Here is a 144,179-nt window from a genome sequence, read left to right as displayed (position 1 = left end):
CCAGGACACCCTCTCAGACCTGTTCAGTCTTCCGTCCACCATATTGGTTAGTGCTGCTACTCGAATGGCCTATCAATCACTTCTAGTCCATCCTTCATTTGCAAAACTCTTGGGGCAGTGCAAAACATGTAAGATACCATAATATTAATAAATATTGACAACTAAAAAAAACGTTTCAGTGAAATTTCTTTTTCCTATAATAGATAGATATATAGATACTTTATTAATCCCAAGGGGAAATTCACATAAATTCATAATTTAATTTAAAATTCATAAATTAAATCAATTAAATCTGTCAAAGCATTTTTGAGATTTTGGGTATTTTGTTATGTGGGGTTTACTGATGACTGAGTGAATGAATCGGTCAACTTCACATTTAATAGATAGTTGTTGGCTGTATGGAGATTGCATGTTCTCTCTGAGTGAGTGTTCTCCAAATACTTTTTTCTGCTAAATCCAAAACATGTTCAGATTAAGTTAATTAGTAAGTCTGAATTCGCCAATTGTGGGTCTGTACATCACAATGTACATTCGAGTGTCTGGGCTTGTGAGTGTCCTGGATAAAAACTAAGATCCAGGCCTTTAATGACCTCTTAGGCACAGCCATCAGCAGTGTGTCTGTTTGCGGAGAGTGTGTTGACCTTGTTGAGAGGTTTACTTACCTTGGCAGTGACATTCATGTCTCTGGTGACTCTTGCTATGAATCAATCAATCAATCAACATTTATTTATATAGCACATATTCATACAAAAAATGTAGCTCAAAGTGCTGTACAAAATGAATAGAAAAATAGAAGACAATAAAAAATAAACATAAGTCAACATTAATTAACATAGAATAAGTAAGGTCCGATGGCCAGGGTGGACAGAAAAAACAAAAAAAACCTCCAAAGGCTGGAGAAAAAAATAAAATCTGTAGGGGTTCCAGACCACAAGACCGCCCAGTCCCCTCTGGGCAATCTACCTAACATAAGTCAAACAGTCCTCTTTGTGTTTATGACTTTGTATGAAGTCAGTAGGTGGATTGGGAGAGCACTGGGGTTCATGAGATCGCTGGAAAGGGGTGTGTGGCGCTCCCAATATCTATGCAAAAGGACAAAGGTCCAAGTCTTTAGAGTCCTGGTGCTTCCTGTCTTGCTATATGGTTGCGAGACATTGATGCTATCCAGTGACCTGAGACGAAGACTAGACTTCTTTGGTACTGTGTCTCTCCGGAAAATCCTTGGGTACCATTGGTTTGACTTTGTGTCGACTGAATGGTTGCTCATGGAGTCCCGAATGAGGCACATTGCCTGCATTGTGAGGGAGTGTCAGTTACGGCACTACGGCCATGTGGCACATTTCCCTGAGGGTGATCCGGCTCATAAGATCCTCATTATTGAGGACCCAAGTGGCTGGACCAGGCCAGGGGGTTGCCCATGTAACACCTGGCTGCGGCCAATAGAGGGTCATTTCCAGAGGGTGGGACTAGACCGCGTGTCTGCCTGGGGGGTTGCAAACCAGGATCCCAAGTTGTTTCGTCATATAGTGGGTGCGGCAGCGCACTGTACCAGTGCATGCTCCCCAACTTGACTTGACATCACAATGCCCTAAGATGGATTGGAAATCCACCCCTACCTTCAGCCAGCTGGCACTAGAATAAACTTGCAGGATTAGAAAAGAGTAAAAGTAAGGAGAAGAATTAATCCAGTTTTCCTGTTTTCTTGTTGTACATAACAAATTTTTTAGTTTTTATCAAGCAAAAATGTATATATGCTCTAATACAGCAGGGTTTTGCCATGTTAGGCTCCTAGGGTGACTCTGTTCTCCCCTTTATACTCTTTATTCTGTAGAATTTAATAAAATGTCCCAAATTCCTTGTTATAGCCCTTATATGTTATATTAACTTTTATATCTATGACCCCAGGCAACAAGGCAGAGTAACAGAACAGTCAGGAGATGAAAGGTTACACATTTATTAATGTTATTATATTATAGAGAATATGACCAAAATAATAAGCAAAGTTCAAATAAGTGTTTGCAAGTGCATTGAATAGAGTGAGTGATGACTTGGCTTTGTCCATGGATAAGAAATGGCAGAAAGCTAGACAGTTGCTGTACAGAGTGACCCTCCTGATTTGGTTACCAATCCTAATCAGGTATAACCCCATATAAGTGCCTCCCTAATTCATACCAGTTCTTATTTCAGCACAACTTCGCTCAGGCAGCTTCAGCCACATTGCCCACCTTGCCTAAATCAGTCAAATCCCACTTTGGATTTTCATCTGAGCCTGCATGCAAAGTCTTATCTTGATCTGGTACACTGTAAATGTCCATAATAAAGGACTGGCCCATAAAAATAAGACATTGCTAGTCATCAACCAAAAAAAAAAGAAAAAGAAAACAGCACTATTAACCTATGTATATGCTAGATACTACTCTCCGGAACAGGTAGCCACCTTTACTTTTCTTTCTACTCATTTTTAGCAAACAGACTTAAATGCCATTAAGCATTATATCAGATAGTCATTACACTAAGCCTGCAATGGAAATAAAAAGTCCTTTATGGTTAAGTCACATAGCAGTAAGATGAAATCATCTATGTGAGAATGTTTGAAATGAAATCATAACACACACACACACACGATTTGACAGGAGACACAGTATCTCTCTGTTCAGCCACAATCCATCTCAGACTGCATGCCTATAAGAATGACAATTTTGCTAGATTAAGAGAAAAATGTATTCACGATATTCCACTAGCCACAAAACAATAAAATAATTACAACCTTGAATACCATAGCTAATACAAAATGTCTAAAATTTTGTAGACTTACGCAAATATCAATGTTTCCACAATTCAATGAATGTGCAGTATACTATACTCTCCCAAGCAAACATTTTACATGACATGGAGCAACATGGAGCAAAATGCACAATGCCTAAAGCATTCAATTTTAGCCAATTTGTCTGAACAATCTGTAAGCTCAGTTTGGATTGACATCATCAGGCCTGAAATCATCAAATAGATTGACCAATTATTACATCCATAGTAACTGTAGTACATTGGGTGATGCTAAGAGTAAAGGAAGCATCTGTCTGAGGTTTGTTTCCTGCCTTGCACCCTGTGTTGGCTGGGATTGGCTCCAGCAGACCCCCGTGACCCTGTAGTTAGGATATAGCGGGTTGGATAATGGATGGATGGATGGATGTTAAGAATGCACAACCAAGAACTGCTGCATCTCTGTGACTAAAAGGTTTGTAGTTTAATGGCATTTCTTCTCTCATCTTCCATTTGCTTTGTTGAATCAAGATATGATTAGTTACTTTGTTTCAAGCTCCAGTTAGTTTGGTGGTGTTCAAGCAGCAACCTTTCAAGGGAACAACAAAGTAACAAAAAACACCCCATGGGGGTGTTGTGGACTTCTTTAATTGGGTAGAAGCATTTTTTTCCCAAACAAATAATCATAGTATGTTGATGACACCACATTTGCAATAATTATCTGTGGTAGTGCAAAGTGTCAGGTATGCTCCCAACCTCTCTCTCCCTCTCTTTGTTTCATGGTACAGAATGACTATTATCTGATAACTAGAATAGTATATGAAAAAAATATGCTGCCTTGTATGCTACATAAATGCTTCAATTTCATTTAGGCAGCAGTCTTATCAGATGAGTTTCATTTCACTGTTGTCACACATACATGTCTCAGGCACATCAGAGCCAAGCACTACCAGTCCAGGACACGAGGTGGTATTGTCTCCGATGGTATCATCTGTGTTTTCTGACACACCCATGAGAAAACACCCACTGAGGGCAACTCACTTCGGTCCTACCAATATGAAGCTGAGACAATCCAGCCATGGGTTGTCTCATTCTGGAGAGAACAGAACACAGCTCCTGGTCAAGTGCAGATTGTGCTACAGAACCTGGAACCTGGCTGATTACTTTATTTTATTATTTTATGCTTTGTTATTATTTTATGTGCTATCAAATGCCTGTTTAAGTTGTTTGAACTAGGCAAAAGATTAAAAGGAGCAACCCAGTTGGTGCCCCAGCATTTCTTCTGTGACCAGTGTGTTCCCTTGGTAGACACTGCATTATGTTACTCTCTAGTAGCCTACTAATATATGAACATAACCTCTATTTAGTTTCTCAAACCCCATGTCTACTGTCTTAAGATATGTAAATATTTGTTAATTGTGTTAAGTTTTGCAGTGTTTCATTAAAATGTACTACATAGTGTCAAAGTTTATGTGCCTCCAGTGTTCACATTGTGCCTGAAGAACTACTGAATTTACTGTAGCAGCCACTCTACCTGTGTGCACAACACTTGCAGTGTAAGATTAGGGGGATTGATTGTCTCTCAGGGCACTGCCATTTGTTTCTCCCCACCTCATGTGGTCAACTGCTGTCCAATCACAAGAGAAAAACAGAGGCTCCCAGCCTGAATCATGTGCTAGGCTTGCTCTGACTGGTTTTATGCTAATTGTGTTACTTTTGTGGTAAATGTGTATTTATTTTTATCTTGAGATAGCCTAACTACCAGGAGCAATGGCACAGCATGACAACCAAAGGATGCATGAATTTTACCCATAATGCAAAGAAATTTCTATCTTTTGATCCATCCAGTGTTGGATCACATTAACCACTTAAGCCACTACTAATATGTAACATCCACCTGGATGATGCAATGGCAGCCATTTTTGCACCAGCACACTCACCACACATGAGCTATTAGGTGGTAAAGTGGTGAGAGATATAGCCAATTAGAGAAGAGGTTAGGGGGCCAGAATGACTAGGTCATGCAAGGCAATTTAGCCTGGATAGACCCTCCTCTGTACAAAGGATGACCGGCAGTGTTTATGAAAAAATGTCGCCTAAGTGTTATTCGCAGAGAATTTGTGGTGTTCGCATTTGTTCTTGTTCTTTAAATTATTTACTGATAATTGGGCTGGTTTAGGAGAACTTTATTTTTCCCAGAGCCCCATAATGCTTTGCAAGGTCAGTACAACATCCCCCAGACCTGTAACAGCCAACATTGGATGGGACCACCCCACAGGTATATATCATGTCATGTCATTTGCATTACAGACTCTGTGAACTTAGTGGTAGAACAGATAAGTAAATAATGCAGGTTCTCAGAAAGTTATTTAATGAAACATATACAGCATAATTAATGAGTTATCTCTTGTTGTCACCAAATGTGCAGGTCGATCTTTGAGTTTCAGTGTAAGAGGCGGAGGCACGTGCCCTATGCATGCATAATGAGTCATGTGAAGATAAAAAAATAAATCCTGAAGAGCATGACACCACACCCCCCAAAACAGAAGAGAGTTTATGAAATAATAATAACGAAAGATTTATTACTATCTACAAGATCTTTTTGATAGAAGGAAAAGTACAAAGCATCAGCACAGACAGCTTGGAGAGCCTTCAGCACAACTTCAAAAAATAGAATGAGCCAGCATGCGGCTTCAAGCATGACATGCCACCTACACCTACACACCTAAAAGACCTACATAGTTTTCAGGCTTTTGACAACAATTTCAGCATTTCCACTTTTGATAAAATATATGATTACACATCTCTGACTGCATTCTTTCTTCTTTGCTCTCATGGAGGCACTGTACTGCACAGCTCATGTTACCTTTTTGGTCACAATAATCGGTCCACAATAGTTGGCCGATGTTTCCCTGACATTCAGGGTCACTTTAAAGATGATTGCATCATTATAATCCATTCAAATATATTTCAGTTAATCCTTCCCGATTGACTTCAATGAATTTTGCCAAGTTCAGCGATATTCGCAAACACTTCCATGATTTTTCTGAACTCGAGCTGAAGCGAACACAGTGAAGTTCGCTCATCACAAATGACCTATAAACCTTTATGGCCACAGTGAGTCAGGACCTCAGTTTTACGTCTCATTCAAAGGACAGCACCATATTTCCAGCTCAGTCTCCACCTCACTACATTGGGACACAGAGATCCACATTCAGACCACAGGTTAATTGCCCCCTGCTGGCCTCACTAACATCTCCTCCAGCAGCAACCAAAGCTTTTCCTAGATGGTCTCCCATCCAAGAACTGGCTGGGCCCAAACATGCTTAGCTTCTGGTGGATGACCTCTTCTCAAGTGCATGTGTTATGGCTGCTAGCATAAAAATATTACTGCTATGACTATTCATATTCTATTACCGTATATTTACAAACATTTCTTCACTTGACAGTTCTGTACTTGAAAAGGTAAAGGCTATCACTTTAAATTCCTGATGAATTTAATGTGTCTCTCTTAGATGTTCATCAAATTCAGGAAAATGTTAGTCAATTATAGAGCAAATAAAGCTGAGGTCTTCAGTCAATGACTCAGCAGCAGATGCTACTGCAATGTGTGTAACAAAATTTGAGGAAATGCTGCACGATCATTCTTTAGATTTAATGATTGTTAGAAGTGCAACTTGAAATATAATAAAAGAGAAAGACCATTTCTGAATCAGAGTGCATGTCGGCTACATATTTCAGCAAATGATTTTGTTTTGCTAACTCTGCTAAAAATACTGCAGTTCATTTCTTTGCTGTGAGAAGAACAATTTTAAAACAGCAGTAAAAAGTAAAAAAAAATGCAGGTTGTAGACAGCTCTACTCACAAAATGAGTTAAAAGCATTCAGATGAAAACAAGATATGTTCGGTAAATGTTAACTATGAATTCCATATTGTAAGTCATAACAGCCGTCAGAAAAATTCTGCCTTTGTGCTGTCAGCTGGCCGCATCGGGCTGCACTCAAGTCATTTCATATTCTGTCCATGTTAAATCAGAATATGAAAGCCATAGAGACAGGTGGAAACGCTAATAAAACTGTACTATATGTCAGCCAATATTCCTTTTAAATTCTTCAGCCTTTTCTCTTCTGCAGAATTGCATTAAGTGTTATCATAATGATGGATTTTGATAGAAGGCTTTTAAAAAATCATCACAGCTCTCAGCTGTTGTCTTTCTGCTTTTCACTAATTATTTCAAAGTGAGGTTTTTTAATGAAGTGTGATGCAATGAACCAAATCCAGCTGCACTCTGCATTTCATATTCATGGCTCTGTTTGAGCAGAAAGTATGGCATCTAATTATTTTTTAAATAAAGATAAAATCCTAATGATTACAGTGAATACTGACAATTTAATCAATTTGCCACAAGAACAGATGACTATCATTAGGAAAATCAAGTAGACTTGGAGCAGCTTTCAAACAGAGGACCTTTTCAGATTTAAATGGTTTTCTTTCCCAGATGTACATTTTGAATAATTAATACCACTACATTTGCAGACCTCAGGCCTGATAATGGAATACTTAATCAATTACATTTACCTTCTTTCAGTGACAGGAAAGGAAAAGTTAAATATTTAACTGTGCTTTGGATATCATTTAAATAAATGAACAAATTAATTGAACAGATTGGTAAAGCCAAATACACTGTCAACCTTTTGACAAATGTTTTAGGTAGTTTGGATTTTTTGTTGCACAAAAGTCAAATATAACATATATGTTCAAACGAGTGATATATCCATCTGTCTTAACTGTACCCATTAACTTTCCAGGCTGGAAAGGACACCGGCATATTACAGGTGTGGAGACCGGCCCGGACACAGACAGGCGGACATCATTGGTTCACCCACAACACGTTTATTATACATTATAATTTAACAATAAGTGCACTCAAAACCCCAAAAGTCCCCAAAGTCCTGGCCAACACAATAATGCCTCACTTTCTCTTCAGGCCACCTCCTTGCCTCCTCCAGAGACCTCATCCTCTTCCGCCTGACTCAAGTCATTGTACGAAGGGAGGCGGCCCCTTTTATACTCCCTCAGATGTGCTCCAGGTGTGTCCCGGCATCTTCCACTGACACGCCCCAGTGGGGCAGAAGTGCCGGCTGCATTCCCGGAAACACTCCGGGTGTCTCTGCTCCTCATCCCCCCAGCACTTCCGGGTGTGTCAGAAGTGCTGAGGTCCAGGGCTCCAAAGGCATAGGGGCGTCCCCTGGCGGTGACCACGAGCCCGTACAGGGTTGAGCTTCAAAGCTCTGCACCCGTGGCCCCCAAAGGTACCAGGGCGGTTGCCAATATGTAGTCTGGGGAAGGTGCAAGCCCTCCTCCGGTCCTCCTGGGCGTCCCGGCTGGGTCACCCCCCCCAGCCATCTCCAACACAGGGTATACTGTATATATTGTTTCTTCTAAGACCAGACAGGGTGTAGGAAGAAAAGGACTGAGGATGACACATCAACCTAACCTTTCTCTACTTCTACCCCAACACTCTTAAAAATAAAGGATCTTTAATGGCACTTTCTGGTTCTTTGCTGGATTGTGTGGTTCCTCATAGAGCCATTACTTTACAATGAACCATTTCATTCTGGGAAGAGTTCTTTGCATAAGAAGTTGGTTCTTTGTGCTTTGAAAAACTTCCCAATATGCAGAAAAAAACATGAAGTTCTTTAATGTATGGTTGGCTATCAAGCAGGACACTGACAGATTAGGAAAACCTGGACTTAGTCTGTGTTATTGCATATGCAGCAAGAGACCTTGCAAAATCAGGATCCATTGGTATTTTACAAATCTGTTACTATCTATTCATGGTTATTTACTGTTTGGAGCCTTTTACAGATATAAATATTGTAAATAAATAATGGTTCTTTCTGGAATCTTCCTGTGGATGGTTCCTCTATAGTATCACATCTTTGGCATCTTTATTTTTATGGCTGTCCCTTCAAAGGAGACCAGCTGAAAGAGCCCTAACCACACTAGACCACCTGATCCAGTCTATCCCAAACATAAGAGCCAGCAGCTTCTTCAACAGATGTCACCTTGAAGACTAGAGAATGAATAAGACATATGTTTTAAAAAAAGGTGCTGTATAAAAGAAAGCAAACCAACTTCATCATTAAATGGGGACATCTGTAGCACCCCAGAACTTTGTGATGTCTCATTTTGTTTATTCCAGGTTGACAATGAACTCCCACACACACACACACAAATGAGAGAGGCCAATACCCTAGAACGCTTATAAACACATGGGTGAGGAGAAAAACATATGTGGCAATCTCAGGAGACAGGCTTCTCCTGAACTGCATTGAGAGTCTCTGAAAAGCTTGTGATGATGTGAAGACAGAGAGAGTACAAGAAGGCAACTAGTAGGTAGGGCGTCATTTTGATAAGCTTTCAGCTTAATAAAGACAATGGATTTAGCAAAGAATAAATAAAAAATCTCTGATACAATGTAAAAGCTCAAAGTCAAGATTATAAATGTTTAAACCAAGGATGATACGAATTTGAGGAATTTCCCTCAATACTCTGACCATGAACATAGAGCCAAACTGACAAATAGAAACAACTCCCTAGATTGTGGAGCTGCCTCAAAATCATTCATCTGTATTTTTAAATACAAATTTTACATGTCAGGATTGATAGTGAGCCAGAACATCTTCCGGCAACCATGAACCTAACTTTTAACTGGATACAACGCCATCATGTGGTACTCTCACTTATGCCTGGCTTACTTAGAACTGCCAGGCTTTAAAATGATCGTGGAAATCAAAACATACACGTGGGGAAAACATAAAAACTCCATACAGACACACAGTGGGCAGGATTCAGACACAGTTTTCTAGAGAAGTGAAAAACAAGCTACCTGACTGTTCATTCCAGTATGTAAATAACCATCCCATGAATGAAACCGACATCTCTGATGCTAAGAGACTGTAGCCACTTTTCTACAATGGCACCAATGCTGTGTACCAGAAATGTACACATAGTTGGAACTATTATTATGAATCTACTCGTATCTCAAGGTACCACTGTAACTTCAGTTTTTTTTTTGTCCACTGTCACTGGTACGAGAAAACCCTCACACGTGATATGCTGTTTGACTAGTCTTGTTGTCCAGCTTTTTGGCGGTTGCTCCTTATTTTTTGGCTCTTTAGACTCAAAAAATGCCACATTTTCAGGACATTTTGGACCATATTTTGTGCAGGAAAATACAACCTTATGATAAAGAGTAAACCAGTTAGTATCTGATCAGAAAGACATGAAGTTGTGCATGCCAAATCAATCGACTCCAAGGGTTCACCCCCTAATAGAGTCAAAGTTACTCCTTTTCACAAAACTTTGAAAAAATGTTGATCGGTAATATAGGCATGTGAAGTGTTTTATCTACTTGCTGATGATTAATGTGATAATATTTTGATATTTGATTTTTTGCCAGTGGTCCTAGCCTTCTAAGAGCCTCTGCCAGTAGGTTAACAATGACAAATTTGAAACACGAGTTTATTTCAAAGTCGGTGATTACCAATATCATGTTATTTTTGATTTTTGATAGTTTACTAGGAATCTTGCCTTCTATGAATCTCGATGAGAGGGAAAAAATGACAAATTTCTTTTATAATCAATAATATTTAAATTTTAAACATTTAAACTGAACACGCATTTTAATATTTCCAATAGTTGTTCCTTATTTATTATTATTTTACAAATTATTACATTTCTTAGGTACACCCCGAATTAGGGCAGCTTACGCTAATTCAGGCTTTTTTTGCCTTTTAACTCTTGAGAGCACTTTAGTTTCCTCATTGTAGTTAATTTTGAGCACTACTTAGATGAAAAGCAGATCAATGGACTGTCAATGTTGGTTCTCAGTGTCATTCTTCAACTGCTTAATTCATATGTGTTGTATTAACCCAAATTATATGTGTGTTTTCATCTGATTTGTAAGAAATCTTTTTATGAAGTGACTTTTACGGTTGAAATTAAACAGGTAACCTACAATTTTGCGTTTCTATGTGTACTCGTAGGTAGTCATGTGATCGCGATTGTCACAGTAATGATGTCACAGGAAGTGACAGTATAAATATGGCAGCAATTACATTCTGCCTTTATCCCTTAGGTGGTTGAAAAGCCTTTGATAATTCTAGAGGTAGTTAGTTTTCAAACACACAGTCCCTAGCAGTAGGATTTGGGTTCTGGTTACAAGCTCTTTCCTGCATTTGACTTTTGGTTTCCGTTTTGCCTTTTCAGCTTCTGGTTACTTGGTTTTGTTGGGGTTTCTCAGTAATCTGACACTAACCTGTCCTGACCAACTCTATTTGCTGCCTAATCATCTCCTGTAGTACTCACAATAATCCACAGGCACTTTTACAAGTCGATAACAATGAATAAACTGATGTGCACTACAGTTAAGCCTAAATAACCTAAATACTTTCTGACTGTTCCAGGAATTCCTGAACTGCGGCAAGGAGTTTGTGACTAAGGTGAAAGGGAGTGAGAGATCCTCTAAAGTCCAGAGAGTTAAAAAAAACTGGGGTAGAAAAGAGGAACTTTATATAAGAAATTGGGACCAAAACTAAATAAAATGTCTGTGTCATGATTTAAGGGCTTTATTCCATTCAGAATTAACTTTTGCAGAAATATGTTTATGTTTCTGTGCAGAAGTTATTATTACGTGACATTTTGTTTATCATTATCTGACATGGCGTGGGGACATGAGAGTTATTTGCTGGTGGTGGCCACACTTTTGTTAGTTATTGCAGTCCATTGTGTGACAATGGGAACTTGCAATTCATGACATCACCATACAGATAGTACTTAAGATGAAGGCACATTCACCTTCATTTTCCCTTTTGTGAATACTGTAAGTGAATTTAAAATTTGTGATGAAAAACAGATGAATCTTTGTATGTTATCTTTGACTATGACTTTTGGTTAGCATTTTGGGTATTGTTTGCAATATTTAAGGATATTCTGGTTTTGACTTCATGTTCATTTAAAAGACTGTCCTTTTGTATTCAATACCATTACACAGCACATGACTTTATTTCCTTGAGCTGAAAGCTCATTACAGTTTGTCAATTCTGCTTTCTAAGCTCTCTGTGTTTTATATACAACAACTTTACCTCTTTGATTCTCTCTCAATGTTGCCTTTTCTTTTAGGTGACTCCATAGACTGGGGGATTACAGACAGGAAAGGCTCAAACAGGGTGTTGCTTGGACCCTCTGGCAGAGACAACAGGGGGACTCCTCACCATTGACACTGTTCAGACTTGAACGGATACTAGTGAAATAACTTCATGTTTATAAATTATTCATGTACCAGATATAATGTTAACTGTGCTACTTGACTGTAGTTAGAATAACATTAATTTAGTTTCATGATGGGCTCATTGGGAACATGAAATTCAGAGGCTGTTTGTAATTACAATGACGTTTATAAGGCATAAACAGTCCGTATACAGAATTTGGATCAGTCTTGTTATCTTTGCAAGCCAGAAGGATACTTGGGATATATCTTGTTGTTTTTACTTTTCATGGTATTCTTGTTGTGCATTTACAAGCAGTCTACATTTTGTCAAATATGTTTTTTCCGTTTTCACAATGCTTAGACTGCACTGAACTGATCATTTCAGTTTGTGTATATTTGTTTGCTTTTCTTTTTCTTTAACATACAGATCTGTGATGAACTGGCATCTCCGTATCCTGCCTTGTGCCTGATATCATGATAGGCTCTATCCCCCAGCGACCTTGAATTGTTCTGTCCTGAGGATGCAAGAACTGTATGTATTGATGTAAACTGTCAAAGAGATTTTCTCTTAATAAATGTGTAATAATTAATACATTTTGAACATATTTCTTCATTTATTTTATAGTTTTTGGACATAAATATTCTGTTTTTGTTGTCTAAGTTTCATTTTGATTAATTTCAGAAAATATAAGGGGGAGTTACCGCCAACTTCATCTTCTCTTTCTTCTTCCCTCACAGTATGCAGAAACTACCCAATGAGGGCACCTAACCCCACTCCTTCAGGTCCAGCCATCATTAAACCCGGGAGTCCCTGGAAGCCACTTCTTACCAGGCCAGAGCAAAGAGCAAGACGGCACTCTGAGAAGTGAATCTTTTGTTTTTGAATTAATGCAAAAAGATAACGATCAAGAAAGAGAGAGAAAAATGGGTGTTTCTGTGTATACACTTTAAGTGTTAATTTGACGTGATGATTTGTTTTATCACAAAACTACAACCAGACAATTTCAATGGTTACTGATGAGACTTCTTCCAGATTTGTTTTAATGCCATAATTTGAGTAGGTTTTCAAGCATGAACTGTTCAATCCAGATGTAGCTACAATATCTTGATGGAGTATAGGTTTGGCCAAATGTCTTTTTGTTACTACTCTGACATAGACCCACTTTTCACTTTTGGGTTGTTCTCTTTCTACACTACACAGTCTTCCTATATTTGAAAGTATGAATGGATGGTCAGTAGAATTCTGATTCAGAATTCAATTCTTTGGCCATTTTAATAATGACAGGTCATTATGTTGTCGAGGCAGCAAATAAATCCCCAATTCCAAACCTGACCTCCATCATGCTTGACTATTAGGATATTTACTATGTATTACAACTCTTAACTTTTATAACGGCATAACAAAGATTATGTCTATCCTCAAATTTCATTTTTGACTCGTCTTTCCATATAACACTGGACATTGTGGTGTATTCCACCAAAGTTTAGTTGAGCACACAAGTTCTCATTGGTGAAGTGTGTTGTCTGCCTTAATATTCTGTTATAGATCCCATTTTTACCTAGAGGCCGTAAAATGGTGGACTAATGGATACTGAACATACTAACATCTAGATCAGGGGTGTCCAACTCCAGTCCTGGTGGGCCACAATAGCTGCAGGTTTTCATTCTAACCCTTGTCTTAATCAGTGACCAGTTTTCACTGCTAATTAACTTATTTTCCCTTCATTTTTATAGCCCTGTTTTTTAAGGATTCAGTCCTCTGAATTGATTTGTTTCTTCATTAAATGACAGCCAAACAGAAATGAGATATGAAACAAGCCAACAGATGACCAGCTAAACTGGAATGTCCAACTCCAGCCAATTTCACTCTAGCCAGTTTCTTAATGAGAAGCCAATTCTTGGGGTTAATTAAAGTTGTTATTGAATATCATGACTTGTTGCTGCTCTCGCTCTGCCACAGCAGATTGTTGATTTTCTGTTTTTTTCTAAGACCACTGGCAAAATGTTTTGATGACCAGAGCAGACAAACATGACCAAGACCTTCACCTTTCTTTATTTTCAGGTTAGCCAGACATGTTTTGTGTCTAATTATTGTTTGGCTGCTAATTAAGGGAAAAGAAACAACTAAGGGATCTGAGTCACGTCAGTTAAAGCTAATCAGCAGCAAAAACAGTTGGCTAATTAAGAAGATGGCTAGAATGAAAACCTGCAGCCACTATGGCCCATCTGCATCGGAGTTGGATAACCATGACCTAGATGTTATTCTAGGATTCATTGTGACCTTACTTAACATTTTAAGACTTTCTTTTAGAAGGATTTTGGCAGAATGGCCACTCTTAGAAAGCCAGGCTTCTGTCACAATTTTTCCCATTCTCTCTTTATATGGCCATGATTATGGTTTAGTGGAATATCAAACCCTTTGGAATAGATTTGTATTTTTGGACTGACAGACATCAAAACTTCTTTTCAAAGGTGGTTTGGAAGGTTTTATTAATCTTGACATTATATATCGTAAAATCTGTGTGCTAAACATTTCACTCTGATGGCAAGCAACAAAAAAATCAAAATAATATTAGGCAGGACTGATCCAAATCAACTTTGATTGTTAACAAAATTATTCAAAGAACTGACCATAATTATTCCTTTATCTGGGTTAAGTCCAATTGGAAAGCAATACAATTTTTATATTTGTAGGCTTCATTACCCTGTTGACTAAATGAATGAAAAAATCAAACAAAGTCTATTATCATTTTTGTAGACTTTCCTGCGCTATAGCTCACAAAATAGTAAGACACAATACCCAAAGAACTATGAACGTTACTGTATGTTTAACCTATACTAATAAACGGCAAAGCCCTCACTGACTCACTGACTGACTGACTGACTGACTCATCACTAATTCTCCAACTTCCCGTGTAGGTAGAAGGCTGAAATTTGGTAGGGTTATTCCTTACAGCTTCCTTACAAAAGTTGGGCAGGTTTCATATCGAAATTCTACGCGTAATGGTCATAACTGGAAGCTGTTTTTCTCCATTTACTGTAATGGAGATGAGCTTGAAACCCGTGGGGGCGGAGTTTCGTGTGACATCATCACGCCTTCCACGTAATCACGCAGTACGTAGAAAACCAGGAAGAGGCCCAAAAGCGCTGAAGAAAACATGCATTATATAATTGAGAAGGCAGCGAAACAATAAGAAGCGAGCGAGTGACATATACAACCATATTCATGAGTTCTGCTACTTCGGAAACAAAGCACGATGTAAACCTACACTTTAAATTAAGTTCATAGACAGGCTGCGCTGGTGTTTGTAGTTTAGTGCCTACCCATATAAGGCCGTCCGTCAGCGGAAATCCAATAGCAAACTGCCACGGGTAAATATTCACGGGTGAAGGACTGTGCTTATGGAGAGGAAGATGAGATGGTCAGGGTGGTGTTTGGCACAAACTCAGCGAAACTGCGAGAGAAAGTTTTAAGTGCCGGGACTTCGGTAACATTAGATACAGCCATGGACATAGCACGAGATGGCACCAGCACAGCTGGGAAACTTCGATGCATGTACACCGAGCGCTCACGTGAACTGGCGCGTGCACAGATAAAAGCAACAGTTCCAAAGAGCGCTGAACAAAAACCGAATTACACAATTGAAAAGGCAGCAAAAAATATGAAGCGTCTGATACATACAAGCATATTCATAAATCCAGCTACTGCGGAAACAAAGCACACGGTGGAAAAAGTCAATGTCCCGCTAAAGGAAGACAGTGTAAAAAAAAAAAACCTGTGCATGCAGTGTGTCGGTCTCAGATAAAGAAGAAGACGAGCTGTTTATTGATGCAGTAAGAAACGAATCGATGAATGAAACCTGTCATCTTTACAGCGATTGACAAACACGGAATGTAACTTGAACACAACACATCCTACAAATACGAACCTGATTGAAAGAAATAATGATAATCAAATCCTTGATGACAGCAACACTCAGTAAAACTCACAAAACAATTACTGTATATTGACAGTCATGTTACGTTATTTTTAAAATGTTCCCTTTTCTTTTTCATAGCTTTTTTAACACACTACTTCTCCGCTGCGATACGCGGGTATATATATATGTCCCGATCTACATACTCGAATAATGGATACTTTATTCGCCATCAATGATTGTTTTGGTAAAGCCATACTCAGTGTATTCATTAGATGAACGGTAAAAAAGTAAGAGCGAGGGAGGATGACTTATTGAGGCATGCAAGCAAAACCACAATAGCACGCGGCTCGATGTACGAAAAAATATATCTTTTCAAGTTCTATTTACTCCATATGTGTCAAACTCAAGGCCGCAGGCAACATCCGCCCGGCGTGTAATTATATCCGCCCGAGATCATTTTATATACTGTATTATTGTTATTAATGGCCGGGATATGAAGCACTGGTAACACAATAAACTACAGATCCCATAATGCAGCGCTTCAGCTGCCTTGCCGAACACTTACCGCGTCCACGCCGTCTCTTCAGTCTTTTCCTTACTTTGCGAAGGAAGCAGCTTTCTCAGAGCTTCTGCACTGTTTTATAAATGAACGATATATAAGAAAGTCCTTTTTCCTTGCTTTGCCAACGAAGCAGCCTTTTATTTAATCCACGGGTTCTCCGCTGTTTCATTGTTCATTTATTACGATTTTTATAGTTATTGTGTAGGTTTTATTTAATCCACGGGTTCTCTTCTGTGTTCACTGCGGTGTCTTCTTTCGTTTACAAGCTTCGCCAAGGAAGCAGCTTTCACACAGCTTCTGCACTGTTTTAAAAACGAACGACATACAAGAAAGTTCTTTTTCCTTGCTTCACCAACGAAGCAACCTTTTTATTTAATTCACGGGTTCTCTTCTATTTTATTGTTCATTTGTTACGATTGTTACAGTTATTGTGTAGGTTTTATTTAATCCACGGGTTCTCTTCTGTGTTCACTGCGGTGTCTTCTTTCGTTTACGACCTTCGCCAAGGAAGCAGAAACTTACAACCACTGAAACTTTGTAACAGCACAAGACTTCAGGTCACATCTCTACAAAACAACCTAATTGAAGCAACTATATTTACTGCCAGTGCCTCAGCTGACACAGTTTTTATTCCTCGCATTCCCGTTATACCATCTAATCTCCCATTTCAATTCAAACGTGTTCAATTTCCAGTAAGGCTCTGCTTCGCAATGACAATTAATAAGTCTCAGGGACAAACACTACAAAAGGTTGGCATTGATTTGAGGCGGGATTGCTTTTCACATGGCCAACTGTATGTTGCATGCTCAAGAGTGAGCTCAGCACACAGCTTAGTCATATTACAACCAGAGGGCCGAACTGACAACGTGGTATACAGAGAGATCCTTAACAATTAATTTTTTACATATTTTCGTTCAGTCTAAAAATGTTTACTTTTTTATTAATAAAAATATTCAGACAGTATTTCACCGCTGCGAAGTGCGGGTATTTTGCTATAATACTATAAAAGAAGTGAACAATGGTTAACTTTCTAATGGCAAAATCTACAAAAACTGCTCCACAGTGAAACTGAAGAGTAATCATTGCCTTTACTGTGCTTACTTAGACATTCTGTACAACTGCACAGTATCTACGTCTGCATTCTTCTGTAGTCAGCTTCTTAATCAGTAGACAGTTCTTGCCTTTTGAACTTACGACTGTGTCACCAGATGACCTGCGTCCACTTTCAGTCAATAAAATTGTTCAGAAGTGCTTGGTGTAGGTGATTAGCAAAGTATAACAAATGTGAGCTTCACCTGGACAAGACAATTGATTACCTTATCTGGTATTCTTCATGGGAGGTGTTGCTTTTTTATTTCTTACACTGTGTTTTATTATTACGAGAAGCGGAAAATCTCATATTCATATTCTCCAAACCATTAGCTAATTAATTTCTATTAACTCCTTTAGTTTTTTTGATAATATCAATTCTATAGTAAATCTCTTTATCAAAACTCAAAAGCATCCTACTTACAAATGCAGTTCGAACAGAAAAAGTGGTTGTTTTTCAGACAGCCTTCTATGGATAGTGCTCATATAACCCTGATAAAGCACTTCACAAAAGTTTAATTTGCTCTTCAGTCACAGTTTAATCATTTTGACAATTTGCTGATGATTTGTTTCTTATTTTGCTTACTACATATACAGTATAAAGTAATTGAAGTGGGCATGTATAATAAATCTCATTTTCCCTGTGTGTGTATTTTTGCAGAAGAAAGCTTGACTGGTTAAACATGTAATACAGAAGCAATGCTCTTGGGTATGGTAGTGGTTCAAATGGCTTGATTCAGTGTTATACTCAGTTGAATTAAATTCTACTAGCCAACCCGCGGCGTAGCATACGCCGCATGATAAGGCCGCTTTTAAATGATTTTTAAGCACAGAGGAAAAAATAAACATTTGAAAACTCCATAATTTAATAAACCACCAAGAAAAGTAACATTGCAACAATGCACGCTACGAACCAATATACAATTGTCCGTGACTGAAAACCGGAGGAGCGCCATCGCACTTGCTCCTTGAAAAGGGAAGGACGGGGTTCAACGGCGCTTGTTCTGTACGCACTGCCCGCTTATGTGCCCGCCCCCAACTCCCTACCTGAGTCGCTTTCGTCTCTGTACAGTCCACACGCACCTGTAGTCACGTTGACTGTTAATTTTCCAAACACCGCCTCAGTCGGTTTCCACGTTGATGTTTCATTGTTTTTTGCGGTTTCGGCTGCTTTTTTTTTATATATAATCCACCAAGTCAACCGACCATGGGGAGCTTTACAAAGGGCAGGAACGTAATCAGTGCGAGCGTATGACCCGCACGTACTGGGAATTTCTCGTTCGTGGGGAACAATTGGAAGCCACGGTCTCCATCACGAATGGGGTTCAACGGTTTACCCACGCTGGGTAGACATACGATGATCCATTCAGTGTAGCGCGCGTGCTGTACCGGACATACAAGTGCATCACAGACCTGTTAATGCTCAATCTCATGTGGCTGAAAGCCACTTGTCCCTCTAAGAATTTGGACTCCGACCGCTGTTGGGTCGTGTAACTATTTAGCAGGCGGGAGTCTCGTTCGTTTTCGGAAATAACCAGGCAAATCGCTCCACCAACTAAGAACTGCCATGCACCACCAAACACAGAATCCAGAAAGAGCTATCAATCTGTCAATCCTGTCCGTGTCCGGGCTGGGTGAGGTTTCCTGTGTTGAGTCAAATGAAGCGAAAGGCTCCACACCTGGTGGTGAACTTCCGTCAATTCCTTTAAGTTTCAGCTTTGTAACCATACTCCCCCCTGAACCCAAAGACTTTGGTTACCCGGTTGGCTGCCCGGGTCATGGGAATGACGCTGCCGGATCGCCTGTTGCTGGGCCTGCATTGGTGAAGCAGGTGAGACGGTAATGAAACAGAGGCACAGGGCTTATTGGTTTTTAAAGACTGCTTCATTCATTGGGTTTTAACCAATGCATGGAACGAACCAACACACAATCGTCCGTGCGCCGCTCATTGTGGAACGGGAGGAGAGGAGAAGGACATCCACTCCGCTCCCTCCGTCATGCTAGTCTGCTGATTTCTCGTTCAGTATACACTGCCTGCTCATGTGTCGTCTTTGTACAGTCCAGATGTACCTGTGACTCACGTAGACTTTTCATTGCTCTGTGCGGTTTTGGCTGCCTTTCTATATATAATCCACCAAGACACCCGACCACGGTGGGAGGGGGGTGTGTACAAAGTGCAGGAGTATCTAAGAAGACGCATGTTTGTCGCGGATGCGAATTGCTGTATGTAGCGTTTAAAACAGTTTGCTATGGTGCACGCGGTCGTGCGTCGTAACCGAAAACTCGTTTTTTAAAGACTGCTCACTTCATTGTGTTTTAACCTCAGTTGTAAAGGAATATTTTAAGGATCCCATGGGATACCCCTCACAAACAGTTTTACACGGCGCATATAGCGATTCACCTCCGCGAGAAACATGCCTCTATTAACAGTCAACGTGGGTCGGAGCTGCATGTGACCTCTGCGACAGACGAATATAAATGACGCCGGCTTTTCTTTGTCGTCGCATCCGAGTTGGTGGGCATGGCTCTGTGAGTTGTCGTCGTATCCAATGGTCTTGGAGTTGGTGGGCGTGGCTCCTTCCTGCGTGCGCCATAGGTGTCTCACTTGTCGGCGGCTTAGTGAATCCACGGCCCTTCCGACGTGCTTTCCATGGTTGTCTTGCCTTAGTGAATTATATATATAGATGTGGCACACTTCCCATTGACAAAGATACATTTGCTAGTAAAATATAGTTAAAATGAAAGTTTAAATAGCAGAACAGTTTACAAAATTATTGATACATACATATGAAGACATATACTAATTATTTAGTATGCTGATGCCCTTACTGGATGGATGGATGTAATAGGAGTCACAGTAATTGTTAAAGTGGAGCTAAACATCAAAAGAATCCCAATTGACTGCCTATTGTCTTTCAAGTGTCTGGCTCTTAAATTAATAGCGAAATCAGGTTCTGTCTTACTCAATGTTCTCTATCGTCCCCCAAAATACAATGCATCTTTTTTATCTTATCTGACTGAATTATTAACCCACTTAAGTTCCCTTTTGCAGAGAGTCATTCTTCTTGGTTATTTCAACACCTATACTGACATTACTACATGTAAGCTGAGAAATGAATTCTTATCTTTACAGGACTGTTTTGACTTGGTGCAACATACCGATTTTCCACTCTGGTGGTCATATATTGGACCTCATCTGTACATATGGCTTATCTGTAACACTTATAGCAGTGATTTGGGATTCTCTGATCATAAAGCAGTACTTTTCACTGTCTCATTACATCTTCCTCCTCTAACCTGTAAACATCAATTTTTTTTCACAAACCTTAAAAATATTTGTCCCTGTCCTTGCTAGTTCTATTTCTGATCTTTTTCTGTCTTCACCTATTCCATCAACCCTAGATAGTCTTGTTGATCACTATAACTCAACCCTTCTTTCAGCTCTAGATAAAACAGCTCCTTTAAAGCATAAGGATGTTTCCTTTAAGCCCTCAGCCAACACCCTGAGCGAATGTCATGTAAAATGGGCCTCATTGTGCACATCTAGACTTTCTCTGACCATCAAAGGGTTAACAGGGATGAACTAACTGCAGCCCAGAACACACATTATGGCAGAATAATAGAAAGTGGGCATGATAACCCAAGGGATTTGTTCTTTGTAGTTAAACTACTTCAACCTGCAGATGGCCCAATTACCTCCTTTACTGAAGTCTGTGAAAAATTTCTCCACTTTTTCTGCCAAAAAATTAAAGATCTAAATAGTTCAACTAACATAATTCCATCATTCATTTATATCTTTCCTTGTCTTCCCACTCTGTCCAGCTCTTTTTCTAAATTTGCAACAGACACATCTGCATTTGTTAATGACCTGCTTTGTAAGATGAGGCCGACTACCTGTGTACTGGACCCCATCCCCTGAACCCCCCAGTTCTTAAATCCTGCCTCCACACCACAATCCCGACTGTTACAACAATAATAAATACATCACTTGACACCAGCTTTGTGCCAGCCACTTTTAAAATTGCTTCTGTAACCCCAATGTTAAAAAAGTCTTAACAATTTTTGGCCTATCTCTCACTTACCTTTTCTGTCAAAAGTTCTTGAACATGTAGCCTCCCAACTCACCAATTACTTAATTTCTAATAATTTGAAAGAACCCTTTCAGTCTGGTTTCAGGGTGAAACTGCTCTGCTTCAAGTACCCAATGATTTGCTTATGGGAGCAGACTCTGGACAAACCAGCATATTAATTCTGTTAGATCTCAGAACAGTATTTGAGACTTTCAGACATGACATTCTATTGTCCAGAATCGAAAACATGCTGGGTATCTCTGGCACTGCCCTCCAGTGGTTCAAGTCTTATCTGACTGATAGGCAAGAGTTTGTTAGTCTTGGCAACAGCACATCCAGCTCAGCACTGGTCACACTAGGGGTTCCTCAGGGCTTTGTCCTCGGCCCTCTGCTCTTCTGTATCTATATACTTCTCCTTTGCCATATCATTTGTAGCTGTGGACTGGGTTATCATATTTATGCAGATGATATTCAACTCTATTTCAGTGTTAAACGTGAAATTTCATCAGAGCTTTCTCGGCTCACAAATTGCCTCAGTGAAATTAAAACCTGGATGGAGCAGAATTCTTTAAAATTAAATTGCAACAAAACTGAACTCCTGCAAATTGGCACTAAGAAAATGAGATCCATCTCCATTACTTTGGACGGTGATCTCATCAGACCTTGTTCTAATGCAAGGAATCTTGGTGTCATTTTTGATTCCTTCCTTTCTTATTCTGGCCACATAAACCACATTAAGAAACTTTCTTACTTTTACCTCGATAACATAACATAACTTTGGCATGACCTGTCTGAGGTTAGCTTTGTTAAAGTTCCCCACCACAAGAAAACACTGCATCCAGGTGCTTTATTAGATATGAACATTGAGGAGTTTAGACAAACCCTTATCTACATTAGCCTGTGGCTTTATATAGACAGAGGTGATGATAATGGCAGAAAACCCCACGGCAATTAATGAGGGTGGCAGAGGAGCGTCATATGTTCCAGATCAGCAAAGCAGGAGTGTGAAAGAGTCGAGATGTTCCTGAGATCACACCATTTACTATTTATCATAAAACAAACACCTCCACCTTTTACTTTACCCTTTATTTAAGCCATTCTGTCCATCTGAAAGATGAAGAAATACTCAGATGGGGTTAATGCTTGGTCCCTTATTGCTGGTGAAAGCCATGTTTCAGTCAAACAAAGAAACATTGCAGTCCCTGAAGTCCCGTTGGAATTTAATTCTGGCTCGGAGATCATTTATCTTGTTTTTGAGTGACTGGATATTTGCTAGAATGATACTGGGCAGAGCAGGATGGTGTGGTTTATTCCTCAGTCTGTTCCACACACTGGCTCTTTTGTCATGGTGTTTCTTTCTCCATCACTATGGAATGGCTCCTGTAGCACCTTTGTTATTGTTCCCCTTATTGTTCCCCTCATCACGTAGGATCTCACGGATAATCTCACTTGGACATGATGGGTCAATAGGTAGATCACCTCAAAATAGGTGAGTAAACTGGCTCCTAATATTCAAAAGTGTTCCCCTGTCATATACATACAAAGCAGTGGTAGTCTGTGCAAGTATTGTGATGAAAAATAACCAGAAAGTTAAGACAATTTAATCTTAATGGAGTGACAAGGGATGTCAGCCAAATTCAGAGGTGCCTGCGTAAAGACCTGCATCTGGCTTCAGTCCTAAATGCACTTCCCCTTAATTTCTACTGATGTCCTTGAATACGTAATTCACCCTTAAGCTGAAAAAATGTTGCTGGATCAATTTTATCAATGAGTACTTTGAAAACCTGGATTCGGTCCCCATGCAGTCTCCTGTGCTCGAGAATAAACAGGTTTAACTTTCTGAGTAGGACATAGTAGGACATGTCCTGGAGTCCTGGGATGCACTTGGTTGCTCTCCTTTACACAACTTCAAGCTGCTACGTCTTTCTTGTAGCATGATGACAATACTCCACATGTGGTCTCATTAGTGAATTATATATTCTGAGCGTTATGTCCCTTATATTCAACAGTTTTTACAATATAACCTATCATTTTATTTGCCTTTATAATAGCTTCTGTGTATTATTTAAATGATAAAAATTAAGATTATGATTGTGTTCAGTTCATTACTTATCAAATCAGATAATAATAATAATAATAATAAAAGAAATAAATGTCCTATATCCACTCATAAGTTAAAGCATTTTTACAAAGAGTTCAGAAGAATAAACAACAATATATTGCAATGGTGATGACATCCACAGCACAACTGACATTTTAACAATGGCAGACATGGCGAAGCAGTGAATGAGACTTTGAACTTTAAACCACTTGGCTACCGGCTCAGTCCCAAGCTCTGAGTACTCTAAGAAACTAAATATCATATGCGCTAACTGGACAGTTCGCCTTAATTTTTTGTAGATTTTTACACTTGAAGGAATGCATAGTGGCTGTTGCGTTAATTATGGAGGGTGATATGCTAGAAAGTGTCTGAACTTACTGCACGAATGACGCATGACATATGACAGAAGCAGCGGATACCAAGCATTGGTAAAATTAAAAAAAAAAACAAAGAGAGTTTCTTTACTAAATGGTTTACACTAGTTGAAAGCATTCAGTTCTTTTTGAACCACCTTGTATTTATAGTAATTTTTTGGAAGTTATATTGTATAATGTCATCTGCTAAATAATAACAATAATTAATCAAAAAAAAAAGGCTAATATTAAACATTTTTCTCATATAAGGCAGCTTCTAATGCCAAGCTAATATATTTTTTGTTTCTTAATTTATTTTATTCACACAATGTCTTTTAAAATTACATGAAAATCCAGTGGCCCTGAGTTTTTTTTCACAAGTGGCTTCGATGTACCACAGCATAATTATGAAAATAGCAGAGGGCAGTGCTGTTCAGCCCAAGCCACTGAGCGCTTTCATTGTTATCAAAGGCTCTTTCAAAGAGCCTGGTCCAGTTTATTATTTTTCTTTTCCCTTTTAAATGTTGGAAAGAACAGACTGACAGAACGATTTGCAGCTGCTAGTGGTTTCCTTTGCTGCCGGCACTGTAATTACAAGTGAATTGACATCCACTGACCTCTAGTCTGGCCTCCAGGATCTGAATTTGCTGTTGATCCTTCATTCTCTCCTGTTCCAGCCTCTCAATGAGACTTCTGTTGTTAGATTCTTCATGGAGCAGCTATTCAACAAAAAATGTATGTATCATTCAAACCCTGCCATTCAAAAAGGAATAAAATTATAGCAAATATAGAACTTGAACTTTACCATTTAACTGAGCTAAGCCATTTGTATGGCACCTCAATGCTGCATTCACTGCTGTTTCCTCGTTAGATAAAGATCTGCCCTTTTAGTGCCTTGTTAGTAAATATAATTAACTTCTTCAGGTGCAACTATAAGAAGACTTCATTTTAAACTGTTTCATCTCTGCTTTTGTAATGCAGGACCATTTGCAGCTCAAAACAAGAAGGCTGTGTTGTTCCTTAGCGCTAAGGCAATGCCTGTTCTAATCCTGTTCTAATCATAGCATTTGAATTTTCAGAATCTCACTTAGCACAAGATAATTTCAAAATGAAGCTATTGTACTTCAGTATATAATGGAAAGGAAACTCCCCATCAGTAAATATGACTCAAATCTACATAATTCAATCCACATACAGATGTCAGCATAATTTACACAGAAGAAAAAGGAAGCTGATCAGTTTGGTCAAGTAAAGCAAGTGGCACATTGCGCGATTTCTAGTTAAACTTGACAACTGCAGTGGCTGATTTTGATGCCTGTGTATGTCAGATTATACAAAAAGAATTTGCAGTGTTTGACAATCTGCATGATTTTCCAGCACAATTTTAAATTTCTGAAGTATTGTGAATTTCCCACTTTTCTGACAGGCTGACAAACCCAGGGAAATACAAATGCTTTCCTGAAATGGCAAATTCAGTCATATTCTCAGCCATTTTTCTTCATTTTGCCATGATACATTACACAAGAGATAATAGACAGACAAGCCTCTCTTCTGTATGTGAGGTCCAAACTACTTGCGTTCTTAATTCCTCGTAATTGCCATATATGCATTGTACTTCCGGGTGAACGTTCATTGATTGTGAACCCTCACACACGCACACACACAAGGCCACCCCTATGACTTAAGACACAATCAGATGTGTTTGACTCCTTGGACTGAGTTGCAAGGCTGTGTAAAACTTACAGAAGTGTGCTGCGTCGGCTTGTGACTCACTAAGATTATGTAAATGAAATCTGCGAGTGGAAGTCCTTGTTGTGTAACGTGGCAGGGCCTTAACTTGTGGGGCACCCCCCACTATTTCTGACTAGGCCTTAGAGCTGAACAGTTTTTTCCAGGGGTCTCTGCTCTCAGCATCCCACCCTTATTTAACACCTTATTGCCTTCCACTGTTGTTAGTGTCTTTGTGTCATTCATAGTTTACTACATTTCATTTAAAAGTAGAGCATGCAGACCTGAAATCCTTAAAAGCTCTTCACTCTCTGGTTGCCTCTAGCATGTTCTAGTTAATTTATTTAAGTTTTCCAGTCCCTTTGCACAAAATGGTGTCTTCTACAAAAAAAAGCATTTATTATCTTAAATGTAAGGACTATCTTTTTTTTAAATGAGTACAATTTAATAGACAAATATAAAAGAAGGAAGCATCCAGAGACATCACTAGCATGGTATTTTGAATGTTTCTGTTGCTTTTGAATTTATGTTGCTTTAGCTCTTCAAGTAATATACTGTATAGCGTTAGAAAAATGTAATTTTGATCATTTTTTCTGATAGAGCAATGGAGGTGTGTAGGTGAGGGCTTTGTGATGGACTTGTGTTCCGTCTGGGATTGGCTCTTACTTTGTGCTCAGTACTCCAGAATTAGGATCTGCTACCATGTAAGCCAATATGGACTAAACTTTATGAAGAAAATTTATATATTACTTATTTGTTTATTATTTGCTAGTTGTGCTACCTGGGGGTAGGGATGGGTTGAAATCTAAGTAATCAACAGATATCAGTGTTAATGTTTGCAGTGCACAATCTATTGGAATGTATTTTGTAATGCATGTAATAATAAAATGCTTTGTCATTCCAAAAGATGGAGCATCACAAACATTTGTAGTAGTAAAATGCCTTACTACAGATGTATGTAAAGCACCATCTGTTGGAATGACAGAGACGGAGCAACAGAACAGTTACACAGATACATAGACACTTATCCATTTATTAAAATGTATTTTCTGAACTTGTTTACTCAAATACAGGGTCATGGTGGGGCAAAGCCTATTTTAAAACTGTGAAACTGAAGGAGTAGTGTTAATTACTAGGCTATCATGTCTTATCACTTTTATCTATCCATTTTCTGACCTTGCCCAATGCAATTTCATGGTTGTTGGGTAGCAAAACTAGTCCAGTAGCATAAGACACAAGGCAGAAACCTCCATCATGGGTATATTTCATAACATAACACAACATTCTTCAACCCAATTAATTCATTTCAGGGACATGGCTTCAGGTAAGTTCAGCTTACCCCAACAGATCAGAAGACAGCTCTAGATTGAAAGTCCTTAGCAGGACCGATTCAAACTTCCACAATACACCAATATGGAATCACAAATTAGCCTGATCTGCATATCAAGTCTTTGCAATGCAGGAGAGGGGGCTGCAAACTCAACATGAACAATGACACAGTGCTGCACCTTTGTGATATCAGCACTAGCCACTACAAAACCATGCTTCTCCCATCATGTATTATATTATAATATTAGCAGAGGTATCGCATGCTGCCCATGGTGCAATATGTGGTCAATAAAGAAATTTTCAGGCGGAAAATTCAGAAGTCAAAAGTTCACTGGCTGATTGAATTGTGATGGGCAACTTTGCATACCTGGGTCAAGTCCCAAAATTGACACTTAGGGGACGCTTCATTAATAAGTGAAGGTGCAGTGAAATTTCACAACGAAACATAGTCTATGGTCTTTCCCTGTACAAACTGGGGATGTGTGCAAAATTTGTCAGAAATAGGTTCAACAGTGTGGATTTGCATACCAGAACACCCAGATACACACATTTAATCTTTATACTGCATAAGATATTATATTATTCACTACTTTACCATGCTGCTTAATTTCTTTTGCAAAGATATCCAAGGTACAAGTCCTAGTGCTTCCTGTCTTGCTATATGGTTGTGAGACATGGATGCTATACAGTAACCTGAGATAAAGACTGGACTCCGTTGGCACTATGTCCCTTCGTTGAATCGTTGGGTATGGCTGGTTTGACTTTGTGTGAAATGAACAGTTGCTCATGGAGTCCAGAATGAGGCACATTACCTGCATTGTAAGGGAGCGTCAGTTATGGCACTCCGGCCATGTGTGCGCGATTCCCCGAGGGTGGTTCTGCTTGCAAGATCCTCACTGTTGGGGACCCGAGTGGCTGGACCAGGTCAAGGGGATGCCCATGTAAGACCTGGTCATGGCAGATAGTCATTTCCAGAGAGTGGGACTGGACCACATGTCTGACTGGGGGGTTGCCAACCAGGATCCCGAGCTGTTTTGTCGTGTGGTTGGTGCGGCAACACCCTGTACCAGTGCATGCTCCCCAACCTGATCTGACCTGATTAATTCATGGTTAAATTTTGAGGGGGCAGGCCAGAACCCTCAGAGAAAGGCAGAGATGCATGAAAAAATGAATGGTACAAAATAAAGGGCGATCAAAATCAATTAGAAGGAATTTATCTGTTGTTCTTATATTTGTATTAATGTTTTACTTGTAATCAGATTACCAGCAACTGATATTGTTATGGCAGTGAATTAAAATATGGGATAGTGTTTTTATTAGATATATAATGGCAAGATTACTATAACTTTACAAGTCAACTATTTTAAGATGGTGGTCACCATGAAAGGTTCACAATAGTCAATTTTTAAGCATCACATAAAACTACTTCTACATCCAAACTTGGTAAATTACATGTTACTGCTAGGTTGTGACAAATGTGTTCTGAGATTTTTCAGGTTAGAAAGACAGAAGTTTCAGAGTTAGGTATTTATAGTCACTAATCATAGTGTCGCAGAGGTGATGTGCGATCTGTTGATTAGCACATACAAGTAAGATATTCACCGTACTCTGTACATGTGACAATAATGAGCCTATAAAGCAGGGGTGAGCAACATCGGTCCTGGAGGGCCGCAGTGGCTGTAGGTTTTTGTTCAAACCCAGTTTCTTAATGACGGCTCAAATATTGCTTATGAAGCACTTATTGCTCAGTCACATTTTGATGCTTCATTTAGTTGTCTTGCTCGTTAAGATTCCCCATTCTTAACTGATTATTTCAGTCTTAAACAGCAGCATTCACTGCTTTTAATCACTCCTTATTAGCAATAAGATGCAAATGACAACAAAGCCAGCAGTTCTCCATGTAGCATATCTCCATTTATACTTGTGTGTATTCATCGAGAACTATCTGGTTTAATAAAATGTTTGGAAGGAAACAAGGGAAAAAAACTAAAGCACTGAGAAATACTCCTCTGTTTTAGACTTCAAAACATTTGGATAATATCCTTGGAAAGGAAAAAAATGAAGAATGACCTGATATTAAAACACTAGGAAGCAATAAAATGAAATAAGGTCTGATATTGGCAAGGACTGGTTTCTAGTTAACCAGCTTTGTTGGAACTGCAACCCTCCAGAACCAACGTTGCTCATCCCTGCTATAAACCTGTTAAAACACTTTGAGGATGTTGTTTGCTTGTTCACTTCACATTATGTCCATTCTTCCAATGCAGGTTTACATGGAGTCAAAACCTATCCTGACTATCATGGGATGACAACACTGCGAGAGGTGGGTAGTAACGAGTTACATTTACTCTGTTACATTTACTTGAGTAACTTTTTAAGAAAATTGAACTTCTAAGAGTAGTTTTACTGCACCATACTTTTTACTTTTACTTGAGTACATTTGCGAAGAAAAAAACGCTACTCTTACTCCGCTACATTGGGCAACACTCGACTCGTTAATTTTTTCCATTTATACATTAAACTATATTTTTGCAAGAGAGAAGTTGCCAGTGGATCAGTGTTTCACCAATCAGACATAGCCATGCAGTCATATGCCCACACACAAACTTCCTGCGTCTTGCAGCCTGCGAGAGACTTTTTAGTCATGTGGGGCTCCTGTTCACTGCTAAACGGTCACAGCTTCACTGCAAGAACCAGACCATCATTCCCAAGCCTGCCTTTCAGGTCTTTTAACCTCATGTCTTTTCTCCTTTTCTTTGATTCGCCCTTCTTTTTTGTGCTGACCTGTATATATACACTCCCGTCTCTGTGGGCCTTAATCACACGCCGCAGGAAGCTAATAAAGCACTTGAGAATGATCGGACCCGCACGTGCAGGTGTCACTCGCTCCAACTACTTCATTAACTCCCCGCAGTCGTGCAATTGCGCCCACGGAGAGTGACATGGCTTTATGGATTTGAAACTGGCCTTTTTAGCTGCGGACCCGCTACACCACAAAGTGCATATGCAATATTATACTGTCAGTGTACAGTATATCTCGTCACTGCAATTAGTTTGCACTGTTCAAACATACATGTTACCTACTGTAGGTATTGGCTTCAAAAGCTTTGTTGTGAAAAACTGAGATTTGGAACTTTGTGTTATTTGTGCATCTTTATTACTTTTTTACTCTTTCTTGAGTAAGTTTTTCGTGGACTACTTTTTACTTCTACTTGAGTAATATCATTTTGAAGTAAAGCTACTCTTACTTGAGTACAGTTTTTGTCTACTTTACCCAACTCTGAACACTGCACACCCCCTTAATGACCTCAATCAGAGTCGCCAATGAGAAAAACACACTTCATAAATATATGGGAGAAAATTAGGGTGCTTGGAGAAGATTCACACAGATGGTGACTCGGATTGGAATCAAGGCCGAGTCCCTGGAGATTTGAGGCAACACTGACCACTTCACCTCTGTGTCCCTTTACCTCAGTTTCACTTCTTCACTTTTTAGTGCAACAAAATATGTCAGCACCATTGAAGAATACTGAAAGACTGGTATCAGAGCTTTTCCTTTCAAAACTAAGTCATTATAAATGTGGCTAACCTGTTTTGCATCAAACTGTGAGTATAGGTGGCCCAGTCATAATGCTTGCTAAGCCGTTTAAGTCAATTAATTCTTGTTAAAATAAACAGTTCAGACATAACAATACACTGGTCCCTTTAATTTGTAATGAACCAGACTGCTTGATGACTAACACTGATCCTAAAATATAAACTCTATCTGTATACCATGAAGTACTCCTCAACATCAAAGCCGGCACAAGGAATTTGCTGACATCTGGGTGTTTGATAAAGGATTTACACACATATTGACTGCACTGGAAGGCTGAGCTGCTGTTTTTTGTCAATGCAATCTGACAAGTGAGATAGAAGACAGCAACTGATAAGACTGCAAGTTAAATTGATTCATTTGCTGAACTTGTTTCTTATGCCATAAGTGTTTAGCTGCTTCATATGATGTGCGGCAACCTGGGATGAATATAATTACCAGCTCCCAAAGACCGCATGAAGGAGAGTATCTTTTGTCAGTTTGCTTTTTCATTACAAGCTTCTATGCACTGAAGAGCAAATAGACATTTATAAAATAATAGGTGAGTGTGCCCAAATTGGATTGATGCTGCCATGATAGGCTGACAGTTTATTGTTCCATGACACTAACTTGGATTAACAGGTCAGAAAATAGAGTAACATACAGTATTTAGTATCAATTACCTTATTCATTTTAACATCACTCTATTACGTGGTGGTTAGCACACCAGTTCTAGGTTCCAATCCCACCCTGGTCACTGAATATAGTGGATCTTGCTCTTTCTTCCCATGCCTATGCAGGGTTTCCTCCTGTTAATACTTGCTGGTTCCCACCTCTCAAGGATGTGCTGCTTAGACTAACTGGTGTGTCTAAATTTTCCAAGTATGAGTGAGTATAGTTGTACCCTGTATCATGGGCTCCCTGTGTAAGACACCCCTTGTTATCTTATCTTTAAGTGTTGCTATCCTTGTAGTCCCTTCATTTACTGTATAATTGTTGCCCTACAGCTTAAGGCAAAGGAGGCCTGCTCAATTGAGAGAAGCCAAGCCATTAGCTGGCAGCAGGGATTCACGGGAGGAACCTAACAGAGCAGGAGTCTCTAGTCTCCAGCCATGAAAGGTTTCAGTGATAGCTGCTTTTTGGTCCATCCAGTTTCTAAATGTGAAGCCTATTCTTGCTGTTAATGAAACATATTATGTTGCTCTGTGACTTATCACACCTTTAACATTTCTAATATTGTCGATTTTCCTTTTCATTATTTATATAGTTTGTGGGGTAAAGCCAATTTCTACTGCCTAGACCTTTATGTTTCTCAATGATTTCTTTATGATGATTTGAATGTAAATTTAGGATCAATATGCACAAGAGCCAATACTTAAATGCTGGTTGGCAAGCTGTCAGCTTCCTTGTTTTAACGGTTTCATTGTTAATTGGCAGCGGGTTAAGAAAAATAAAAAACAAATACTGTAAATCTCAACTAAGTGAACTAAATTTAAACCCCAAAATGTATGTTCTGTTCAGAGCAATAACTGGAATTAAAATCTACCAGCTCCAAGGTTGAGGACCACCTGGGCATTTATCATAGCCCTTTCTTGAGATTTCTCAAAATTGGGAGAGTGGGTACATCAGGGTTACCAGATGATGGTATGAGCTGGTACCCCTTTATTTTCAAAGGCTGAAAAAGCTACCCTGTTAGAACGCAAGATAATGACAGATCTTAATCACAGTAATAATAATAATTCTTTGCATTTATATAGTACTTTTCTCACTACTCAAAGCACTCAGCAATTACAGGTTAGGGGCCTTGCTCAAGGTAAGAATCAGATTGAATAATATTTGGGATTTGAGTGAGAAGGGAATGCTGTTACATGTTATTCAGGCTACCTGTTTTACTGTGTTTGCTTTATGATTACTCCTTTGCCGCTGTTAAAGTCAAAAGAAAAGAGAGTTCCATGTGTCTCAGAGTCACACAATGCTCTTTGATGTATTTGAATTTCAAGACTGTACTTTTTTGTACCCAATGTAACTTTGGATTGGATTAAGCAGGTCTGAGAGTATTGTGCAATTTTATGTAACTTTCGTGTTAACGTTTGTTCCATCGAATAACAAATAACAGTGCCAATGTAGATGGCAGTATCTTCTAAGAGCATCTTAGTAATGCTCCTTCATTCATCCTTCTGTGTTCCAATCTTCAAGCAGTGGATTTAATAATAGGCTGTGTAACAAAGGTGAAATCTGTTTCTCTCACTAAAACACAAATCTGTTAAAGTCCAAGAGATAACTGGATGTATCAGAACTGACTTATAGAAAATAAAAGAAGAAGAAAACAGTCAAAGTGATTCAGTTAGATATTTTGGAAAGCCTGCTGCAATCATTCATTCTGTATTTGCTTATAAAAATGCAGAGCTACGATGGGCGCTAGAGCCCCTCCAGGACAGCAATAAAAAAACACCAGTCCCTCATTGGGCATTCGCATCAACCCATGCTATCTTACTCATTCACTCATACAGGACAAATTCAGTCTCAAAAACCAGCCTAACCAGTAAAATTCTGAGCTGTGGTAGGAAAGTAGAATTCTCAGAGAAACACTTCCACGGGTTACTAACCCATCACATAAGCGAAAACACTCAACTTGCCTTGGTGGGAAAAGTATGGCGAAAGATGTGCCTCCAATGGTTAATATAAGTAATCCTCCTGACAAGGCTATACATAGCTTCAAAAAATAACAAACATAGAAAATGTAGCAATTTCACATGAGAGGCAATTAAATAGTTACATTTATATTAATGTCCTTGATCCAATAATCAGTACAACTAGCAAAGGTTATAATATATAAAACGTAATTATCAACATGTATCCTAATAATAAACAGATAATGTTGACCAGAAGAATCGACAAAGGGACATTGCATTACTTTCAAGAACAAGGAGAAGGGCCTAAATGTATTGTACGTTTCTTTGCTTATCCAGGTGTATCCTTAAACATCCCATGATGTAGAGATTGTACATGACTATGAAAGAAAACTAAATGTGCCATTTAGATTATGGTGTTGTCTATTGGGTGCAGGTGCCACTTCTCTCTACATATTAAGCAATAAACTAGGACAGGATGCTCATGGTAGAAACACTATGTGATTATCTTTCTCTGGATGTTCAGCACTAACCACTGGAAGCTGGTGTATGTCATAGTGAGGTTTCCTCTTTTGGGGAATCTGTCCCTGGTTCAATTATAGTATTGTCAGAGTTTAACCTATTATTCTAGTGTTTTTTTCATTTACGATCGTTTGTGATTCATGTTTCTGGAATATGTCCCTATTTTCTTTTTTATTACATAATTCTTTAATAAATATTGTTATGTATATTTCTTTTTATGTATGAATTATTTCAGCTTAGCCTATGTTCTTTGTCCTTTGTGCATTGAGCGGGGTTAGGAGCTCCTGGTAGTGTGGCTATGGGGACCCCCCTTAGGTCTATACACAGTGCGAGATGCTTCTTTCCTGTGCTGAGACATTAGTTCTACTACCGTTGTTCAGCTCGTTTTGGATACCTTTCAGTTTGTAAATTTATCATTTTTTGATTCTTTGCTTTATGAATTTTGGTCCTGTTTTTTGTTTTTTTGATTTTTGAAAAAATACTTGAATTTTGGTTGCCTTTGTGAGTCTCCCTGCTTTTAAATATTTCCAAGCATTTTTGCTGGCCTTTTTCTACCCTACTTGGAAAAACAATACTGTAATAACAAGAAGATCTGCTTTTGTTTTTTTTTGTTTTTTTGCCAGGGGTTTTCTAGTTTCCTTCTCCCTTTTCACATTTATAGGCTTTGCCAATTAGGCCAAAAACCTGTTCAGAGTTTCAGGACAAAGTTTACCTCATATTGTTCATTTGTATCCTGAGGCCAAGATGAAACCTTTTTTGACTTTTACAAGCCCTGAATCATACCATTAATGTCATTTAGTTTATGCCTAGTTACAAAATCACAATCCAGATCATGGGACAATTATTTTATAATTGTGAGGCAGTTTAGAATTTAGTTTGCATCCAGAAATTGTTATTTAAAAGTTTAACTATTTTACCATCTTTTCCATGATGCAAATTTGTTTTTGTGGGTGCCACCATTTTGTGGAGAGGTCTTTGCTTCAGTGCTAGGGTAACAACCCAGTAGTGAGCGACTGTGACATCATGGGGTGGGTGTATGAAGGTCATGAAAAACATTTCCTATTCATCTGTATTTGCAGATAAATAACAAAAGATTAACATCTGTTAATTTAATTAGTGTTCCCAGTAAATGACTTCTGTGCTATGTATTTTCAACAACAGTTTAGGGTTTTGATTTTTGCTTGAAGACAGTGTTTATTTGACTTCCTGGTAGCAAGTCTTTTGGCTCATGTCTCTTCTTCTGGTCCTTTATTTTAAAAATCATCATTACCTTCTCAGTGTCACACTGTATAACCTTAATATTTTCTAGCGGACATCAGTCCATTGTTCTGTATGCATTTATGAAGAGTAAATATATGTATATCCACACTTTGCTCCATTGTTTCAGGCACAATAAACTGAGAATGGTTTCGGACACCGTCTTCTTCTTCTTCTTATAAAAGACGGGACAGCAGCCATAACCTGAGGGACTGTAACACCACCCAAGGATGATGTGAAAGCAACAAGAGGGGCTGAATCTTTCAGTAATGCAACTTCCAGTGATACCTCTTCCCAGGAATATAAAAGCAAGTGGACAGAGAGGCAAGTTCACAAAATTTCTTCAAAGGTGTCAGAACTATGCAAAAATATAGTCTGTTAACTGAAACTATTAAGAAACATAACCTAAATATTTGGTTTTAAGAATATATACCGGAGTTTTGATACTTGGTTTGATCAGTGTCACCCAATGGCTACAATATACAGTATACTGTATGTATATTCAAAGTAATTAGGCTCAAAGATCAGTCCAAAGACATGCAGGTTAGGTGGATTGGCGATTCTAAATTGGCACTAGTGTGTACTTGGTGTGTGGGTGTATTTGTGAGTGTCCTGCGGTGGGTTGGCACCCTGCCCGGGATTGGTTCCTGCCTTGTGCCCTGTGTTGGCTGGGACTGGCTCCAGCAGACCCTGTGACCCTGTGTTCGGATTCAGCGGGTTAGAAAATGGATGGATGGATCAGAATGACTTATTAATTTTTCTTTAATATGCATCAAATAGACTTTGTCAAAGTTGGTAAGGACAGGTGGATAAATAATTCACTGGAGTGCCAGGTGTCTACCAAACATCCCCCACTACATTCATTAATGCATTCTTTGATTCATTCAGCTAAAGAACAAGATACGGATGAATGTCAATTCATTTCTAGTAGGCTGGCCCCATTTATAAGAAGTAAAAATGCTTACTGTCAGCATTAATGATAAAAATAAAGTCTAAGGGTATTGCTCTTAGTCAGTTACACTTAACCAGCTATTTGTATGTGCCTAAAGACGTGCATGTTAAGATTCTTGACTTCCCCCGTGTCGGAGAGACGCCGTTTTACTGGATGCGGCCGCTGGAAGCGATTTAAAGGCAGGGGTCTCCAACTCCGATCCTGGGGGACCGCAGTGGCTGCAGGTTTTCATTCTAACTCTTTTCGTGATTGTTAAACATTTTTTTTTACTGCTAATTAACATCATTTTAGATTACTTTTTTAAAAAGATTAAGTCCTCTGAATTGCTTCATTCTTTTCCATAAACGGGAAACAAAATTGCTATATGAGGTGAGCCATCAGACCACCAGCTAAGCTGGACCCTTAAACTCCAACCAGTTTCATAATTACAAGCCGATTCTTGTTGTTCATTAAACCAATTGTTAATTCATTCAATGGCTTGTGGCCGCTCTCATTTCGCCTAAGCAGACATTTATTTAAAAAAAATAAAAACACCCAAAATAAGCTTTTTGAACAGTTTTTTTTTTTCAATCTGATTTTCGTCCTAAATACAGCACAGAAACTGACCAGGTCAAAATCACAAATGGTCATCTCCGGGCAGCTGACATGAGACTTTTCCCAATTCTTGTACTTCTTGACCAAATCTCTGTATTTAACACCATATCTCATCAGATACGTTTGAAACGACTGGCTAGTTTTGGAGTCTGTGGCCTTGTCTTCCAATGGTTTTCTTCCTACCTCGCTGATGGGACGCAGTTTATTCAAGTAAAGGGCTTTAAATCCGACAGTGCAGTCGTTACCCGGGGAGTTCTGCGGGATTCTTTTTTGGAGCTGCTTCTTTTTCTCATTTACTTCTTCCCAATAGGTAATATTAAATTTCATCCTTATGCTGATGACACAACTTATCCACTAAATACACTTCTGTTTTCCCTCCAAATACTCGAACGGCATGTCTCCAAGACATAAAGTCATGGATGACTCCCAATTGTTTTTAAATAGCAATAAAACTGGTTCTAAATCTATGTTCGCTAAGGTAAACCATCCTTCTAGTTTAATTAACAACATTAACACAAACATCTCTTCCCAGGTTAAGAGCCTGGATGTCATTCTAGACCAGGGGTCTCCAACACGTCGCTTGCGAGCTACTGGTAGCTTGCAACCCCTTTCCAAGCAGCTCGCCAAAGGGTTAATGAATCCTACATAAATTTGGACACTTGATTAGTCAAATTAGGGGTGGGCGATCTTTCCAAAAAATCATATCACGATCCACAATCTGGATTGCAATCTATCTTTTCTTATCTCTATCTTTCTCTATCTTTACTTTAACATGGCCTTTTTATAACTTCATTTTAATCGTAATTTAACTTAATCCTGATACTCTATATGTTCAATCTCCTCAAAATAACTATTCATGGTGGCTCTAAAATCGGTACTGACCCCTACTCTCTTTTCTGTTTCTTTTTCCGGTTTCTTTGTGGTGGTGGCCTGCGCCACCACCACCTACTCAAAGCTTCATGATGCTCAAACAATGATGGACGGATTAAAAGGCAAAAGTCTACGTGACCATCATCATCATCATCAAGCCCTTCCGTGAGAATCCTAAATCTAAAGAGGACTGTTTCATTTATATTAGGTAGAATGCCCAGAGGGGACTGGGCGGTCTCATGGTCTGGAATCCCTACAGATTTTATATTTTCTCCAGCCGTCTGGAGTTTTTTTGTTTTTTCTGCCCCCCCTGGCCGTTGAACCTTACTCTTATTCGATGTTAATGTCGATTTATTTTGTTTTATAATTGTGTCTTTCATTTTTCTATTCTTTAATATGTAAAGCACTTTGAGCTACTGTTTGTATGAAAATGTGCTATAGAAATAAATGTTGTTGTTGTTGTTGTATTGCTCTCAAAGCTTAATATACAAAAAATATACAAAACAAAAATGTTAAAACAAAATTGCTCTTGATAATTCTAATATTTCATTCCAATTGCATTCATAAAGCTTGAAACCACAGAATTTACACAGGGTGGCAAGACTGAGTTGTACTTAGTGTTACTACCTCACAACACCCGTGTATCAGGCTTAGACCCCAGCTTGGTCACTGGTTGTTTGTTTCATTAATTAGTATTTATGTTATTTTGTGTCGTATTTATTTGTTTTTTTTATTATTATTTTATTATTTTTTATTTGTTATTATGTACCTTCAGATTTGTGGACTAGCTGTAGTGATACTATGTGTTGCTAACCATGTGTGCCATGCAGCATGTGCTGTGTGACATCTTGGCAGCCAGGTGCAACGCGTGTTAAAGGGCATACTAGAGAAGGAAAGACAAAAGAGAGAACTAATACTGTCCAAATAAATATCCTCCCTAAGCTGTTATATCTATTCCAGATCACCCCACTATACATCAACAAATCATTTTTTAACAATTATAGTATCATTCATCTGGAATTTAAAATGCCCACAAATTTAAAAGGCAACTCAACAAAGATCTAAAGCAGAAGGCAGCAAGGACTACCTAACTTTCAGTTTTACTACTAGGCAGCAAATATATAAATAGATGCACCATAAAGTCTTAGAAATTGCCAGAAATTCATACATTTACACCAGCCTGGCATGTATTGTTAAACAAATCCTGTTCTAAATCTTCCTTGCTTTACTCCATGTAAAACTTTGTTAATTTACCAGCAATCCACTCATCCACCAATTGTTTAAAATACAGAAATAATGCAGGACACATCTGGATGCAGAGGAGCTCTTATTGGTTGTTCCTACACACAATAATCACTTTTTTTAACCTTCTCAGACTTATTTAGGTTTCAGCTATGGAAAATACTAGGGATTGAATCACTTGGGGAATTTTATATGCACAACATATCTGCATCTCATGAACAATTACACTCCAATTTTAATTTCTTCTATTTAAAAATGAGAAAATTTCCAGAGCTCCCAGACACTCTACTTGTTAGTCTTAATGATTTCTCAGATAACAATTCAACAATATATAAAAATATTTCAAATAATCGACTCTTTAAAGATCCTAGGGTATGTCGGGTAAGGGACATATAAATTGGCATTTCAGAAAAGAGTGGAACATTTAAAATTGTCTAAAATATGTCTAGGACAAGATCCTGCTTGTGATCGCTGCCATCTATCTCTCATGAGGCCATATGTTTTGGGAAGTTAATTAATTAACCATTTGGGTTGGAACGAAAACCTGTAGCCACTGAGGCCCTCCTGGACTGACACTGCCTTGTTCCTGATGTTGCTCAGGAAAGGCTTTGGTTCCAAGAAAACTGTACTGGAATACAATTTTGTGCAGAAAATGGATAGATGGATGGCTGGCATTCACACTCACAGGCTGTTTGCTTCGGGACATATTTCCGCATTGAGACCATTGTTTCCTAAGGATCTTGGTCTGGATTGTTATGGCGTGCACCAGAATGTAATTGGCATGTTCACAAATTTGAGGGGCAATTGCTCTACGTAGAAACTGTATGCTCCATAAGTGCTAGGTGTGAAAGTGCCATTAGTTACATGGGACCAGTTTATAGTTACCAATTAATTGGACACACATCTTTTTATTAATACACCCTGCATTTTTCCACTATTCCACATTGATAACATTATATGTTTGCATTTCTGGTAAAATCAAAACTATACATAAAGTTTTACGCCTGCACATTAATTAACACATACAGTAAGTGTCCCACAGCTTTGGGTGTTAATAAAAAGAGTAATTAAATATACAATTTGACTTTAAATTGTCCCAGACATTCTACACCTTCCTGTCAAAGAAAGTACAAGATGGCAAAGCAGAGAAACAAAAAATGTCTTCATATAGTTTTATTTTATTCATTATGAGAGGCAAGAATTTATGAATATGATATGAAATAATTATTTATATTGGTTATTGTTTTTATACTGCCATTGCCAACTGTTCATTTTCCATTTTTCGCTTTAGCAATTTGTGTCTGTCATGTACAGCAGTCTCATTGCATGTTTCTTTAATAGTAGAACTAGTACAAGAAGCAAATCTTCTTCTTCTTCTTCTTTTGGCTGCTCCTGTTAGGGGTCACCACAACGGATCATCTTCTTCCATATCTTTCTGTCCTCTGCATCTTTTTCTGTTATAACAATCACCTGCATGTCTTCTCTCACCTCATCCATAAACCTTCACTTAGGCCTTCCTCTTTTCCTCTTCCCTGGCAGCCCTATCCTTAACGTGCTTCTCCCAATATACGCAGCATCTCTCCTCTGCACATGTCCAAACCAAAGCAATCTTACCTCTCTGACTTTGTTTCCCAACCGTCCAACTTGAGCTGACCCTCTAATGTCCTCATTTTTAATCCTATCCATTCTCGTCACACCCAATGCATATCTTAGCATCTTTAACTCTGTTACCTCCAGCACCATTATAATAAAGCTGGTTTTTACTACCGTCCTTCCCTTTCACTTACTTGCTGATACCTGCCTGTCACAAATCACTCCTGACACTCTTCTCCACCCATTCCACCCTGCCTGCACTCTCTTCTTCACCTCTCTTCCACACTCTCCATTACTCTGTACTGTTGATCCCAAGTATTTAAACTCATCCACCTTCGCCAACTCTACTCCCTGCATCCTCCCCATTCCACTGACCTCCCTCTCATTCACACACATGTATTCTGTCTTGTTCCTACTGACCTTACTTCCTCTCCTCTCTAGAGCATATCTCCACCTCTCCAGAGTCTCCTCAACTTGCTCCCTACTATCACTACAGATCAGAATGTCATCAGCAAACATCATAGTCCACAGGGACAACATCGAACCAGGAGGGCCACAGTGGCTGCAGGCTTTTGTTCCATCGCCGTTTCTTAATGAGAAATTAATTATTGCTGATGAAGCACTTATTGCTCAAGTGACATTTTGATGCTTCATTTTAGTGGTCTCGCTTGTTAAGGTTACCCAGCCTTAATTGCTTATTTCAGTCTTAAAGAACTTCATTCACTGTTTTCATTGGCTCCTTATTAGAAGTAAGATGCCAATGACAAAGGAGACAGCAGTTCTTCATCTAACTTGTTTCCATTCAGACATGTGTGGATTCATCATGCACTAATTGATTTAATAAAATACTTAAGAGAAAAATGTGACCGACTGAAAATTACCCAATTTAGGTTTCAAAGCATTTAGATGATATCATTGAAAAGGAAAAAAAAAACTACGATATAAGAACCTAACATTGCAGAGTAACAAGCCATAAAATTAAACAAGGTCTGAGATTGGCAAGGATTGGTTTTCTAATTAAGCAACTGGGTTGGAACAAAACCCTGCAGCCACTGAGGCCTTCAGGACTGACATTGCCTACCCCTGTTCTAAGGTGTAATGGATTAAGGTATTCTACAGAAGGAATGCTTTCCATTTCACGAATCTCCTGAAAAGTATTCCTTATGACCCAGAGAGTATTGTATTGTAATGCAGTGGCTCAGTTGCACTTTGATTAGGGAAATTATTTCTGTAAAAAATGTTCCTATTTGATTTGTGGGTGGTATGGGGTTGGATCACTTTAGGGACTCCCACACTCCAAAGACAAGATATTAGACTGATTGGGCTGAAGACACCAGATTGACTTGCTGTAAATGAGTGTGGGTGTGGGTGTGTGTGTGTGACTGGATGTTATGTGACAGATCTGTTACTTCCAAGATATGCTAGGGCTCTCAATGACCCTGACCAAGGTGGGGTAGAAGATGGACAAAAGCACTTGAAAGGGCACTACGCAAGTACAGGTTGTGCATTCTCAGACTTTGTTAAGCCTATATTTTAAGAACATATTTTATTTCCATATGTATTTCATCAGAGAGGTGGTTTTCTCTTTTAACATTTTAAGATTCCATTCATCCATAGATTTATTACAGCATAGATTTCCTTATATTGAAGAATCACATATTTTAACTACACAAAAATGTTATTTTATTTAATGTTTTAATATTCTGATAGGACTATATAAATTTTGGATGCTCAGCCTTTTTCATTTTCAGGAAGAACTACAAGTCCAATAATAAAATTACCATGAATGAAAAAATAATGACTAGAAAATTAGAAGATTACTGTCACTAGACATCATGGTTAGCAATGTCTCTATAGGAAACATTCTACTACTAATTCATTATAGTATAAACAACCAGTCGAGGCAGATGCTAATAAAGAAATACACATGTTTACTTACTCTATATTTCAGATATGAAACAAATATTATTTTTATGAAGGAACTGACTTCAGGTTTTAACAGAACACACACGTGTTGTGCATTTTTTGTTCCTCTGTCTGTGTATCTGAGGTCAAATATTTTTGGACATATTGTATCAAGAGAAAATATTCCATTTCTTAAGAAACTTCATGGACATCTTTTACCCTTTAGTATTAGAGCTGGTTATGTTTTTGGTGGATTCCAACTATTCAACTTTTAAAGTTTTTAAAACTGACGCCACCCACTGCATAGAAAACCCCAAAATATGTCATGCACAATTAGGATGTGAGCCTTGAGTTTATTCCAGAATTTTTACAGTTCAAAATTTTCAAACACAACATTCAAAATAGCTGAACTGTAATTACAAAGAAACACTGACTAGATGTTATGTCTTTATTGTTTGTGGCAGAAATTTAATTTGCTTAAAAAACATTTTCATACTTTGAGGATAATGCAACAAAGAAGATCAGCCTTTTAATGCCGTGCAGAAAACCACGTTAATGAATGTAGATTTGTGAAATAAATACATACATGGGTACACCTTGACATGGGGGGCTACAAAGAAGAGAATGGCGGGGGGGGTCTGGACAGGGAGATATGCACTATGATTTTATTTTTAACTTTTAACCTTTGGTAAAATCTATCAGCCAGTTATCTCTCTCATATCAGCAGATAGTCCATGTTCCTTGCTAAAGGCTAACTACGATGCCAGACACTAATGGTTTTGAAATATACTGTAAGTTAAGTGCCCCTCGCCCACACTTACTATAACAATAGGAGCTCTGGCAAGGACTGCCCCTCTTCAGTGCATACATTTTACCAGTTGTTGGTGTCTTGTGCTCTCCTCCTGTCTTGAAATAAACAGTTTTTTAATTCACTCTGCCCAGTCTTTGCAGGTTTATTCCATGACACATTCTCTTTGAATGTTTTGCTATCCAGAATATAAAAACCTTTGGCATACAGGAATGAGAAGGCAGGTTGGAGAGAGGAAAATAGGATTCATTTTGTTGCCTACTTCCCTGCAGCATACTGTATGTTTTTATTTTGTTATCTATCTCATTGTACTGTGTGATGTTTCTATTTATTCCTCTTCATTCCAATTTAAATGCATTATTGTTCTACTTGTAAACTTTTTGGTATTTTTCTAAGTTTGTAGAACTGACACAATGGCACACTATACTTTATAATTCCTTCAGTGACTGCAATAAATCTCTATGTATTTTATGCTCTCACATAAAGGGGACATATGACCTTTGCTAACAGTAAAGACTAACATAACTAATTTTATAAACAACCAAATATAATAATCCAATCCAATTTAGGGCCATGAAGGCCAGAAAATAGCCCAGGAGCATTCACTTACACCAAATTCCATTTCCGGTGGGCAGCAGTGGCTACAGGTTTTCATTTTAACCCTTTTCTTAATTAGTGACCTGTTTTTGCTGCTAATTAACTTCTTTTGAAATAATTAATTGACTTGCTCTTGAAGACTCAGACCCAATAATTGTTTCTTTTTCCATAATATTAGCAGAATAATGAGATACAAAATGAGCCAAAACATGACCAGTAAACTGCGTCCATCATACAATATCTGAAAATAATGAAAGATGAAGGTCTCAGGAATGCTGATCTGCTCAGGTCCACAAGACATTTTAACAGTGCTCTTATAAAAGAGAAAATCAACAATTTTGAAAATATATATTATAGCACAATGAGAGCAGCAACAAGCCATGGAATTAAAGAACGGGTCACTCATTGCATGGCTGCCCTCGAGTCCTAATCTGGGATCTTGAGGTGGTTTGTCGTGTGGATGCTGTATCAGTGCAGTGTATGCTCCCAACCACTACAGCACAATAATAAACAATGCTTGTAATCCTTCAGAACATCAACAAATACAACTCAAATCCTTTTCCAAACCTGTGGCATAAAAGTGTTAACAGACTAGATGCACTGTGATTTAATGAAAAAGAAAATGATGAAATGTTTTCATCAAATTGGTGGAAACAGTGGGCACCCCTACATACTGAACTCATTTGTAAGGATTTAAACAGTTATGAAAGTAAAATGAATGAGCTTACAGCACAACAAGAAAAGTGCTGCCTGCCTTTCATTTAGACTTACAGCCACATGCATTACCCTGAAGAGTCATGACTGTACTAGATTTAAAAGCTTTTTTTAATATGATGCCCAAAAAGATATTTCTTGGCAAGTGAATCCAACCTTGGAGGAAATAAATGAAGATTATTGCTAAATGACTTTCTTGGTTCCTGACCAGGTTCACAAATCAGCAGCAATCTTTAAATGTATAAAATGTTCTCTAATAAAACCTGCCCATCATCTTAGAAAAGATATGTTTTTACAGTTTAGTATTGGTGTAGAACATTCAGCTTTTCAGTTTCAGATAGTGATGTAGGAAAGGGCACTTGAAATGGTAGATTTCATGATTCCCTTTATTTTTCAGTTGTGAATATTTCATTTTCCAAGCGCTTATTAATTTTTATCATTATTACAACAACACCATCGTGCTACAATTTTGTACTCTATTTTCATTGCTGCTGCCATATTGTTTATTTGTTGCTATATCCATTGCCTGTCACATGGAGTGTTAGGTCATCTTGCACCACCAATATAAAATGGCTGCACCCTGTCTTTTGGATAAACAAAACTCTTGTGTGCCTTATTTCTCTTTTTTTTGGTTAAGAAAATTATTTTTGTTAGTTTTGGGCTCCTGGGGCCTCATACATAACGGCGTGCATAGAATTCGCACTATAACATGACATAAGCACAAAAGCCGAAATGTGCTTACGCACAGAAACATCCAGATGCAGGAATCTGTGCGTACTCCAACTTCCACGTTCTTCTGCTACATAAATCCCGATCAGCATGCACCTGCTGTCCCACCCCAACTTCTCCCAGAATTACGCCTCTTTGAATATGCAAATCAATATAAATAGACGTTAAGCTCAGCGTTCTGTGAAAAGACAATGGGAAAAGCACAGGGGAAAATATAAGAATTTCAGCGAATACTAGGTGGAGGCAAAGGAAAAACATACTATTTGATGATTTAAACAATGGTATAAAAAACAAAAGGAAGTCGATCGAGTGACATAGCGTGTTGGAGAAACTTGAAAGCTCAAGTTCACAAAGTTGCACAGTGCCCGAAATAAAAAAGAAATCACATATCAAAGTCGCCGTGAAAAGGCGTTGTTGTTGTAGCCCACCGTCTGAGTGTCATATGAAAGCTTATTAGGGTACAGAGAAAAAAAATAGGCATACAGTGAGAAAAAAGCACGAAATGTCAACTTTAATCTTGAAATTTCCACTTTAATCACGTAGTTTATTTTGTCATTAAAGCAGAACATCATAAACTTCATCTTAAAATTGTTTAATTTACTAGTTTCTCAAATCCCATCGCAACTAAAGTAGCATGTTAAATGCTTTGTTTTGTATTTGATCTTCTATGTGCTCTATGTGTGTGAATCACTACGTGCTTCCAGGCTTTCTCTTCCTCCGACAGGACACAGAATCCATTACATTTGTAATATTACAGCTCCTAAATGTATATGTGATATCATTCTCATGATGATAGGAGTTAAAGCATGCTGTTAAACATGGGAACACGGTGGCACAGTGATTGTTCATATCTCACACATGATGCTGCTGCGCCATATGCGACCTTCGATGAAATAATTTATTGTAGCAGTACTGTCTCTTTCAAACATACTAACCTCCAATTCCTGTCCTTACTTTTCTTTCTCCAAATACCCAATCGCCACACAATCAGCTCTGTAATAGACATTAAGCCATCTGTAAGCTTACAACGGCGATTCTTCAAAACTTTTAAGGAACATTGAAATATCTTAGTAGTACGTGTTTAATTATTCTATTCGTCTGTCCTTCCAGTGTTGCACCAGCCTCAGCAAATATACAGCGCAAGGCAGGAACTGTAGTGCAAGTTTATAGTGGGGTAAAAGTACAAACAGTTCTACAAGGAGCACTTGATTGCGTGCGTTTATAGTTCTTGGGATGAAACTGTTTCTGAACCGCGAGGTCCAAACAGGAAAGGCTTTGAAACGTTTTGCCGTGGCTGAGGCAGCATGTGCTTGATGCTGTATATTGATAATTCTCTTTCCGATCAGCTGCTGCTGTAATTCACACTCAGATATAGTGATATAAATACTCCGAGTGGTGCAGTGAGAGTATTATGGAAAAAGATGATCCGCTGTGGCAACCCTTAACAGCAGCAACTGAAAGAAGAAAAGGAGGTGCAGTGACAGTAACAACGCTAAAGCTGCTATGGTATTTGGAATACTATGACTATTCCCTGGACCATTATATTGTTACAGGTTAATTACAATCAGATGCACTACACTAATAAACAATATGCAGTTAGTTTCAGTCTATTTATAAAGGGTAACCACACAGGAACAGTAGCACTGCTTTGATGCTGGGTGCCACCAGTCTGAAAAACCGAGCAGAGAACTTGCACACGACAGAGTATGAGGTACCGTGGAAATGTGCGTGGCCTTACGCCAAGTTTAGGTTTTATACATCGCGATTTGAATGTGGAACGTTCTTACGCAACATTTCTGTGCGTACGCACCGTTTATACATGAGGCCCCTGGTCTTTAGCTAGATTTTTGACCTTAGAACTGTGCTTTGTTTTTGGCATTGGAATTTTGTCTTTCGTGTGTACTGACTCTCTTTTCTCTAAAATTACTTTAGTATGCATTCTGTTTCTCATAGGGTGCTCACAATAATAGATAATTCACAATGAGGTTTGCATTCATCCCCACCTAGAATTTAAAATCATACCTCCTTTAGAAGTTTATAACTTTCTTAAAAACATCCTCCTTTTGTTTTTCCAGTTATTTATTCACTCATCTCTTTTCCAATCCCACTTATTCAAGTATTGAGTTTGGTGGGGGACACCTAGAGTCTAACCAGACTGCACAAGAACCTGGATGGGGCACCAGTCCATCTCTAGTCACATTCATAAGCACACCTTATGCTGGGGCATTTAAAGTCAACAGCAAATCTAAACTTCACATTATTGAGAGGTGAAAAGTAATTGAAGAAACAAAAAAAATTCCATTAATACACAGAGAGAAGGTGCCAACTCCAGACAGAGAGTGATGTGTTAGGATTAGGACCCATGTTTGTAGAGATGTGTGTGGTAGTAGTACTGGTCACTCTACCACTAAGCTACCAGCTCTGAAGATAACATTTGATCATTTTACAACCTCACAGTTTGCTTACCATACTGCCTATCAAGCTGCTTCAATTTTTACTGTTGATTTGGCATCTTACCTACAAAACTCTTAAACAAAACAACTGAAAAATACAATAATTGTGTTAATCAGACTAAACTCAGTTTCTGCTTTCCTGCTCTCATGGAAGGCTCACACAGCTTTGTGGTAAATCCTTAGTTGAAATGTCTGTCTGTGCCAGTTCTGGATGTTCTTTGGGTGCTGCATTCACATCCAGGCTACTTGTACATGTCCATCTTTGGACTATCGAATATGGTGAGATAGTAGGCTTTGTTTAATTCTTACCTTCTTTCATACATAGAAATAATAACAGAAAAGGCTCCCTTTGCATTTCATAACTAGAATGCTGCCAAAAGTATTAAAAAGTGTGTTTATTAACAATACAGTCCAGAAATGAGAGATAAATACAATGGAAATACAAATTACACTTTCATTGATCAAACAAAAACATAATGCCTCCATTTATTCCGGATTTCATTTTGTTTAAGTTTTCAGTAGAATTATTCGTTGTTTTTAAATTTGGTGTATTTTAAAGTAGGTGGCACGGTGGTGCAGTTGTAGCGCTGCTGCCTTGCAGTAAGGAGACCTGGGTTTGCTTCCTGGGTCCTCCCTGCGTGGAGTTTGCATGTTCTCCCCATGTCTGCATTGGTTTCCTCCAGGTGCTCTGGTTTCCTCCCACAGTACAAAGACATGAGGGTTAGGTGCATTGGCAATTCTAAATTGTTTCTACTGTGTGCTTGGTGTGTGTGTGCATGTGTACCCTGCGGTGGGTTGGCGGCCTGCCTGGGGTTTGTTCCTGCCCTGTGCTGGCTGGGATTGGCTCCCGTGACCCTGTGTTAGGATATAGCGGGTTGGAAAATGACTGACTGACAACTGTATTTTAAACTTATATTAGTGACATCACCATTTTATGGCTTCCATATTATTTATGGGCACTGCCATTTTGTGTAGTTGTTTCCTAAGGTGGCACCATTTTGAGTGTCTAGTAGCTATAATGGGGCGGCACGGTGGCGCAATGGGTAGCGCTGCTGCCTCTCAGTTAGGAAACCCGGGTCCTCCCTGTGTGAAGTTTGCATATTCTCCCCGTGTCTGCGTGGGTTTACTTCTATAGTCCAAAGACATGCAGGTTAGGTGCACTGGCGATTCTATAAAGTCCCTCGTGTGTGGTGGGGGTGTGTGTGTGTGTGTGTGTGTGTGTGCGCCCTGCGGTGGGCTGGCACCCTGCCCAGGGTTTGTTTACTGCCTTGCGCCCTGTGTTGGCTGGGATTGGCTCCAGCAGATCACTATGACAGTGTAGTTAGGATATAGCAGGGTTGGATAATGGATGGATAGATAGTTGCTATAATGCTGTGTGGTTACCAGACACGTGATGGGCATGCCATGCGAACCATGGAATCATGGTGGCCTTGATATAAAAGATAGTTTCACACAACAGCATATTAAAGAACTTTGAAATATTAAGGGTGGATTAAACTTGAAAAACAAGCAAATCACTAGAAGAGAACACTCCTTTGGTCTGGTTTGTAGTTAATATTTCAAAACGTACTTTGACTATTCTCCTGTCTCATTATTATACTTGTTTGTATGCCTACTGGCTTACTGATTGGAGGAGGAATTCTGGGGGAGCCTCCTATACACCGTGCAGTTTAGAACAAGCCAGTGATGAGCCACAGGATTCATAAGGAAAGCAGTAAGTGGTGCGGTTCTGTGAGTGACTGCTGTTATGATCAAATTCAAAGCTTGACTGCGGCGGACACAATTATAAAAACAATTTGCCAGGAATTACTGCACAAAGCTGCTGGTTAAATTCAAGAAGCTCTGAGTTCATTATCCTCTCAGAATCTGCATCTGGATTGTGACTGTAAATGTGGTACTTGATGGACAAGCATTTATTTGTATATCGCAGTTTGGCATTATGACAAAAAAAGGCATGAAAATACAGGACATCACTTTATTTAATAAAAAATACAAATCAGCTTATTGACAGTATGGGATAGTGAAAGTGACCACTTATTTAATGGTAATAAATAGCACAGCCTGATCACAACTAGTGTTAGAGATGTTACAGCACTGGTATTCTAAATATTTATATCACTATGTTTGTTAAAGGCTTTTCCAAATCTGCCTAAAACTTGCCTTTCAAAAATTATACTGTATTTTTTCTAATACACACCACCAAAAATGTGCAACTATTGTTCAATAGCCTCTTCATTCTGACTTTGGCAGTGATTAGTACAGAAGATAAACTCAAGATGGATCCTCTCTATTAGTAGCACTTTAATACAGTTAGCAGAAAAAACTGTAAAAAAATAATTCCTCCCATATAAAAATTTCTCCATCTTCATTTCACTATTATTTGGATTTTCAACTATCATATTTAGATGATTTAATGTTGGATCAATTGAACTTCATCGTTTTAACGAGGTTTTTTGACTTTATTGGAACAGGCAGCACACCGGCACAGTAGTAGGTGCCACTCCCTCACAGATCCAGGGTTAGAATCCTGAGCCTGGATATTGTCTGTGTGGAGTTTGCCCTTACTTCTCATACCTGTAATTGTTTTTCTATTAGTACTTGAATTTTTCTTGCTCATCCTTAAAGAGCTGCAGGTTAGGTTAGTTGATAATTCCAAATCAGCCCTCTGATAGACTAAAGCCATGGCCAGGACTGCCAGGTTATGCTCAGGCCACCCAAGTCCTTGAATTGTATTAAGCAGTTTAGAGAATGCTATGTTATGCAAATTTAATGTGTATGTAAAGTAATTAAATGCAATATATTATATTGGTCAATACTACTAAACATTTACTGCATTTATCAGTGCCTGAACTGCAGAGCCTGAAGTCTTTCATTACACACATTATACACATACAGGAATCAAAGGAGTATGCCCTTTATATTTTGTGGTATGATAGGCTCAATTTCTTTTCCACGATACAATGTCAGACGTCAATTCTCTTTCTTCTAGCATGATAACAGCTGCAGCTTTGTGCTTTTTCTAGCTTTATGTCAACCATTCCTGTTTTGCTTGCCATTATAATGACATCTGCTACATCTTTTTGCATACAGCATGAAAGCTTCCGCATCCTTTATCTTTAAAACACAAATGACAATTAAAAATAATAATGAACATATTAATTTGCTTTATGCCATTTATTTTTTACATTTATTTGAATGCACCCTTGAAGCTAATTTTTGGCAAAAAAATAAAGGCAAACTTCTAAACTTATTGGTCTTCATTGTTACTTCTAAAAACTTGAATGCATCTGTCCACAACAGCAAATGGGTAAATCTATCCTGGTTATGATCTAATTAAGAGTAGTACACCTACTTTATATGGATGGGTCTCTTATTCCAAAGATATTCAGCTTTTCATTTTATTCTTTTAGACCAGGGGTCCTCAATCATAGTCCTCCAGGACCGTGATTGAGGACCCCTGTTTTAGACTGAAGATGAAGTGCGTGATGCATCTCGGTAATATACATGTTACTTGTCCATTCATTCCTTTGCAGTATATTAATAGTCCTGACCCAAAAACTGCAACTTCTAAGACACATAACTCAGAGGACAGGATTTTGGTTGAGGTGGATATTTGGTAATGGTAGTGTCATTTCATTGTATAAACAGTGGTAGCCACAAGGAGAGTGTTTTGAATATTTTGTTGAAATGTCTGAGCAAGTTAGTGCAGTGCCTCAACACTTATGAAGCAGTGACTAGGAATACACCACCCTTAGCCTATTTCATGCAGAGAATGCTCTAAGTGGGATAAACTTCTGAGATGGAGGTCTGGGGATCGGAAAGGTTAATGAAGAAAAGTTATTTGGCTCTAAAACCATCAAATGACATAACGCACGCTGTTGGACATAGCAATGTTGCCATGAAGTGAGACATGAGCATTAAAACCGTGCTGTTAACTGAATCACCCGAACCTGGTGGGCTTTGTAAAGTACCTCATTAATGATGGCAGTAATTGAGTTATTCATTTGTTCATTTCTTGGGAAAATAATAGTGAAGTTAACATTTTGAATTTAATTTTGGTATTGTTTGTTTGAGATTGTCATGAAAGAATATTATAATTTCTGCGCACACCTTATAAAGTTTTTAATAGGTTCAACTCATTTAAAATAGAATCAATGAAAAACAATGTAATTATGGATGAAAAGTATGCGCTTCCATGACAATCTGAGACTGTGAACAAATCCAAATTAAAGCGGTATTTATTTCAAAGTACTTATCTTTGCTGTTGTGAAGGAAATTATTTTTCTGTACTCTTCTCTTTATATATATATATTTTGGCCTGCAGAGAGCATTCCGGCCACCCAAACCCAACACAGATGGACGCAGGATACAGTTTCAGCACACACACGTTTTTTATTTTTCCAGCCTTCCCCCATTTCCCACAAGTCTAGAACAGTTCACAGCACAGCACAATACAAATCTCTTCTTTCTTTTTCTTTCCTCCACTCCTCCAGGCAAGCTTCATCTACCTCCTCCCGACTCTGGATCCCCGAGTAATGGCTGCTGGCTCCTTTTATACGGCACCTGGCAGTGCTCCAGGTGCTTATTAACCTACTTCCAGCAGCACATCTGGGTGTGGCGGAAGAGTTGCCCATAAGGGCCCACCCAACAGGGCTGTATCAAACTCCATCTCCCATGGAGCCCTGCGGGAGTCCTAGACACCACTGCAACCTTGGGGGGGCTGCCACCTAGCACTCCAGGGCAGGTAATGCTCTGATATGCTCCCTCCCCAGGTCCTTCCAGCATGGAGTACGCAATTTTATATATATATATATATATATATATATATAAAATATATAGTGGTACCTTGGTATACGTCTGCTTTGGAATAAGTCTAACTTGGTATATGTCATTTTTGGACGCAACAATTTTGCTTGGTATACGACCTTTGTTTGGAATACAACTCACGTGCTAGACGCCTGTTGCTAGCATTCAGTGAACAACCCGCGTGCTACCCTTGTTTACCTCTCTCGAGACAAAGCCATGACTGCCCACGCGCGTCAGTACGCCAGTTGCTAGAATTCAGTGAACATCCTGCGCTATAACTCTACAGCATGTGAATTTTCATGTGATTTTCTGTTTTTTCGCGTAAATTTGAATTGATTGTTGAAAAGTATGGAGGTGGTATGCATATCCGGGACATGGCTGCTGCATACGGTATGCCGATAATGACAGTATCTACGATTGTGAAAAACAAAGATGTTATTAAAAAGTAAAGTGAGGTTAAATTTTCATTTATTTCCTCTAATTGCTTTTGTATTTATGTATTCTAGTATTAAGCAGTGTTTAAATTATTTTATACAACCCCATCAATGTATAATAAGCTAATAACAATAGGATTTTTTTTTCATGGGAACGGATTAATCACTTTCCCTTTATTTCTTATGGGAAAAATTTGTTTGGTATATGTCCTGTTTAGTATAAGTCAAAGGATCTGGAACAGATTAAGGACATATACTGAGGTACCACTGTGTGTGTGTGTGCCCATATTTCCTTTAGCCTCTCCTGAAAGAGTAGTTTGAATCATGTGATAAGCTCTGTACTTTATGTTTCCACCTTTCCTTGTAACTTTCTACAGTCTATAGGATATATATTAGTTTTTAGCGGTCTTTCTTATTCATGTCTGTGTTAATCAAGGAATCTCTTTGTCTGGATAGAGTGGCTAAAGTAGAAGAGAGAGCTCTCCAATAGATCAATTCAATAATTCTATGCATATATATAAACCACAGCCTTTGCAGAGTAACTTGGAAACATTTAATTAAAATATATCAATGACACTATGGCAAATTAAACAGTTTAGAAAGGTCTCATCCTCACCATGGTTTCCAGTGCAGTGAATTCCCCTGTCAACTCCTGTAGCTGCTGTTGAATGTTCTCCTTTCCAGTCTTCTCTTGAAATAACTGGTCACTAGTTTGCTGCATGTTTGAGTCTAACAGCTGCAAAACATTGGAAACAGAGAGACTTTATTTCTTGATAACAGTTATATAATATGCCTATATCTTTTTCAGAGTACCAAACATATATATAAATACATTGTCACAAAAGCATGAGGCATTTTCAAGGCTGGTGAACAGATTGCAAAACCACTCTGGGATGTGAGAGGGCACTGACACTCTTTTATCTACAAACCAGAGGCTACAAGGATCGTTGGTGTACGAAGACCCACCTAATGCCACAGGAATTCCTTTCCCCTTCCAGGAAAAAAATCCATGTAAAGACCACGACTTGCATCTGGAAAGATGTCCCTCATTTTTCAGAGTGCATATTCTCCAAATTAAATGGGGATCACTGGCTGGTGCCCCAACTCTTCCTACTATATGTCTCTATTATATAAAAAAAACCTTGGGACAAGACGAGACTTTTTCAGAGATGACGAGATGTGACTTTCTCAGAAAGACACTTTCACATCCCACGAGACAAAGAGTAGATGACATCGTCATAAAGAATTCAAAAATGTTGACGCGATACACATGCAGAGCAGGTTAGATATAATGGAAATGCGAAAATTCAAAAGTCTCCAAAAAATGATAGTAAAGATCACATTAGCGCAAACAAACATAAATTATTACTCGGTGAAATAACGGAACAGCGAAAAGAGATCGAATATATTTTTCAGATTTAAACTTTAAGTCGGAGACTTGTAGATTGTTTAATTCATGTTGCCATCAGGGAAAAGTAGTGTTTCTTCCCAATGAAGAGGCGTATCCATGAGAAATAAAAGATTTGTTGTTTGGTGAAAGTGAAACCCACATACACTGTCACGCTTGGGTCACAGAGTTGTGCAGATACACAGGAGATTTTAAACGTTATTCAGAAACTTCAAACAAACATAAGTCTCTTTCAGGAGTGAATCAAGCTCCGTGTGTAGTCGGAGGGGACAGTTCTGTCTCTCAATTAAAGAGGCAAAAAGGGCTATGTATAAAACAACAATTTTTCAAAGATCCAAAATAGAGGAGTCCATGCCATTAGCTAATTTTCAGTTTTACTACTTGATCATAAATATATGTAAACTATGTAAAGACAATGGAAGAAAACAGAAATTACTTTTAATGCAATTCATAAAATAATAAAAAAATAGGTGCTATAAAAGATTTGAGGCACACACACCAACTGTTGGGCTACTATGTGGAATTTCATATTCACATTTGTTTTCTCAATGATAATAAAGAAAATAAAAAAAAAAATAAATGTAACTACTAACATAATTTATTTTACCTTATTTAAACAGGAGCTTTCAACCAATAAAATAAGGAAATTAAATATATCTCAATTCTATGTGCCCAGACATTGAAAATCATATGTGCATTCATAAAAAAATAATATAAACTTGGTATTAAAGGGCACAGAGCTCAGGTCAAACTAGATTTACCAAAACAAAAATAGAAACTTGATGAAAAAATGTAATGTAATTTTCCGTATTAAGGGCCTGTGGGGCCACAGGCCACCAAATATTGAGCAAAATAAGTAATAAGCTTACCTCATTAATTTATATTATCAATGAAATGTTCATAACAACACTCTGGTTTGTCTTCTTTACAAAGTTTCTATCATATGCTCAATGTACTTATTTATCTATAAAAATATCACTTTTTGTAGATTGTGAACTTGTATTTGTTCCAGTAGCTACAAACCTGTTTCTAGCTGAGAAGCTGAGCCAATGGGGCCTGCAGTGTTCTGTATACCCTTGAGTGTGACTGCGCATGTTCAACCTGAACTTTCCAGTTTAGAGATGAGGTTTTTTATATTGTTACACAAATGTGGTTGGGAGAAAACTGCAGTACTTATCAAATGGCAGTTTCACCCTGAGTCAAGAGTTGCCAATGTTGCTTAATGCTTCTCCTCCTCTCTCTCTTGCAGATCACTTATGGGTCAGAGTTCTTTGGGTCCACCCCTTCCAGTCTGGCTTCCTCTTATAAAGGGGTCCCACAACCATCTTGAGTCAGTCAGACTGATGATTCAATCTGCTATATCCTAACTACAGGGTCTGCTGGAGCCAATCCCAGCCTACACAGGGCGCAAGTCAGGAAACAAACTCCGGGCAGGGTGCCAGCCTACCGCTGGGCACACACAAACACACACATACCAAGCACACACTAGGGACAATTTAGAATTGCCAATGCAGCTAACCTGCATGTCCTTGGACTGTGGGAGGAAACCCACGCAGACATGGGGAGAACATGCAAACACCACGCAGGGAGGACCCGGGAAGCGAACCTGGGTCTCCTAACTGTGAGGCAGCAGTGATAATACCTTATAATCAGTGGTAAAACTATGAGAGATTTGAGACATTCTGGCAAAGGCTACATATTAAAGAATACAAAAGGGGAAAGTAGAGTAATATAGAACCCTACCAAGACAAAGCAGAATGGGTATGTATGTAGAATACCATTTTGTCAGTTGTTTTCTGGCTACAAGAAAGAGTTGTACATTGTGTGTAGCCTGCATGTTTTTAACAGTAAAGCTACTGCATTTTTTTTCAGAAATGAAAACTTAAGACTACTGTAACAAAGTCTTAAAGAAGCAAACTGGATTCATTTATGGTTTGAGACGGTTTAAAAATAAAAGGGTAAATTAGTAGAACAGGCAATGTTAAAGCAAGGCTAAAGAATTTTAACAATATGATACTAGGGTTAAAAATATTAAACAAATTTTAAAAAAATCATTAAATCCCTGAACCATTCTCAAAACTGGTAACTAGTTATCATTTTACTATCTGGCTAAAGGATCTGTGCTGGTAACTGGAAGGTTTGAATCCTGACAGTGCCAGAAGGAAAGCAACTCTGTTGGGCCCTTGAGCAAGGCCCTTACACTGCAATTGCTGTAGAGGCACTATATAAAATAGCTGACCCTGTGCTCTGACTACAAGTTTCACTCTCTCTTATGTGTCTCTAGAGAGTAAGTCAGGGTATGCAAAAAAAAAATCCCAATCCAAAAAATTTAATATGGCAAATAATGTGAATTATTATTATCATTGTCATCATCATCATGGTGAACGAGTCAACCTCAGACTTTGTCTTGGATGGTTCACCTAACGTACATCACAGGCCTTTAGGTAGAGTAGCAAACACCTTAGAGTCCATAGTATATGGGAGAATGAGGACAAAATTCTGATTTCGACAGATAAGTGACAAATTAATATTAATACTGTAAATGTAAAATCTTGTCCAAAACATGAGGCCAGAAATGAAGTGGGAACCGACAATAAATGTGATGATTTATGTGTTGGAGGGCAAAGTTCTGTATGCATCCACACAATGACTCACTGCCTTACTCATTCTGGCCTGGCTGATTTAACATCAATATGTATTTATAAAAGCATTCATTTGTAAAATTAAAGGCAAGTGATGTCCTCAGAGAAGGAAAAAATATACAGGAAAGTGAACACAATTCTCACCTCTGCTGGGAATCAAACCAGAGTCCAAATGCAGAGACTTGGCGACTATGGAAAAACTGATAATGCAGTTCTGCTTTGATGCTGTCAACTAACAAGTGCTGAATTTGCTGTAAGCAGGGAAATCAATGCATATACAGTATACAACTTCTGATGGAAAAAAAAAAACTGCACATTGTTTTCAAAATGTGAAAAGAAGTGAATTGCTACTGTATGTAGTGATTTACTTTGTTTTGTCCTTTTGATAAATTTCTTTTTCTATCCCCTGCTAGAATATTTTTGTTGGACTGCATGTCTGATAGGCCCATTGTTGATATGCCTTCTGTAAGATGGAAGCTTGTGATCTTTTGTGCTAATTCTTGGGGTAAAGTGAAAGAATGCAAACTGAATTTCAAGCCTTGTAGTTGATTTGGGATTTGGTCAGTTCGCACAGTATTACTCATGCTGATAAATGTTGAAATGTTTGTGGAAATGAATGTATGTCTGCTTTACAAATGAGATTTCTTATGGTTGATGGAAGACTATAACTTAGTCCCAAACAGGTTTGATTAATATCTGCTGTGAATTGTGAATGTGCTGATTCAAAACCATGACCATATCCAACAACATCCTGCTCGTACAACACCAGTTTAGGGCTGAGTTTAAGTGATAGCTTGGAGACCAACAGATAGTGGGTGGAGCCCAACTAACACAGAGAAGATGGATGGGCCTGGCTATAGGATATTTATACAGCTTAGTGCCTCTAAAAGGCTAGAAGCAGTAATCTTCAAGGAAAGTTTTGACAATTATATCCAAAATAGATTTTCAAACTAAAAACACTCACCCTAATTAAAACCTGGCTTAGCCGACAGGTCCAGTGGACTGAGGGTGCTGACGAGATTTCTTAATTAAAATTACAACTCACATAGCTGGGTTCCTTGAGTGTACCATTGTTAAAGTCATTTGATCCTCCATACTGTATATAACAGATAAACTAAAAGAAGGGACTGGAAATTATTGATGTTTCTTACTGACAGGCATTTCTCTAATTAAGTAATTCAAAATTTAAAGAAAATTCAAAGAGAATCTAAATGATATGGAAAATCAAATATTCATTGAGACATGCCTATTTTTCCATGTTTAACAAAAATTGGCGCTTTAGATCTTTTTCTTCGTTGATCACTAGATGTTACACCAGTTGCCCACACAAATCCAGCTGTCCTCCAGGTCACCAAAGACAGTTTTATCCTCAGGGTTGTTTTGTCAGGCCACATGGCTGATCTGAGGGCATCATGTTGGGGGAAGTCTCGGAGGTGGTGTCCGCTGTTCACTGGGCCAGTATCACAAGGACATCTGTCCGTCTGGTCAACATTTAGTTTATTGTCCATGTGGGCATCCCTTCTGTTGTGTTCCGTTCTGATCTGAACAGGATTACCTGGACGGCTATGTTCAGAAGTAGTTTTCATTCTGGGCAAAGTTTGGGTGCTGCTGTCACCATTTCTTTTACACCAGGGTCTTGATAATGGTCTTTTCCTCAGGGTATGAGACCTGTTTATTTTCCTGGTTCAGCTAACCATCCTCCTTTTACAGCCTTTCAGCCATCACATTTCCATAGACTCCACAATGTGCAGGAATCCACTGGAGTGTCAAATTCACCTGTGTGGCTAGTTCTGAAAGAGTGGCTGTGAGTGCATTGAGTTCCTTGTTAGCAGGGGCCCTTAAGTGCACTCTGAACAGAAAGAACTTGCTGGTGTGCCTTGTCTTGGTATTCTCTGACATGGGCTGCTATTGTACGCTTCTGCCTCTGTCCTGACATTAGTGGAGTATTTGCCTGTTGTAATGGTGATGAAGGTCCTATAAAACTAATATACACTCTTCTTCCTCTATCTTTTGTTAATTTAGAACCAGACCCATCTGTACAGGTGTGTGTCCACTGTTCTTCAGGGTACTTTTACTAAATGTACTCCAAGACCAGTCATTTCTTCTCAGGGTCTTTTCTTTCCAATGCCTGGCATACCTGGAATGATGGTTGGAAACCAGGAAGGATCCATAGTAGCCATTGGCATTATTGAAAGCATGTGTTCAAAGCGAACAATTTACTCTTCAGGTAAAGGCTGTCTTTTTTCTAGGTGAAATCTAAGAGCAGCCTGAGCACTCGATCTTCATTATATATTGAGGGTAATCAGTTAATCCCTTGCTTGTCACTATATTGCATATAAGACCCCAGTCCCAAGGGCTGCTCACTACAAAGAAGAATTGATTTTGTGTCTCATTTCGAATTTGAATGAATGTACAATATATACTCTCAAAAATGCTTTACCCGCAAGCACAGCAAGAAAATAATTAATTTGTATAAGGTGTAGCTGATGAAAGATTCTTGGAAGGTGAATCTAGTGGCTAAGATTAAACAAATATTAAACAAACATTTTTATACATATGGCAGCTCCTTCAGTAAATTTACGGTTCCAAGGTCAGGTTTGTAACTACAGATAAACAAGTGTAATGAAGTCCAAGGAAAAGAAAACTTGGGTGGCAAAGAAAAGAGGATCCTGGGTATGGCCTTCTGTTAGATTTTTTTCTCATTTGTCAATAAAGTTAAGCTATGTGTAGGGCATTTACTATCAAACTTATAACTAAAGTGGAGGAGCGTGTTATTGTCTGATATTGCTACTAATAAAATTAAAAGCTAAGCTAATCCATCCATTTTCCGTCCTTCATTATGTAAATCCAAGGCCAGTGAGGGTACACACACACATACCCATTTTCACTTACACATACTGGCCATAGTCACTGGTTAAAATAAACATCTTTGGATGCTGCAGAAAATGTTAAGGACCAGTAGAAAAGCTTGAGTAAATTCCACACAGACAGTGACCGGGGTCCTATCATAATTATGCTTTACATACAGTACATGCTGTACCAACTACCCTAATGTAAAAATATTATATTTGCAGAAACTGTGTGCATATAAGTATATACTGTATGATGGATGCAGTTATTGATGCACACACCTTCTAGATTTAGCAGCTCTGCATGCAATTCTTTGTGCAACACAAACCACACTCACCAATGGTTGATTAAAATTTGGTGGCATGGCATATTCTTCTTTTCATAAGATACTGTGATGGTGTGTAGACAAGAAAATTATTCAAAGTACTCAGCTGAATTAGCCTGGGAAAGGTAAAATATAAGTACAAATGTATTATTATTATATTTCACTTCTTTGGATCTCACAGCCTTTCAACTGGTATGAAAACTATGCCCACTCAAGAGACCTCTTGAGAGAGGGCATAGTTGTAAAGTGTTGGGTAGGGGTAAATTCCAGCATTTAGGTCTAGTCAGAGTTAGGGAGCCTAGTCAGGGTCATCTCAAAGGAAAATGTCAGGTATTAATTTCTGCCAACCGTGTCAAGGAATCTACAGACAATGGACGTCATGCATATCACCACTGTAGAACAGAGATGTTAATATCAGGCAAGATCTTATTAGTAATGATGATCATGATGATGATGATAATTATTATTATTATTATGACTAGTGCCCTATCCTGGGATCATCCGAGCCTTGTGCTCAAGTGCTAGGATAGGACCTGTCTTCCTGCAAAACTGAATTTGGATTAAACGTTTAGAAAATTGGATAAATGTGAATTATGGGTTTATAATCTTCCATTTCAACAACAATCACCAAAGATTTCCCGTATATCACATATTTATTTTTTCCTAGCTGTGTACAGCATAATTTATCAAAAACAATACAATTTCTGCCTCATACAGTACAGAAATATTTGAATTTTAATGTTTTAAAGTTAAAAGTTTAAATTCAAATATAAGGATGTCTTTGAATTCAGGTACATACAAATATTTTATTATTTTATATCTTATCTTATATTCTTCCAGTACTTGCCTCAGACAGCCACAGTCACCTTGAGTGTGCAGGAAGCATAAACACAAAACAAGCAGCAGTGGATGCACAAAGTGCATACAAATTAGTGTGTTCACAGTTTGGCTCTTCTTGGATTAGCAGGGACACAAGACAAGCAGTGCGGTATACTAGAGAGGCCACCCTCCTTCTCTTACATCCACTTATTCAAATTATCAATGACAAAAGGGTAACATTATTTCAATGTGTGATGTCACTGTTACTCATATTCAGGAAAAAAAAAATCTGTTATGAAAAAGCTCAACATGTTATGTTTTTTCAATAACATAATAATCTGTCCCAATCAATGTTAGTCCAGAGAAGTCACTGAACACTGCTCCCTGCATGATGAACTCGTCTGGCAGTATGGCAGTATGTAGGTTTTACAGAAGAAAGGACTGTCATAATCACTTTTGTATTTCATGTGGTTTTGCATATCGTTTACTGCAGCTGTACAGAAAGTTAGAATGATGTTATACTGTATATTGCATATTGTACTGTCAACTATATTTACTGTTGCTATACTTAGGGCTGTAAAGCTACTTTTTCCTGAAGTAAATTTAAATATTTAGTAAATAAATTAATAGTAGTATTATGCAAGTGACTTGGCCACCAATGATCTCACAGTGAAAAAAGAAAATAACGCTAGTCGTTCTGGATAACGGCACATTCCAAACAAGTGATACTCTTCAACACTACTGTATATCTGCAAGTAACATGATGCTACTGTTGCTAACACAACTGCTTCAGAGGCTTAAAACACTGGAGTCAAATCCCAGCACAGTCACTGTATGTGTGTGATTTTCCACAGATGCTGCTGTTTGGAATGTACTCGGTACTGACCCCTACTCTCTCTTCTGTTTCTTTTTCCGGTTTCTTTGTGGTGGTGGCCTGCGCCACCTCCACCTACTCAAAGCTTCATGATGCTCCAACAATGATGGATGGATTAAAAGGCAGAACTCTACGTGACCATCATCATCAAGCCTTTCTGTGAGAAACCTAAATCCAAAGAGGACTGTTTCATTTATGTTAGGTAGAATGCCCAGAGGGGACTGAGCGGTCTCATGGTCTGTAATCCCTACAGATTTTATTTTTTCTCCAGCCGTCTGGAGTTTTTTTGTTTTTTCTGTCCCCCCTGGCCATTGAACCTTACTCTTATTCGATGTTAACTAATGTTGATTTATTTTATTTTCTTATTGTGTCTTTTATTTTTCTATTCTTTATTATGTAAAGCACTTTGAGCTACTGTTTGTATGAAAATGTGCTATATAAATAAATGTTGTTGTTGTTTACCAGATGGAGTGGTGGCTCTGAAGCTATGGCTCTGCGCTGGTATCTGGAAGGTTGCTGGCTTAAATCATGTTACTGCTAGAAGGGATCCTACTCTGCTGGGCACTTAAGAAAGACCCTTAACCTGAAAATTGCTCCAGAAAAAGTGTACAATGGATGATCCCCAAGGGTCATGTGAAAAGACAATTTCCCCTTGGGGGTTAATGAAGTAAATAAAAGAAAATTCAAAAATATTTTTACTGAGGCAATTGATCCCTTGCGAGTACAGGTGTATGCATAGTGGGCCCTGTACTGGGTGGCTTCTTGCTTTGTGCCTGATGCTTCCCAGATCGGCTCCTGCTTGTAATGACCCTAAACTGGATTAAAACATGCTTGAAAATGGAAGGATGTTGCATATGTTTCAGAAGTGGTACACAGGTGACTGACAGGCTGGCAATATTTTATATTTTCCCCAAGTAGTATAGGCCAGTGGTACCTTGCTTTTGGGTGTTTATCTTTAATAGCAACTGCAGTGTCATCTTGATATACCTGCATGTTTTCATCCATATGGCAATTTAGATGTACTGTATATATCCAAAAGAATTTTAAATCCATAGTCATATACCTGTATACAGGGGTGGGCAAAAATAGGTTTACAGTTTTGTGTAAGCGAGGCTGGTAATTTGAGCATTTATGAAATTGTACCTAAGCACACTGCATTATAGTGACTTTCTTTTGAGTTAATAAAGTTAATAAAACTATTGTAATAATCATAACCTGCATGTTTTTTCCATACAAACAACTATAAACCTACTTTTGCCTACCCTTGTATAGTGTATATTCAAATGATATCTTTTAAGTCTGAAATAATTCTATTTTCAATTACTGGCTGACAACACTACTGCCAAAATAACATCATCTCACAAGGACTTATCCATTGTTAGGTTAGGCTCATGTACAGATATAAAGACTGCTGGGGTACTTGAAATTCATTTCCAAAATTTAAAAAGTGTGATAATTTCAAAACACAGGGTTACAGCACTTTGTCAAAATATCCTACACAACAATGGTAACCCCATTTTATAAGACAGCTTTTCAGGCTTCAAAATACAGCAGCATGAAAAATCTCATTGATGGATGCATTCAGGGACATTACAGTGCATGGCACTGATGTGCACTCAGTTTTCCATTAAAACCCTGGTGATGTCCTTGAAAGCCTCAGTCTTCATCATGAAACGTACTGCAGCATATGGAGTTTGAATTGCCTTCATAATTTGTTGAGGAATGTGTTTTCATTATGATTTATATATGCATAATAAAATTTTGATTTTCTAATAAAAAATATTTTGAACTGCTGTATTCCACCTGGTAAAGTAACTAGAAAAAAAAGAAATAGTAAGAGACAACTGGGAGCTGTAAACCCCGACCGAAAAGAAAAAGAAATAAAAAGCAGCAACCTGTCACATAAAAATAAGAGTGACATATTATAATGCAGAGGAGAAGAAAAAATCTAAAAATCAGACAATTCATGTCATATCCTGTTTAACTGTTAATCTTCTTGTACATCAGTCTCTTCTTTATACGATGCATTTCTCAGTGAGAATTATTATACAAAAGTGGTGATTAATTCATCAAAATAAGGCAAGGACCAGTGCCTGTATTTGTCAAGTATACTTTAAATTGCTCAGACTAGGATAAGATTTGTCCTACCCCAGTGTAGGGCATGAGAAGTATTTATGAACCGTGCTATACCCACTCCCAGTGTAAAGTCGGAGTTCCTGTTTGAGAATGAATGACGTCACGATCTTATGGCACCCTGATCCACAAAATGAAACTCATGAACGAGTTTTATAGTTTCCTTGGAAACCAATATGACATTTTTTGTACTTTTCTGACACTAAAGCTAAGCCCTCACTCGAAAGTAATAATAATAATAATAATGATAATAATAATATTCAAAGTAGAAGAAGAGGAACAATTTAGAATTCCATCTCTGTCAAATGAATATCTTCTTACACGTTCATTGTTCTGCAGCACTTACAAAACATTCTGCTTTTCTGGGAATGTGTATGCCGATCTCTTCCTAAATGCCATTTTTCAGCTGCTTCTAGAGAGTTAGGAAAGTTCACAGGATCTCCTAAATCCTAGTGAAGTTAGGAGTGGTTTCCTAAATTATGAAAATTGACAAAATGCTTTTACGTCTACTCATAAAAGTAGGACCAGATTTGAGCCAGTTAGGACCATTCATTATCCTACTCTGAGATGCTTGATGAAAAGAAGTTTATGTCATATAGATAAGGTCATGTGGTGTCCACCCTGTCACTCTCTCAAATGAGTCTGCATGCTCTCCCTATGTAAACTTTATAAGTGAGTTCCGGTTTGTGCATGGAGATGCATAACAAAGGACTGCTATACCATACATGGAGGATTTGACACTCAGTGATCCTAAAATGGAAAAAACATATTCAGAAGATGGCTGGATGCTTTAGATACATCTCACAAATGGTGACATGTACTTTCTTGGACATAAATAATGAAGTAATTTATTAAAAATCATTTAGTTTATTTAGAACCTTTTGCAGCAAGTGCCATACACCATTAAGACTAGACTGTTCAGGTCACACACATGCATTGCCAGATTATCAGTTAATCAATCATGATTCAATTTTAGAGAGAGCCCAGGTTGGTGCCTTTTTATAACACTACAGGAAATGTGAAATATTTTACCCTGTGTTATTCATGCAAGACAAGCTATATATAGGCACTCATACGTGAGCAAATTTGTAACAAGATCATTTGTTTAACAGTAAAGCAGAGGAAATAGTGACACAGTGGCTAACACTCCTGCCTCATAGCTCTGGGAATCTGAGTTAAAGTCCTGACTTGGGCACTGCTGGTCCAGAGATTACTGATTTCCTCCAGACACATATGGCTTTTATCTACATTTTCTTCAAATTACAAAGTCGTGCATGTTAGGCTAAATTGGCCATGTACTGTATGAATGAGTGTGGGTGCTTGTGGAAGTTGACCCCATGGTAGGCCGACAAAATATTAGAGTTTGGTCCTTGCCTTGTATCAATTGCAATCCAATGATACTCTAACTCCCTGTATCAATGTAATGGAGTAAGTGGTTTCAGAAAATGGATACATGGAATAAAACAGAAAAAACATTAGAGCTAAGTTTGAAGTTATTTACTTAAAGTTATTTAATTGTGTAGAACAAGGGGAAAGGATTTTCTCCGCACTTTTGTTGTGCCCACCAACTTCTTTCCAGGAATATTTAAACTTATGAATAAATGAGAGAATGGGTCAGAGATTCAATAACCATGATTTATGTTTTAAGGGAGTAAAGGGGGGACATGAAATGTAGGAGTCCCCTTTTCGGTCTTAATGAGAAGCCAGGAGAGAAGGTGAATAGAAAGGTTCAAGTCACTTCCATATAATCCATAGCACAAAGGCCCAATGTCAAAACTTGGGAGGGAACTCCATAACTCCACTGGCCTGAAGTATTTGATTAAGGGCCTTAAGTTATTCCATAAAAAACAAGGAGCAGCATTGCACTTGTACAGTTTAACTGACGAGCTATACTCTTTTCAACAATGAATAATCTGAAGAACAACTCCTTTTAAAAGGTTATTTATGTAATCTTGGATGGCTGAGAACTTCAGTAATTCAACCACAGATCAGTGGGGACGGGAAGCTCAATTTTGTTCTACTGCAGCAGAATGGTTTTTATTTCCACACCAGATGAAGCGTGAATAAAATGGAGTACACCAGGGTCAAAACCAAACAGACAAACTGATCTTTCACCAAGCTAGAAACGTGAGACAAGATTTAAAAGTGCAAACCAGAAAGTAAATCAGAAAACTGAGAATAAAAATACCAAGAAGCATGCATTAAACTCTTTTAGCTTTATCAAAAACATGGATAACCAAACAGTGCATAAATGACCTTTTTAAAGGGATGCACCAATGACATCATGCTCCACACTTTTGTTAGGACTTCTTGGAGGTTGGCTTGGCCATGGTTGATGTGAAAGTCACAAAGCAGCACCGGCCTTCAATATTCTAAACAGACACTAAAAAATTACAACTTAGTCAGGAATCAAGATTGAACAAATAAATGCCTTAATCCAATTACTCCACCTCAGAAACTTCACAATAGCAGAAGTCCCAAAAACTTCTTAGGAAAGTGTAAGAAAACGTTAATAAAGAGCACCAATTACAACAAACTTGACAGCAATATTTGCAAGTCTGGGTTCTCCTTTCTTTCTTTTCAACACTGTCTTGAAGGTGTTAAAGACAAAAATTCATAACACAATGCACCATAGGTATAAAACAACTTAATTGTGCCAGACTCAACATGATTATATTCAGTAGTGTAACTGTCGTCTATATTAGACTAAATTCCCTTCACTGCTGGTTAGAGACCTGGTGCCTCATGTATAAACGGTGCGTACGCACAGAAATGTTGTGTAAGAACTTTTCCACGTTCAAATCGTGATGTATAAAACCTACACTTGGCGTAAAGCCACGCAATTTTCCACGGTACCTCATACCTTGTCGTACGGAAGTTCTCCGCTCGGTTTTGCAGACTGGCGGCACCCAGCGTCAAAGCAGTGCTACTGTTCCTGTGTGGTTACTCGTTATTTTCCTGACGCGGCTTTATAAATGTAATAGCTGTAATATCACGAATGTAATGGATTCTGTGTCCAGTTGGAGGAAGAGAGCCAGTTTAAGAAGCAAGTAGTGATTCACACACATAGGCACATAGAAGATCAAATACAAAACAAAGAATTTAACGTGCTACTTTAATTACGATGTGATTTGAGAAACTGGTTAATCAAACGATTTTAAGATGAAGTTTATGATGTTCTACTTTAATGACAAAATAAACTACGTGATTAAAGTGGAAATGTCGAGATTGAAGTTAACATTTCGTGCTTTTTCCCCACTGTGTGCCTATTTTTCTCTGTACCCTAATAAGCTTTCATATGACACTCAGACAGTGGGCTACAACTCGACTTTTCATGGCGACTTTGATATGTGACTTCTTTTTTATTTCCGGCACTGTGCGATTTTGTGAACGTGAGCTTTCAAGTTTCTCCAACACGCTATGTCACTTGATCAACTTCCTATTGTTGATTATACCACAGTTTATTTGAACAAATAGTATGTTTTTACTTTGCCTCCACTTGGTATTCGCTGAAATTCTTATATTTTCCCCTTTCACAGAAGGCTGAGTTTAAGGGCGATTTATATTAATTTGCATATTCAAAGAGGCGTAATTCTGGGAGGAGTTGGGGCGTTACATAAAGCGCATGCACGAGCGTTAGTTTTCACACTGATCGGGATTTATGTAGCGGAAGAACATGGAAGTTGGAGTACGCACAGATTCCTGCATCTGGATTTTTCTGTGCGTAAGCACATTTCGGCTTTTGTGCTTACGCCATGTTATAGAGCGAGTTCTACGCACGGCGTTATACATGAGGCCCCTGGTGAGCAAATATAATCATAGCTTTTGTTGAAAATTTTCTATGATTTTTTAGAATGATATGGATTTTTAAGTAAGATGATTTTCATCCTAACTTGATAGTATTTTATTTTTTACCCAGAAAAATGGCAGCAAAACTGAGTGCCTGACTAATTAGAGTACCACCCAGGCAACTACCTTGTGATCTTACATCGCAGTCTGGTTTTATCCCAGCTTTTATTCTTCTGTAGCTGCTACCCAGAATTCCTGTTGTGGGGGCTTTAAAAAAAACAGTCAATAAGCTGCATGGCAATAACTCATGGGAAAATTGCAAATTAAGGTTAAAGCTGTCTCACTTCTAGTTAAGTCTACAAAATGACATCAAAAATACAGAATCAATGTCTCCATGATGGAACAGTTAACTTTGTGAGAATGAATCACGAATTAAAGAGAAAGAAAGTATTCTCTCACCTGGGCATGGGCAATTTATTTAACTGTAAAGTGACTTTGATAAATGTTTATTCATCCAATGTTGATGATAGGGAATTCATGCAAAATGTATTTGCATCCATTCCCAATGTGAGCACTCATAAAATTATAATGGCAGGGGACTTTAAATGTGTTTTAAATCCACTCTTGGATGAGACTCCTGTCACAGGGGGAATGACATCTAACACTGCAAAGACAATTACACAGTTTTTAACTGACCACAACCTATCAGACCCCTGGAGATTTCTAAACCCAAACTCAAGAACATATTCCTTCTACTCACCAGTGCATCATTGCTACTCAAGAATTGATTATTTCTTTATAGATAATAATTTCTTGCCTACGATTAAATCTTGCAAGTACGACACTATTGTTATTTCCGACCATGCCCCTTTGATCTTGAAGCTAAAACCATTAGGCCCCACACACTCATCTCGCAGATGGCATCTTAACCCACATCTATTAGCAGATGAGGACTGAATTTATATCAAACAAATCAGTTTCTTCCTAGAGACAAATACATCCTCAGAGGTCTCTGAAGGAATACTCTGGGAAACTCTAAAGGCCTTCTTAAGAGGTTAAGAGATTATTTCATATCTTTTCCACAGAAAAAATTAGAAACCAATAAGGCATCAGACCTAACCAGTGAAATTACTAGAATAGATGAAGAACATGCCAGGTGTCCAAGTGAGGCTCTTCATAGGAAAATGCAGGTTCTGCATTCAGAGCTCAACATCTTAACAACCAAAGAAACTGAAAAGCTCATTTTTAAATCAAGACATCATTACTACGAACACAGAGAGAAAGTTAATAAGCTCTTAGCTCAACAAATCCACAAGTAAGAAGTGTGCAATGCAATCCCATCAATCACCAACACAAATTGAGATAAAATCATCGACCACAGAAATATAATGCACACATTCAGAGACTACTATAAATCCTTACATTCTACTGAGTTTAAAGAAGACAACACACAATCTAATGCATTTCTAGATACATTACAGATACCACAAATAGATACTTTTAGTGCAGAGGAACTGGATATACCTTTGGCGTTGTCAGAATTACTAGATGCTATAAATTCACTTCAAAGAGGGAAAGCAGCAGGCCCTGATGGCTACCCTGTAGAATTTTATAAGAAATTCTCCACTCAGCTAGCTCCCCTCTTATTAGCAACATTTACAGAAGCTAGAGACAATCAAATTCTACCTCAAACTTTTCATCAAGCATTAATCACCGTCTTTTCTAAACAAAATAAGAACTTATTACAATGTGCATCATACAAACCAATTTCACTTCTGAATAATGATGTCAAGATACTCTCCAAAGTCCTAGCTAGAAGGATGGAGAAAGTGCTGCCTTCGGTAATATCACAAGATCAAACTGGATTTATTAAAGGCCGACACTTAGCTTCCAATCTTCGACGCCTGTTTAATGTAATATATTCACCAGCAAAGTCCTAGAGACCCTAGAGATATTATTATCATTGGATGCAGAAAAAGCATTCAATATGATTGAATGGAACTACCTGTTCACTACATTAGAGAAATTTGGGCTTGGCCCAAACATTTGTGCATTGATCAAACTAGTGTATACCAATCCAGAAGCTTCAGTTTGTATTAACAACATTTGTTCAGACTACTTTAAACTTGTACGTGGTACCAGACAAGGATGCCCCTTGTCACCACTGCTATTTGCAATCACTATTGAACCACTGGCAGTTCACTGTCGAAATGCTTATCAGATAAAGGGGATTATCAGAGAAGGACTTGAACAGAAAATTTCTCTCTATGCAGATGATATGGTACTGTATATATCAGACCAACAAAATACTGTGCCTGCAGTCTTAACAGCACTTGCACAATTTCAGAAGATCTCTGGTCTCAGAATTAATTTGAATAAAAGTGTGCTCTTTCCAGTGAATTCTCAAGCATGCAATATCAGATTGGGCATCTTCCCTTTTATCATTCCAGATCAGTTTAAATACCTAGGGGTAAATATCACAAGTAAATATAAAGCTCTTTATCAACAAAATTTTGCCGTCTGTATGGAAAAAAATAAGCAAGACTTGCATAGATGGTCAACCCTTCATTTCACTCTAGCTGGAAGAATTAACATTGTTACGATGAATATCCTTCCTAAGCTTCTCTTTTTATTTCAAAAAATTCCAATATACATCAATAAATAATATTTTAAGCAATTAGATTTAACCATAACCTCATTTATTTGGAACTCAAAACATCCACGTATTCAAAGAGCGACCCTACAAAGACCTAAGGCAGAAGGTGGCATGGCTCTATCTAACTTCCAGTTTTATTACTGGGCAGCAAACATACAGGCTATAAAAACCTGGTCACAAATAGACGAACATACACAGGCCTGGTCCGCAATAGAAATAAAATCCTGCAGTACTTCTTTATATTCCCTGCTTTGTGCCCCAATAAATTCAAGTTATCACCTATATACTAATAACATAATTGTGCTTCACTCACTCAGAATATGGAGCCAATGTACTGTAGGAAGCATTTTAAGATGGAGAATCTTTTTTTACAGTCCCTCCCTTTCAAAGATCCAAGAGGACAATGGGAAAAGAACTATCACTCAACATATCAGAAAAGGAGTGGAAGGTAGCAATGCAGAGAATTCACTCAAGCTCCATATGCGCAAAGCATACAATTATTCAACTTAAAAGTATATATTGAGCACATCTGTTTTGCTTAAAACTGTCCAAAATGTTTCTAGGGTAGGATCCAACCTGTGAATGCTGCAATCAAGTCCCAGCCTCACTGGGTCACATGTTCTGGGCCTGCACCAAATTAACATCATTCTGGACAAAAGTTTTTTAAGTGCCTTTCAGACAGCCTTGGTGTCCCCATTAACATCTGTGTTTGGTGTATATTGGGCTTAAAGTGGAGAAGGACAAACAAACTGTGATTGCCTTCACTACACTATTTGCACACAGACTTATTTTGCTAGACTGGAAGAATCCTAACTCTCCTCTTTTAAGTCAGTGGGTTTACTAATGTTTTATACTATTTAAAATTGGAAAAAAATTAATTCTCAGCTAGCTCTGCAGAACTTTTTCAAAACCTGGCAGAATCTAATCAATAATATTTTAGAATAAGCTCTTAAGGCACTGCGGAAAAGATCTCTTCCCATATTCCTTTTTTTTTTTTATCCGCCTATTAAACTCATTGCAGTATTTGTGTATTTTGACCAGCTTTAAGTTTTACTCCGTTGGCCATGATCTCTTTCCCAGGGGTGGGGTTGGGTTGATTTGTTTTTAATCCTATTTTTTGTAAAAACTGATCTATCAGTTGGAATGATTACAATAAAATAAAAAAAATAAATAAATCAGTCATGTAACACAATATAAATCAATTGATAAAGAAAAAAACAGACAGCATTAATTACACCTAGAATTAAAGCTGGATCTTCCACCATGGGCACCTACATTAATAACAACTCAATTTAAAATAAAGAGTATAAAACCAGCCAGAAAAGTGTGAAATGCTGTTTACTGAATATTCCCTCCTTTGGAAAGAAATCTGCTCTGGTGAATGACATTCTAAGAACAAAGTCTGATTACTAAAACATAGCTTTGCAATGCTTACGATGTACTGTACAACCCTGTCCTTAGTTGCACACACTACCGTAGGAGCTGTAAGTTGATAACAGAGCAGGAAATCAAAACTTTTATTTCTAAAGTGAAAATGACCACCTGTTTCAATACTGTAACAATATTTGTTACGTTTTAACTCAGTAGGTGTAAACATTAGTTCTGCTAAACTAAACTTTGACACCAATATGTCTTGTAAAACACACATTACAGCATTAAAACATGTTGCAATTGCAAAAATGACACTAAAATAAAATGGTTCCTAAAAATGGAGGATACTGAGAAATTAATTTATTATTTCTAGTAGAATTGCTTACTGCACAAGCCTCCATAAACTATTCAAACCACTTTATATACAGGTTTCAATTAATTAAAAAATACCATAAGAATCCTTACTAGAACCAGAAAGTACAACCACATCACTCCTGTTCTTATGTCCTTGCCCAGGAAAAAACTGTCAGCACAAGACAGGAACCAGTTCTGTATAGAACACCTGGTACATGTCAGGGTACACTTACTCAAGTGGGCAAATTTAAAGTCTCCTGTCAACCTAACATGTTTGCTTCCAATGTGACTAGAAAGTAGAGATGAAATGCAAACATAACTGACAGCTGCTAGGATGAGATTTGAACCCAGGTTGATGAAGCTGTGCAAGACCACAACAATACTACACTCTCTACAGTGTTGTTCCTTGGGGAAAAAAAAATTTGAAAGGCAAAAATAGTATCTGTAATTCAGCTAACAAAGCAGCAATGTTGTCTAAAAAAGTGTCTGAAAGAAATTAATTGGTAGACGTGCACCTCAGATCAATCTATCTATCATATTGTAATCACCGTAATTCTAAAATTTTTATTATGCTGTCTTAAGGAATTGTTCTGTTGTGTATATTGTATTGTATTGACCCCCTACTTTTGACACCTACTGCACGCCCAACCTACCTGGAAAGGGGTCTCTCTTTGAACTGCCTTTCCCGAGGTTTCTTCCATTTTTCCCTACAAGGTTTTTATTGGGAGTTTTTCCTTGTCTTCTCAGAGAGTCAAGGCTGGGGGGCTGTCAAAAGGCAGGGCCTGTTAAAGCCCATTGCGGCACTTCCTGTGTGATTTTGGGCTATACAAAAATAAACTGTATTGTATTGTATTGTATTGGGCCTTTCATACAGTATCTACCTTTTATCCATGGTAACATACAAATTACATGTACTCTTCAATTGTTTCCATACTTCTACAGCTGGAGCCCTGACTTACTAAGGGTCAAACTGGGAGTTACAGGTGAGCAGTGGATGATCAGTTTTTTGTTTTGTATTTGTAAATGTCCTAAATATGGCAGTCTGATATTAGGGAAGAACTCTGTATATACAACATGGTTAAAAAATCCATCCATCCATTTTCTAACCCGCTGAATCCAAATACAGGGGTCTGCCGGAGCCAATCCCAGGGCACAAGGCAGGAACCAATCCTGGTCAGGGTGCCAACCCACTGCAGGACACACACAAACACGAAGCACACTAGGGCCAATTTAGAATCACCAATCCACCATGTCTTTGGATTGTGGGAGGAAACCAGAGCGCCCGGAGGAAACCCACGCAGACACGGGGAGAACATGCAAACTCCATGCAGAGAGGACCTGGGAAGCGAACCCGGATCTCCTAACTGCAAGGCAGCAGCGCTACCACTGCGCCACCGTGCCGCCCTAAAAAATCCTCAATTGAATTACATTTTAACATAATCATTTAAACAAAACTTATACATTCTTACAATGAGAAAAGAGAATCTCCATTGAACCTCTTCCTCACTTCACTTTCTGTCTTCAGGTGAGATCAGTTCTCAACGCAAATGGGTCTCCCTATCCTCTTCTCCACTTACATAAATTCTTCCCTTTCAGGCTGTCCCACCTAGAAGCATCTTTTGATCCTGTACAAGATTTTCTGCAAGGCAGTTTACAAAAACGTTTTATCAGCATATCCCCTCACCACCTTCATTATCTTAAAACTTTATTTCTGCCTTCAAAAAAATCAGACATCAACAGGTTAAATTCAAATACTGTATATCCATCACATATTGTATGTCTGACTCCCTGCAAACATCATGCTGTGGGCCATCCTGAGAATTCCTACTATCATTTGTCTACATTGGATCCTTTAGCCTTTTCTTCATAAAGTATGCCTTAGGACTGCCCACCTACAGTATATTTGCCTTCAGGTCTACAGCTGCAAACTTCCATGCCACAAATCACTCTTCTTCACTTTCTCTTTCTTATTTCCAGTGGAAGTTGGTCTATATATATACTATAGTGGAAAAAATATATAGAGCCCTATACTTAAAATCTGTAGAATGTCTTTTATTTAACATGTAGAAATCCCACCTTGTTGATTCAACCTTTTTTTTTGGTCTCTATGGCACTGAGTAATGGGTCACAGTGAAAAAAGGATGGTTGTGTTGTGATTAGTTCAGGTCAGGTGGTCAATAATCTGCACTGATACCCTGTTCCTTGACTCCAAGTTTTTTCTCTTCTCTCTGCATGGTCCACTATGTGTGTTGTTCCTACAATACCCATCTCCCACCCATTTCTCTTGTGTTTTTCACAATATCCATCCTCCACTCTGATGCCAGTTCATCTTTTTTCAACAATGACAATTTAAATCAAAAACCAGTTGTTTAAGGCTGCATAGGCCCATGTCTCAGAACCACCTACACTATCTGTGTGATCCTCTGCCCTTCAGTAGCCCCATGCAAGTGCTCGGAGGAATCATTCATTCAGCTATTAAATCAGATGACAGGATTAGGTGCGAAAGATTACATGTAAACCTTTCTAACTTATTTCACGGTGTAGTATAGGAATTGCATCCAAATAGACAAGCTGTCTTGCTAATCATTATACATTTTAATTAAGGCTTTTACAAATAGCTGTTAGCGGATCATCAAATTACACCAATGTATATTTTCCCTTGGGTTTTTTGATAATATCAGCACATTAAATATAGCTTGGTAATCTGGTTAAGTGATATGAACAGCATTAGATGTAAGTCCTATGCAACTTGGAACAATTAATTTTTTGCATTTTAAATGAGACACTATTCATGTAAAATCAGTAAATACATAAATCAATTAGGAGGGGCCAATCTGTAATGCTCTGAACACAAGCTTTCAGATTGTAAGGGAGGAAGTAAATAAGGCTTTTCTTGTTTTGTTTGATGTGATCTACAAGAGAAGACAGGCACGGAGGGCCAGATTTACTAGAGATCACATAACAGAACTCTTATGGTACAGCTGGGGTTCTGTTCCTAGCTCAAGTGTGGTTTTCTATTGCTTGATCATTTTGTTGTTTTTGAAATAGTAATTTAAAAATCCTGTTATAAATTATGCTTTTGCCTTCTTTATATTATCTCTTGATGAATATACTGGGTAAAGTACTGATTTATGTAGCACAGGTAAAATTCTGTTACAACGAACTCCCAGGGACCTAAAAAATATTTCGATGTAACGAAAATTTTGTTGTAATGAGATTCTGTATTTGTTACTATAGTGCTTTCTTTAACCTACGTCCAGGCGTTTGCAATCATCTCAATAACTCCTTTCGCGTTAATTTTAATCTCCTTCTGCCTGCAAGTTATGCTGATGAGAATTTTTCTCAGGATTTCCTTGCGATAATACACTTTCAGGGTGCGAGTGATCCCAAATCCAATGGCTGAAGCACTGCTGTGCAATTGGGCGGGAGGAATTCAATGCAAACATTATCTAAATGTGAAAGCATGTTGTGTGCAGCATAGTTATCAATCAGAAGCCAAATCATCCTTTTCTTCTTCTTCATATTGTGAGGTTTCTGAACACTTTTGGGATCCCCCCACTCCCCACCCAACAGGAACAACACGCTGAAGTGTGCCCCGAAGCGTGATTGCAGCATCTGTGGAAGATTGTTTGTTCGTTGCTGGGCCAGGGTAATAGCAGGCTCACAGCGCTGCAGTGAAGCCCCACAGAAGACAAATAATAAAAGATCAGGGTCCTTTTCTTGCACCCCAAAAGACGAGGCTTAGTTTCAGTACTTTAGCAAAACGAGCTTTATTCAGCTTGAAACAGGAACGGCACAGTTATTTATTGTAGTGTGATCTGCCACTCTGCTATTATACACAGACACAGCAGTCAGGCAGGGTCGTGACCAGATCAGTGATCAAGTAATACTGTTATCTGCATTTACAATTTACATGCTGCTAACCTTGCATCCCCCATTGAGATCTTTTCTGTTTACTTTGGCGGAGAGATGCAGCAATGCTGTGAGCCTGCTGTTGCCCGTACAGACGTGGAGATTGCACTTCAGGACGCTCTTCGGCTTGCTGTCTAGTTGGGGGAGGTCCCAAGAGAGTTTACAAACCTCACATTTTCTTGAATGAGTGCCGCATTAATAGGAATGTTTCTTGAACGAGCATCACTGAACCTCATAAAAACTGCTTTTTCGGCATCTTCAAATGCAGCAGTTCACTTATGTTTGCAACCTGAGATTTTTCTTCTTTTTTTGCTCTGTCTTACAAGAAAGTTGACAGTGTCGATGGCGAAATTCCGAATTCACTGGCAATGTCTTTTTTCTTTTTGCCGCAATCGAGAACTGCCATAAATTACATCTTTTTTTTCCAATATGAACTGTTATTATTTTTTCGTGTCTGCCGTTTGTATAGGAGGATGACAATGAGTTAAATTCCACTGGATGTTTTTCAAATGTTGATGAGCAATAAGCAAAAGGTATCACTGAAAACTGCAGGAAACAAAAAAGGCAAAAAAAAAAAAACAGTACAAGGAAAGTTCGATGAAAGAAAAAAAATTACAATGTTTCTGTTTGGGGATCATTGTGCACAACTGAGCTGCGGCCTCAGAACTAACTGCTCTGCAGATGATTCATTCAGGCATTTCAAGGTCTTTTGGGCACTTTGTTGTAATGAAAGTATCTGCTGAATGTACTTCGTAGTAACAAGATTTCTATAGACTCACTTCATATGGGGAAACTGTCTGGACCATAAAAATACTTTGTTGTAATGAAAATTTCATTGTAACGGAATTTTACCCGTATCTGTTCTATTTGGTATGTGCCTTCTGTACATAAACACTCCCTTAGGGGACAGGGCTTTTATAATGAGCTGAATGGCATCAGCTCTATCATTAGTTTATACTTCCAGTCTTGAGCCTCTTTATTGGATATTGAGTTTTGATTAAATCTTTGCTCCTAAAGATTCTTTTATGGATTTATTGAACTTTTGTTTGGTTTTTGGACTTGCATATTGAATTACGGAATGGTTAAGTTTTCCCCAAAGATTGCCTTTTGACAATACTTTTATCTCTTTTGCTTTTGTTTGGAAAATATTGTAACGACCTGATGGCAAGGAAGATTGCTGAAGAGGCACAAGTAATTGTTAAAAGCTTTCTTTATTGTATGTCCCACTGGATGCTACTGTAAATCACTTTCTTGAACTCCCGTTGTATGGCCACGGAAGACACCGACCTGTGATCAAAAGGGCTGGTATGAATGGTATGAATTGTGTAGTCTCTCCCTCACAGACACTCTTCGAGGGAGGTCTCTAGGTAGCTGTCCTAGCCCTCTTTTGATGTCACTCATCAGTCACAGCTCCACCCCCTTTCTTAACTGCTACACAGACTTCACTTGTGTGGTTTCCACAAAGGTCCGGCATTCCAATATATTTCAGTTAATGAATTCTTTAGATATAGAAAAGGCTATTGTTGACCATGTTCCCTTTCAAAGGTTTTTGAATATTTAAGTCTTTCCTGTTTTCTGGACCAATGCAAGCCACAAGCCTGCATCTCAATATGGGGTAAGGCTCACACATCATCTAAGCCTCATAGGAGCCTTGACGACTACGTCTGGAGACAAAAACCTTATTTTGAAATTAAAGTGTTGGACAGATTATAACAAAAACCATTGCACATTGTTATTTTTACATGTAGAAACCGGTAAACATGACAACAGCTTTGAAATGAGTAAAAGACAAAATAACCTGCAATTTTTAACGAGTCCTTTTCTTTGAAAATCAGAAAAGAGCTTATGAGAAACATAAATAAATAGCCACCATGACATCACAAACCACACCGTTCACACGTGTATTGCAACTGAGGATTTCTAATAATGAGACCAGAGACCGTTGTGATTATTTTCCATTTATAATTTTTAATTCATTTTTGGAGGCATTTTTCTAAATCATTATTTTTTTATTTTGGTCTGATACAGAATTCTGGACATTAGTTTTCTGTTTCACTTTTGTTTTAATACTGTTAGAATGTATTAATGTCTTTTTGCAACTTTCATGATTGTTGTTATTACGTTTTGGAAGTTGTGACACATGACATAAGCAGTGTGACAGTATAAAGGGTGCCCTGTTCACTTCCTCTTGGCAGATAATCCCTGTGACATTTAGTGTTCTGTTTTTACACATTAACTTTACCTGGTTCTTGATTGCTTTTTCAATTTATTTTGACTATGATTTAGGATTCTGTTTTTGTTTTACGAAAGATCAGCTTGATTTCCTGCTTTAAACACTTAGCAAGTTTCCTGAATAACATTTCATCTACTTTTCAAATTATTTCTGCTGATTTGATGTCAGTGACATGACAATAAACTTGTATATATAAATAAACAAATAAAAACCTTAATACAAATAAAAAGGGATAAAACTACATAAATATTGACATATTTAAACAATGGAAGCACATTTATTTTTTATTTAAATCTCCCACTTGAAAATATGTACTTGTGACTTCCTTAACTGAAAATAAACTCTGATAATATAATAGAAGGATCCCTCCTGGAAGCGTTCTGCTCACAGAAAATGAATGAGGTGGCAACAAGTAAACAAAAATGTGTACTTTATTAAACAGAAAAAAAAATATAGGGAGGACTAACAGCCGGGAGAAACCAAAGAAGCCAAAATGAATAGACAAATCAGCCACTCTCAGCTCATCTCAATGATTCTTGAGCCCCTCTTTCTATTGAAATAGTTTTCCACTTACCAACATCAATACTATACAGATGTTCTCTATTCTCTTCCCTTCTCTCAGTCCTTCTGTTTTTCTCCCTCTGTCTCTTGACTGTTGTACTTCTTCCTTGTGCCAGTTGAGCCTTTGCCCCAGCTCACCTCAAGACGCTAGGACGCTCTATAGGGTTTTGGTAGTGAAGTGGATTTAAATATCTTGCTGTCACTTCCAGGGTCAGAGGCTGTCCAGCTTCTTTTTAGTGATCATCAGGCTAGAACTCTTTCTATCAATCCCTGGTGTCACTGCACACCCAAGGCTTCCTGGTCTCTCACTTATTCTCTCAACTACGCATTCCTTCTGAAGGACAAAATGATTGTACACATTCTCATTTTGGACACTGACTTCAACCAGATGGATAAGAAATTGCAGCCAGGCTCTAACTTTCCCAGCTAGTGTCAACATGATGTTACCTGTTGGCCTAGAGGTATGCCATGCCTGTGTGGCCTCAGCTTCCATCTTTCTCTTTGATTCTCTCTCTCTCTCAGTCCCCTCTAGTGCCTTGTAAGTATATGGCTTCTCTGTAATGGTATCCCACCATTTGTTCCTCTGAATGGCCCAGCAAGCAGGGTACCCACTAGTGACCCCTATATCTCCACACAGAACTTATTCTAATGTCAGTGTGGCTCTCTTAAGCTCTACATATGCCTTAGCTCTGCCATGTACCACACTGTTGGTGCACACAAATCTTGCAATCTCTAGTAAGATAAGAATGCAAAAAACATTCAGTAGCTAATTACAAACTTAATTAATTAAAGCTTAATTAAAGCATTTTGAGGAACAAAAACTACAGTAATTAAAATCCTTACGGCAGAAAATGGCTTCTGTCACCTTAAAGCTGTGCTCCATCTGAAAGACTAACACTGTGGCGTTAAAGTGGTCAAGGATTAGTAGACAAAGTGCTAAAGCACAACAGTCATATGAATGATAATGAATACACATTGCTCTCATTAAATTTAAACTCTCTAGTGGAACATTTTCTGCCTAACCTTGAAAAGTTAATTGCATGCATTATATGGTATTGGTTGGTAGTTTTACTGCTTTGTTAAAGCGAGGTTCTTGTTCAGGTACTGACACAAGATAAACTAGAAACAAAAATTGCATTTAACTTTTTTAGGCACCTAACCTATAAAAACTTTGAAATATTGTTTATAATTATCAAACACTTAATCACAAATAAAAAATGATTATAATGTTTTTAGAATAGGATTACATGTTTGGCTAATCATATCAGATTCCTGGATCTTAGATGAGGACTAAAAGGCCCTTTAGTACATCCATAATTTCCTAACTAGATTTCACGGTGGGGAACAACCCTGGGAAGAACAGCAGGGTGTGATACAGTACACAAATACACACCAGAAAAATTTAGAGTCTCCAACTTAACACACACATGTCTTTAAGGGTAAAAAATACAGAGTACCAGGCAAGAAACCCCAAAGGCACTGAGAGAATGTGCAAACTCCAAATAGGCAGTCCTCCCTATACCAAAATGTAAACACAGGACTCTGCATTTTAGAAGCAGCAAAGCTCACTCAGCTACCATGCCACCCTAACATTTTTACTAACTATAAAAAACTGAGATTCTTCTAGTAGTTTACATTTTTGCTGTACTACTGGTAGTGTGTAGTAGCTCCTTTAAATAATAAAGAGCAAGTATTACTGTGTTGTTTCACCTTTACAGTGTGAGGGATGGCCCTATCCATATCTGGCCAGGACACCCTCGGGATGGAAGGACCAGAGGAGAGAACATGCATAGGGCATTATCTCCCCTAGAGTGTTGGATGGCAGACCCCCTGCGTTGCAGCAGTGCCTTTGATTCCCACAGGCCATCATGGGATATGGAGTTCTTCGGCTCAGCTGGGTTCTGTGGGTGTCACAAGGGGATGCTGGGGAGCCGTGCTTTGTCGAGTTCCCATCTCACCTGCAAGTACTCCCGGGCCAGAGGAAGTATTTCCAAGGACTTCATAAAAGGAACTGCCTGTCTCACATTGACAAACCAGAGTCAGGATGAAGGCAGACAACGCATATGAAGAGGAGTGGAGGAGGTAGTGACTGAGAAAGAGAGAGAGGAGAAAGAGCTGATTTATTGTGCTATACTGTGTTTTATTGCTTGTATTTGTGTCTGTGGTGGGAACACTTTGGGAAGAGTTTCCCACAATAAAAGACTCTTTGTGCTTTTAATTTGTGTCTGGAGCCTACTTGTGTTGGGTGTTTGGGGAGCTGGAGAGCCCCCTGGTGTCCACAACAGATACAATGGACCAAACTAAGATATGGATGGACATGAGGCAAATAAAGTTTAAAGGTAGCACAAAGATTAGTTTGCATTTAAGACAGAAAGATATTACAAAATTAAAGCTTACAGTTGAAAAGTACACCTAATTGGAGGTCTAGAGGACTCATCTACCAAACAAAATACAGAATCAGTAATATGGCATATCAAATCTGTTGGGTTATACAGAGGCCCGTATTAAGGAACATGAATGAAGTGATCAAAATTATGAAATGGATTAGTGGAGTGGATCGAGACTGTTATTGTAAAATGAGTTCAGCAAGAAAACAGGAACACAGTTGGAAACTTGTTAAGGGTAAATTTTGCACGAACATTAGGAAGTTTTTCTTCACACAGGGAGCCATAGACAAGAATGGTAGACAGAAAGACTGTACTATTCTTTCCTCTGCATGTTCTGGAGTATAAAATTTGCAGCACCATACAGCAACATGTGGGGACTGGCAAGATCGGGGGGGAAAAAAACACACGGTCACTGATTACAACCGCAAGATATTATGAGAATGAATATGAATAATATGAATAATGTTGCATCCGTGCCACAATGTTTTCTGAAATGTACTATATAGTCAGAAAATGAAAAATTCCAAATAACATATATACCTATGTCTCTGTTTTTTTTTTTTTTGACATCAGACCATAAGGTGCATACTAATTCAGTGTGAGCAGGAACAATCAATAAAACTGAATAAAAAAAAAATCAAGTGATGGTGAGATACAAAGAAGACAGATTCGCCAGCGTTTGTGTGTCAGCTTTTATCCCTCCAGATCAGAGAATTTCCAGTTCCATTGCCTCCAAACACCACTTACATCTACAGTTATTCCCAGTTTCAAATAAAAACTAACAGTGTCAGATCCCTAGGGTGATAGTATGTATTGTGATCGTGACTGAGAGAATAAAAGTGAAAAAAAACTAACTTTTATAAGTCCTATAAATGTACACTGTCTGTTACAGACACAAACCAAGTGTATGTGTGTACTGTATAATATTAACAATAAGAGCAGCTCACTACTGAAAACGGCAAACATAGGTGGCAGTCAGGATTGATTACAAGTCAGCAAATCTTACTGCTACACCACGGAAGCTGTTGTCTTTTCCTTGATGCTTTTGTGAAAGTGTTTATTTGATCTTTGGACTTCAAGCTTCATACATTATATAGTTTATGCCAACATTTTGTCATTTACAACTAAAATATGAAAAACGTTTCTGTTTTAACAATGTGTTTACGCAGATTATTATAGAAACGGAACACACATAGAACATAGAACTGTGTTCCAAATAACGATCTATTATTTCCACTCTAAAACTCCAGCACATTACTTCCAGATAATCAATCAAAGCATGAGCTGGGAGAACTTTGTGCACGTTCTAAGGCGGTGGGGAGATGAAATAGTAGGCTGCTTGCTGCTTGTCTTTATCGGCACATTTACAGGACAAAAGACGCTTCTGTAAATTTTGTAAATGTAAAAAGATTCTGTAAATTACACACCACCAAATCCTTTTCAGAGGTTGCTTCCTGTATGGCAGTGGACTCCCATCTTGTACTTGTAATTGATGTTCTTTTTGCCCACATATAGAACTTTGCACTTTTCTGCATTAAACTGCATTCTTCACGTGTTCAACTATTCTGACACTTGTCCAGAAATGTATCAGAAGCTAGTAGTCAATGAGCTTTATCTAAGGTACTTATGCTTTTCCTATATTTTCTGATCACTTTTTTACATAATTGTGTTCTGTGATTGTATTTTCAATCTTGGAGCATTGAACATCATGAAATTTATTTCATATTTTTTGTTGGTGGACATGGCAAAGCTGCACCATATGTGTAAGCATATGTTGGCATGTTACTAGTCTGTATTTTTTATATATTTGAAATCATATAAGCTTTTCTAGATTTGAGGCAAAATAAAATATTATGTAATATGGCATTACATCTGTTAGGAAATATAAAAAAACAAAAAGATTATTACTTATGGTTTGACTAGTTGTTGCTTAAGACTTCAATAATGCACGTTTGTGTTTGGTTTTGCTGCTTGAACCATGAAAAATGACTGATTATGACTTCCAAAGTAATGTGTCAAGTATAAGATTGCTTAGTCTATGCCATTTAACTAAGGAAACTCTTGATCTAATGATCTCTACAATGTATTGTGTTTTATTTAGGCATTTATAGGAATTTGTAGTTTAGTCATTTACTAATCTTTTGTGCCTAGATTTTAGCCTGATAAATGATAATTGTGATAATCTTATGGATAAAACTCCTGTCACACACATGCAATTGGCAGACCACCTCAGGGCTTGTCAAATGGTAATTCCAACCCGAGTTGAGAGGTTGGTGGTGTGATTTAATGCCTGTCCTCTTCTGCTATCTGCAGATCCAAGGATCAAATGTATGACAACATCTGACATCAGTTTTGGCTCTGCTGAACCTGAACCTATCCCTTCAGCCTCGGCTGCTTTATACCCGGCTCAACCACCATCTTGAGACAGTCTAGCATTGGACTTGCACCTGGAAAAACATTATTACGATTCGTGTAACACGTGTTTACTTGCTTTCTACCAATTAAGCGAAGATCACCAGCTGGTGCCCCAGACATTTAGATTTTTGTTTGTTCTTATTTCACACTCTTAAAATGGGGACTAAGAGCTTGATAAGCAATCATAAATCTGACATCATCAGGAGGACCAGGAGAAAAGACATGACCAGAAAAACAAAGCAAGGTTAAAACTGGGAGATCAAGAAAACAATCATCAAAGCCACTAATGCTGAATCAAAAATCAGAGTCTAAATTTGAGCAGAAACTAAATACCAAAACATCAAAAAGAAATCTGCATGAAATCGCTACAGTATATATAATAATCAAAGTGGGACTGTGTGAAATGACCATTATACAGTTGCACCATTGATGGCATACATTACCCCTTAGCCTGGTAGAACCCATTAATAAAACAAAATGTTGCCAAAATAAAAATGAGAAGATAAGCCCTCTGAATACAAAACTAATGTCAGAAATTCCCAGATAAGATGTATAGTAGATTTTTTTGAGCTAAAAAACCCAGGAAATGTTAAATACCATCATCAATCACAACACCTTTATTTCTGGAGGTCAGTAGAGTTTGAAGGTGAATTACTGTCTTGGAACAACTACTCTGATGTTATTCTTGGAACAACAGAAACCCAGTGTTAATCAGATTGTTCAAGATGCATCACAGCCTATCCGGTATGTTCTCTTTTCACAAGAAGACCAGAAGAGTATCACATAGGATTTGTGCTTGAAAGGAATTTTGGAAGTTTAGAGGGGCTTACCCCACCTAAGGGGAAAAAACAGGATATCTGAGAATCACTGTCTCATGTCAAGGGGACCGAAGCAAACATAAAGGTGTCTGCACCAGGGTGATGGTAGCATATTATGTTCCACTATCTAACAGGAATAATACTGTACAATCACCCTAAAAGCACACTTTTCGGAAGAGTTAAGCCACACTTTGATAACTGGGAAGTGGAAAACAGACCAGCAGGTCTGGATTTAAAACCATTAATATGTGATCTTGATTGTTGGTTAGACAAGCACTGCCAAAGGGTCATGCTGTACAATATATTTACACTGAGATTTTAAACAAAAATTAGCTACCCACTGTGTAAAGACTACCATGCCTGTTTCACCCTACCCTCATTTTTGATCAATCAGGTAAAACAGACAATGTCAGTGTTGAAGACTGATTCAATTCATAATTGTATATCTTACGTTTATGTTACGTTTAGAGAGAAAATAAGGTTCTGTTAAGCCATGTTAAATGAGCTACCACTATTAGGCAAATTAAAATCAACAGCAGCACCAAAGCTTTACTGTTTTATACTCATGCTTATAATATTCACTCTGCTTCTATGCCTAACTCCCATGAGCCTATCACACATTTGAATTTAAACTGTCTTTTATGTTGTGGTTTGGCTCCATTTATTCTGGATGCCAGCCAGTGCCAAGGGTTGCCCCCTTACATCATGTTCTAATAAGTTTTCTCCTTAGATTTTCTGTGGGCCTAGCACTTTCTCACAGACCACAGACATCAATCCAGCAGGAGGAAGGATAATAAGAGATGTCTGAAGTCCTGTGAGCTGTCCGGGACCAGAATGTACTCTTTTGATAACAAATACCCTACGCACACTAAATGAAGTAAATGAAGATTAAACAACTAGGCTAAGAAGTTAGTTTGTCACATTCATTCAGTTCAGCAGGCAAGAAATGTACCATCCCTCCTGCAACAGCCAACAATGCTGACAGGGAAGGAAATATATATATTTAATATTTCAAAACAATATCTTAAGTCCAGAAGAATTGCATTAACATTTAAAACTGAATTTTCTGTGAAATGCTACAACAAGAAGCTAATGTACTGTAGGTAGTAATAATAAGATATGAATGAAACGATACATACATTTCTGGCACAAACAAAACTCTTAATACTCCATATGACTGATTTCTGAGAAATAAAAGTAATTTTTTTCTCTCCTTTCAGTTATGTTAAGAGAGAATCAGAACCTATCTTGGCATCAGTGGATGCAGGGCGAAACAGTAGTCTTAAATGAATATGGATATAACACCCATGATTATTATTTTGTAGGATCATGGTTATAGTCATGGCATGAAGAAATGGTTAGTGCAGCTGTCACCCAGACCACTCATCTCTGATTCAAATCCTATGGCCTGTTCTTTTTAATGTGGGGTGTGTATGTGTGTGTGTTTTGGCCAAGTTTGATGTTTCATTGAAATGAATTGAATTTTATGAATCACTGTCTTGGTGTTACACCCATAGATATAACAATGGCAAAATATAATTGAAAGTACAGTATATATGACATAATCAGAGCATGATATTCAAAAGCCATAAGTTAAAATGCACAAAAACACAATAAATAAATAAATAACTAAATAGGTATTATTAGCTCAAACTGAAGTATTTGGAGATCTAAGGATGCAAGCCAAAAAAGTCATAAGTGATGATGAAGTAGAGTAGTAGGAAATAAACTTTTTGTACAGTGACCATTCACTTTTTAGGTGACTGCATTAATTGAAACAGATGTATACCTGGGCGAATCTAATCTTTAATTACTGTATATTTCTTCTCGCTTGCTTCCTCTAATGAAAGGTTTACAGATCCTGAATAAAGTCTATTTTCAGGAAGGTAGCCCTTTCTGCAGTCTGAACAGAGTGAAAGCTTTGAAAGAACATATGCTAAACTAGACTGTTCTGGAGGTATGCGGATCCCTTCAATGACAGATCTACAAAGGTGGGCCAGCATTAATTGGACAGGTTAAAGTTTTTTGGTTGGTTTGGAAAAATGTATGCTATTAGGCTTTTTTGATAACAGAAGATATAATACAAGTTACAGCAATAGTGGTGCCAAAAAAGTTCAACGATTCCAAACATTCTGACGCATTGTGTTGAGGACACACCAAGTGGCCAGGAAGTCCACCCAGTGATTAGGCCAATGGTCAAGCCAATCCGGGTGGTGTCATTGGCAGACTTCAGAAGTTTTACCCAGGCCATTGGAAGAGCTGATTCTAGTGGAAGTAGAAAAGGTGAGGGGACTGAATACACCCCTGAAATGACCCTGATATCAGGATCAGGGTGTTGGCTTGGTAAGTGCTGCCAAGATAGACTGACAAGCTGCAATTCCAAACTGGATTGAGAACGTTAAGTTATATTATGACTACAGGTAGGGTGTGTATTCAGCTCAGCAGAACATGTTGATCAAGTGAGAGAGGTTATGCTGATCTGATGCACAGAAACAGGGACAAACTGCAGGAGGTAAGACAGACAAATGCACAAGTTAAACACTCTTCTTCTTTGTTAGGATATTTGGCCCATCAGCGAACAGCTTTATAACAATTCTGTGGCAAGTGGGTAAATGTTAACCTGGAACCTGGAATGTCCTAAACCTGTGACAATAGTAAGAGTAAATAGCTAAGAGATGATAATATATAAAGCTTTATTTATATCCACAGGCATATCTAGAGATCTTCCACTTCTAGTGATTGCAGACACACAACAACAACAACAACATTTATTTATATTGCACATTTTCATACAAAAAAAAATGTAGCTCAAAGTGCTTTACAAAATGAAGAATAGAAAAATAGAAGACACAGTAAAAAATAAAAATAAGTCAACATTAATTAACATAGAATAATTAAGGTCCGATGGCTAGGGTGGACAGACACAGTTGTAGGATGCCTCTGCAAGTGTGTAAAACACCACTGTGGTAGTCAGGGGGTCCTGTTAGCAGTTAAGTGTTGCCTGAGAAATTAAATCTTTTCCTGTTATTACTTTCCCTGTTCCATGTATCTTGCAGGTTGTTCCCCAAAGGATCACAAGCTTATCACTGTCAAGGGACTTCCCTCAACCCTAGGAAGGCAGCAATAACAAACAGTCAGTTGTGGTTCATTTGAATGTTCTAGGTGGTTTCAGCCAGTTCTATTGATTTATTGTGCTTTTGAGCATTAACTGTATATTTTTGACCTTTATACTCAATGCTTGACCATTCTCTCTGAATTTGTGTTTCTGGGACTTTTCTTGCTTTGGGATTGTCTACAAGTATTTCAGGCAATACCTACTGTGGCTTTTATTTATGAAAAAATATTTGCCTCCAATTTATGTTCAAAAGGCAGAGGCTGATGGACCCTTCCACTATTGAGGTTTCTTCGGGACTTAATGCTACGGTTCTGCCAAGTTCAAAAAACTGTGGAGAATGCTATCTCTTGTGATATGCCAATATTAAGTACACAAAAATTGTATCATATACATTCACAGATATAAAATTTGCAAAGAAAAGGTATGCCACTTTGTACTTCTGAGCAGCATCATGCAAGACAGCCATTATTCATGGTACATATGCACTTAGATGCCGTGTGTGTGTGTGGAGTGGACTGTTGCAGCCAAGCTTCAAAATGCATGCTGGTCAAGGCCTCCTCCTGTCAGCCCCTTTGTACTCCTGAAGGTTATTGAAGTAATTTTGCAAATGATTCCTCCCAATAACGAACTTAAATTGAGTAACAAAGACACCAATAGGACTGATCACTTTCCCATTTTTATACCCTCAAAGCAAGACATACAAACTGGGATCAAGACCTGTACGCTGTTTTTATCACAGTATCAGCAATCATATTCTTCACCATCACTGAGGTTTTGCCTCATACAGGTAAGCGGTTACTACCTGCATGGATCTCCAATTATTTGTCTCATATGAAAATCTCTGCTTTTGAAATCTCCTGGTTTAACGATGCACTCTCCTTCTTTTCTGTACAGGTGTCTGCCACTTAAGCATCCAGTTCCATCAAGCCTATGAAGTACTCACAGACTGCTGCCTTCCAGTCCTGCTTGTAAAGAACTTTCTACACTCTGATACAATATCTTCTTGTAAACACAGAAGTGGGCAGATAGTGCCTTATACCACTGACATGTTTTTAATTTCTTTTTCTCAATGAAAATATTGATTTAAGGCTTTCAGGGAGTCCACCAGTTTAATTATGCCCCCTTATTTTGCACCTTGGTCTCTTATTTTCTATGTGAAACTGAATGAGGTCAAAAGCCTACATCATAATCAGCCAATTTGTGACAGAAATTATTCATCCTGGTTTGCCAGGATTTTATCTAAATGAGTGAGTACAGGAGAGAACACTTACTCTTACTTTTAATGTGTGAAAGCTTTCTTATTTATCAATCAGACATGACCTTTTTCACCACGGTATGTGAAAATGTTGTCTTCTCAGTGTTCAAGTGACACCCTACTTGTCCTTGTACACAGCTGCTTTCCTGACATACAAGACGCAGAATGGTGTCAAAGTACCTTCCTAATGATGTCATTGTTAAGTTATCTTCATTGATTTTACAGAGTTTTTCACTATGTTTACTTAATTCACAACACATCATTCATTCATGAAATATAGACAGCTTGAAATTCCATGACTTATTTTGTAATCTTTTTAATTATAACGCAGAAAATGAAAGTAGCAGAAAACCGTCAAAAATGGGACTGAGTAGAAAGTGTTAAGTGGAGAACTACTAAAAGTGTGTATAGTTATTGTTCTTTATAATAAAAATTTGAAGTTACATTGAAATTACATTTTTGTAATTGGCAAGGCACTGATGTCAAATTTAGAGGGATTCACAAACAATATTATTATTTATTGCATATCTGTCGGCGTGTTACGTCACTAAACATATTTTGCACATAAACATGAATGACACGTCTCCTATGTCTAAATTTACTTTGCCCAAATTTTCAGTGGTTTCAAGACAAGTTTAGAAGAAAAGTGTATCAAATTACTTAATAACTAGAATTAAGACTGCCTTGGACTTAAATTTAGTTTTCCCTCTGGGTGATTTAGATAGTTAGGTTACAACTCCTACCTCCGTTTAGACAACAACATGTTTTATACAAAATATATCTGTCTCAGACACTGAACTGAAAAAGAATATCTGGATTTAAGAACCAAGTGACCAAGTGGATTGACATTTTAAAGTCACAACAACCTCAGCCTAAACTATTGTTTTGAAAGAAATACTGCCATTTAATTTAATGTTTTTGGTATCAAGCATATAGTTACTGCAGTTTTTATACTATGTTTAACTTACTGATGTATAATTTGTTGGGTAGCAGTGCACAATACCTACAGCTTAATATTTGTACTGTTTCTTTGTACCTGTCTTCAAGTATTGAATATTTGCATGTCATTTTTCATTAAAGTATCTACTTAATAATTAATGTAAAAAACAAATACATTTATAATGAATAGATGTTATGTTTAAAGCAGAAATTTGCCAGAATAACTTAAATATAGAGTTAATTTGCAGATTTTTATGTAACATATGTTATGGTTAAAAAAAAAATGTCATTTACTGCAGTTCGTGCGATAAATATTTTTGTGATCAATTTTTATTGAAATACAAAACAAAAACTCTAAAGGGAAACAGAAGCCATCTGACAGGAATTACAATAAGATATAACCCAATGTTCAGCTCCTATCACCTCCCTACTCCTTTATAACACAACCCAACCCAAACCTTCTGCATTAAAAATATGATAGCAACAATGAAAGAATAAAGGAGCCCATGAGGACTATCAAGTGAGGGAACAGCACAGCATCGACCCCATTATGAAGAAAAAGAAGAGCTAAGGATTAGTGCTGCAGCAGGACCTCAGTGTATCCGTGTTCAGGCCAGTTGTACCACATCTACCCATTTATCAATATAAAAGCTAGATGCAGCATTGATCCTTGCCGTGTTCAGGGAACAAAAGTGACATTTTGGGTCAGATGGCAATCATATTGTTTATAGGGGCTTAACTTATGCAAGATGTGGACAACTTGCAATTGAGCCAGTTGATAATTAAGATTTCTTGATAGCAATGAGATATTTTTAAGAACTAAATTCAATGAAATTTAAGGAGTGGAAGAAAAATCTCTGAGCCACACTGACTTAATTGGTCGATGCACTGGTTTGCGACCAGGGAACAGAGTAAGTGACAAATTATACCAAGGATGGGAAACAAGGGGAGAGGAGATTGGAACCCCAAAAGCTTTAAATACAGATCTAACTTTTAAAATAATTGAAAAAGGAAGAAAAAGGCATAAAAAAGAAAATGGTAGTTTAGAGATTAGAATGTTCGAAAGCCTGACTCATCAAGTATATTACCCAGTGCATGAACACCATTATTAGACAACGGCTGGAACATAATGAGACAACCTCCAATGCACAGGGCTGGGTTGTGAAAAATAAGAGAGCGTGTGTGTGTGTATCAGGCTGGACCAAGGCCAAGACTCCTCTACACCTTACACCATATTTCTAAAGAGTAAGTTATTAAAGGACTTGTCTTGGAAGCCCTAAGCAAAATACTAGCGAAACGAAGGTTGGGAATTGAACCTGGGGATACCCTTTTAGACTCCAGCAGCAACAATGAGGGAGGGTCAGCACAAGTGGAATGGGACACATCCTTGGCTAGAATATTCTATAAATATTTGCTGACTAAGATACAAATCAAATATGTAAGAAAAGTTATTATTGTCACTAAATGTCATATTTGAAAGTACTTGCGTTTTGTCTGTTCATCATTATTTTACATTACATGTAAACAATTGACTAAACATTTTGTGGCATTTGTTTCTCTCTTTAGCATCATAAGAGACTATAAAAAACATGCATTAGAAGAAACACTAAGTAGCTTTGCTGATGCAACTTTGAAATCAAGTGATGATGTTGCTGCCCCACAACTAAAACAGACAGCTACTCAGACAACAAAAATGGCCAGTTGAGAATATTACTTGCATAATCTATATATATATAATTCACTAAGGCAAGACAACCATGAAAAGCATGCCGGAAGGGGCGTGGATTCACTAAGCCGCCGACAAGTGAGACACCTATGGCGCACACAGGAAGGAGCCACGCCCACCAACTCCAAGACCATTGGATACGACGACAACTCCCACGGCCATGCCCACCAACTCGGATGCGACGACACAGAAAAAATGGCGTCATTTATGTTCGTCTGTCGTAGAGGCCACATGCAGTGCAGGTCAGGTTAATGTCATGTACCTTCGAGCTACGTTGACTGTTCGTAGAGGCATGTTTCTCGTGGAGGTGAATCGCCATATGCAGCGTGTGAAACGGTTTGTGAAGGTTATCCCATGGGATCCTTAAAACAATCCTTTAAAACTGAGGTTAAAGCACAATGAAGGAATCAGTCTTTAAAAACCAATAAGCCCTGTGCCTCTGTTTCATTACCGTCTCACCTGCTTCACCAATGCAGGCCCTGCAACAGTTGAGACACTCTGTCAGCAGCTGACCTTCTCTGTGCCTGACCGGTTCACACAGAGGCAGCGCAAGAGAAAGCCGCGCCATAGACAGACAGAGGCACACACACAGGCAGCTGGTGGGCAGCTCTCTGTGAGTTTCTCTTGCGAGCGGACACATGACCAGGCGGTTGTATGCTTCGAGAACGAGGGTGGACGCGACAGGACCATCTAGGAAAAATCATGTCGCGGATGTGATTCGCTGTATGCAGTGTGTAAAACAGTTTGTTTGTCGCAGATGTGAATCGCTGTATGCGGCGTGTAGAACAGTTTGCGAGGGGTGTCCCTGCGTCTTTCCAGAAGTGTTCAACCATCAATAAATAATTATGCGCCATTTGTTATGCCGCTTGTTCACTATTGTGTTGTATTTTGCTCTCTCCAGAGTTCCATCTTTTCATTCACTTACTGTTGTATTCTCACATTAACCTGTTTTAGACAACCGTGTCTTTCCAGAAGTGTTTACCATTCAATAAATAATTATGCATGAGATTGAGCATGTGTCTAGGCGTGGGTAACGCGTTGAACCCCATTCGGGCTGCAAACCGTGGAATTGCCACTAAGTGCGACTCATACGCTCCCACTGTTTTCGTCCCTACCCTTTGTACACACCCCCCTCCCACACGTTGACTGTTAATAGAGGCATGTTTCTCGCGGAGGTGAATCGCCATATGCAGCGTGTAAAACTGTTTGCGAGGGGTATCCCATGGGATCATTAAAACATTCCTTTACAACTGAGGTTAAAACACAATGAAGTGAGCAGTCTTTAAAAAACGAGTTTTCGGTTACGACGCACGACAGCGTGCAGCATAGCAAAGTGTTGTACACGCTACATACAGCAATTCGCATCCGCGACAAACATGCGTCTTCTTAGATGCTCCTGCACTTTGTACACACCCCCCTCCCACCTCGCTACGCCGCATGGACGATTGTGTGTTGGTTCGTTCCATGCATTGTTACAATGTTGCTTTTCTTGCTGATTTATTACATTACCGATTTTGCAAATGCTACATTTTCTCCCTGTGCTTAAAAATTATTAAAAAACCAGCCTGATTATGTGGCGTATGGTACGCCGCGGGTTGGCTAGTATATTATATTTTCCTTTATGAAAAGGCACAATTTAAAAATGATATCAATTTCATTAGATGAGAATTGCAGCACATCAGTGCATGGAAATTCAACTCAAAGTCCTTTGAACATATTTACAGGATTGCACTGGAAAGACTCAAGTACAGAAAATGGTTCAAACCTGCATGCTCAGTGGGTATAATTTTGTGGCTTTGTAAACATAGGGTGTTACCAGTGCAAATGGAAAAAAATTGAAATGTTATGCAATAGTGTTTATCACAGCAATTACATAGATGTGGCATCAAAAAAAATTATAACGATGCTGTATAATGATCGCTATTAAAGTACATGACAGCTTGCTGTATATGAGCTGCTCAATAAAGTGGAAAGCAAGCAATGCAATACTTGTGATGAGATTTAGTATACAAATAATCTGCCTCGAGTCAAAAAATAAAAATGCCTTTAATGATATCTTCTGAATAAAAAGATGATACTTTTCACTATATTTAGCCCGCCAAACCATTCTAAAAGAGAAAAATCAACAAATAATATAAAGTTCTAGGCATCACTTACCAGCCCTTATGAGGTTGTGATAGATGAATGCATAGACTGTAGATGTTAAATTATGAATAAAACTATGACTTTAGAAAAATGTATGTTTCTGGCTACAAGAACCAAATGTCTAACTGTTCGATCCAATTTTGTTTCAATAATGTCTCCATGCCAGTTACAATAGCTTATCCACAGTATGCATTTTGTCATGTTATCCTACTCATCATAACTGATGTGAACCTTCTCCACAGTTAGTGTATTTTCAGAAACAAATATAGCAAAATAATTGCTCATCTCAGCAGACAAATGAAAGCTCTGATTTGTCAGGTATTTACATTCATAAAGGTGTAGTGTGATGCTGCCTCATAGCTGCAGGAAGACAGTTGAAATTCCTGTTTAGTCACTGCTGGTGTGCAAGTTGGCCTGTCTCCTTCTACTATTTTTCTTTACAACATTGCTCAAATGTTTTTGTTAAGTTGATTGGCAACTACAAATAAGGTAAACATGAGTAATACTACTGAGCTAGTGATTTGTGGTAAATTTAATTTGTAGTGAAACTTGCCTCACAAAAACATTTTGCAAAACCAGCAAAATCTGCACCATAGACATAGGAAGAAAGTTTTTAAGCTCTTGTCACATACACAAAACATTCCACCAATATCCTTATCCCCATCCAATTACAGTACCTCACTCTTAAAGCTAGCAAAATTTATAAAGTGTTAGCTACGGACATCCCCATCAGTCCTTATCCCACCCACTATATCATATGTGTTTATCATTTGTCACTTAAGAGCATTATACAATGATATGAAGAAAACAGAGGTAGTGGTGCACATTGTGTTATCAAAAGCAGTACCCTCTGTTTAAAGAAAAAATGCTGAGAGCACAGCGAGAATCCCCTCAACTGTTATCTTAAAAATTAAGATGCCAGAGTGGCTCTTTAGAGCAAAACCATTGAGGAGCCTATTCTTAATTCCCATCCACATGAAGGTTCCAGAAAGAACCTTTATTTATTTAGATCTGACAGACTTCATGCAGTAAATAACCATGACTAGATGGTAACATTTATGAAATACCAATGGCTCAAGATTTTAAATAGACTTGCTGTACATGTATACCTAAAGCAAAACAGGCTAAGTCCAAGTTTTCATACTTTGTTAATCTTCTTCTAGGTAGCCTACCATACATTAAATATTTCATGGTCCTTCTACATATTAGGAAGATTAACAAAACACAAAAAACAACTTCAAATGCAAAGACCCCTTCACAGAATGAAATGGTGCCTTGTCAAGCTCTAGCAACAATTTCATGCAGCTGCAGGCAAAATGAAAATCAACTGTTCACTTCATCATTTATGAGTAAGTGTGCTGTGTGATAGACTAATGTGCTGTCCAGGGTTATGTCTTGACAGGGATGAATGTTGGTTCTAGCAACCCTTAATTAAATTAAGTTTGGCCAATAGATAGATGGCTCAGTAGTGGCCACACACAAAGAACCCAATGTGCACCTTTGCATATAGGCGAGAGTTTGCTTTTCACAACTGAACACTAAAATAATTATTCTTGACCTCCTCTATAATTATCCTGGGAATCTGAACCTTTATATTTCATTCCAGCAATAAACCTGCATCACTCCCAGAAACCACACGATGAGATTGTGCTTGTGGCCTTTTCAATTAAAGGGAAAACCCAATGCCCCAAAACTTCTCTTGTTAGGGTTCATTATGCACTCTTAAAAATAAAGGTACCAGAGATGTTCTTCAGAGTGATGCCATAGGGAAACATTTTATGTACCCAAAAGACCCATCCACATGAAGGTTCCAGAAAGAACTTTTATTTATTTAGATACATAACAGGCACACTATGAATAGACGGAAACAGATTTGTGAAATACCATTGGGTTCTTGATTTTAAAATGGCTCTTGCTGCCTAAGTCCAGTAACACGGGCTAAGTCCAGGTTTTCTTAATCTGTTAGTGCCCTTAGCATATCATACATTACAGAGTTTCTTTTCCTTACATATTAAGAAGTTTTTCAAAGTACAAAGGACCAACTTCATATGCAAACAATCAGTCCCAGAATGAAATGGTACTTTGTCATACAATGGTTCTACGAGGAACCACACAACCAAGTAAAGAAACATAAAATGCCATTAAAGAACTATTATTTCCAAGTGTGTGTATTCTTTCCTTAGATTAGTTTCTTTAATTTGTCCCTTATACCCTAAATAAAGAAATTATATAAATGCTGCAATTTGTGCCCTGACATCTCTTTAACATCTTAAGGTGTTCTCTTTATACAGCAGAAAAACTGCAAAAACATTTCACGTCTGGAGTGCCTAAGTAGTACTTTTTTTTTTCCATTTGCCATGCACATTTTCGAATTGTACTTCTTTGAAAACCATGTATTGACTACAGTTAGGTCCATAAGTGTTTGGACAATTACAGCCATTTTTCACAGAGTTCCTCCATTTTTCAGAGGTTCAAAAGTAATTGCACAAAACAATATAATATAAAATATATGTATTGTTTTAATACTTGGATCAAAATCCTTTGCAGTCAATGATTTAGTGAAATCTGGAACCCTTTGACATCACCAAATGCCGAGTTTCCTCCCTTGAGATGCCTTGCCAGGCCTTTACTGCTGCCGTCACCTTCAGTTGCTGCTTGTTTGTTGGTCTTTCTGCCTTCGGTTTTGTCTTCAGTAACTAAGCACATGCCCTGTCAGGCTCAGATCAGGTGATTGATTTGTCCATTGAAGAATATCCTATTTTTTTACCTTGAGAAATTCCTTGGCGGTTTTCGCAGCATGTTTTGGGTCATTATCCATTTGTATTTTAAAGCGCCTTCCAATCAGTTTTGCAGCATTTGGCTGAATCTGTGCAGACAGCATAGCCCTGTACACTTCAGAATTCATCCTGCAACTTCTGTCAGCAGTCACATCATAAATGAACACCAGTGATCCAGATCCATTAACAGCCATACGTGCCCATGCAATAACATTGCCACCACCATGTTTTACAGATGATGTGGTATGCTTTGGATCATAAGTTGTCCCTTTTTTTCCTCTATACTTTTCGCTTGCCATCATTCAGGTACAAGCTGACCTTGGTATCATCTGTCCAAAGAACCTCATTCCAAAACTGGACAGGGTTTTTGAGATGTTTTCTGGCAAAGTCTAATCTGGCCTTCCTGTTCTTCAGTGTTACCAGTGGTTTGCATCTAGAGGTCTCTGTATTTACATTCATCAAGGCACCTCGATTGTAGACTTTGACAGTGATACGCCTACCTCCGCAAGAGTGCTCTTGACCTGGTTTAGATGTTGTGAAGGTTTTTTTCTTCACTGAGTAAAGAATTCAGCAATCGTCCACTTTAGTTGTCTTCCATGGTCTCCCAGGCCTTCTGGTGTTGCTGAGCTCACCGGTGCAGTCCTTCTTTTTAAGAATGTACCAAATTGTTGATTTTGGCTCCCCTAAAGTTTTAGCTGTCTGTCTGATCGGTTTATTTTATTTTTTCAGCCTAATGAAGGAATCCTTCACTTTCATTGGCACCTCTTTGAACCTCATGTTGAGTGCTAACGAACAGCTACCAAATAAAAATTCAGCGCTTTGAGTCAACTCCAGGCCTTTTATCTGCTTAATTTGTCATGGAATAACAAAGGAATGGGCTACCCCTGGCCATGAAACCCCTTGTCAGTCACATCTTCAATTACAATTGAGCCTCTGAAAATGGACGGACTCTGTGAAAAATGGCTGTCATTTCTGAAACCTAAATTCAATACCTTTGTTATACTCCATAAATTAAAACTGAAAGTCTATACTTCTGTCACATCCTTATGCTTTGTTTCAAATCCATTTTGGTGGTATACAGAGAGAAAATTACAAAAATTGCATCAATGTCCAAATACTTATGGACCTAACTGTACATATTATAAACAATTCTATTTCAGTTTAATTATTATTCATCTTTAATTAGAAATGGAAGGTCTTACTCCATCTGCACCAGAAACCTTTCTTGCGTACAAAGCAATAATAGACATGAATATTTCCATTATATTTACCAGATAATCTATCAATCTATTTTGATCCTGGATAAACAAGTCACATTTAACTCTCCATGGCTCTAAACTGGATACATGTTTTAAAAAATGGATGACTGGATGGTGTGGATTCTGACCATTCTACTTATTGGGACTGAAATAAACACACACATCACATACTTATGATCACATGTTTGGAAGTGTGACATGTACGTCCAGAATAAGAACTTTCAACCCGGGTAGTCTCCATCCTTTAAATAGTTACTACATCTGTAGCTAGTGTGACAACTCTAGAGGGCATAGCAGCCACTCAACTCGACACAGACAAGTGGAAGAACCGCCTACACAGGCTCAGGAACAGCTGCAGCACCCCCTGGCAGCACCCATGGATACCAACAGGGCTGTGGATAACTCCATCTCCCATGAAGCCCTGCGGGAGTCCGAGGCACCACTACAACCGCTGGGGGCTGCCATCTAGCGTCCCGGGGGAGGTACTGTTCTGCTCACGCTTGATCACCCGGTCCTCTCAGTGAAGAGGCGGACAAGGACCCCGGCCGTCTGTGACACTAGTTAGATTTACAACCCAGATCAAAGAAAGTCTGGTGTTACTACCAATAGAGAATTAAGCAGTTTGAAGTCACTGTGAGCAATATGTTTGCATGTACCACCACACATACTTTTTTGATCCCAAAATTGAGTTTTTACCTCCCGAAATCCCAAAACTTCACCTTGTTTTTTGTCTCCTCTTTTACAATGGATGGAGTTGGTTTTGCATATCCTTAAAATACGTGCAGTCACCATAAATGACAAGGACAAAAATTAATACTTGCAACAACCTTAAACAAAAAAGTCATTTGAAAACACAGGGACCCTGAGACTGAAGCTATTATGAAATAAGACCAGGCTAGAGAGTAAATTTTACATGGTAGCATTAGTGGTGCAATGTCAAATAGATGTTAAGTTTGTGGAAAAGTAGTGAATTACTGCCGCTACTGTTCAGTGAGCTGGTACATAACCAGCATCACTGATGAATTTTAGGGTAGCTTTTCCCCCTGATGTGTTTGTTGAATAATAACTATTATATTCCCTTTGGGAAATAACTAGAAAATGCCATTAGCTTTGAAGCTCTGAGCTGTCACACAGTGTAGTGTTGCTCTTCAGTGGTTCCTTATGTCTTTTCACACTTTTCTTAATTTTTTTAGTCCATTAAAGATGCTCTTTCTCTTAGAATTTTACTCAGTATGTTGAAGAATTTGTAATAAAGCTGATGACTCTCCACTTTACCTAAATGTTAGGCAGTTATACTTTTTACTGGTGGAAGTCTTCAAACTCGGCTCACAATTACTTCAATATTTAATGTAATAGTATTCACATCCATAAAGATAAAAGCCATTCATCTCATTTACTACATGTCATTTATAATATGCTACCATCACAAAACATTTAAATTATACTGTACAGTACTTTATGTCAGTGCAAATGTAGTTCCCCATGAAGAGTTAAAGTCCCAACAAGAAAATCTGAAAATGAATGCAGACAAATGGCCTGCCCCATCACAATATTATAGTATGACTAGGGGCTTCGCCCTCCGCTCTCTTCGTTCGCCAACCCCCTTGTTTGGTTTTCCGGATACACACTTTTAAGATTTTCTTCTTTGAATTGTTGCTATTTCATTAGTTTCACTTTTATTTCAGAACTTCTGTAAAAACAATATTTGGATTCTTGCGAGTCCCAATATGCTGAATCTTTTTAATGAAGTCAGTAAGACATGTGTTTAATGACTTTGTACCATAATTCAGGATAGGTGTCTCTGTTTTGAATTTCAGCACAGACAAAACAATCTACATCATCAGCAGTTAATAATTTTTTTTACAAAGTAACCAGTAAATGCATGTGTGGTAAACTCCATTTCTGAAACTCTCAAGATTCAAGATTCTTTATTTGTCACATGCATAGTTATACAGGACAACATGTAGTGAAATGCATCCTGATCCGCTTAACACAAACTGTGCAAAGTTAGAAGAATATCAGTTAGATTAACAAAAAGTTATAGATTGAAAGATAACAGTATAGTAGAATATAATAAATAAGTAAAATGATGTGAATAAAGTAGAATTAAGTGTTAAGGTACAATAGTGCAGTGATTATTGTGCAAAACCAAAGTTAGATAGGTGCAAAGTTAAATGAGGCAGTTTGTTTGCGTTACTGTGATCTTTACTTTCTTTTTTTTATACTTTCTTATTTTCCTACTTTCATATTCTTTAACTTTCTCCACATGTGTATTGCGTCATTTTTTTTTTTTTGAGCCTTTCGAATTCTACTGCTTTCATAATCTCTAACCTGCTCTGCATGTGCTTAGCACCAACATTTGTGAATGTCTTTATGAAGTTCTACTTTGTCTTTTACTCTGTCTTTTAATTCTGAGCCGGATTGGATGTGCTTTTTTTCAATTCCACTTGTTCTGGGCTGATAATTACTTTCCTTATTTTCTGAATTTGCACCTAGATTATTCTTTTTCTTTTTTGCTCTTTGTTCTCTCCAACGCTTTTGAGTCTCTTTTCTCCACACTGCTTTCTTCTTCACTTAGTCGTCAACGTTTCATTTATAACGTACTGTCCTTATACGCTTTATATGCACTGAGAGCCCTGGATCTGTGTGTGATCAAATCCTTTAGACGACTGAATGTTTTGCTGCTTCTTGGCTCATTTGATATTGATTGTAAGTAGGATGTGTCTTGCAAGAATCTCATGTTCTACATCGTCGTGAGACGGTCCTGGCTCAATATATTGGCAAAAGTCTCATGTTTAAGGTCCCTGTGAGACGCTCTGTAGCCAATCTCTTTAAACTTGCGGTTTCTTTTAAATGTCTTTCGTGATCTTAACGTGAAGATTACGTCTCGACGCCCTTGTGTTTCTCTCCAGGATTTTTTTATTATAATAGAGAGATTTTAATGTACGCTGAATTAAATTAAAGAAGAGTAGTTTTGTAAGACTGTGTGAATGTTTAAGTTACCATTCAAGCAATAAACAAGCCAAAAACAAAATAGTGCAGAATAATAAGTATTCACCGTACAATGCAAATATTTCTATGATTTTTTGATTGATCTCCTTGGTATGCCTATTATTGTGATTGTGGTATACTGAAGATAAGACTGAGATGCATGACAACCTTAGTGCAAAATATTTCCAAAATTTTGATGTCAACTGGGCATTTGGGAAATCCTGAAGCAAAATGAATTCTTTCAAATGTATAATTCTTTTTCAGAAGGTGTCTTCAAATGAATAAATTGTGCATTCCTTGAGAATCCATCACTAGAATAACTGTGTCAACAACGGAGAGGGATGAATCTGTAAAAACATCCAATTAGATTTCCTCCCAGAGCATACTTTGAGACAAGGGCTACCAGCCATCATTCCCCACCTAAGCCTGCTATGCTGCAATTTATAACAGTAAGCACCTGCAGAACTACCTTTCAGCATGACCAGTGTTGTCCACGCATGTAATAAAGAGCTTTAAGCTACACTCTAAAAATTTAGGTTCTTTAATGGCACTTCATGATCAGCAACCACTGTGTCTACAATAAACAATATAGACATTGTAAGAAAAAACCAAGCCATGAATTGAGAGCAGTCAGAAAAAATCTAGGTAAACAAAATGACACAAAATAAAGAGAACAATGAACAAAACATAGTAATAATAAATAAATAAATACAAAAAGAGCCTCTGAAATCTATATTTCTAATTGTCAGAAAGCATTCATGACATACAACTGTTTATAGTCAAGCACAGACTAAAATTTCCTCAGTTTAACTACACTACTGATGCCCACTAAAAGAAATAAATAAAGTTCAAATGAGGTATATTCACAGAACGTGGATCCCCAGTGGGGTGCATGATAGTAATAGTAATTCAACCCACAACAACCTAACCTTTAAAGCATTTATAATTACAAAATGAAAACATGGTAACTGTCAAACTGTCAACTCCTAAAAAGAATTACTAAAGAAACAAAGAAATAAAGATATTGTCTAGTGACACAAAGACATGTTACTGAGTCATCTAAATTTTAAGCACCAACAGAGACACCAGAACAAAGGACAAGTATATGGTGACACAGCATATAAGTGGCACTAATACCAGCCTGAAATGGATGCATAACAGTTCTACATGGAGCTTTCAAATACATGCTGCACCCACCTGATTCTGTGCCACCAACATAGGCATCAGTCTACTTTAACTTCTTTAAAAAAAAACAAACAGAATGCTTAAACAGACAAAAAGCATTGGCAACTACTAAGAGAAAAGAATGGCACAATGAAGGAGTCAAGAGCTGACAACTGTAGTGTTGTGTAGGTTCAACAAGCAATGGCTAAAAATGTGACCAAACCCATGTGACATCACATGACTAGATTCATGTAACATCATTAGAGACAGGTTTGGATTCCAGCAACAATGCAAGATTTCAAGCCAAACTAAAAACAGAAAATATCCTAAACCATGTGTGAACCTGACAGTAATATGTTTAAAACTAAACTCAAACATGGATTGTGAAGTAAAAAATGATTTTATATTTGCTAACAGAAACATAGAAAAAATGTCAGTCCACTCCCTGGGAATTCAAAAATACTAATATGTGTCAAAGCACACACCCTGGCATTTAAAAGACAAGTTTATGCAAGCTGTGACAGGAGCTTGTGTGGTATATGAAATGATTAAAATGAGATGCTCAGCTAGATGTGCTAGAGACCTAATGGAAAGCTGAAAGGGCATATTGAGTGTGGAGGTGAGGAGAAGTAATTTGTGGAGAGAATTACAGAGTAAATAGATACACCATGACAGAGGCCAACAAGATGTGGATTGAAATGTGCATAAGAAATACACATCTCACCAATAATGAAGCTCAGTGTGCTGGTCACTACATTAGTTGATATTATCTCAAATTGTATTAAAGCTTTAGCAGCTCTTTAGCAGTTTATTTTAAAAAGAAAAAGACAATAGGAATACCCTGTGAAAGTGGTGTGGAGCTACAAGTACCTGGAAGTTCACATAAGCAACAAACTGGACTGGTTTGACAACACAGTGGTGCTGTACAAAAAGGGCCATAGCAGACTGTACTTGCTAAGGTGACTCAGGTCTTTTGATGTGTGCTGCTGGAAAGGCTCTATCAGTCAGTAGTAGCCAGTGTGATGTTCTACACTGCAGTCTTTGGGTAAGCAACTGGAACTCAAAAGATGGACAATGCCTGAAAAAAAAGGAAAGCTTGTTCCATCACAGGGCAAACTCTGGACACACTGGAAGCTGTTGTGGAAAACAGAATGGTGGCATAACTGGATATTATAAATCCTCTCCATCACCTCCAGGAGGCGTTGTCTTGGAGCACATTTAGCCACAGATTTGTTCTTCCATGGTGTGCTAAGAAGCATACCTGAGGGCCTTTTCTGCCTGTAGTTATCAGGCAATGCTTCCTCCACTTTTAAATTTTTTTTGCAATTTAAATACAATATACACAATTTATTGATTGATTGCATTATTTGTCATATGAGTGTCTTTTCTTGATTTTTATGCTTTTGCTGTTGTATGCATCTAAATTTCCCCTTGGGATTAATGAAATTTATCTAACCTAATCTAATAACTCTCACCTACAGACAGAATGCTAGGAAGATGTACTCAGCTTCTGGATTCTTCTTTTATAGCAAAGATAATAATTGATTTAATTTATAAATATTACTAGTAGTATGTTTATTGTTGCTGTTATTATATTGCTTCATTGTACAGTATTATTTCATACTAAACAGACATTGGCATGAGTAACCAACTGGTATAAATTACTGACAAAAGCATAATTCAGGGCAATCCAAAATCAGACAAAGACATGCCTCTCGACTCTAACATTTACAAACTGAAATAACTGCATACAATTAACTAGAATAAACAAAAAAGTACATGAATGTAGTTGGAGACATTGTGATTGAATGCATTAGCTTTTTATTCTATTATCCTTTTATAAGACAGAACTACACATTTTAATTGAATAAAAAATTGGATAAGCAGAGAAGGTGTCATCTTAGGAGCAAAACGTATTTACTCACATTTTCACTGAAGTCCTTTTCCGCTTCTTTGTTGAACCACATTGGCTGTGTTTCATCCACTGCATTTGTTTCCCCAACCTTTTCCTCCAAGCCAGTTTGTTTTCCTTTCAGCACAGAAAGCTGTTCCTCTAACTGAAGAATATATAATTCAGAACCAGATATCCGTTCTCTCATTTTCTGTGATTCCTACAGAGAAAAGCATACCCATACAAGAAATTATAGAGGTGTAAATAACACCAATAAACTTTACAGTTATAAAAATATTTAAGTACATTTATATAGTGCTTTTCTAGCTACTCAAAGCCCATTACACATTTAAACCCACATAAGCGTGCAACATCCACCTGTAAGGGTCTAATCTTATGTAATAGCATGACAAACACTCCTTATCAATTTGACTTGAAGGGTCTTAATTAGGGGAATATTAGAAGAACACATTAAGCTAAGACGATTTAGCTCTAACATATTCAGTTTTCTTCTACAAACAGCTCTACTATGTGTACAGTAGAATGTCATAGATTTAAATCTCTTAAGAAAAAATGTTAATGGGATACTTGATTCACTATTGGCTTTTATATTATAAACAAAAATTGCAGAAAGATTACATAATATTTTTCTATTCAGTTGGTAAGGGAACCTAATCATTTTACCTGCTGTGCAAAGCTTGTAAATGCTATTTTGCGGAACGCTTAGAAAACATAGCGTCAAATCTGCATATAGTAAAGTGAACTGTATGTAATGCTGCATACAGTATAAATAACAACGAAACTGTTCACTGAGCTGCCTTTTTAGGACATCTCATGGGAAATGTCATGCTGTCTACTTATTACCTGCCAGACATTCCCACTTATTAGGGATCACTACTTTGGATGGCTTGTGTACCTTTGGCTCACCTCCAGCATCTCTGAGAATGTCACGAGTTATTTTTGCCTAGATACATTACAGGAGTAACTGGAGTGAATTATTATGATGAAACCTGAATTCAAGATATTTATTCAGTGATAATAAGTTTTGAAAATCACTATAAATTAGGATAATAATATTAGTAGCACTGGAGAAGAGGAGGCAAAGCTACTAACCTGTCTTTAGAAGCATTAAGACAAGGTAATATATGTATAGTCCGGCAGACAGCAGAAGCAAAATGTTGCTAAGAACAAAAGAACTTTCACAAGTAATAGACCACATGGTTCATCAGTTTCTTCAATTAGAGACATTGGGAAAGCATACAAGAGACCAGTTCTGGGATTTGGACCTTTGGGCCAGCACTATATTCAGAACTCGATTTTATATGTTTTTGATATACTTTGTTACTTTATTATAAATTCCACACTCTTATACATTGTATATTATAATGTTTTATTACTAGACTGATTTGAGTTTGAGTAAGGAATTATTATATTACTATTGTTTATTATATTCTTCTTCTTGCCTGTTATCGGTCGCAGGTAAATCCAAATCTCAACAAGACATTAAAGCGACTTTTTGTAGAACGTGTGCAGTACTCAATGATTTGCTCTTCTGTACTTCACTAGCTTGGTACACCCCCAGCTTCATGAAAATTCTATATAACAAGAAGTCACGTGTCAAGTGATGCTGATGTGGGGTATAACTCAGCCAGACCAACATTTCTAGCATCAGTTTGTGCTCAATTGATTGATGGAATGGGCAAAACAAGTGATCTTAGTGACCTTGAATGTGATATGATAGTTGGTGCTAGGTGTTCCAATTCTAGCATTTCAAAAATGGCTGTCATAAAGGCTTTTACTGTACAAGCCTTGCAAGGGTTTATACACAAAGCAAAAAAACATCCAGTGATACATAATTCTGTGGACAAAAACAGCTTGTGGAAAAGAAGGTTGGAAAATGGGGAGAATTGTACAATCCAACAGATGGGCAACAACCAGGAAAATCACATACAAATTTAACGTTGATGTAGAGAATGTCATCTCAGAACACACCACTATTTAGACTTAGTGCTGATGTTATCAGCAAAAATCAAGAAATAGGGTCTCTAGTGGGCATACAAGCACCGAAACTGGATCATTGAGGAGTGAAGAAAAGTTGTTTCATCAGAGAAATCAACATTCCTTTCACATCATGCGGATGGAAAAGATGAGAATCTGGTGCAAGTAACATGTAGAGAAAAGCCAAGCAAAATGACACCTTTTATTGGCTAACTAAAAAAGATTACAATATGCAAGCTTTCGAGGCAACTCAGGCCCCTTCTTCAGGCAAGATGTGAAGAAGGGGCCTGAGTTGCCTCGAAAGCTTGCATACTGTAATTATTTTGTTAGCCAATAAAAGGTATCATTTTGCTTGGCTTTTCTCTACATTCATAATGGCTAACATGGTACAACACCCTAGTAGTGCAAGTAACATGATATCATGGAGTTATTCTGTTTGGAGCCAACAGTGCAAGACAGCAAGTCTGTGCAGCCATCTCATTTTCAGCATTCGTTTCATAATAAAATATTCAGAAACAGTATATCCAACATCTTAGAGAATCCATGCCTAGATGATTTTATGCTGTTCTGAAGACCAAAGGAGCCACAACACTTTTCCAGATAGTTGTAGTTAATGAAAGTCATGTACTGTGATAAACAGTATATTATAGCTTACTTTGTGGGAATTCACAATGGAATGGTTTATGGGAAATATCACCTCCTTTAGAAGGAAAGTAAACAAGATGAAGTATATACATTGTGTTGTATTAAACCAACATCATTTGCAACAAGCAATACAAGTCCAGCACAAGTGTGACAGCCACTTTTATCAACACTTTGCTTCTTAGCTCCAAGACCTCACTTTTCTTTATAAGATTGCACTTGTCTGCAGTATGAAAAATTCCTTTTGACTACTTATTTTTCCATTTGCCGATCCTTGGTTTTTAAGTCATGCCACGAGTCACTAAAATACTTGACTCACCCCATTCTCTTAACTTTAGCAGTTGTTCTGTAATGTATGCTGGAAATATTACGGAGTGCAAATGAGAAATTTTACCATTTTTATTACTGCATGATATTATTGTGTTTAGCATATTAAATTATTTACCACTAATGAATTGTTACTTTAATGCAAGGTTTAATGAGACACATGAAGATTATAACGGGAAAATAAAAAAACAGATTATCATATTTGAGAGATGTAGTGACCTACGTTTTAGAAAGCTGGAATCAAAAAACACAATTTACTAACCAATACAGCAAAATCAAAAATGTTACCTTTTAGGACATTTCATAATGATCATGTTTAAATGTTTTTAAAGTAATAATAATGAAACATAATCAAGTTCAGTGTTAAATCCTCTAGCATAACTGTTGTTGAGGAGAGATTTCAAAGTTAAAAGATGGCATGAACTGTGGATATCCATTCAGAAATAATTTATGACTTCAGTCTCAATGTCTTTTTACTACCATTGGCATCTGTAATGAAAAATTGATCCACATCCATAACTCTGGGCAGATTAATATCAAGCATCTTAAATCAGAATTTTTTAAGACAATGTAATTTGCTATAGCAAGTTATATATAAGCTTTCTAAATGGTGACAGATTGTAAGGCTTGACAAGGGCCAACAGTGGAAAATTTTAATCTTGTGGGTATAGAAATACACCAGCCTGACACCAGGAAAAGGACAAGAGGGAGTGGAAGGAAGCAAGAATTATCATAAACCAGTAGGGGTTGTATGTACCAAGGAGTGCATGATAATCTTATTTTGAAAAGTGGAAGACATTTTTTGCACCATTGAGTCATGCTAGGCATGGTTGGTTTGCTTATGCCAGTGAAGAACAAAAAACAAGAAAAGTAGAAAAAAAGGTCTTGCATTGAAAAAATGTGTAAATAAAAAGCCTTTTGCCATTGTGCAGAGCCAAGAGGTAGGTTATTGTAATGTGATCTGCTGGTACATATCAGTCGGCCTTACAGGCAACACTAATTTCTGTTTGTAATAAGTAGCCATTTACTAAAACAAATATTATCAAGGAAGAATGTCAATAGCACCAAATTGTTAAGACAACATATCTGAGCAGGTCACACTGCTTCCAATGTAGTCGTTTGGGACTGTGAGACCCCTGCCTGTGAAAAGCCGGGGGTCTCCTTACTCCTGGAAACATTTTACCTGCACCTGTGCTGCTGTATCTGTATCCCTTCAGTTTTGTTGTGGCAAAACTTTGTTACACAATCAAAATATATATAATGCAAAGTTGGCTGACTGACTGACTAATTTACTCACTCACTCATCAACAAGAACACTATTTCCTGTTTAGTTAAAAGCAGAAATTTGGCAGGACGGTACATCTAGGACAGTAGGTGTCCACTAAGAAAAGACATTTTAATAAATTAATATTTAGGGGTAACCCAAAAAACAGAAAAACTAAATATTCCTTGATGGATTTGTTTGAAACATAGCAATATAAAGAAAAATGTAAGCTTATTTTTATTTGCCGATATTTGTTGGTAATAATGTTGCAGTTCATGTAAATGAATGCCACCAGCATATCAGTGTCACTGACCATGGTGAGGCTGCAATTGCGCAATAAAAATGGGGCTGCTGCTTTCTGCAAATGAACGCCACTACCAGATACAAATTGGAAGAAAGTTTGGTAGAGCATTTAGAAAACGTGCTTAGCCAAGTTGCATCATTGGGTACATGAAGTACTCTCCATTCTGCTAGCTTCTCCTTGCTCCTCACAATATGTTATAAAATACATACAAATTAAGGCCAGATTGAATTGTCAATCACACTTATGTACAAATGCTTGAACAAAGGGGTGGGGAAATATATGCAATATTACAGAGATTTGGGGTATCCTTTTGGAGATTAGACTATGATGCGCCGCTACACTCCAGTTCACAAACCAGAAGCAGTGAAGTGCTGGTACACTTACTGGCTCACTTCAAGCCCTGGGTACAACACAAGTCGAGAGCAACAGCATGCCTTGGTAAGTTTAAATGATTGGGCAACTCAGTAAATGGGACCCCCACAGACAGAATACAGAGTAGGTGGAAATTGTACATATTTCACATTATTATTTCTTTTCACCTATTCTTTTCTGCACAGTTCTACACAGTTCTTAAAACATTCAACTCATTCCATGGACCACATGAATGTGCACCCTGTAAAAGTCAATGCTGTATGTAATAATAAACCACAGTAGAAATTCAGTTAAACCATGTTTCTCTGTAAATCACTTTTGATGTAAACCCTCCAAAACTTTGGTTCGGTATAAGATCAAAGTGTTTTATTCAAATCTGATTGAAGTTAGCAGGATGTGCTAAAGGGTTAAATTATATTTGCACCTGCACTTCCAATTATTCCTACTAAGTATCTGTATAAATTCAAAATAATGCAGTTTTGTCTAAAATTGTGCCTTTCAATGACCATCAACAAAAGCCAAAGTCAAAGTAGAATTGATCTACAGCAAAAATGTTTTACTCTTGTGTAATTGTATGCAGCATATTCAAGAATAAGGACCTCCAGTCAATTAATAATATTAGCCAATGGCATAAACAAAACAATAAATATTTCATATACAAAAAGTTACATAGCACTTCTGATTCATCTGACCACTCCTGATTCATCTAACCCAGTAAAAGGCAACCTTTTTCGAGTTGCGGCGCACTAAGTCCAAAAATGTTCTTTCGCAGCGCACCTGAGGGACTGCCCATAAATAAAGTCGTGACGATACAATCTATGGACAATCGCCAATAAACACAGTTAACTTTACAAGTTTGAAAGACATTTTATTAATAAAGGAACCAAAGTATAAATCTTAAATTTAATTAATGTGAACGTTGAGATTGTTTTTCAGCACATATGAGATTGATGCGAGGATCATTTTTCGAAAGACAGACGCACATTTCCTTGTTGATCATTTGAAGTCTCTCACGTTTTTTAGACTCAATTTCCGTAAGTGTTCCGTTATCTGTTTTTCCAACATAAGATATATATTTTTAAACATTATCTTTTTAATCAACCAAAAGTTCAAAAACAATTTTAAATATTTTACAAAAGTTTTCGCGGAGCCCCTAGAAAATTCCACGGCACACCGGTGCGCCCCGACAATGATCTAACCAATAGCACTATAACCAAGGCCCATTCTATAAGGAAAGAGGAGCTGGGTAATACAGCTAGTATTCAATGATATCTACTGTATTTGTCTTGTGGTTGATGAGTCCTATTAGGAGCTGTAAGCTTGAAACATAACTTACTTAAGTAATATATTAACTTATCTGATTAAATTGTTTTTAAAATAAATAATTTTAACATGAGTTGATTTATACTGGTTGGAATAGTAAAGAATAAATCAAAGGAGTCTGTGGTGGGCTGGCGCCCTGCCCGGGGTTTGTTTCCTGACTTGCACCCTGCGTTGGCTGGGACTGGATCCAGCAGACCCCCTGTGATCCTGTAGTTAGGATATAGAGGAGTGGATAATGGATGGATGTATGGAAATCAAAGCAGTTGTACAATAATCTGATTTAATTAAAACAACAGTATGGTAAAATCCTGTTTCCTTCCTGTTCAAATTTGTGTGTATCCACATGACACAGGGAATGCTATTATTTTTCATTACTTCAGAGTCCATTTCTGTAACTTTACATCATCTTTTATTCGGTGTTCATCATCAGTCTAATCTCTGCCACAGATGCACGTAGTTTATGACACTAACATAAAGTAGTAATTATCAAGGGACCCAAACTGCCTGATGTAAATATCATATGGTATTTCACAAAAAGCCAGCATGCATTAAATTCACTTTCAGGAAGAGCTGGTAAACAAATCAAGAATGAGTAAAAATGTGAGAAGTTTGAGATGCTTACTTGAGAATAAAATCCTTCCTGTAGTTCCAATTTTTGCTTTAGCATCTGCACTTCATCTTGCAGCTGCAATCTATGGAAATATTCATTTTCATACCTACATAAAGTGAAAACAATTCATTGATAAAATGTTGTACATTGTTAATTGCACAGATAATAATTAAGTGTCCCTTAATAATTTACTTTTGCATTTTTCTTCTTTTCATTTTTACTTCTTTCAGTTGTATTAGAAGTATTCCTCCAAAAATGTTTTTACATCAATGCAGTATATACAGGCAAATGACAAATTTCTGGAAGCACTCAAGCAAATCAGAAATACCCATTATATTGAAAGTAGGTGTGTCCGTTTTAAGCGTGTAAACACCTCACCATACTTAGTATCAAATATAACATTTCTGCACAAGCCCATGTACTGTTTATGGTGGGTACTATGGAATGATGAAAAGATCTCAATGACTTTGGGGTACAACAAATTGTAAGACTTTATTTATCAGGAACTTCAGTAATGAAAACTGCTTATTCTGGTGGCCATAAAGTGGGAGAGAAATACATTATCATTTCATTGGCCCTGGAGTTGAAAGTGCAAACACTTTGGGCACAATGTTTAGGATGAAAATTATATGCAGCATTAGTTCATTTTACCATAAATATAAATGGGAGCAGATAAATTAAGCAAGCAAACAGAGATTAAGAGTTGAAGCTTTAATTTTTGATTGTTTCGAAACTCAAAAAGGTGAAGGCCTCTAAACTGAAAGTCAGTTCTGCAATCCCACACATGTCTTAACTTAAGGTTAGAAAACAGGACCCAAGAATAAAAAAAGACTTTTTCCGTAAGGACGGATGAGGTTTGGAGTTCCCCTCCATTTAAGTTCCATGTAGGATGATGGATACACTGGTGTTTTTTGTTATTAATATCACTCATGTTTCTGCGCACATGGTGCTGCTATGCAACGTTTGAGAACCACTGATCTACGGCATCACCTATGCAGGTTCATCTGATGTTTGTTAAGAACTATATGGTAGGTAACAGTTGGATGTGAACTGAAAAAAAAGTATGCTAGGTTGGAAATGAAGTGCCACGGTTTGAAAAACTGGACAATCTGATGGATTTGTAAAAATCGCCTGGATGCCCAGTTAGTCGCCTAAAACAAGGACATATCCAGGGGAAACCTGGACATATGGTAACTCTATTATTCCCTATAATGTAGGTCCCAGCTCTTCAAAACAGCTTTGTTCCAAACTCTAGTTGCTGGCTTATGGCTTGCACGGGTCCAAAAATGAGGCAAAGTCTTCAAATAAAAAAAAGTCCTCAAAATGAGAGGGAAGAACTGTAAAAAAGTTCCTTTAAACCTTAAAAATGTATTTAGAATCCAAAAATTAAACAAGGAGAACTCAGGCAGGAGTTAACAAAAAGTAAATCAAAAATGATTTCTAAAGAAGGCAAACCTGATTGCAAACAAATCCAAGTGAAAATCAAACCACAGACTTTTATCACTACAGCTGGTGTTATGATTTACTGCATCCCAAATGGCAAAAAAGGGTTTGGGCCTTGAAATATCCAAACACCACACCAGTACTCCACTGATCTAGAACCCAAAAACAGGCTTCACCCCCAGCATCTTGAATTTCAACTTGTGTTTCATTCAGGATTTTCCCCCTAGCTGTGGTTCAAATCCTTCTACAAGTTCATTGTTGTTTCTTCATTATTTTTGTGTGTATTAATTTGATTGCTGTTTACTATTGCATTATTCTTTGAGTTTGCTTTTGTCTATTGCACCTCTGTTACATTCTTTGTACTTTTTATTGTGATTCCCCAAGAGGCGGGGCCACCTGCCCATAATCACAAGGGACTGTCCTCTGTACTATAAAGGTGGGGTCAACTCACAGCCACTTGAGGTTCATTCAGATGTGTTCAGGAGATGGTGAGTTGTACCTGTGATTTTTCTGTGCTTGTGTTTGACTATATTTTTTGACCTTTGTGCTCCATTGTTCGACTTTGCCTTTGAATTTGTATAATAAGACTTGTTTGCTTCTGGATTGCCTTTATTGCTACAGACAACTCTTTTTACCTTTGTGCTCCATAGAACTTTCATTTGTGATTTTTGGAAAGTAAACCTTTTTATTTTATTAAGATCCTGTGTTTGTCTTAACACAGAGAACCACAGTTACATGGAATAAAGTACCAAGTAATGTAGTAGACAGTGCGAGTTAGGGGCCTTTAAATTGAAACTTGATGTTATTTTGAAGAAATGAAGAACATGGGATTTATGAGGATATTGAGCTAAAAGGCTTGTTCTTATAAAAGTAGCTCAAAAACAGTCAGTTTAGAAAGTCACAAAGAGTAATATTAATGTCAGATTGCAGAGTACATTAAAAACGTGTAAATGCAAAAGGTAATTGTAATTTATAACATTTACTTAAAAAGGTTGCAGTATAAATAATGATGTAAATTAATACTTTCTACCATGTTAAGCACACAATACATGGTCCTTTATAAATTTCACATATGCTTTTGGCTTAAAATATTGCAAACCACCCTTGTCTTCACATAAAAAAATTACTGTTAATGTCAGATCAACCCTCTGAATATAAAAAACAGAACTTTAAAATGGGTGAAAGCTTCCCATTGCAGCAGTTCTTACTAAGTATACAGAGGATGTTTCAAAGAAGAAGCTTGTTAATAATGGAGAAACAAGCACGAAAACAAAATGCAATGCAGAAATCAAGATTATTTCAGCTGATAAAAAAATCACACCCAGTAAGGTCAAATACAGAAATGCAATTTTACTAAATGAGTACCATATGTGAGTGCAGATTACTCACTTTGTACTGGGAAATGATTGCAGTTGGTGGGTGGAGCTTATAATTACAGAGGCATGGCAAGGACCAACAGGGTGTGATGAATATGACGGGAGGAGTTTGACTTAATAGCTTGTAACGTCAAAAGAAACAGCTTGTCAGCTGCCTACTTCCTTATGCCGCTTGTTACACACATACAATTTTGGTGACACCAAAGCAAAAATACTTAAGCAATTTTCCATTCTACAGTCTTTTCACTTAAATTCTAATGAATTGTTAATACAACCATATAAAAATATCTGTTTTCTTCAGGGATTTAATTGTTCATGTGATAAGTGTTGATCTATAAGTTTTAATTGTTTTCCATTGTTACAAAGGGTTATCTTCTAGGTGTCTGGGATGCATTAGGTAGTAGATGAATTTTTTTACTTTAATTTTCAGAACATTATTTTTGTATTCATTTTTCAAATAATTTATCAATATCTTGGTGTTGTCATCCTGCAAGAGAGAAATGTTTGAACAATTAAAAAAGAAACTTAGCTGGCAGGGTAGATACCATGATCAGGAGGGTGAGTCATCTAGGGTGAGGCTTATTCAATGCTGAAAATGCAAATGCTAGAATCTCGGTTTCATAGTTAATGGGAGTGGGTGGGCTGTGTTCATGCTCTTGCTCGGGAAGGGGAGGGATGTCAGTTGGCCTCGGTCTCCAGGATTGTGACTGTCTGACTTGACTTTGCATTACAACCAACTGTGGACCCAGGAGGTTAACTAGAGGTTATGCTACTGATTGGAGTTTTCATTTTCTTCTCCTCCTCTTTTATCAACAGAGCACACATCTCTATAATATTAATGGACCTATAGTTTTAAGATGATTTTATGTTAATCAGTTTAAAAGTGCACTTTTTAGTGTGTGTTTAAACTAATGTGCACTATTATGTTTGTGTATTTTGCAAGAATGTTTCGTTTAAAAACTATGTTTATAGCTATGCTTTGTGCTCTGAGCCTTCACTCAGCGAATAACACTGTACAAAATCAATTGAATTGAATTGAATTTAGTTAAGAACATTTGTCATTTTGACATTTGTTTTGTTTTGACTTTTCATTCTGGTTCGTGTTTTGGTTTTTATTAAAAGAAAAATAATCTCATGTTTAGAAAAGCTTTGCAACATCCCTTGTCTTGCCACTGTCTTATTAGAAATTCTGCCCAATAGGATTTTCCATCTTATCAATTTGAACATAACACAAGATATCTCATAATCAAAACAATACAGGAAAAAATGGTTGAGCAGTCCTAATAAGAATTCAGTAATTCTTAATGAGCATTTCTTCAAGCATGGTAATAACCAAATTGTATCACTAATGCCTTATTTTAAAGTACTTATATCACCTTAATTACTAAATTCTGCATCTGTGCTTAGACAGTAGAAAGAACTGTACTTTTAACACATAACTGTTTCAAATTGCAGAAAACTTCAGAGGTTTAATAATCCTGTGTTTTATACTGGGAATGCACATATATTTGGCAGGTAGTAATTGGCAGGCAAGCTAACAGCAGAAAACAAAAGTCTGACAGCTTTCACCATAATGGGGGGCAAAAAGTAATTTACTGGAATTAGTGTATATCAGGCAGAATAAAGGGTACAAGGAGAGACAGCAGAGCAGAAATTGGGTTTCCCACAAGGCTACTTGGGAATTGGAGATTGGAACAGCCCTGCTGGGCTGCATGGGCAACTCCAGGGGATGCTGAAGGAACTGTTGGGCCCTTTATGGGAGCACTTCTGTCACACCAGGTGCCGTATACATGGAACCAGCAGCCACTACTCTGACAGCCAGAGTTGGGAGGAAGGGAGACAAAGCTCATCAGGAGGAGTGGAGCCAGATGGAGAGAAAGGAGAAAGAAAGAAGAGAATTGTGCTGTATTCCCTGTCCTTATGACTGTGCTGTGAATGTGGGAAATGGGGGAAAGTGTTTCCCACATGGAAAGGAAGAAAAATAAAAACGTCTGTTTTGAACTTGTCATACAGAACTTGTATGTCTGTGTCGGGGTTAGTGCAGCTGGTGCACCCCCTGGGTTGTCCACACATGGTATGTAGTAATTTGGCACATGATAATACATTCTAAAGTGAAGCATATTTTATATATTTTTAAAAATTACTAGCCTGCTGTTGCATCGTATACTGTAACTAATATTTAAGGGGTTGCTAGTGTGAAACAAGCATAAAACGATATTGACTATATCAATTTTTCAAGCCAGAAATGTTATTGAGTGTTGATCCACATCTTGAGATTACACACATATTGCAAAACAGTGTATCCATGTCATATTAAGAAGGAAAAAAGGAAAACATGATTGTGAGGTTCGGTCATTTTAAAAGGAGACTGGCTGTGCCCTTCACTTTGCTGCTCATCTTCCTCCACAGAAACCTGGAGCATGAATTCACCTCAGCCACGTGCCTTTTTGACACTGATATCCAGATGTGAATTCCTGCCTCTGTTCTGCAGACTACTAGACAATAATAACTAAAAAAGTCACACTTGCAGAGCTAATTGAGCAGAGTGAAATGCTTTTATATGACACTCCTACTGTAACACTTTAGTTTAGGTACTGCAAAAATGGATTCGTTACTCACTTACTCTTATTTAACAAGACCTTAACAAAGGCTTGCTTTGGTCTTAATTAGTCTTATGAAGCATCGGTTAAGTAGTCATTCATCTCTGTGCAGTGTGGCATGTTAATATACTTTGATACATTGGAAAAATGGCATATGAATATGAAGCATTCACAGGTCTGATGTATGCAATATGTATATCAAGAGAAATATGTCTTAGCCACTTCTAATAATTATAAAGTAAATTTATTTTAGTAGACCACATTACATAGGTGAATATTCACTAACATCAAAAGAAGCCTTTGTTAAGGTCTTGTTACCTACAGTATGAGTAAATTAGTAATAGATGCATTTTTTTGTAGTACCTGAGTTAAAGTGTTACCCCTCCAGCTTAACTGTATGTAAATTGGAATATGATATCCTATCTGGTTCAGTTTTTTACAGAGTGTGCAATTTTGAGCCTTCTTTAAAAAAGTGTGCAGTATTGAATAGTAAACTGAGATACCCTCCATTAAGCTATGACTTGATGAAAGACATTGTTGATGTTTCAAGTGATAAGTATTTCTGGTTTTGTATTTATCCATTCTTATTTGTGATATTTTTCATTTTCTAAATTAGTTAGTCTTAGCTACACTAGTATATTCAATGACTATATATCTGTTGTGGTGAAAAGACAGTAAATTACGCCGACCAGACTACTCATCCACAACAACTGTTTCTGGGTATTTCTGGAAAATTCCCAGCTTCTCACGAGGGAGCAGACACATATAACCACCGCAGTGCTTCCCAAGATCTGCCCTTGAATCTTCACCCAGTGGGTCATGCCTGGTAAAAAGTCCTGAAGGAAGTGTCTAGCTGGGATTCTGAATACATGCCCAAGCACTAAAACCAACTTGTTCTAGTTCTTCTTCTTCTTCTTCTTAACTCCCTACCTTATAACAAATTGTGAGCCTAACATCTTTGTACATAACCTCATTTTCGTATCTTGAGTTCTCATTCATTTGTTTACCATCTGGAGCTTGCGTCCATACTCAAGACTGATGAGTAACATCATCTGAGAACTTAGGAACACCCCACCTTTACAACTACTAACCAGCAGAGCAATTGCACAACAACAGCAGTTTCACTGACTCAATCACCACTTATTTGTTATTTGAACCCAGTACAGATTCTGATTAGGCAGACTACTCATTTCAGTTAGGAAATTGTTGCTGTACAGTATACATTGGGACAATAAGTTCTGTTTTCTAAGCTATCAAAAGTGCTTTAAGGAAATAAACTGAAATTATTTTATGCAAAGATAAGCTTCATATGCAGTAAATATTTGAATGATAAAGGTAAAAATGAAACAAACACAATCCATTTTCTGCATTACAAAAATACACATCTGCTGCATTCACTTGAATATCACTGTGGCATTCTCAGATAGTTTAGTCATCACAATAAAGCTAGCAGTAAATCTAATTGTTATTTACAACATTGTCAGCTGTTTCCCAACTAATCAGATGATCCTTGGGTGCATGCTGATATATAATTGTTTGATTGTTGGATGTCATTACTCGCTTCAGATTAAACTCTTGGATGAAGAGTCTGCTTCAAGGTACAAAATGAGTTTCTTTGATGATTAGATTGTACATATTGACTATGCTATAAATCAGAACCAAATGTCCAACATTTCTAAGCATAATATGTCACTGAACAGTCTCCCTAAAAATGAGTGCCTAAATTCTGTTAAATAATGAAAAATATTCTCTGAAGCAAATTAGGTTTTAGTCTTATATGAAAAAAAAATGGAATTTTAATTGAACCTTCAGTTCCTAACGACATGTCACAAGAGTTACATTACCTCACACCTCAACCTTGACAGTGATTCTGAAAACATCTGTTTTTAAGAACAAAAAGTATTAAAAAAAGAATTAAACTTGAGCACAAAACTGAGAAGAGTATACTGTACAAGTATAAAATAACTGCATTCTTGCATGTATCTATTGCACCCCCTGAGTCATTTGTTCTAATGTAAGCAGAAAGCAGCCGGTCAGTATAGTCACATAAATTTATATTGCTTGTTTTGAAAACAAAATCTGAGGCACCAACCTGAGAATTCTGATGCACTAATGATCCCAGTATACAAACCTCCTAGCCAGCTAGATTTTTTCCAACAGCTAGCAGGACCCATATAACATGCTATTAAACATTCTACTGTCACCTAGCTAAAAGGATATCCCTAAATACTTTCATTTATTTTGTATGGTTCACATAACACAACATTTCTAAAAACATCCATCCATCCTTTATCCAACCCGCTATATCCTAACTACAGGGTCACGGGGGTCTGCTCGAACCAATCCCAGCCAACACAGGACACAAGGCAGGAAACAAACCCTGGGCAGGGTGCCAGACCACCACAGGGCACACAAACCCACACACCAAGCACACACTATGTACAATTTAGAAGCGCCAATGCACTTCACCTGCATGTCTGTGGAGGAAACCCACGCAGACACGGGGAGAACATGGTTTCTAAAAACATCTAAACCTAAACTTCATTCCAAACATTTACTGTTCTGAGGGATAGGTTATATATAATAAGGTTACTTCTTGCTAGATTGGAAAGGCATTCCTTCTCTCTTTTTTGGAAATCCAGCTTGGTTCCAGACACAATCCACTGAACATCTACTTACAAAGAAGTAAAGCATTGACTAAAATTCATCTCCTGTTTATCGAAGCGTCACTTTATTTTGACTTCTTATAGGGTCTCAACTTTACATATCAAGAGGATACAGTAACAAAGGCACAAACACCAAGACAAATGTATCCAAATATATACTGCTTAAAAGCCATGTTACCTATCTTTAGCTTCCTCAACACGTTGACAGAGTTCTTCACGGTCACTGCTGCCCAAGTCATACACGGAAGACATTGACACGGATGATGAGCTCCTCCCTTTATTTACATTTTCTTTTAGAAGGTGGCGCAGATTTCTCAGCTCTTCATCTTTGCGAAACAGCTCTGAATTCATTGTACTCATTCTGAAAATTAAGAGGAAAATACAAAATAAGAAAAGACATCTCACCGACTCTTTATCAACTTATTAAATAACTGCATTTTGGGAGATCCTAGTCACTTAAGGATTTAGAGGCTCAAATGACATGGGTACAATGACCTAAGTGTACAATATTACATAGTGAATATTACAGAGCATAAATTCTGTAGCAGGTATTCTATTAGAATGAGAATTCTTGCCTTATGTATACACATTTCATTACTTGATTTTTATATTGCCAAAATATTGCAACTTTTCCTTCCAAAAATGTGCAATCAATAATTCAAGAGCAACGTGAAGGTCTGTCTTATACATTCAACAAAGTAAATTTAGCCAAGAGTGCAATTTAAGATGTAGCTGCTACATTATCATCCTATTAAACTCACTACTTATATGATTCAGAAGAATTTACCATTTGATAAATTAAAGAAGAGAACCAATCTTATATTTGTGTTTTTCAACATTAAAATTAGCAATGTCTACTGACAAAGTAGTGACCATAAAAAACACAACATGACTTTCCCAACCTGTTTAACCCAATTATTGTCACAGGAGGGCAGAATTCTTAATTTTTACATATTAGGATTCACTTATACACATTTTGCATACATTTTTTTCATTCTTTTAAATGATAGTTCGTGTTTATAACTATGATGGTGATGTCACCTGTTGCCATTTTGGGAAATGGGTTTTCATAGTGCGTGTCATCATTTCACACTTGTTTTTCAGGATCTTTACGCCAACTACAACTATTGTCGGTCACGAGACCACCAGGACTGTGATATGTGTACTCAGTGTGCAGTAGCAATTGAAGATGAAGGTGCAGTATAATCTTTATTCACAATTTTGGACATCTCTAAACAAACTCTGTGAAAAGACTCTTTTGACAAGGTTCACTAATTTTCTTAGTTGTGGTTTTGACCCTTTCCTTCTTTTGGTCTTTCATATTTGCTCTCCGTCTTGTAATTTTCAATGAAGAAAGTTAGAAAGTTTACTTAATGGTCTTCTGCATGTTTTTCATCACAACATTCCCTGCACCTTTAGCCATTTTCCTTGTCCTTGCTCTCACTTTTATAAAAAGAAAAGTGTATACCTATTCACCAAGGTATACACAAAAGGAACCATACCTGGGAAGCGCACCAGTCCATCAGAGAGCCCAATTTTGCACACTGGGTCAATTTGGAATTGCCAAATAACCTAACCAGAACTTCTGTGGGGATGTAAGAGGAAACCAAAGTACTTGGAGGAAAACATATGGGTTCAGGATTCTGAATCAAGATGTACTATCTGAATAAGGACACAGAAAAAGAGAAGGGCCCGGAGATGGCCTAACCAAAAACCAGCATCAGGGATAAGCATTAGTCAAAACCAGGACGAAAACAAACCAAGTACCCAAAAATTATTTTAAATGCCTTAATAATAAGAAAACCATTAAATTGCCACAAAAGCAATTGTTTTAGAATCCAGAATTTTAAATCATTACTCTGAGCATGACAAGGTTTAATTATCATCATGAAAATGACATCAAAGTCACAGTGGCTGCCTCCAAGCAACATGTTGCCGTGTCTCAGCAAAGGAGGCACCAAATAGAGATGACCATGCCAAACGCAAAATGTTCTTGCCAGAGAAGGTGAAATAATAAAACAATCAAAATTTACATATTAAAAAAATAATGTTATGAAATTGAAACCGAACAGTTCACAATGTCAGTACCACAAAAAAATGATCTCTTCTACAGAAAAACATCCACCTTAACAAAAGGATAAGTGTCTGTGTGTATGTCTGTGTCTGTCCAGTTGCAATGTCTCTGCCATTCCAAAAGATGGCACATCACAAAAAAATTTTGTAATAAAATGCATTGCATTTTTATTTCAATAGATGCCATATCACAAACATTAACACTACTTTTAGGAATCCTATACTAAATTGCGTATAAAAGAGACATATGCATTGGATCATGCACTGCAAATGTTAACGCTGAGGTCTACGATGATTACTTAGATTTCAACCCATCTTAGACAGGTAGCACAGCTAGTTATGACAATAAATGGGTAAAGCTAGCGCTTCAGTCATGATACAAGGATGCTAGATCCATGAATTGTGTCATGAACTTGGGTGTATGTGAGCATAAAGTTAAAAAATCAGTAACCAGAACCCTAACAAGGAGAAGGATCCATCAACCTTTGAATTGTAAAAACATAAAGGGAGAAAGAAGAATTTTTATAAATATTTATTTTGACTCAAAAATGTTCTGCATCACAACAGCTCCAGAGAGTCAAAAACACAGAAAGAGCTGTCATCCTAAAAAAGAAAGGCCAATGCAGTGGAAAACAAGTCTAAATACACAAATCCAGAGCAAATGGTCAAAAATCAAGTAAATCCACAAGCACAATAATAATAACAATTACAACTCACCAATGGCAGCGTGTGCAATGTACCACAAGGGACTGTAGGTTTTCCTCAGTCTTTATAAAGCTGAGGGTTGTCTTTTGACGGTGATGAGTAGGTGGTCCGTCTCTTAGCAAACCACTCACAAAATAAATGGAACATAGTAGAAGACACATAGACACATACGAACTAAATGATAAAAATTATTAACATAAACAAAACAAAATGAAAAATGAACTAAATCAACATAAAAGATGAATCTGGCCACTAGCTAGCTACCTTGGCTGAAATATAACAAAATGGTTGTTATGATTCAGGCCCAAAATATACACAAAAGTGGTGGAAGGTCTTAAAATTTAAAAACACCAATATTATGATTCTGCTTCTTTTTATTTTACTTTTTTCTAGCCCTTTTGGTGCTCCCGTGAGGAGTTCTTGATACTTCTAAGTGTTTTTATTAAGTAAAATTCAATTCTACAATTAGTTTACATTTTGACTTTATTTTGACCTGATTAATTTTTGTTATCTTATTGTTTTCATGATTTGATTGCCAATAACGATAACATCATGATTCTCCCAGTATAAATATGGTGGTGAGCACACAGCTTAGTATCACTGATTGGATGAAATCTCTATCAAAGAAGACTACAAATTCTAGTTTAAATAGTGAATATAAAAGATTAGTTGAGATGGAATTTTGAGTCTCTGAGTTTGTCTCTGACTCTGACTACAACTGTTCCTCTTACATTACATTAATATTCAAGATGCTTTGGTTTATTGCAATTTTCCAATTTTCACCCTCCTGCCTCCTTACTATTTTTTGTCTTGCCCTTGCAAACCATCTTCTGGTCATCCTCATTTCTCCCAATAATCATCTGGTGCTTGCATGAACCCTTACTACCCTAAAGCATAATATTTTAAAAAGTAAGGGGCAAAAATAGAGACGTGAACCACTAAAACGCTTTATTAAGAAAAGTGTTAATTGTTTAATTTAATTAATTAAACAGAAGATTTAAAGAAAATATATAAAATACAAAAGATATGCAGTAAAAGGTACAAATTTAAAAATCTAAAATAATCCAGAAAATACCCAAACACACCTACGTTTTAAATTAGCAAAACTAAATGCCAATAATTAAAATAAAAAACAAGTCTGCTAAAACAAGAGAATAATTCAAGATCAAAGCCAAAATTCAAAACTCAAATTAACTATCCAAAATTGCAAAGGTCACAAAAAACAGGAAAAGAAAGGACAGTCAGAAAAGGAAGCCATACAAGAAAAGCAAGATGTAGTTTAATGCCTCAGCAAAGAACTGAGGCCAGTAAGTGGATTAAATAGGGTGGCAGTCCTATTAGGTTGATAATGGGGAAAGGAATTGGGATAGAATTCTAAAAAAATACAAAAAATATTAAACAGAGAACATTTAAGGGAATGGTCATTAAATTACAAAATTTATCAATAAAAAAATTGTCATGGGATCATTAATTTTTCTTATTTATATTAATGTCGTAGATTCTGGTATAGTTAGCAAATGTGTGAAATTCACAGATGACACTAAAACTGGAGGAATGGCAGACACTGATCAGGCAGAAAATACATTTCAAAAAGACTTGAACAAGGTTCAAAACTGTGCAAACACAGTTGAAAAATGTCATTTAATGTACGAAAGTGCAAAGTGTAACATGTGGGCAAAAGGAACTTCATTTATAAATTACAAGATGGGAAGCACTGTCCTATAAAAAGCGGTCTCTGAAAATGATTTGGAAGTTTATATTGTCACATCATTGTCATCATAAGCAATACACAGAAGCTTTTAAAAAGGGAAATAAAATATTAGGTTGTAAAAACTGCTGAATTCAAATCAAGTAATGATACGCACAGACTATATAACGTACAGCGGGACCCCATCTGCAGTACTGTGCAGTTCTGGTCACCACAGTACAAAAGAGACATACAGTAGAATAGCAGCCTAGGACTGCAACTAAGTGCATCCCAGGACTTAAGAACATATCCTAATCTGACAAGACTCTCACAATTAAATCTGTCTAATTTTAAGCAGTGGAGACTGTGTGGGGATCTGATCCAGGTCTTGAAAATTCTCAAAAGCATTGATAAAGTAGATTCAAAAGAATTCTTTCAACTAAACAGTGAATCGTGTACACCAGTGGAAATTAATGGGAAGTACCTTTAACACTTCTTTATTCAAAGAGTTGTGGGAATCTGGAATAAACTGCCGAGACATGTAGTTAAAGCAGAAAGTTTTAGAACCTTTAAGAAGTATTTGGATGAAATACTGGAAACAGCTTAGCTATTAGCTAAACAAACAAACTTGATGGACTGAATGGTCTCCTCTCATTTCTCAAATTTCACATTTTATTACGTTCTACTAACTTAAACACTCAGACCTATTATTTTAAATTGATCCGTTCCACAGTAAACACATCATCTCAAGGTGCTTTACAAGTACAGAGGTATATTATTGTCTAAAATATTTTTATTACAGCAGCAGTAAAGACTTGATGACTTGCTCAGGGTCAGTTAGTGAGATATTGCTGAGGTCTGAACTTGTGACTTTGGCGATTGCAATCTACCATTTTAACTACCAGGCCACACAACTTATCTGCAATAAAGTGTGAAGGTGAGAAAATATGAGGAATATAGTAGGGGACAGACAGACTATCAGTCCTTTGAGCTAATCCAATAAAGAACTGCTTATTTTATTTTTTTTTTTTTTGTTTGTTTATTTGTTTTTATTACACCATAGAATTATCCTCCCCTCACCTTCAGAAGTACTCCCAGCCTACACACCTTCAGGCACCTCTTAATAAGGCACTTCTTCATGAACACCATGGGACTACTTACTGTTTCTTCCAATCCACTCTTCTTAGGCCCAGAAAATCCTGTGCTAAATCCAATCCGATGTCACCCTACTGTGCTCTTTACTTTTGAAGCTGAGTGAAATACTAGACTTACTACACACATAACCCAAGATTGCCCATACTGCTAAAATCTGAAACATATTAATTTCAGTTTTTTGCAAGTTACCCTAAGTGAAATTATCTGCAAAACAAACTGTAATAATGACAGACGCTAAAGCCAGCAGATACAAAGTTAATTTATTCATTGTGTTCATAACTGTTAAATAGTATTTCTGATGCAGCTTTGCAGTGTATATTTACAGTAGGTCTCAACTACTTAATAAATGAAAGAAACTCTGTCTGTACTCAGTGTATATGCCATGGCTTTACTTGAGCATTTGGCCCTAATTTAAATATACAGCAATAAGGAAGTGGGAATTTTGTTTCAATTTCCATAAAGGAACATTTTATATAAATGTTCACTTCAGCTTTACCCCATTCTTATTGGGGAAAAGATGAAGGTGAAGACGTTAAGGATAAGGAAGAAGAGATGAAGGCTGGAAATGTCAAATTCATGAAGGCATGAATTATACCAGGAGGGTGTGCAGGCTAGGCAGGCCATTACTTAGACCATTTATACACAATTATTTTGGTTTCTTCATTGTTTTTTAACTTTGTTGGCATTCCATTGTACTCGTGTTATTCCCAGCATTCTTCCTCTGCCTCCTAGTTCTGCTCCTTTGGGGAAAGAGACATTGTTATCTACCTTCCTCCAGTCCCAGTCCTCTCTTTCCTTAATTCCACCATTTTCATCTTTCCATTATTTGTCACATCAGCTTCTGACCTGGGAAGTGATGTGTAGCCACTTATTCTTTTTGTTAACTCAAGCCACTTTTGTTTCCTCTCTTGCCTTAGTAATCAGTAATACTCTTTTCAATCCTAACTTGAAAAGTGTGGTTTTCCTTTACGCCATATGTACATCTTTTTGTTTTTTTGCTCATGTTAGAAACTACAGCAGTCCAATTTTATAAATATTTAAATGGTTTTTCCTAATTGGTATTACTTTATGATGTTTTACTCTTTTCATATTACATTTTGCAACTTTATTTCACCTCACCAAGGGACCAAAAACCATACCATATGTATTGTCAATGCATTAGTTTTGAATTGACTAGTGATGCTTTTGGCTAAGTAAATAATTACGTTATACTAACTTGTAAAAGTATTAATTAAGATGATTTTTTTCCCAGTTTTGGAAAATGTTCCAAAAAGCAGCATGTTCATCATATGTGTTCATGACAAAAAGTACTTGTTAATTTTTAAAATTCATTGTTTTTGGAGAAATCCATTCAAGGCTTGTTGTGGTCCAAATGAGGATGTCACTTTGCTACTAATTTGTGGCCTTAGCACATATATTTTCAACTTTTCTGCAACTGTTTTTTTTCTTTCTGCAAAAGCAGGAGAATATTAATTCTGATGCAGAGTGTGAACAGGAAAGCACTGACGTACCAGCACTTCTGAGAGGCTTCTCAGCTGTTAAATCCCTTTGGCTGGGGTTGTGACTGCTGAAGGATCCAGGCTGGGATCAGCTTATCAGTAAGAGGAAGTAACTGCATTCGGTGTTACCTCTGACCTCAAAAGAGCGGTATGAGACAGAACCAGTGGCATGAATGTGCCAGCTGGCAGTGAACTAGGCAGATGAGAGCACATGGAGCTACATGGAAGAAATAACCATTATAATAATAATAATAACTAGAGGGCTTTGCCCCCTGCTCGCTTCGCTCACCAACCCCCAGGCCTGCACTACGCACTAGCCAATTTGCGTCTCTGTCGCTCGCATATATGGATTTCACTTTCACCAAACAGCAAATCTTTTAATTTTCGCGGATAGGCCTCTTCATTGGGAAGAAACACTACTTTTCCCTGATGGCAACACAAATTAGACAATCTACAAGTCTCCGTCTTAAAGTTTAAATTCAAACTATATATTCCACCTGTTTTCGCTCTTCTGGTATTTCACCAAGTTATAATTTCCGTTTGTTTGCACTAATGCAATCCTCACTATCATTTTTTTGAGACTTTCAAATTTTAATACTTTCATTATCTCTAATCTGCTCTGCATGTGTATCGCACCAGTGTTTTTGAACCTCTTTGCGACGTTCTACTTTGCCATCTACTCTTTGTCTTTTATTTCCAGCCCCAGGCGTGGTTAAATCTCTTGGCACAAAGTCTCGTCTTGCGGGACATGAAAGTATCCCTCTGAAAAAGTCATGTCTAATCCCAGGCTAAAAAGTATCATCTCAGGATTTTTTTATAATATTATCTAATACATTTTATTTATATAGCACCATTCCCATGCTCAAGGCGCTTCATAGAGTCTCATAAAGATACAGCAGGTATATGTAAGATTGGAAACAGAGGTTTTCTAAATAGAACATTAAAAAAGATTGATACAGGATATACAAAGGCATTAAATAAATTAAAAGACAACAAACCAGAATAAAATACTACATTCAATACTAAAAGAATGCCTAGCAAATAATATCATTTGTGATATAACACACATACACAAATTATACTGAGCATCTGGACAGAGAGGAAGACTGAAAGAGAAGGCAATTTTGTAAATATGTATGCAAAACTACACTCAATTGCTTCATTCATCACTACTGCCAAGGTAGTAGCTTTGAGAACACATGACAGGGATGGTGGATTTGAAATGAGTTTTGTAGAAATGTAATACTTTTCTCTGCATACAGATGAATTACAAGAACATACCCTTTTATTCGAAAATATTATTTATTTTGAAATAATCATTTTATATAGCAGCAATTTATCACACTTTATCTAGTTTAGGTGGTTGCAGTGAGAAAGAGTAAGAAAGCCTACCCTGTTAACACAGCACGGAAAGTAGGAACAAAGTCTGGGGACTCTTTTAATTTTTCATTTTAAAAAATATATGAATTTGTAAATGTAATGGTTAAATTATGCAACTCTAACTGCATCATTGTCTTTCTCGTATAACTCTACCGATTAATTTCTTTCTCGTATAACTCTACTGATTAATTTCTGAGCATAAAAAGCAGTGTAAGGAAGGTTAGTTCACCGTTAGCATGTAACTTTTATAAACATACTCAAATGCTTTCACTACCTGTTTTCATAGTTGAGAGCAGATTGGCAGGTATAGAAGTTATTGAGCTCCATTCTTGCTTTCTCATGGCTAAGCTGTCTCAGTTTTTCATGAAGGGCCTGGGTTTCTGACTCATACAGATGCTGAATGGCTATTATTTTTTCTTCCAACCATTCACTCAGTGGTGCTGTAGAGTCAAACTAAGGAAAAAAAAAAGAAAATGTTTAAAAAGACACCATTATATTGAATCTATATACAGATCCCCACTATGTGCATAGTCAGTAATATGTATTACTTACTAGAACAACTACTAGTATATCAATTGAGCTAAACTTTTCGGATTTTACCATCAGGGTTTCTTCTTTACTTTTGATTACCCAATGTCATTGTGTTGTCTAGTAAAACATTAATTTTAAAAATTGTCTTTGAGAGAATGATTTTCATTAGATCAAAACAATATACAGTAGGTATTGTCATGTAAAATGCATTTTTTTACATTATAAAAATATTTATATAACAATTTTGCTTTGTATGTAACGTCCAATTCTAGATGGGCCCCTGGCTAGGGTCCTGTGTTCACTTTTAACCAAGTTCTCATTTCAGTGAGACATCTGTTCAGAGCTGACACATCTGAATTTCATAAGTAGCCTTAAAGCCACCAAAAAACTATTCAATAACAGACCCCATAAATACAGTATAAGAAAAAGAATACACTATATATATATATATATATACTGTATATATATATACTTTGTATATATATATATATATATATATTGTGAAAACTGGCCCTGGCACAGACAGACGGACAGCATATTTTCACCCACACACCGTTTATTTACAACACTATTATTTACAGTTTTGCTCACGTGCACCCCAGTGCCTTCTTGCACCGATTTCCCCTATGTCCAGGCCCACAGTCTCTGTGTCTTCCTGGCCGCCTCCCGTCCTCTCTCTCCAGCTCTGTCTGCTTCCTCCCGACATCCACCAATCACTGGAGGGAGGCGGCCCCTTATATAATGCTCCCGGATGAGCCCCAGGTGTTCCCGGTATCCCCTCCTTAGCCACGCCCCAGCATGGCGGAAGTGTCGGCTGTCCTCCTGGCAGCTCTCCGGGCGCCACATAAAGTCTTCCCCCCAGCACTTCCTGGTGTGGCAGAAGTGCTGGGCTCCAGGGACAATTAGGCACTGGGGCGCCGCCTGGCGGTGGCCACGGGTCCCTACAGGGCTGGGCTTCAAAGCCCCCTACCCGAGGCCCCCTGCATAACCAGGACGGACGCCCCCACTCGGTCTGGAGGAGGCACAAGCCCTCCTCTGGTCCTCCAAGGCGTCCCGGCCGGGCTCCAGCCCCGGCCGAGGACCACACGGGATAAACCGGCATTAGGGCGCCGCCTGGCGGTGACCACGGTCCCCTACAGGGTAGGGCTTCCATGCCCTCGACCCGTGGCCCCCAACAGAACCAGGACGGACGCCCCCTCGCGGTCTGGAGGAGGCACAATATATATATTAAGTGAATTTCAGTTGAAATACCCAGTTAAATATAAAAGAAATACTGTTATATCAAAGGGGTATTATTATGCTTCTGCTGATCAAAAACCCCAAGGGTTGTAAAGCTGTAATGACATATAATTTCTGTGAAAGAGTTATTGCCTTTTACACTTGATGACAATAGGATTTCATTTTATTGATTTCAGTATTATTGCCATGAGGGAACAAAAGAAAAAAACCATATAACAAAAAATAAAAACTTATTCTAGAGGGTTGTTTTGCTTCTGGTACTTTTCGTTCGAGGATACATCTCTTATTTTTTTCTTTCACTTTAATTGTTTATCTGCATTTGATGATTAGTATTTAATTCTGTCAAACATCAGTACTGACTGTCATTATCTTAAAATAATGTGTGATAAGTAGGCAACTTAATTCTAAAGTAGAGTTAATTTTTTCTGCTCACTAACTGTTGTGGATGGAGTTTTATATTATCCACAGGCAGAAGGCAGAAAGCAACCCTGGACAGGTTACACCCATTCAAAAAGCACAATTACACTAAGGCAGTATAGAGCTGCAAATTAACCTCATATGCATGATATTATGATACATTGGAAATAGAAGAATATCTGGAGAAGAACTCAAACAGACACTGGGAGAACATGCAAACACTACATAGGCAATCCACAGCGCTGAATATTGCACCTCCATGCTGGTTCAGATAGAAGCTTTGAAGTATGTATATTACTCTCTTATACAATACAGTACATTCTTCACTTTGGATAATTGCAAGTCTAAAAAAACAGATGTTGCTGAATGACATAGATAGATAGATAGACAGATAGATAGATAGATAGATAGATAGATAGATAGATAGATAGATAGATAGATAGATAGATAGATAGATAGATAGATAGATAGATAGATAGATAGATAGATAGATCTGTACCACCACCACCTGATCAAAGCACCAGGAAGTCCCTACATTGATGGATTGAAGACTAGAGGTCCATATAACCATCATCATCAAATTCTTACATGTGAAGCCTGAAAACCATGAGGACTGATTAAGATCATTTATGTTAAGTAGAATGTCTAGAGGGGGCTGGGTGGTCTAATGGCCTGGAAACCCTGCAGATTTTGTTTTGTTTTTTTACTCCAACCATCTGGAGTTTTTTTTTTTTTCTGTCCTCCCTGGACATTGTACCTTACTTTTATTCTATATTAATTAGTATTGCTTAAATTTATTTCTGTATTTTGTCTTTTTTCTCTTTCTTCATTCTGTAAAGCACGTTGAGCTACATCTGTTGTATGAAAATACGCTATATACTGTAAATAAATGTTGTTGTTACTGTAGCATTAGATCCTGCCGATTATGGTTTTGAAAATCTTATTTATCTGTCTTTTTCACACCTTTTCATACTTTTGAATAGATCAAAGAAGATTGTTACTTTTGTTTAATGGAATTCCAAAGGGTTAGTGTTTACAACACATGAGTTAACAGTTGTCACCAATCAAAAACCTAACTGAAGAGAGCACAAGGACAATGTTAGTTTTGCAGTTGGAAACATTGACGATAGTGTGTCATTTGATAGACATGCACACTATACAGAAGTAACTTTTATTTTTGGCAATATTTTTATCGTTATTAAGCTGACAACATTGCTTTGCCGTTTTATATTCGTATTCTACATGTACAGCACTATTTTGTGCTATAACATTTCATGGGTAATGCCATTCTGTTTGTCAGGTCACTGTGATGCTGCCTGGCTGGTAGGAATGTGCCATGAATCAACTTATTAGATAAAGCTTCTAGTTTTCAAACTTATTTTGTTTTTATTATATGACTTTATTTTGTAATTGCAATTTTATATTTGCTCCTAACTAACAACCGCAATACTCTTTTTCTTTTGCTCTTAAAACATATTTTATTTGATATCTTCACTTAATAACAAAGGTAGCATTTGGACAATATGTCCATCCAGCATGAACATTATACTTTGCTGTGCTGCACATTCTGTCACATGCATGGGTCTGCTGTAGAATGCCTTTTACAGAGACTGATTTTAAGGGTACAAAAAGAATGATCTAGATGCTGCACAGACACTTACCTGTTGTTCCTTTTCTGTCCTCAGATCTGAAAGATATAACCAGGAAGAAGAACACTATCTAAGCCCCTAGACTAGCCTCTGACACTGCTCTTACCAATCCTCTACTATAAAAACACTAACCAAACATAAAGACACTATTCAATTTGGAGCATCCATCCATCCATCCATCCTCTTCCGCTTATCTGGGGTCGGGTCGCGGGGGCAGCAGCTTAAGCAGAGAGGCGTGGACTTCCCTCTCCCTGGCTACTTCTTCCAGCTCTTCTGGGAGAATCCCAAGGCATTCCCAGGCCAGCAGGGAGACATAGTCCCTCCAGCATGTCCTGGGTCTTCCCCAGGGCCTCCTTCCGGTTGGACGTGCCCAGAACACCTCACCAGCAAGGTGTCCAGGAGGCATCCTGATCAGATGCCCGAGCCATCTCATCTGACTCCTCTCGATGCGAAGGAGCAGCGGCTCTACTCTGAGCCCCTCCCGGATGACTGAGCTTCTCACCCTATCTTTAAGGGAAAGCCCAAACACCCTGCGGAGGAAACTCATTTCAGCTGCTTGTATTTGCGATCTCGTTCTTTTGGTCACTACCCATAGCTCATGACAATAGGTGAGGGTAGGAACGTAGATCGACTGGTAAATTGAGAGTTTTGCCTTACGGCTCAGCTCTTTTTTCACCATAACAGGCCTATGCAGAGCCTGCATCACTGTGGATGCCGCACCGATCCGCCTGTCGATCTCACGCTCCATTCTTCCCTCACTCGTGAACAAGACCCCGAGATACTTGAACTCTTCCACTTGGGGCAGGATCTCTCCCCCAACCCTGAGAGGGCACTCCACCCTTTTCCAGCTGAGGACCATGGTCTCGGATTTGGAGGTGCTGATTCCCATCCCAGCCGCTTCACACTCAGCTGCGAACTGATCCAGAGAGAGCTGAAGATCACGGCCTGATAAAGCAAACAGGACAACATCATCTGCAAAAAGCAGTGATCCAATCCTGAGTCCACCAAACCGGACCCCTTCAACACCCTGACTGCGCCAAGAAATTCTGTCCATAAAAGTTATGAACAGAATCGGTGACAAAGGGCAGCCCTGGCGGAGTCCAACTCTCACTGGAAACGGGCTTGACTTACTGCCAGCAATGCAGACCAAGCTCTGACACCGGTTGTACAGGGACCGAACAGCTCTTATCAGGGGGTCCGGTACCCCATACTCCCGGAGCACCCACCACAGGGTTCCTCGAGGTATACGGTCGAATGCCTTTTCCAAGTCCACAAAACACATGTAGACTGGTTGGGCAAACTCCCATGCACCCTCCAGGATTCTGCTAAGGGTGTAGAGCTGGTCCACTGTTCCGTGACCAGGACGAAAACCACACTGCTACTCCTGAATCCAAGGTTCGACTATCCAATGGACCCTCCTCTCCAGAACCCCCGAATAGACTTTTCCAGGGAGGCTGAGGAGTGTGATCCCTCTGTAGTTGGAACACACCCTCCGGTCCCCCTTTTTAAAGAGGGGGACCACCACCCAGTCTGCCAATCCAGAGGCACTGTCCCCGATGTCCATGCGATGTTGCAGAGACGTGTCAACCAAGACAGTCCTACAACATCCAGAGCCTTGAGGAACTCCGGGCGTATCTCATCCACCCCCGGGCCCTGCCACCAAGGAGTTTTTTGACCACCTCGGTGACCTCAGTCCCAGAGATGGGAGAGCCCACCTCAGAGTCCCCAAGCTCTACTTCCTCATTGGAAGGCATGTTAGTGGGATTAAGGAGGTCTTCGAAGTACTCCCCCCACCGACCCACAATGTCCCGAGTCAAGGTCAGCAGCGCACCATCACCACCATATACGGTGTTGACACTGCACTGTTTCCCCCTCCTGAGACGCCGGATGGTGGACCAGAATCTCCTCAAAGCCGTCCGAAAGACGTTCTCCATGGCCTCCCCAAACTCCTCCCATGCCAGAGTTTTCGCCTCAGCAACCACCAAAGCCGCATTCCACTTGGCCTGCCGGTACCTATCAGCTGCCTCCAGAGACCTACAGGACAAAAAGGTGCTATAGGACTCCTTCTTCAGCTTGACGGCATCCCTCACCGCCGGTGTCCACCAACGGGTTCGGGGATTGCCGCCACGACAGGCACCGACCACCTTGCGGTCACAGCTCCGGTCAGCCGCCTCAACAATAGAGGCACGCAACATGGCCTATTCGGACTCAATGTCCCCCACTTCCCTCGGGATGTGGTCGAAGTTCTGCCGAAGGTGGGAGTTGATTCTACTTCTGACAGGGGACTCTGCCAGCCATTCCCAGCAGACACTCACAACACGTATGGGCCTACCAGGCCTGACCGGCATCTTCCCCCACCATCGAAGCCAACTCACCACCAGGTGGTGATCAGTTGACAGCTCCACCCCTCTCTTCACCCGAATGTCCAAGACATGTGCCCGCAAGTCCGATGACACAACCACAAAGTCGATCATCGAACTGAGGCCTAAGGTGTCCTGGTGCCATGTGCATCAGCTGGCACAGATTTTAACACAAAACCGGATTGAAAGAGAGACAAGCACTGGTGAATCAAACAGGTGAACTTGAGCAAAATGATCCCAAAACCAAGCCCATGATAACTAAAGGTCAAGACAATACTTTCTCCCTTACTCCTGGGTTTTGTAAATGACTATTCATTTTAAGGAAACAGTACATAAAAAGGTAAGATAGAACGGGTGAATGCATTATTCTATAACGAATCCAAAAACATTCTTTGAGTTTGAGTACTAAATATAGCCCAGGTAAACCCCTGTGACAAAAATCTAAAATTCGCTTCACTTCATATTCTGAAGAACCATTACGAATCATTGAGATGGAAATGAAAAATTAGGTTAATAATTATTGCATAATAGGCTTTTGTCCTTGAAACTGAAAAAAGGAGGATGAATATGGAACTGGTCTGGAAGAGCAAATGCATCCATTAAATAAGTGGTCAAACCTGTTTATCAATTTTTAAGGATGCCTTATACTAAGACACTATATTCTGGAACAGGATCTTTACTTCTATACAAATTCAAATGACGGATTGAGAGAGCATGGGGGCTCATGAGGTTACTGGAAAGGGGTTTGTGGCGCTCCCAAAATCTATGCAAAAGGACAACGGTCCAAGTCTTTAGAGTCCGGGTGCTTCCTGTCTTGCTAGTTGGTTACAAGGTATGGACTCTATCCAGTGACCTGAGACGAAGACTGGACTCCTTTGGTACTGTGTCTCTTGGGAAAATCCTTGCGTACCGCTAGTTTGACTGTGTGTCAAACAAGCAGTTGCTCACAGAGTCCCGAATGAGGCACATTACCTGCATTGTGAGGGAGCATTAGTTATGGCAGTACGACCATGTGGTGTGTTTCACAGAGGGTGGTCTGGCTCGTAAGATCCTCATTGTTGGGGACCCGAGTGGCTGGACCAAGCCAAGGGGTCGCTCATATAACACCTGGCTGAGGCAAATAGAGGGTCATTTCCAGAGTGTGGAACTGTATTTGACCACGTGTCTGCCTGGGGGGTTGCCAACCAGGATCCCGAGGTGTTTTGTCCAGTGGTGGGTGCAGCAACACACTGTACTAGTGAATGCTCCCCAACCTGACCTGACTTGAAAGTCAAATGTCATCATTTTCCACCAGTATTATTAGAAACTTTTTTTCTGGAAAAGGAAATATTGGGACTCATAGATGATAAAAAAAAGCACAAGGTTCTTGCGTATCAGGATTGTAATAAGTGTGTTAGATTGCATTTCTATTAGTTGACCAATATATGATTCATATGTACCACAAACAAACAAACACAGACATCATTCCAGAACTGGTTCAAGTCATGTTCAGTGGTGCTTAAAGCAAATGTACAAATGTGTTGAAACTTTCTATTCATATTTCAGTCCGTTATAACACTTTCTGGGGTACTACACATGAAAACAACATACAACAAATGCAAGAAATGGATAATGCAGTTATTGTAACACATACCTGTGTCTGCTGATTTCTCAAAGATTTCACTATTCTGATGCAATCATTTAGATGTTGACTCAGCTGTGGATGGTGAGCTTTGTAAAACACTTCACGTGTCCCATTAGCAACATTGTCCACTGCAGATGCTGGATGTGGCATTTTTCTGAAAAAAGATATACAGTAAATTGCATGATATTAAATAACTTTTATTATGCCACAGCAAAAGTGTAACGCATGTCAGGATCATTGGTTGTAGTTTATAAAGTTCACATTTTTGGGCTAGTATTATTTAGTAAAGCAGCCTATTTCAAAGATACTGAGAAAAGCATGTTTTTATCTCTCTATTATATAAAAACATTTTCGGTCGTGTCCATGTTATTCAGCTTTGACCACTCTCCTCCACACCACTCACCCAATCATTACTCTTACTGAACACATCCTCTCGCTGTACTACCTCACGACACTCTCAGTGCTGCTATCTCACCCTTCAATGTACTTGGTTATAATGGCAGGGCAGAAAAGCAAATCATCTACAAGAACATTGAATTTTAGTTTGCAATAGAAAAACGATAAGAGTTAATAATTAACGTCAAAAAAAAAAATGACCAAAAAAGAGTTGCATATAATAAAAATCAAGAACAAAGAGAATTGTCCAATAAACAAGAAAGAGGAAAATATCCTGAACAATATGCCAACAGAAATGTAAAATAGCAAAGCTTATACCCTGAAAGTTACAGGATAAATTATTTCATAATATTGTTTTTGAAGAGGCATTAATGTAATTTAACTTTTTATTTACTGTACTTCATATTACTTTTTACCTTTTTACTTTTTACTACATTTTATTATTCATTGGTATTTAAATTAGACAGTTGTAGTGAAATACTCACTGATTTTCTATCTATAATAACTAAGGACCAAACTGTCTTCCTCCCATACCCCGCATACTCATCTATATACCACTTCTTTAAATACAATCACTTTTTCTAACAGAGGGGTGACCCGATGCCCGTTGAGTGGCTGAGCAGCGAGATAGCGGGCACCCTGCACCCACCTTGGGGGTTGGTGAGCGAAAGCGAGCAGGTGGTGGGGCCCCCTAGTTATCATGTAAAACATTTCTTTATGCATGAAGCTGTCAATAAAATATGATTACTGTTCTTATACAGTAGAGTTTATAAAAGCTGTTATGAGACCATCAATAGATAGATAGATAGATAGATAGATAGATAGATAGATAGATAGATAGATAGATAGATAGATAGATAGATAATAAAATATCTATCTATCTTTCTATCTATCTATTGATGGTCTCATAACAGCTTTTATAAACTCTACTGTATAAGAACCTTAGTAATCCATATGTTTTCAACCAAGAAGAAGGGCTACTCCACAACTTAAATAAAACATGTCTGGTAAATTATTAATGAGTGAGGTATAAATCAAGAATTTACACATATATAAGGATTAGGCAATGTTCACAAGGAGACACAACCCACCAATATCTGCTTTATCATGCATTAAAAAATATGCTTATGTCTCATTGCACAACAAAATCATAATTATCCATATCTTTGTTATCTATGACAAAGAAGAATACATTTCTATTGGAAAGTGAACAAATACATACATGATCTATCCTATACAATCAGCAAGGTAAAAGTTTTAGAGAAGAATGGGTAAGTACTATATAACATGTACACGTATATATAGTCGTTGAAACCGTTGCAACCTGGATGTGGAAACAGTATAATACTAGTCTCCATCTACTACACAACTCTCATTAATGGCTCAAAGTAATTGGAAGTGCACAACACATCACTTGACTTTGTTTTGGCTGGTATTTTAAACTAAGTGAAGGTATCAGACAGTTTGGGTATGTGTTGTCTGTAGTAAGGGGTGCCATTACTTTTGTGCATGCAGTCTGGAGCAGCTAAAAAAACCGAAGAACCACAAAGGAAGTTCAATGGTTTGGATGGTGCAGCAATACGACTGACAACCTATCTACAGCACCCTCTTGAACAGTGCAGACAAGTGGACATACAGAAGTTACGACTTATAGAAAGATTTTGTTATCCTGGTAATAGAGGTAAAGTTGGGATACTTGCAACAGATCCTCCTAATACTACAGAGGCGTAGAATTTAGAAGTTTGGAAAACATACCTAGTACTGAGGACAATGATTGCTTAAATACTCCATCAATACAAATGTGATAATTTGTGGCTGTAAAGTAGGGGCAAGATGTTCAAAATTATTACGTTTCACAATGTTTAAAGCTAGAAACTAGATATTATGACCCTAGAAATAAAGACATGAATGGTGATATATTAGAATTGTTTGAAACAAGACAGACAGATAATGGAAAAATACAGCATACTGATTATATATTTATTAACTAATGGTAATAAAAAAGACAAATAAAGTAGGGGGCAGCATGGTGGCACAGTGGTAGCACTGCTGCCTCACAGTTAGGAGACCTGGGTTTGCTTCCTGGGTCCTCCCATGCGTGGAGTTTGCATGTTCTCCCCGTGTCTGCGAGGGTTTCCTCCAGGTGCTTCGGTTTCCTCCCACAGTCCAAAGACATGCAGGTTAGGTGGATTGGCGATTCTAACTTGTCCCTAGTGTGGGTGTGTGTGTACCCTGCGGTGGGCTGGCACCCTGCCCTGGATTTGTTCCTGCCTTGCGCCCTGTGTTGGCTGGGATTGGCTCCAGCAGACCCCCATGACCCTGTTTTAGGATATAGCGGGTTGGATAATGGATGAATGGATGGATGGATAAATAAAGTAGGACTTCTCATGAATAGGTAACATCAGCAAGCAATACTGAATATTGCCAAATTTCAGACTGTGGTAAAATGTTAAAGATAAAAGGTAAAATGGGGCTGGCACATGATGTGAGGTGATGAGGTGATCATCTCAGGCAGGACTTTGTTAAAAGCAGCATTTTCATACAATGGTATTTTTTAACATTACCAAATAATAGTACAAAAAATGAGACTTGAATATGAACCACAAGAGTTATGTATGTATTAAGCCCCTACTTTACTTACTGAAAATTTCTGAGTAACATTTTCATTTTAAAAGGGGCATACTTCTCAGAACAACAACTCATACAACTTCACTGCACAACAAACTTCAGAGAATCAAAACGGTGCATGCACAGTTCTAAGTTACATGTCTCAACCTGATAGAAAACACAAGTCAAAAGACATATAAAAAAAAATAATAATAAAGAAATGACAAACAAGTGTAAGAAATCCCAGCAGTAAAGTTTGCCAAAGCATGTAGTTCTAAACATTTCCAATAATGCCCACTAAAGGTGGATATCACTGTCAAAACCTGGCTAGTAATAAGGGCAAGCACTGAATCTTTATAAAACAAAAGATGTTAAGCTTCACAAAAAAGGTTTCCAATCACAATGAAACTCTGTGGAGCATAAACGCAAAGTGGAATTGCCTTTTACAAGATCAATCCTAGTCAGGCAAAGTCCCAATACAGAGTCTACAAGCAAAATCAAAAAACACCAGAAAGTCAACAAATTAGAGATCCAATAATTTACAAAAACCACTGAAAGAACAAGTACACCTACCAACTCCCTAGCACACTAACAATGAAGTGCTAGGAACTGTGGAAGACAATCTAAATTTATAGAGCGGAGGGCAGTTCCTAGCAGTAAATGACAGGTGGCCCATCCTATTGGGAGACCACCCACAAAACACATAAAACATAACAAAGGCAGCTTATAGACATAGACAAAATCAAAAATAAAGAATGCTGCACATAATCCACATAAAAAAAATAAAAAAATAACAAAAAATACATAAAACATGTGAAATCTATTATGATAACACAGAAGGCTCACTGAAAAGTGATGACAGCATATGAAAATAAACAGCAACAAAACATATAAAAAATGGTGAAGCCAGTGGTAATAATGGTAAAACTACAGAGATGCTAAAAGTCATAAAAATGTGATAGACTTTGTCATTTAAAATTATCTACAAAAGCTGAGATATTAAACTGTTCAAATTATAGAACTAAAGTCTAATCAGTCTCTTCCTGAAGATTATTTTAAAAATCATACTAAGAAGATTTAGATGTAAAATATTAAAAGAGATGCAAGAAACTGAAAGTGGATTTATGATGAGAAAAAACACTACAGAAGGCAAGTTCAGTTTAACAATAATAACTGAGAGATACGTACCTTGGACAAATTAAAAATGTGTATACTGTATGTGTTTCATTTATTATGAGGAAACGTGATTTTGTTAATTATACAATACAAGAATGATAAACAGCTCATAACATTTGGATATTGATTGAAAGGTTTTAAGATTAAGTCATAAGCTGTACTGAAATCAAAAAGCCTTTATCGAAACAGAGGGTAGTCTATCCCCCTAAAGAGGAGTCTGCCAGAGGGTATGTTTTTTCTACATGTCTATTTAATTTACATACTGAGAACATCTTCAGTTTTTGTAATAACTTAAGATATGCTGAGGACACCATGTTGATAGTAGAGGCAGAAATAGAAGTGCAGGAGATTTTAAATGATGTTAATGAAGTCTAATAAAGGTCATTTGCTATGAAGAGTAATGTGAGCACACTTTTAAAAAGAAATGGGATAGTGCCAGAGATCAAGCTCAAGACTGGTAGAGAAAACACAGAACATTTACATACTGTATATGGGTCATACAATAACAGAAGATTTAAAAATCAATACAGAAACTAAGAAAATAATTGAGACAGCTAGAGGTACTTTTAACAGCATGCAAATAATTCTTGTAGCAAGGGCCATTACTTTCAAAGCAAAATAATAATTATCATCATCATTAAATGTTATATATACTGAAATGTATTTTTTCAGCTGCGAAACTTGGACACTCAATCAAGCAAACATGAAGTAGATAGAATCATCTGAAATGTGATTGCATATAAATATGATGAAGATACCTGGGACAGTGAAACTGAGTAATGAGGTATTTCTAGATCAGGTCAATCCAAAGAGATAATATAATTCCCTTCATAGAAGAAAGATGCATATTTTAGCCATATTGCAATATGAAATAGCAGGCAGAGGTGACTACTTGAAGGACAAAGGGTTAATGAAGTAAAGAAAGACCTTAGAATAGAGTGGCTGGTGAATATCAAGAAATTAACTTATTAACAGATATGAACTGAGTAAAGTGCACTTGATGATAGATAGATAGATAGATAGATAGATAGATAGATAGATAGATAGATAGATAGATAGATAGATAGATAGATAGATAGATAGATAGATAGATAGATGTTATTTTAAATAAACCTTGGCCAAAATGATTTAAAGTAAACATAAATAACACTTTACGTTTCCTATGCTGTGAAACAATAGCATAACTGTAACGTAATAGAATTGTACTAGAATTTATTTTAGGACCAACTAAGATCTTACTGACATCCTTGCCAACAAACTAATTATCAATCAACTGAAAGCAAAAGCTATGTTTTCGGCTTTTGTTATGTTGCGGCAGACACCATCCCTGGAGGGGCATATGCAAGGTTACACCCACATTTACTCACACCAGATCACTTTAAAGTCACCAGCTAATGGTTACGTAAAGCTGGAACACTGGGAGAAAAACCCGTTATGACATGGGTGACAGTTCAAATACTATACAGACTATGAATGAGCCAGGAATTATGTCTAGGTGTCCACCTGGAGCTGGGAAACAGCAACACTAACCGCTATACCTCTGTGTTAACCTATATTGTAACATAACATAATACTCTCAAACCTTACTTGGTTCCATTCGAGGTTAGCAAACCTGAGCCTGTCATCACAGCATTAATGGCAAGGTAGCAAGCATTCCTGCATGGATTGCCAGTTCAACATAAGGCCCACTCAAATAGGATCAACCCCCAAATTGACAACTAACATGACACATGAGAGGAAAACTGAAGATACTAGAAGGGAACTTACACAGACATTCGGAACTTATAGACTCCATACTGAGAAAAACTGGGTGTGGGATTTAAACCAAGAGCATTGTACCCATGAGGCAGCAGTGCTAACATCTGTGGAAACTTTACAGAAGTCTTGTTTTATATATTTATAGGTGGTAATTAAGCTGAATGTCAGTAACACTGGAGTAAGACAGATTTGATCTTTTTGTGGTATTTTCCTTGGCTACCTTGTGATATTTATATGAAATGTCTGATTTTGACATCAGGAGTTAAGGTAACGTAAATGTTTGACTAATTCAATCATAATGTCAGAAAGTGTCAATGTGTTAATATTAGACATGCATATAAGAATTTCACTGTACTCTGCAAACATGACAATATATATATTTTTTAAATTTTATTAATTTTATTGTAATCATTCCACACAAATCAATCAATTTTTACAAAAAATAGGATTGAGGATGTCGACCCCCACCCCTGAGTGACAGAGCATGGCCAACGGGGTAAAACTTAAGGCTTTTAAACATACCTAAATTGATGAGTTTAATAGGCCAATAGAGATGAATGGAGAAGAAAAAGAAATGCGAAGATAACTGCTTCCTCTGTGCTTTAAGAGCTTCTTCTAAAATATTATTGATTAGATCCTGCCAGGTTTTGAAAAAATTCTGTACAGATCCTCTAATTGAATATTTGATTTTTTCCAATTTCAAATAGTATAAAACATCAGTTTCCCACTGACTTAAAAGAAGAGTCAGGATTCTTACAGTTTAGCAAAATAAGTCTGCGTGCCAAAAGTGTAGCGAATGCAATCACAGTTTGTTTGTCCTTCTTCACTTTAAACCCATCTGGAAGAACACCAAACACAGCTGTTAATAAGTTAGGAGAGATTGTGACACCAAGGCTGTCTGAAAGGTAATTAAAAATGTTGGTCCAGAATAATGTTAATTCGGTGCAGGCCCAGAACATGTGACCCAGTGAGGCTGGGACTTGATTGCAGCGTTGGAGAGTTTTAGTAGAGACAGATGTGCTCGATATATAATTTTGAGTTGAATAATTGTATGCTTTGCGCATATGGAGCTTGAGTGAAGTCTCTGAATTGCTACTTTCCACTCCTTTTCTGATATATTGATTAAGAGATCTTTACAATAAATTTGAACTTGAATTTAATGTTTTGAATCTGACTCTTTTCTGATGATGGACAATACCTCATTTTATCCTCTTTACACGTTTCATTTCAGAATATCCACATTTGCAGAATTAACAGTAAATTGTTCAAACGTGTAAATATCCAGTGAATAATTCACACCCTTAAAATTTGCTTTTAGACTATCCATGTTAACAAACAACAAATAAGGCAAAGCCAATAGAAACAAATTCACATTCTAAAAATATGTAACTTATTATATTCACTCAGGAACTGAAAGAGAACCAGATATACACAAGCAGAAAAATGTTTAGTATCACTTCAAAAAAATAAACATTCAGGGCAACAGAGTCCATCTTTGCAAACTATTTCTCAACGTTTATAAGATCTTTCCATTAATATTAATAATGATACCACCACAATGAATTTAAAATCTAAACAACATTTCTACAGAATGCAATCCATTAGTGATTTCATTGAGTAGATTTTAACTACTGCTTTTATGTAGGTGGAAAGCAACTTCTAACTGGAATTGTGCTAATTGCCTACTTGGAGCTGAATCGTAGCAATGACAAATAACTAGAAATAAATTTTTCATTTTGCTTTCAGGTGCATCCTTTCACTTGCATAGATAGACAGATAGATAGTACTTTATTTGCAATTTAATGTGACGATTCAAAATAACATCAGTAGCACACTTGAATATTACTGTATATTTCAATGGCTTAGTCATGCCAAATATAAAAAATAAATAAACAATACAATGTATTACATGAAAACTATTGTATGGCCATGACTTAAGATTTCAGTATTAATTCGTAGCATATTACTAAGAACGACTAAAACAGAAATGTCTGAAAATGAGTAAAATGGGAATGAAGTTTCTTCACAGTTTTAAAGAAGAACAAAGCTGAATAAACTCACATGCAAGTATACTGGTCTACGCGTGCAACAAGTAAGCTTCCTTGAATTTATGTAATGTGTGGTCAGAATCACGTATCTATAAATAAATAATGTATGTCTTACACTACGCTGCAGTCTTCAGAGGTATTTGCCTCTTATATACGTTGCCAGCAGCTTTTAATTTCGTTTCGCAACCGCCTTAGCTTGGCCTAAAACTCACTTTTACCTGAGATTATCAAAATGATGATTGCACTTTAAGATGCCCTCTGCCAACTGAACACACTTGTTATAAAATGCAAAAATGCCACTGCTGTAGCACTCACTCGTATACCTGATCTCGACGTAAGAAAGAAATCAAAAAGTTAAAGGTTTGTCAGCGCTTATCACACGTTGCCCTTCGCTCCTCATCACCTACAGTCCCGATCTCCTCGTCTTTGCACAGCTGCCACTTTTGTTGACGGTTGCTAGGGTAACGAGTGGAGCTAGTCCCGCCACTGTGGGCGGACTATTCCAAGAGAACCTGTCACTCAACTTCCATTGCTGCAGTGTCTTACGGACTCGAAAGATTAAGAATTATGTTCTATCTTTCATTTCATGTTATATAATGAAAGTTTAGTATTACACTCGTAGACACTCTGTATTAAGAGTAACACACTGAAGATTTTGAGGTGCCATAAGATGAAGGATCTGTGCAGATTTCGCTTGCTTGTCGCTGACGTCACATAAACGGCTAACTTTCGAAGAACAAGTGTAGCGACAGAGAGAGAATAAGAAACGTTAAGGGAAGTATTCCTCAGCATTCGTCACATATTACATATTAATCAGATATCGGAATCAAATACCATATACTGTAATGTAACGGAGGTCGATTTTCCTCGGTTGTTCAGCTACAGTCCTACTGCGGGCCTTTACCTGCCTGAAAAGCCGTTCTATTGCTGCTAATCTTGGTTGCTGAGTAGTACGTTTTTAAAAATAACTGATCACATTGGTCTTGTGTTCTAATCGTAAAATTAGAACCTTTTAAAACAGAATATTCGTCTCACTATTCTCAATTTTAACATTAAAAGTCAAATTTATAATGTTATATGTCCAGAGCCGTTTGGGCAAATTACAAATTACAGTCCCCAAAATAATATGTCAAACCTTAAAACGTGGCTGATGCCAATCGTTGGACGCTCGCAATCATGGTTCTCCAAACCAAAGTAAGCGGGGAGTAAGGATTTGGGTCATCTGAAAGGTTACTTTCTGGGTAAACAAGGAGCAAGACAGAAGCATCTATAAG

The 144,179-nt window shown here is 37.8% G+C and overlaps 1 protein-coding gene across 1 annotated transcript; it reads right to left on the bottom strand.

The window, feature by feature from the left end:
* Positions 1 to 24,634: 24,634 nt before the first annotated feature.
* On the bottom strand, positions 24,635 to 143,350 carry LOC120533620 (lamin-L(I)-like). Its single transcript, XM_039760536.1, has 8 exons — positions 143,309 to 143,350; positions 134,930 to 135,074; positions 127,375 to 127,553; positions 118,780 to 118,962; positions 110,529 to 110,622; positions 103,711 to 103,896; positions 53,484 to 53,603; positions 24,635 to 24,849 (listed from the first exon to the last, which is right to left on the bottom strand). Exons 2-8 carry the CDS (start codon positions 135,068 to 135,070, stop codon positions 24,691 to 24,693), a joined length of 1,062 nt encoding a protein of 353 aa, XP_039616470.1. The 5' UTR covers positions 135,071 to 135,074; positions 143,309 to 143,350; the 3' UTR covers positions 24,635 to 24,690.
* Positions 143,351 to 144,179: the final 829 nt, after the last annotated feature.

The sequence above is a fragment of the Polypterus senegalus genome, chromosome 8 (genome assembly GCF_016835505.1).
Source record: "Polypterus senegalus isolate Bchr_013 chromosome 8, ASM1683550v1, whole genome shotgun sequence".
NCBI classification, from domain to species: Eukaryota; Metazoa; Chordata; class Cladistia; order Polypteriformes; family Polypteridae; genus Polypterus; species Polypterus senegalus.
Note: the sequence above shows the minus strand (reverse complement) of the source record. Positions and strands in the feature narration are given on the sequence as shown.

What these genes read in the sequence shown, in the direction of transcription:
- LOC120533620 (XM_039760536.1), bottom strand. Translation starts at nt 135,070, where the DNA reads ATGCCACATCCAGCATCTGCAGTGGACAATGTTGCTAATGGGACACGT. An exon ending in GCTCTCAACTATGAAAACAG is followed by an intron (nt 118,963 to 127,374) that starts GTAGTGAAAGCA and finishes CTTAATTTTCAG; the next exon opens with AATGAGTACAATGAATTCAG. An exon ending in AAAAGGACTTCAGTGAAAAT is followed by an intron (nt 53,604 to 103,710) that starts GTGAGTAAATAC and finishes AATGTTTTGCAG; the next exon opens with CTGTTAGACTCAAACATGCA.